The sequence below is a fragment of the Clinocottus analis genome, unplaced genomic scaffold, assembly GCF_023055335.1.
Source record: "Clinocottus analis isolate CAN_PGR_092001 unplaced genomic scaffold, fCliAna1.0.p SCAF_7, whole genome shotgun sequence".
In the NCBI taxonomy this organism is placed as follows: Eukaryota; Metazoa; Chordata; class Actinopteri; order Perciformes; family Cottidae; genus Clinocottus; species Clinocottus analis.
In genome coordinates this window covers 12617426-12739321 of record NW_027176229.1, presented here as the reverse complement: position 1 = coordinate 12739321, position 121896 = coordinate 12617426, and the positions used below count along the sequence as shown (strand labels likewise).

General features: G+C 40.4%; 8 protein-coding genes across 21 annotated transcripts; 2 read left to right on the top strand and 6 right to left on the bottom strand.

The window, feature by feature from the left end:
• Positions 1–367: 367 nt before the first annotated feature.
• bmp1a (bone morphogenetic protein 1a) lies at positions 368–29924 on the bottom strand. Of its 2 annotated transcripts, none has more exons than XM_068604525.1 (20): positions 29749–29924; positions 22170–22332; positions 19113–19222; positions 18593–18710; positions 16962–17140; positions 16401–16506; positions 10586–10710; positions 8729–8844; positions 8501–8603; positions 7912–8028; positions 7368–7513; positions 7060–7255; positions 6712–6837; positions 5468–5628; positions 5143–5323; positions 4911–5036; positions 4603–4730; positions 3910–4123; positions 3277–3527; positions 368–1886 (listed from the first exon to the last, which is right to left on the bottom strand). In XM_068604525.1, the coding sequence occupies exons 1-20, from the start codon at positions 29891–29893 to the stop codon at positions 1752–1754; spliced, it is 2946 nt and encodes a 981-aa protein (XP_068460626.1). In that variant the 5' UTR covers positions 29894–29924; the 3' UTR covers positions 368–1751. The 2 variants fall into 2 exon arrangements, with proteins under 2 accessions (XP_068460626.1, XP_068460625.1); XM_068604524.1 differs by having other exon boundaries at positions 19113–19238; positions 22219–22332.
• A 1755-nt stretch (positions 29925–31679) lies between these two features.
• kansl3 (KAT8 regulatory NSL complex subunit 3) lies at positions 31680–44016 on the bottom strand. Of its 7 annotated transcripts, none has more exons than XM_068604528.1 (22): positions 43812–44016; positions 42935–43210; positions 42652–42822; positions 42458–42548; positions 41723–41908; positions 41471–41599; positions 41238–41354; positions 41045–41143; positions 40704–40775; positions 40513–40587; positions 40236–40393; positions 40050–40113; positions 39737–39925; positions 38988–39072; positions 38320–38397; positions 37823–38002; positions 37300–37387; positions 36955–37082; positions 36490–36596; positions 34743–34941; positions 33627–33745; positions 31680–32895 (listed from the first exon to the last, which is right to left on the bottom strand). In XM_068604528.1, exons 2-22 carry the CDS (start codon positions 43144–43146, stop codon positions 32890–32892), a joined length of 2553 nt encoding a protein of 850 aa, XP_068460629.1. In that variant the 5' UTR covers positions 43147–43210; positions 43812–44016; the 3' UTR covers positions 31680–32889. The 7 variants fall into 7 exon arrangements, with proteins under 7 accessions (XP_068460629.1, XP_068460627.1, XP_068460628.1 ...); XM_068604526.1 differs by having other exon boundaries at positions 38988–39144; positions 43812–44015; XM_068604527.1 differs by having other exon boundaries at positions 33627–33742; positions 38988–39144; positions 43812–44015.
• Positions 44017–46268: 2252 nt separating this feature from the next.
• antxr1a (ANTXR cell adhesion molecule 1a) lies at positions 46269–63499 on the top strand. The gene is made up of 18 exons (XM_068604684.1): positions 46269–46447; positions 48991–49062; positions 49149–49220; positions 49610–49691; positions 49849–49882; positions 50987–51066; positions 51677–51745; positions 52178–52258; positions 53118–53178; positions 54055–54153; positions 56509–56578; positions 56694–56772; positions 57062–57157; positions 58377–58418; positions 59075–59170; positions 59455–59622; positions 60359–60439; positions 62519–63499. Exons 1-18 carry the CDS (start codon positions 46290–46292, stop codon positions 62924–62926), a joined length of 1848 nt encoding a protein of 615 aa, XP_068460785.1. The 5' UTR covers positions 46269–46289; the 3' UTR covers positions 62927–63499.
• Positions 63500–66145: 2646 nt separating this feature from the next.
• LOC137805034 (glutamine--fructose-6-phosphate aminotransferase [isomerizing] 1) lies at positions 66146–79791 on the bottom strand. Its single transcript, XM_068604683.1, has 19 exons — positions 79712–79791; positions 78474–78581; positions 77824–77931; positions 77597–77719; positions 77421–77479; positions 77200–77334; positions 77053–77114; positions 76890–76969; positions 76697–76805; positions 75787–75950; positions 74583–74678; positions 74167–74264; positions 73822–73942; positions 73331–73488; positions 71928–72042; positions 71387–71514; positions 70961–71128; positions 70376–70537; positions 66146–68166 (listed from the first exon to the last, which is right to left on the bottom strand). Exons 1-19 carry the CDS (start codon positions 79716–79718, stop codon positions 68122–68124), a joined length of 2046 nt encoding a protein of 681 aa, XP_068460784.1. The 5' UTR covers positions 79719–79791; the 3' UTR covers positions 66146–68121.
• An 814-nt stretch (positions 79792–80605) lies between these two features.
• On the bottom strand, positions 80606–84564 carry nfu1 (NFU1 iron-sulfur cluster scaffold homolog (S. cerevisiae)). Its single transcript, XM_068605210.1, has 8 exons — positions 84419–84564; positions 83218–83318; positions 82991–83126; positions 82139–82205; positions 81929–82046; positions 81769–81832; positions 81498–81672; positions 80606–80915 (listed from the first exon to the last, which is right to left on the bottom strand). The coding sequence occupies exons 1-8, from the start codon at positions 84475–84477 to the stop codon at positions 80877–80879; spliced, it is 759 nt and encodes a 252-aa protein (XP_068461311.1). The 5' UTR covers positions 84478–84564; the 3' UTR covers positions 80606–80876.
• Positions 84532–87100, top strand: cunh9orf78 (chromosome unknown C9orf78 homolog). The gene is made up of 9 exons (XM_068605209.1): positions 84532–84701; positions 84878–84937; positions 85020–85071; positions 85169–85239; positions 85371–85448; positions 85770–85967; positions 86088–86224; positions 86327–86431; positions 86613–87100. The coding sequence occupies exons 1-9, from the start codon at positions 84625–84627 to the stop codon at positions 86708–86710; spliced, it is 876 nt and encodes a 291-aa protein (XP_068461310.1). The 5' UTR covers positions 84532–84624; the 3' UTR covers positions 86711–87100.
• A 64-nt stretch (positions 87101–87164) lies between these two features.
• On the bottom strand, positions 87165–90423 carry med22 (mediator complex subunit 22). 2 transcript variants are annotated; one of them, XM_068605211.1, is made up of 5 exons: positions 90361–90423; positions 89991–90161; positions 89699–89779; positions 88864–89072; positions 87165–87772 (listed from the first exon to the last, which is right to left on the bottom strand). In XM_068605211.1, the coding sequence occupies exons 2-5, from the start codon at positions 90111–90113 to the stop codon at positions 87589–87591; spliced, it is 597 nt and encodes a 198-aa protein (XP_068461312.1). In that variant the 5' UTR covers positions 90114–90161; positions 90361–90423; the 3' UTR covers positions 87165–87588. The 2 variants fall into 2 exon arrangements, with proteins under 2 accessions (XP_068461312.1, XP_068461313.1); XM_068605212.1 differs by lacking the exon at positions 87165–87772 and having other exon boundaries at positions 87823–89072; positions 89991–90409.
• A 480-nt stretch (positions 90424–90903) lies between these two features.
• LOC137805000 (AP2-associated protein kinase 1-like) lies at positions 90904–112841 on the bottom strand. Of its 6 annotated transcripts, none has more exons than XM_068604594.1 (20): positions 112027–112841; positions 108548–108666; positions 107794–107902; positions 107160–107302; positions 106888–107009; positions 106723–106804; positions 106473–106605; positions 106227–106330; positions 105969–106048; positions 105720–105883; positions 104445–104614; positions 102576–102763; positions 102078–102271; positions 101897–101965; positions 101481–101570; positions 99603–99707; positions 99352–99444; positions 98506–98676; positions 98080–98169; positions 90904–93531 (listed from the first exon to the last, which is right to left on the bottom strand). In XM_068604594.1, exons 1-20 carry the CDS (start codon positions 112184–112186, stop codon positions 92666–92668), a joined length of 3252 nt encoding a protein of 1083 aa, XP_068460695.1. In that variant the 5' UTR covers positions 112187–112841; the 3' UTR covers positions 90904–92665. The 6 variants fall into 6 exon arrangements, with proteins under 6 accessions (XP_068460695.1, XP_068460697.1, XP_068460696.1 ...); XM_068604599.1 differs by lacking the exon at positions 90904–93531 and adding an exon at positions 94801–97528 and having other exon boundaries at positions 112027–112840; XM_068604596.1 differs by lacking the exon at positions 98080–98169.
• Between the last annotated feature and the right edge of the window lie 9055 nt (positions 112842–121896).

Genomic DNA, 121896 nt, shown 5'->3' with positions numbered 1-121896 from the left:
TTAAATAAAAACACATATTAGAATGGTAATGGAACAATAATAAGGGAGAGAAAAGATACATGTAGAAAACAAGCATTTAGCAAGGTAGAAAATAAAATGCTTTCCTTCTGTAGTCTCAAGTGACAAGCTCCATCTATAAATAGTAAATCGATGATGAGATAATTAGGGATATTTATATTTGGCTTTGCTTGGTGTCAGAAAAATATTTCAAAAACAGACCAATGTGCCATTTAAGTCCTCAGTTATACTCCTACTCACGCGTCCTGGATTGCACTCAACCAGCAACTCAGCGAGTGCGACTCAGGACACCGTTCAACTGAAACGGCACAGAACAGATTTACAGTTATCAGTAAATATTGTGCACACGGGTCAGGCTACTGGAATGTCGCATAACATTATTCTCATCGTGTTGCGTGAGAAATAAATGGAGAAAAGGAATGAGTGAGCAACATAGTATATTCAACATAGACCAACGGCTATACATAAGAAGGCAATTATAGGGCTAATTCCAACAGTACCATCCCCCCTTTACATTGTATGTGTAATAACTATTACAATAAATACCCAGGCTCATTTGGTTCTTGTGAACTACTTCATTGTACCAAGAAAAAGCATTTTCTTTGGACAGAAATTATTTTACATCAGAACTGTAAATCAACACTGAAACATAATTCATATCTTTATTACCCCTTGTTACAGGACACACACAATGTTCAAGTATGCCCAAGGAACTAAATGGAGCAATTAAAAAAACAATGAAGCATAAGAGAGATAAAATGCATTAAAAAATAAGTGAACTGGCATTGCATTTCACAAAAATTCATAAGCTCATGATTTTGGAACAATTCACTGTAAAGTGCTAACTGGTTTGAGCTGAGAAAAGCACATGTTCCCTTTGAAAGATCATACACATTACTTTATACATGGAGGTACAGTAATAGAAAGTCATCAGGCAAGCAATTACCAACCAGAAGACATGGACCACAATTAATTGATTAGTCCTTTAATAAGATAACTGCTTCCTTAATTTCCTTATTAATGGTAACAATGAGAATCTTGTCACTGGTTGCCAGGACAATGCAAATTACAAATGCTGGTGTTGTCACTGTACAGTTTTCCTTCTTTTTTTGTAATTACATGCAATTGACTGACATACATCATCAAAAATCTCAAGTCAAGTCCTTCTAATCCTTTTACAGATAGGAATCCTTGAACCAAAAGGATGAGTGTGAGGAGAGGAGAGCAAATATTGAGGAGTACAGGAGACCCTCCCATACTCCTGCTCTTCCTCTCCCCCCCTGGATGTGGTGGGCTGGCCAGACAAAAGCAGGGATCTGTCCAGCTGATGCCTGCCTTCCTACAGGTCCTGAGAATCCACTATTTTTTTTTTCTTTGTGCCTCTCATTGGGAGGCACGTTAAAAAAGAAGAAAACTAACAAAAAATATCTGGAGGGATCTGGGTCAATAAATGTACCCTACTGTCCGCCTAAGGTGGACGTTCATCCTCCCACCCCGATCCTAACCATAAAAAGGTAAAAACAAGGTGTGCTGCAGAATGGCTTTACTCCTCACAGTCTGTGGGGGGAGCTAGAGCCCCTAGAAGTTGAGGTGCGTTTGGTGGTCTTGCGGCTGTTCGGTCGTGTCTGAAGTATCTTGGTGGCCGAAGGTTTCCGAGCATCAGGCTGGCGCCTCCCCTGGGAGCCCCTCCGTTTGCCCCTTTGCCCTGCACGGCCCCTTCCGGCCCCCGCTGGTCACTTGCGTGAGTGAAGTGTGTCCTGGAACTTGGTGCTGGTGTAGCGGACGTGGAATCCTTTTTTGTTGATCGTATCGTCAGAGCGGAACTTGATCACAATGGAGTCACCGGCTGAGTAGATCTCCTCTGGAGGCTGTCAGGAGTAACAAAACAGATTAATTAGTGCTGTCGCTTTCCGGTTCTTTGACTGCACTTCCATTAAAAATAAAGACGTCTCGCATGCTCAAACAGAAGTCAAATCAGTGACTACGACGAATGGCTTCGGACTGCAGATGACTGCTACTTTTGGAACAGCCATGGATGTAAAGGTCCGGGTCAGGACTGGCCCTTTTTTTAATATTCATTCTGATTCAGTCTTTGGCTGTTATTGAACGGAGGATGAAAAATACTCTGATGATTAGTTCCAGGTGCACCGCTCCATCGAGCTCATTTCTTCCCTGAACAAAACCATACATGGCATAGCATTTCATATGTTTTTACTGTCTTGAGAACAAAGTCAGCCAAAAGATTTTCCATGTCCAATGTTATATTTTATGTGTGCTCAGAAAATATGCAGCCCTGACCTGGATGTTTGTCAAAATAACGGAATCACATGAATATTAATTGGGAACATCGGACTGGAAAATAAATAGTTGGTTGAGGTGCTCAGGCAGCAGAACTGTGGCTACGACAAAGACAACGCTGTAATGTCAGAGCAGGCAAAGCTTGTGCAACCAACTGTAAAACACCGGGCGGTTAATTAAAGCTGTCATTCATGACATGAATAATATATCTACAGAACCGCCTAAGTCTTAGTTTATTGCAAAAGAGATTTAAAACACAAAAAGAAAGTGGCCAACAAATGTAATTGTGCACGCGGATGTAAAAAAATGTAGTCTGCTGTTTAACTGAGAAAAGCCCTTGGGCTGAAAGTAAGCCCCCCCACCCTATAATGAGTTTTCACCCTACTTTAGACTGAATTGTGTCAGTTTATTTTGACCTGTTTTATAAAAAGGAAACTTGATTGAGGAGCCACTCCCCGGGGGTTCTGGGAGTGTTATGTCCCCTCCAGCAAATCATTCACAGGAACAGGCATGAGTAAAGGGCCAGAGCTTATTATGGAAGTGTGTAAATGAAATCAAGCTGTTCTCTGACCTGAGGAAATGTGTGTTTCTATTCCCTGCTGGCCTCATTGTTTCAGACTCAGGCTGCAGCCTCAGCATTAGCTGATTAATTCACTGTTACAACCCTATGTCTCTGAGACTCTGATAGGCTATCGGCACCCGAGCAGTGATGGCTTGTGTTGACCTACAGCCGCCTCCACACCAACAATCTCAAACCCAGAGGAACACAACAACTTTAACAAAGTGATTAAAGAATTTTTCAAACTGCTGGCAATGGTTATTTAACGACAACAACGCAAACTTCCAAAACGATTGTCTGAGTACTCCTGCTGTTATACTGTAAACCGGGAAAAAAAAAGTGCTGTGACAAACCAAGCAAAGACATTCACAAAGTCGTGGTTGTTAGGAAAATGCTCTCACCCCTGAGCCACAATAACGTCCCAGCCGTGGAGACTTGGTGTCGGCTCCATCGAAGAGCTCCATGTAGTCATAGCCACAGTCCGCCTCCTCCTCAATCTCAAAGGTCTGGAAGATGAGCTCCACTCCGTACCCTTTCTCCGCCGAGATCACCCACTGACAGTCAGAGGCTCCGGGGTAGTTATTGTCCCCGAACTGGGCGTGGGAGAACACATCCTTGGTTTTCACCTCAGCCTTTAGACGACCTCCACACTCTGTGACCAGAAAAATGTAGTTGAACATTTTGTAAGCAGAGGCCAACGTTGACAAGCTACAAGTTCAGCTGCTTGTACTAAAGTCTCTGTATCTGTATTACTGTTAAACCTCAAATAAGCCAAAGGATTCTTCAACACGCTCTGGAGTTAGATACAAATCATTATCATTCTCCGACTGGGTGGTGAATTGTTCCCAAAACTTCATTCTGTAAGCATTACATCCAAAAACCATTAAGATGCTTGATATGCGAGGATTGACATTAAACTAACCCATGTCCCAAAAACATGAAGTGAATTTACTGGAATCCTTCTCAGCCATTATTGTGTTTTTTCTCAAACAGAAAGGAAACTAAAGTACTGTTATAACAGCATATATTCTTACCTGCAGTATGGGAAGCCTCAAAGCCTTTCTTCTGCACAGAATTATCAGAGAAGAAGCGAATGAACAGCTTATTGGCACTAGAAGTGATAGGTGAGGGCTTCTTGGTGCCACAGAAGCGACCCAGAGTTGGAGCTTTCCCATCTCGACCGTCGTAAATCTCAATGTGGTCATAAGCACACTCCAGGTGGGCCTCCATGTCAAGCTCATTGAAGGCCTGCGACAAACAAGGTGATGAGTATGTTGAACGAATTAGAAATAAAAATTGATGCGATGAAACTAAGTATTATTAACAGTGATGAATGTTATTTTTTTGAGAACTTGTCAACACTGGAAACATTTTTATTCTCTCAGCACACAGGTAAGCTATAGTTTTATTGTAATTTAGAAACCGAGTTGTGCATGACATGCTTTGAAATCATAAATTTGTGACTGATTTTCTTACAGGAATTGAACAGCTAAAAATAATACAAATATAAAAATATAATCTTTTTGTCTGTAGATAAACATGCACAGGATGCAGAAGAGGAAGCCACACAACGTTGCTAGGAAATGGCAGAACAGTTTCTGACAGCAGCACAGTAAACACATGTCCTCTGTGGATTTAGCAATTCAATTACATAAAATAGCTACACACAAATAAAAACATGACTGACAAGTACAATTATACAGAGAGCTGGAGGAAGTCACACATACAATTTTGATGCGGTGGCCTGGAGTGGTGGTGAGTGCCCAGGTGCATGCCTTCTTGCTGGGGTATTTATCCGGCCAATTGGGGCTGGTGATGATACCGCTTACACTATTCACAGTGTGATCACAGCCAGCTGTAAAAAGACATCACTGAATCAACACAGACCTCTGTATCATTCTAAAATGCAAGAGTCTCAAACTGTGAGTAAGCAAGTGCCCATCGACTCTCACGCTTGCTATAATTGCAAAAAAAAGTCAGGAGTGACAATAAATGTGCAAGCAAATCAAAGCGACACAAGTTTGAGGTGACATACCTTCTTTACAGTCGTGTTTGTTGTCATGCAGCACAAAGCCGCTCCTGCACTGACAGCTGTAGCTCCCAAAAGTGTTGACACACTCATGTTGACAGCCACCGTTCTCCTTAGAGCACTCGTCTTTGTCTGGGGAAGCACAGGGGACACAACCTTGAAGACTGTTTCCTTTCGAGACTGACAGAAAGCAGTTCCAACCAACTGACTTAAAATACATCACTTTCAGTCGACTCACCTGAGAAGAATTGTGCTTTAAAGCCCTTTTTGGACACTGTGTTGTCCGATTTAAACTCAATGCGCATGTTGTTGTACTGGGAGGTAATCGCTTCTGGTTTCTCTGCCCCACAGAACTTCCCATGGAGCCTTGAATCTGCTGACAGCCCACTGCGCACCTCCACGTAGTCATACTTACAAACCTAAGCACAGAAAGAGAGCATGTGAACATTTTATTTGGTTTTAATTATGTAACACAAGGATGAGAGGAGGGCTTGTTGTAATGACGGAGAGAGAACATAGAACAAACCCACCCCGTGCCGATTCAAAATAACCCGAGTGCTCACGTCATTGCCCTCAGTCTCGAAGACGTCAAAGAGCAGAGTGATGCGGTACTGTGTGGGGGCAACCAGCTGCCAGATGCAGTTCTTGTTTGGGGGGTACTCTCTGGGCCAACCCGGGCTGGTGATTGACCCATTCAGCTTGGTGATGAAGCCTCCACATGCAGCTGGATAGAAAACATAACAATGGAAGAGACAAGGACAAACAAATGGTAAATAAAGTGTCACCAAATGTTATGCTGTAAATGTAGCGCTAAAATGAAAGTTGTCTGAAGTATCCTTTAAAACTTAATTACTGCCTGTCCTTCCCTTGAGGACTGAGGCAAGATTTGTTATAGTTACGCAATACACACATGTTACAACTGGTGTTGCTTCTCACCTGGCTTCTATTTTTAGCAAAACTTAATGTGCAGCGTTGATTCTTACCAACTGCAACAGATGTTATTTTGATACATGGATTTCTAAAGTTATTAGACGTGGACAGAGTGAAACATTGGAATACTAAAGGTTACAGTACTTTGCTGTTTTACCTACTGTACGAATGCAAGGCGCCAGTTTATTTTTTCTCTACAATTGAAGGCGGGTATCTTTAAAAAAAATACTACCTTCTTTGATATTTTAAGATTCAATGTTTGTACTTTCTTGACAGCATTCTCTTGTATAAGAGTGGATCTAAATGCAATGGTGGTGTGAGAAAGTTGCAAAGATGCAAATGCTTACTGTCTATCTGTTCGCGTGTCTCAGGAATTATTCATGTGAGAGCATCTATTATACTATGACTATTATATTTGTTGCAACTAGACAAATTATAATTGTTTTTATTAATAATGCATATGACAAACCCCTTTTCAACCTTCTTTTACAATAATATTTTTTCTTTTCTTGTTACTTCAATCGTATTAGCTTGGTTTCAAAAGAACTAAAAAAATGTACAACTCAATATCGAGGCATATGGCAAAGCTGTGGTTGACTTTCATGAGAGCAGAGACTAAGAGGTCAACAGCTTGTAGACTAGTAGTTATAGTAAGTCTTAAACAGCAACATATCATTTGAAATACAAATAATACTTGCATTGTTTGTACTTAAAATATTTAAAAAGGCAGTGCTCAGCCAGCACAAGCATCACTGTTGGCATATTTTCTGGCTTTTAGAAATTACTGTACTTGCATCCAGTGAGCTAACTGTGTAAAATGGTCTAACATGTAAATTACATGGTGAGTATGGCTGGGGACTTTTCTCCCTGTACTTACCCTCGCAGCTGCGCTTGTCAGCAGCCAGCTCATAGCCGGGGTCACAAGCACACTTGTAGCTGCCTAATGTGTTGACACAGCGTTGCTCACAGCGACCGTTGTCCGGCTTGGAGCACTCATCCATCTCTGAAAACACAAAGATACGTTAGGACCCTTTTTGCCGGCCCCCTGGCTCGGTGGCTTACTGGAAACACCCAAAAACTAAATCATAGCCAGACAAAGAGAGTTGTATAGAACCGGATGGTGAAAAAAAACATATCAGAAATAAACATATCCTGCTATAATGTTAAAACGATAACGACAGACTGGGATTGCTCTCTTAAGAATTGACAACCTGTAACCTCTCACCTTTGAAGAAGTTGGCAGCAAAGCCGGCCTTGTTGACCGAGCCATCTGAAACAAATTTCATCCACAGCTGGTTGGAGCTGGTTTTGATGTCATCTGGTTTGTCGTAGCCACAGAAGCGGCCCAGTAGGGGACTGTTTTCAGAGTTTCCATCACGGACCTCAAGGTAGTCATAGGCACAACTGTCATGTCTCTCAATCTGAGGAAGGTTAGAGGGTGTGAGGTTAGACATGAACAAAATCTCCAAAACATTAAAAACATTCCCCCAAAAGAACTTAAAAATAATAATTACAAAAGAACTGGCGTCTTACCTCAAAAGACTGGAAAGTAAGGCCAACGTGGTAGCCCTGTGCAACAGTGATCTTCCACACGCACACTTTGTTCGGCCTGTAGTCATCAGGGTAGTTGGGGGACTGGATCTGGCCGTTGTCTTTCTTCACCTCCCCACCACAGATGGCTGCATGTGACAAAACAAAAATATTTTAAAAAAAAATACTGCGCTCCCTCAATAGCAAGATCATCAGCACATGCCTCTAATAAAATTCTTTTTTAAAGCGCTCACTGCTGATTTACACAATGTGGATTAGCTGAAATGCCGCCACCACCAGCTCCCACACACACAAGCACAAATCATCCCTTTGCACGGTCTGGAAACAATGGAGCGGAGTGTGAAGGCCGGCCAAAATCTGATTAATGCAGCAAAAGTGCCTGACACATCAGCAGTAGTGGAGCCAGAAATGGTGGATATTACTGCTGCCTCTAGACACGTTGCTGGATCTGTGACTGGCCATGCGTTAAGTAAGCTGAGCGGCATGCTGGAATTGGGTGCAGCGAGGTCGAGGAATGGATGCTTACCCTCATAAACGGCGGAGAAACCTTTTCCCACCCAGTTACTGCTGCTGCGGAACTCAATCCACAGTCGACTGTCAGTGGAGATGATTGGCTCTGGCAGCTTATCGCCACAGAATCGACCTAAGTCACAGGTGAAGACACAAACACACATAAAGCCACAATTTGATCATCCAGGACACTTGCGATAGCTATAAAATTCTTCTACACAGAAGAAAAGATAAAAAATAGACAATAACTAAACAATTCTCTTTTTTTTGGATTTCACGTTTGATAAATTCATAAACTGTATGTCCCAGGTATGGCGGGCTGAAACTAATAGTCACTTTGTACCTTTTTTTTTTACTCTTTTACCTTACAATTTCTGTACATAATGTACATACTTTTATAAATTTGAACCTTATGTGAAACCTATGTTAAGTCTAACTACTGCAGTACTTTTTCTTTTATGATATCACACCGAATATCGTAGAATTTGGGACAACTGGTTGGACAATAAATATATTGGAGATGTCCCCATTTTGTGGTGAATAGCCATAGATTAATCAACAATGAAGTAAAGTTTTAGTTAGAGCATTCTCCCGTTAAAACTGACCTTTGAGAGGTGCCTTCCTCCAGTATCCATCTCGGATCTCCACATGGTCATACCAACACAAGTGGCTCCTGTACAGATCCATGGAGGTGAAGTTCAGAATGATCTTTAAAACCAAGAGTAAAGTTCAGGTAAATAGGATGTAAAAGAGACACCACATCTGTGTAAACAGTTAGTGAAAGCTGTTTTCAGGCATCTCAAAGTGGATCTGGTATTTTCATAACCTCATACCTTTTCCCCTGGCGTGACAGATATTCTCCAAATGCAGTGCATATAGGCCGAGTATCCGTTGGGGAAGCCAGGGGAGGAGAAGTTCCCGCTGCTGTCCTGCAGACTGTCCCCACATCCTGTTCACAAACACACACAGTCCAACACGTAAGGCCTGAGCCGTGAGCATGATGCACTGCCAGTTTGTCTTTGCCTGAAAACACCTAAGCCACTAATTCAAAGTATACACGCACATCAGCTCTGAAGTAAATCCCCTGAAAACTCGCCGCAGAGACAGATGCTGGATGCTGGAATTATAACACCAAATGTGAAATGAAGGGCAGCTCTTGTATGTTCAAAAGAGCACATCTGCTTGTAATATTCACCCACAACCCCACACCTCACCGCTTCCCTCCACCACCTACTCCAGATGATGATCACACAAAGGAATTGATAGTGTGAGACACTTTCTCTGAGCATCCTCTGAAAATAAACCTGCTTACTATAAATAACCAAGCCCTCTGGAGGGCGTGATGCATTATGTACGCCTTGCCAGTGAAAAACCACCCTTTATTTGACTGGCAAAAACTAAAATGTGCAAAATACCACCCAGCCCAATGGAACAAATGAGGGAGAGTCATGATGCCTAGTGGGGGAAATATGTTAATTAATATGGAAAGGAAATGATAGATTGTAGCTTTAGTTGTCAATCTTGAGAGATGTATGCATTCATTATTAGTCTTATCTTTACCTCTGGTTGGGTTTTGACAGAGTCAGGAAAACATAACCCCGACTGTTCACATTCATTGCATCCCTTGAGCTTTGTGTGTAAGCAATAAAACGAGAATCCCTGAGCTAGGAGTTGTGTGTAATAATGCTTGGCAGAGGTTTGCCAGTACTAAACCATTAACAAGCGCTCAGGCACACAATGGGAGATCCGTGGCTCTTTAAGGTTTTTTTTCCAAGAACATGTGGAGACTCACCACTTCACCCCCCACAATGTGCGTCACATCCACCAGTCATTTTTTTCCTCACAAGACAGAACTTGTCTTGAATGAAGAGACAGAATGCTTGCACAGACACATATGGTTGAAAACCACACTGGCAGGTCCAGTTCTGGAGACTATTGCTATGTTTATTCATTGATATTTAATGTGAGGCCTGACCTACAATTAACTGTCTGTCATTAAATCTATTCAGCAGAAGCCTGTCCTCAATGTACATCTGTTAATACTATAAATTCTGTGTATTTCAACAGCGTTGAATCCTCTCTGTCATCCCTGGAATGATTAACACAGTGAGTGGTTCAGAACAGGGTCAGGCTTATGTAACTCTCCTTAGTGTATAGCCTCACAGTTTACATGAAGTGAAGTGCTGTGATGTGCATACATGAGTGTTGTTCCCAACAATCTTTTAGTCATTTTCCTCTCGAGAACAGCTGTTCTTCTACATCTATCTGGGAAAGAGTGATGACAAACTTCCTGTCTCCGGATAGTGTTTACACTCATCCAGGCTTGGGAATCTCGGACGCTGTAGCCACTGAACCACACCACATCAATAGTAGATGCTTGGCTATTTCCACACAGTGTAAGCTGCATCTGGGGATGGCAAAAGAACTCTCTCTCTCTCTCTCTCTCTCTCTCTCTCTCTCTCTCTCTCTCTCTCTCTCTCTCTCTCTCTCTCTCTCTCTCTCTCTCTCTCTCTCTCTCTCTCTCTCTCTCTCTCTCTCTCTCTCTCTCTCTCTCTCTCTCTCTCTCTCTCTCTCTCTCTCTCTCTCTCTCTCTCTCTCTCTCTCTCTCTCTCTCTCTCTCTCTCTCTCTCTCTCTCAAAAAATAGACCGGAAAAACCCGTAGCAGACAGCATCTGTCATTTTGGTCTTACTGGAGCATTTGTAGAGTTTGCGTGCCTGTGTGATATCCCCTTTGCTCAGTCTGGTTCTCTGGCCAATGGGTGGTCGCACTCCATTCACATCGTAGCGTGGCAGGATGGTGTCCAGGAAGATGCCCCTATAATTCAGCAAGAGAGACTGATGTTAATGTTGCATAAAACCCAGCCGGCACGCACACAATCCTGGTGACTATTCTAACATGCATGCACACCACAAAACATGTGACTTACCATCAACAGGGCAACTCAATTAAAGTAAACATTATTATGAACGTTTTCTAAAGGATTTGGGCCGCCAGAGTTGGCTCAGCAGATTGTGGCTGTTTTACAGAGAAATATATATAATCAGACAGGGCAGACTAGAGGGGCATGGATAGCTCATTTTCCTATTCAAGCAGACATTCAAATCTGGTGACTCAGATCACCAATGAACATTTTCGACCATTGAATGTCTAAATACATTGAGCATTTTGAATGTAAAACCTGCATGTGCTTTAAAACGTAACATCATTAAGACCATACACACAACATCTTATCGGTGAATAAACAGAAGAAGAAACCAATCAGGAGGTGTTTCTTCCCTTTGAGGTCAGGGTTAAACAATCTGTTCTGAGGTTAAGGTTGAGATCATTTTTCATACACGTCTGCCCTATAGGGCCCAAACTCACAGCTTAACTGAACTGTGCAAACTCAATAGATTGCATCAGCAATGAAAGTAAGGATGTAGACAAACCAGAAAACGATCAGGTAAAGCATCTAAGTAACTGAAAAAAAAAAAAAGATTGCAGAACAGTAACTACAGAAAAACTAATTTCCCTTTGCTGTCTCACTTGACACTTTGCTAGTTTATCATCTCTATTTTTTTCAAAGTATTGGCGAGAAACGGCCTGGCTCCCTTGTCGTTTCCATGGTGACATGCCTATCAACGCCAGGCATGTGCAAACAGAGCAGCCTGAGCTAACAGTTTAGACTCTGTAAGCTTCTAGGAGCCCGTATGCTGGCTGTCGGTAAAAAACGCCACTCCAGCCGGTGTCAGAGCAGACAAAGGGTACACTGGCAGATCTCTATTTGAGTTGGCACTGCTCCATGCACCGGTCCTGAAATATATCTCTGGAGTTAAGGAGGGGGCAGACAGAGTTGTGGGTTGGGTAACACACCCCAGACAAAAAGCATGGGGATCAGCTCTGCTTGTCCCCTGGAGACCCAGCAAAACATCAAGACCAGCCATGAAATCTTCCGAACAACACACGCAGCAAAGGCCCTGGCTTCCCACGGTGATTTACTGTAAAACACCAGGCAAACACACTGGCTAATAATGGTGTGACAAAGAAAGACACTGGCACAGGTAAATCAGCCAATCACTGCTCAAGAAAAAGTGCTCGGAATGACTTGTGAAAAGCTAACAGGAGCCTTTTTGTTTGCTAATACAGCTCTGTGAAACATTCCCCAGCAGTGGCAGCCATTCCTCTCCCGTGTCGAAACAGTCTTATTGATCACGAATTTAGATAGCCACAGAGTAGGAGTTAAAACAGAACAGGAGGGATTACCCAACATAAATAAACTTTCGGAAAGGGCTGCCCCATTGTGCAACAAACTACAGTGCATACCACACATTTAGAGAATCAATAGGTTAAGTCCAAATCCTGACTTAAGAATGACTAACTGAAAAAAAAAACTAAATGAATATCCTGTTTTTTAAGTGTTGTTTAGACTGAAGTCCCAAGTCATCTCAAACTGTTCTCTATAAACACCTTTCCTTTTTTTCAGCTGCAGTAGACTTTGTTCAGGTCACAAAATGATCCTGTAAATCTGAAAGCTCACGAGAGAGAAATAGCTGTTGCTGGTATGAACAAAAGGGATTCATTTTGTGTTAATTCATGACTGTTCAATTTTCTGTTTTGCTGTTCAATTCTAAACACTAAACCTAACTAAATAAAATTCTGCAATAGACATACAATAGTTCAGCTCTGTGTGAAGTGCATTTTCAACCTACAGTTTGGACGCACTGGGCACGACAGGCATTTCTGTACATTAGCCGACACCCAGCCGCAGCCTCCGTTTTTAGACAAAGATTCCCTCTCTGCTTCCTAGAATCCGTTTGCCGCAAGAGCATGGCAGTTGACTTGGCGAGAGGCCCATACAAAAAGAGCAACACAGGCATGGTAGAAAGTATATAAATGTAGCTGACATAGAGGGCCAAATAAAAATAAAAGAGAGCTCACAGCTTGTTCTCATATCAGAGTAAGGCAATGATCAGAGTCTGGATTGCCTCATGTGTGTGCCCATATATCACATTACACCCACTCTGGCTCACTGAAGGCTGTCAAAACTACTTCTCGGTAGAACATTGCACAGTTGAAGTGACCTGCAGCTGTAAGAGGTTCCCACTGTGTTTATCTATGCGAGACAGGCAAGGGTCAAAATGCAGTGTTCATACACAAAACTAAAGTCATATCCTGTACATGTCAACATGGGGTAACCATAATATTTACATGACTAAAGTTCGGTTGTCAATGCTTGCGAAATAATCTAATGTGCATGGTTGTAAAAAAGCTCCTTTGCCGTGAGCATGGTGATGCTTTTGTAATGACAAAGATGACTCAGAAGCCTGGTCAACTTCTCCCTGGAGGAATTTATTGGTTTTGCAGTCACCCAGCTGGAACGAGACGTTTAAATACCGGCAGCCTAAGATGAGGAAGAGCCCAGACTGTCCAGTTTTTTGTCATAGGGCTTCTTCTAATAAGGTCTTTTCTCTGACGCCAAAACACCTGTGTGGGCTGAATGACAGCACAACATCTGGAAAAACTTCCTGTTGCGTTTAAAGGAATGAGGTCAGCTGGCGACAAAACTAAGTATTGAGTAAGGGTGACACATTTAGAGTTCTGCTTTTACAAACAGGATCTTCCAATGCAACATGCTTCCAGCATCCAACCAATTCAATACTATAATTGGTTTGATCTGGGTCTCCACAGTTTAGCCATTTGTGCCTATTTAAATGCCAACTGTCCAAAGTCTAAGATACACAATTTTAGAGTCATGTGAATTTATTTAATGAGCAAAGGGAGCGAGGCAAGATTCAAGCATGGGAAAAGGACAGCAATGCCCCACCAAATTATCCGCTTGCTTTTTAACAGCAAAGAAATGTTAAAGATTCATTAAAAAACACATCCAAAAACAATATGGATGTCAAAGTAACAGTCTTATCTGAATGTTTTTTTACTTTCAGTTTAATAAGTGCTCAATTATTATTACATTTTATAAACCCCCAGATCTTCCATTTACCTATGTTTTATTCTTATATACTTTGTTTCATCCATGGTTTACATTTTTGGTTATTCTGTAATCCGGCATAGTTTTTGTTTATGTTCATTCTAAATCATACAGCCAATTGGTATGGAGTGTATTAGTAGAGACGAAAAGGGAGTGAAGGAGTCAATACATTTACTTTCTATTAAAAAAGCTCTAATGATTCTTAAAAACAAGGAATAGGCATGGTTTTTCAAAAACTAAATGCACACAAGGCGCTTCTCCTTTACAATAATTAAGTACAAGTGTATAAATCGGGTCGGCAAACTCATTAAAAATATACAATAATTAAGTTATGAAGGAACATAGGCTATAGATTGTGCCACATACCATAAAAATATTTGTTTTTGGCCTAACACTTGGTAAACATTGATTGTGACAATTACATTTCTATTCCTTCATTCCTTACCACCATGCAGAGCCCATTTAAAACCTGCCTGTTCAGAACGGGCCCATGCTTCGCCGCTTATACAAACGACTTCACACAAAAAGGCCCCCAAGTTTATAGTTTTACTTGAGAAAATAAATCACTAAAACACCCAAAACCAACATACACACTAGAGAAAGTGAAGAAAGTAAAGCAAGACATCGCTGGACCCTAAATCATGAAAAAGAAAATGATGTTGTATTTTTAGCAATATAGTTATTTATCTATTATACCTTTACTGTTTTACTGTTGTTTCTCCTACTGATGTTTCTTGTCCACTTTGCTGCTGTAATCCTGCAAATTTCCCCACTGTGGGACTAACTAAGGAATATTTAATCTTATCTTAATGAACATAGCCAACGTCATTTCCAAACAGGCGTAGTTGCCACTTATTTTGACACAACTACCACTCGCGTTGACTCCAGTAAAGTAAGGAAGATTTTAGTTGTAGAGGGAACTCCAGTCAATGAGCTGCAGTCTGCCTTCTACAAACGACATGCTGGATTTGAGTGTGCAGAGCCCTAAACCCCAACCCTCTGCTGCACAGAGCGCTGTGGGCTTGTTTATTCAAATCGTCTTAATATTGAACATGAAATTGCACCATATTTGACAAAGCACTCCAATGGGTCCATAGCAATGCAGCCACGTGAAGTAGATCAGATGAGATCAAATGAGCGGTTGTCTAGATATGCAAAGGACACACAGACAGAACAACATAGATGCCTTGCACTATAGTTAGATGTGGGTTATTATTAGCAGTTTACTTAAATTGTGCTTGGAATGCAGCAACACCAATTAGTAGCAAGGCCTGCATTATAAAGAAAAAGTGTTATAAAAGTGCTACAAGGGCTTTCCAGCAAAAGCTACGAGTCCCTGCAGTAGCCCGGGGTGAACATCATGCTACTAATCACCAAAGCCTCTTCAAAGAGCCTTAAGGAGCATAATGAGGCGGTTCATGCCTGGAAAACACAACTTTTACAAGGAGCTTCACCTAGCCTTGGGAAGTAGCACATGGCATTTTTAGTAATGATGAAGCAGGGCTGCTGTTGCTGTGCTCGGCCCCAGAACTGATGCTGCTTTACTGGGGCTTCTGCTTCTGCAAAAGCAGCAGGAATCGAAGAGGAGTCCTAATTTGAACAGGCTGTGGGAAGGAGTTGGCACATCCCTCACAAACACTTTCACTATGACTACAAAGACTTGGCTTTCACTCTAAGATTTTTTTATTTATATTTGAATCATTTTGGGTTTTTCAGAGGCGTTGGATTTTAACAATTTAAAACACAGCTCAGACCTGCTACTGCTGCTGAAGCCACATTGACAGTGAAAAGATGCACAAACAGGTAAAAACTTACAACTCGGTAAAATGTGAAACCAACAAATCTGCTCTGGTGCCCCAAAGAAAAAAAGCTAAATGGAACCAGACACATCTGATTTCTTGCTACAACTTACTTCATACAAGTGGATTATTTTTTTCCATTACAGCGAAGGACAGTTTTCATCTTATCCAAATATTTCATAAATCACATTAGGGCTCCCCCAGTCTCCCTAAAGCCCCATGCAATGTGAGCATCAATTGTTGAACAAAAAAAGGTCTGCCAAAAGAAACATAAACGATAGTCCTTAGTTTAAAATACAAGCTTTTCTTTGGGACCTACTTTATAGATATACAAAATAAAGACCCACCTTCTCCCAAAAAAAAACAGTTTATATCTCTTTGTTCTTGAAATCAAACTGTTAGGAAACAATTCTGATCCAAGACAGACATTCAAAGAAATGAGAGCTTTTTAAAAAAGTTGATGTCCTCAGGCTACATGTTAGTCTTCTTGTGATTTATTATTGGGGAGAATTTAGTGTTTCATTCTTCTCTTTCAGAATCCTGCCACATTACTCAGCAGCAGCCCGTAGACACAGACCTGGTGCATTACAGATCTATATACTCATAAAACTCTCAGAGCAGAAATGGAAAATAAAGATAATGGGTTAAAAGGTTGCAGCGGAGTGGGAAACAGCTTGGCCTGACTCAATCTAAGACTAGTTTTCATGTCTGGGGCGTATCGAGTGGAACTTGGCTCCTACCTGGAGAATGTATTCCTGGCATAGTGCATGATACTGTCAAAGTCATAGACCTCTCCCAAAGAGTCCACCTCCCCTGGCTCCATCTTCAAAAAGTTATACTCTTGTCCTGTGAAAGGAAAAAGGGAAAAGCACAGTTGAAATATGAAGCAGAGTCATACTGTGCGACCTTATGTATGTATGTATGTCTGTCAAAGGTCAATACAGTTTTACTTTCTTAGACAAAATGAATTATATGATGGGGCTACAGATACGAGACATTAAGTTTTCATGCATTTTAGGAGGACACCTAATTCAACATTTTATGTTTTACAGGCAAAAGTTTGGCAGTAAAAAAGCTGGCCCAGATACTGACTGTCATGATCAGCTGTTTATATGCCGTTGACCAGTTCTATAAACACTTGAATGCTAAGGCTGAGCGTACACCCCACTGGCATTTTTTTCTGTTCTTATCATCCTAGCCCAGACTTTCTGTCTGTACAAATGTGTTACTTTTATTATTTTGACTCTTACTGCATCTATCCAACATTATTGCTGTGGGATGAATGAGACCTGGGCTCCTACCTGGTTGTATGTTGTCCCTAATAATGCTGACGTGTTCGTCTCGATCAGGCCGCGTGTGTTCGTGCCAGAATCCAATCACATGACCTAACTCGTGCACCACAATGCCAAACTTGTCACAGTTCTTCCCGATGGATATGGCCTGAGGGCCCCCTCCGCGGCGACCCACATAGGAGCAGCACCTGTGAATCAACCACACACGGACACAGACACACACAGACATAGTGTGTTAACAAAGCCTTGACTTTATATTTTTGGGGTGAGTAAATAAATAAATTGCTAACAAACAAATTGAAACCAAAGAAAAGGGACGTTTCCCTGGGGAGGAGAAGAAGGAATGTGTCACTGGCTCTGTAATGTTTACTAGCTCCTATATTTGTACATGCTCTGTACATATAACATAAAGCTGGTAATGAGAGCAATAACATGTAGCTTGTAATGAGAGCAACATTATCTCAACAACCTCTGGTCTGTTTTACAGGTGAGCTGTACGGGGTGACCCGTCATCCACACATACAGCAGTGACATTCATTCATCTGTCTGCCAATGCAACTGCTGACTGTGCCGGTGGAAGCTGGCTGGCTGCAGCGCTCCATCTCAGCGTGTCATGAAAGGTTCAGTGTGGGAGTTGGGAGGACGGGCACACACATCACGGCCCTGTGGGCCAGACAGCCGCTCTTTAATTACTGCGAGCCAGGCCAGGCTCTCCTGAGACACGCCTTGAACTTTGCACAGGACAGATGGGGTCCTGCTGAATATGCAGCAGAGTCAAGCTTTCCCACTGCTAACCGCTGCCGCCTGCGTGGATAATGTCATCCCTGTTTCTCCAGAGGCCAGTTACCAAGATAAAAATGGCGATCAACAGTTGGCTGGAAAAAACTCAGTTTTATGAGCCGCATCCGTTTTCTGTTAAGCGTTTTGAGTTGAATGACACATATCAGTGGGAGAGGTGCATTGGGTATGTTGGCATAATAGTTCCAGCTTGTGGTTTAAATCTGTGTGAGGTTAAAACATGAGAACTGGAAACATGTTAGGTTTGTGTATCCCCTGGGAACTTCTCAAATACATATCCTCTGCTATCACAACTCTGCTATCTTTTTCCTAAAAATCCTTTTTTCAAAAATAAAACGGTTGAACTGGTTTGTGTTCACAGCAGCTAGTGCTGAAATTTCAAAATATGTCATTGGTAAATTAAAGAGCCATGCACACCGAAACAGGTTGTCAATAGTCGCTTAGAACAGCACTTTCCTTGAGTGTCTGTTTAAGAAGGGATGCTAAGTGGAAACTGAGCTTAACTTTAGTGGTGTGTTATTAAGGAAGTCTCTCCCTTGGATGCCACTCTGTTCACCATGCTTGACACCAAGTGCTCAGTGACTGATGCAGAGTGATGATGAGGCACTGGAAACATTCCTGGCCACTGAATGGCTGTCTCTCTCAGAACTGGCATGGGGCTGAAATAACCACTCACACAGAGAGGGCAAATGGAGAGGATGAACAATGGTGAAAGGCTGCTGAGCAGGGAGCAAGCAGAGGTACTTAGGGGCTAAATAATTAGCTGCAGATAACAAAGGCTCAACAGAGGCTGACCATTGTTCAGTTCCTTCATGTGGGAGCTAAAAACCCCGCTGACTCACCCACACGGTCGGTAGGTGAAGACAATATAGCTTTCTTCCTGTGTCCTCTCAATAAAGGTCACACAGGTGTGCTTCTCCCAGTGCCGCATGGCTTGGCGGAATATTGCCCGCTGGCTGCCTGAAAAGGACGACAGCGACGGTGAGATCAGGGGAGCTGACGAAAACACACTCGCACACATTTTATAGAAAGGGGAGCTGAATAGAAACGGCAACAGCTGGAAACCGCTTCAAGACGTAGAGTTGACTCGAGAGCTACTGGAAATTAAGTCATGTGACATCATAATGCCAACTTATCACACTTTAAGTTATATTTCATAATCTTTCGGAATTTTGTATCCATCACGTAAACTTTGCATTACTTATTTTGCCTTTTGAACAATTGCCCTGACACGATGACACATTACATCAGTGCATGTGTTTATTTATTTATTCACATGCAGGGACTCTCAGTTCCAGATGACGCCTCAATACTTTTTTTTTCTTCTTTTTTTTTATGTACGTGAAAATTGCTATTACTTACCACTAAAGTTTCCACTGATGACATAGGGAATAACGCCTTCAGGCCAAACTCGTTCAGGTCTGGAGGTGGCAGCCCTTTTCCTGCGTAGTGAACTTTGCTGAGTTTGGCTGCTCTGGTTGGTTGAGCCTTAATATTTCAAATAAAAGACAATAAAAACACAAATTAAATTTCTATGTCTAAAAGAGCAAATATACTTTAGCATTGAATAGTTCCTCAGATGACAAATAGACTGTTTGCTAAAACTACAGTACACCGCTTCAAGGTTGAATGCCATTCAGAAATTAATTATTATTTATCATTTCTGAAATTACATTTACCCTCTTCAAGAGACGTTTGTTCAAATAGCATTGTCTTCCCATTTTGCACAAATGGATTTTCTTGAAGCTGAATTATTTCTTCTTTCAAATTAATTTCACTACTTCAATGTCACTCAAACGCACATAAATGCAGAGTAACCACGGAGACTAAGCTCCCACCTAAACCTGGTGATAATAATAAGAAACAGCCATATGTGAACCACATATAGCACAATCTGTACTTTACTGCTGCAGAACCGGCACAACCTATAATTAAGCAAATGTAACCGCTATTATCGGGTACAAAGCCATTCTACAGAAAATGTTTGAACACTAAAGGAAAAGAGTGCATTCAAATTAGAAAATAAACTAAAAGAAAAAGGTATATTTCTTTTGGTTTGTTTTCAATTGACTTAATGAGGCAGTTGTATGGGAAAATATCCAGTGGAATAGTTAACGTTAATTGGCATTATGTGTTTGGCATTGGGCCATGAGGAAAATAAGTAATCTAAAAAGACAAACATATCACAGATTGATGTGATCTCATTATTTGAATCAATGTCAAAAAAACATTTTTACATGAATTCAAGAACATTTAGGAATGATTGCATTACACTATGAAGTAAAGTGGTGCTTCTGAGTGTTATTTCTTGCCAGAACTTAAAAACAAAAAGAAAAGATGGTGAAATACAGACAGGGTTGTGTTTTGTGACAGCCAGGATTTAGTTTTTAAGGATTAAAAAAAAAAATGTTAAGAGAGAGACAATGTTGATGTGCTTATGTTGAGACACTGCTCCCTATTGTAGATTGATGCCTGTCCCTCACTCAGGCGTTAATAAATTATTAATTTAACCTTAATTAAAATAATTAATATATTGACCTCTGTACAATGAGGCATTTTATGTGATTGCAGCTGAAACAGTTATGTCTTGCACAACTCCCTCTGCGTCAATGGCATATAAGGGGAAAAGTCTGAAGAGGACAAACCTTCAGCAACACTTAACAGTATAAAGAACAAGTTTATTGTGAGACTTCATCTAGATAACCCTGACTAAGGCCACAGGGCAAAAGATTCGATCTTACAATAAATATGTTCTTCGTACAATAAGCATCAGTGTAGAAACAAAGGCAAGTACATGTACATCTGGTTCAAGTACATCCTGCCAGTGGACTGTTATTTCATAACAATACTTTAAGCCGTACAACTATGCGCCCTCATAAAGTAAATTTGATTAACACGCGAGCCACAGTTTGCACAGCTTTTTGTTAGAACAATGTGTTCTGTTGAATTTCAGTCTGCAAGAGTAAATTTTAGCAGCCTGCTGAGATCAATTAGCACGAACATTTGTGCATGTGTTGAGGAAAAGTCTGATAGCAGCCAAATGGGCTCGGTTAACTGATAAGAAAGAGCGGTGGGGAGACAAAACTTGAGGAAGATGTGTTAATTACAATAACATGATTAAATCTACCACCTTCATTTCTAGTTAAGCTGGGAGGACTTTAGGTCAAAGGTTTCATTGGTTGTTATTCTGATGATTGTATTTATGCTCTTTGATTATGCAGGTTAGACAACAGGGGCTGAAAAAGAGATACGACGACACCTGTAGAGAAGAAGAAGTCAAGCATGCAGTCGTTGGGTTCCGGTTTATGATAAATTCATTGTCTCGTGAGGTGAAGTGACAATTTAAATAATTGACACTGTATGGAAAAAAACTAAATAAAATAATGATTTGTCTTGTTTTCTGAAGTTCGTTTAATAAATCAACAATTTAAATTGTGTGCATACACTAACAATCAATCTTGAAGGAATGGGAGTAGAAGGTTAAAAACCTAATTTTACTTCAAACTTTTGAAGCGATTTGTAAAAAAAGAAAGAAAACTTGACTGCTCTTAAAGATACTTAAGTCGTTCATTCCTCATTACACAATGACTAAAATGTTCTACTCTTGGAGATATTATTGACCTATTGCCTTGACTACCAATTAGGACACATCTGTGTAAGGGGAAGGTAATCTGATATACACTAAAGTGACAAAATGTTTGTGCAGCCAGAGAATGGTAAGAAGAGTCCTATGCGACTGCACTGATAGTTTTATTAATTTTTAACACAAGAGCATCTGTTCCACTACACAACTGTTAGATGTGCAGTGACTAACCTGCTCAAGTGGACACATTGATGTTTAGAGACAAGTGTATACACGGTCTGTCTCTGTTGCAGTCCAAAGCCACGAGTCTCCAATTAACTCTTTGCCTCTAGGGTCATCACTTCGTCTATAAATCAATATTGCCCATTGGATATTTTGACAGCAGTTGAAATGTATTTTTAATCTGGCTAAATGTTTCCTTTCCTCAGCATGCTCATTAACTCTAGTGAAAAACAGCAAACTATCTCTATTCAAGCGCAAACAGCAACATGCACATACCTGTTGGTTCATGCTCACCTGTAGCTTATAGGATTGTGAAGCTTGTCGGTCCCTGCTGACTCACGACTGTTGCTTAAATACTGCTTTTTATTTAATGAGCAACATTTAAGCTGACAAAGTCTTTCAATTACTCCCAAACACGGTTATACAAGTAGAGCAATATGTAGTGAAAACAGGACAATTGCAGGCATGAACATTTAAAGACAACTCATGAAAAACACACTGCTATCTGACAGGTGCTACTGTGGACTCTGAAGTGAATCATGTTCATTTCAGGTGTTTTGTTGCAATTTTATTTGATTTAGAGTGCCATTCTAAAACACTTTAAACACTCTAACAAAGGGACTTTGCTATAATGTTTGAGTGAGTGTTTTTTGTCGCCGTTACCTGTGTTTGTATTATTGACAATCTGGACGGTCCTCTGTGCCAAGTTAATTATTCGGTCCACTTTGAACATTCGCATGTCCTCCTCGTCAAGAGCAATGTCTCCCAGAAAGGCAACTGAAACAGACAGAGATGGCACATGTCAGACAACTGCACAATGTGGAGCTGAAGTCTGAGCCTTCAAGTTGCCTCAAGCTTTTCCTGTTGCTCAGACAGAGTAGGCTGCATGGAGGCCCAGGCAAAGCACTCGTGGAAGGCCTAGAGCGAGTAACACAAACATAAAAACATAATTCCTTTCTCCTTGTCCCTAATCGGTTTAAACTTTCCTTGCAGTGAAATAGGCCGCCTTGTCCGGACTCCAAATTATAGGATAGAAATGTAAGCAGCACATGGCAGACGGCAATAAGGAGAGAGTATGAACTTGGAAAGCTGACCATTGATAGTATTAATTGAGCCAAGTGACATCCAGATAAAGCTGATTCTGATGTCACCAAAGACACAATTCACACTGTGTGCTTTAACGTCTGTGGATAGTTAATGAGAACTAGCAGATATGGTACAGTGAGACACTGACACTATCTTAATGGAGTAATATGGGGCACCTTGAACAAGTAATAGCTCTTTAATGAGGCCAAGTACAGAGAGAAAAAGCAAACAGTCCCACTTTATGAGGAATGTGCTTTCTGGGATTCCTACTAAATGCCCCATTTCTTTGGAGGAAAGATAGGAGCCCTCTTTACAGAGACAGGAGGATCACTTTTACAGGCTTTGAACACCAGCAGGCCTCTAGAATTTATGGCCTGGCTTGTATGCAGGAGTTTTGGTTGAGCGGGGGGGAGGGAGGGAATGGCATTGCCTCCCCCCCTCACCCCATGACCTCATTACCCCCCTCCACCCCCGAAAACTCCTGCAGAAGGGGAGTGAAGGGCAAAGGGGTGTCACTGTAATCCAAATCTGAACAGGAGATGACAACGACAGGGGGAGGGAAGGGAAGGGAAGGGAATGGAAGGGAAGAGAGGAAGAAGGCATATCCTCTTTGCCCTCACCGCAGCTCTGAATAGGGAGGGCAGATGTGGAGCAGAAAGAAAATGACAGGCCTCTGCATGTGTGTTTGGAGGTTAGTGCAGTGGAGGGGAGACCAACCCAGAGGGCCAAAAAGCTGGGAGAGCCACTGTGGGAATGATTAACAGCAGTTGTTTGTAAAAACTTGGAATCTTCAACGTGACCCCCTGGTAAAAGAAACCCTCGCTATTAAACTAAATTCATCATGTGTAGATCAACTTTTTATTATCTAGATTCAATGCAGCTTCTTCTTTCTTTTTCTTATAGAAGGCAACAAAAACATCTCCAGGAAAGATGTTGCATCTCTTGCACTGCTGCTGACAGAGGTATGAAACAAGAGAGAAAGGGATGAAAAGAAAAAAAACTTGGCTCGCGTCCCGTCCCTACTTACTAGTAGAGTATTATTGAAACAATGTGGCGCTGGCTTCGGTCAGTCTTCCACCCTTCAGGCTGTAGAGGATGCAGAGCAGAATAGCTAGGTTTGGGATTAGAGGCTAATGACAGCAATAAGAAAAGGTGCAGATCACAGCCGGCAAGACAGGGCACGTAGGTCTAAATTCCAGAGGTCAAAGGGATCCTCTAATTTGTGCTTGAAAGTCACTCACACCAAATCTCTCAGACATAAACACTACTCACAGTCAGCACTCACTGACACCTATTCCAAAAAACACCACTGATAGGAAGAAGCTACCAGATCAGAATCAGAAACGGCTTATTGCCAAGTACATTACAAGGAATTTGTCTTAATGATTGTTGTTCAACTATAATCATCAGTGCAATAGCAAAAGAGGTAATTCAAAAATAGAAAATATAAAATCAAACAAAGAGAGTATGTTATGACAAGTATGTTAGATGTTGCACAGTATAGGATGGATAGGCTGACTACAGATGGACATTTTGATCTTTTATCTTGACGTTTGTATTTGTGACTGAGCGCTGAAAACAACAAACCATATTTAATTTCAAGTTACTGTTGAATAAGCCCTTAGGCAGTGACAAAAAGTATCCAGAAATAATGCTATGAAACCCTTTTTTGACTGAGGAAAATTAAAAACAACCATTTGAGGTTGTTTCCTTTCACATACAGTGTCAACTGGCATCATATTAGCAGTGTTATATGCAAGCTGTGACCAAATAACTAGAAGCAGGCTTCCTCCCACCCCCATGAGGTTCACAGAGGGCTGCGCTCTCTGCCCAATCATCCACCTCCGTGCCGGAGACATGCCGGTTAATCCGCAGTGTCATTGTTCTCAGACAACAGTGGAGATTGAAGTGAGCAAATGCACGGCCCGGCGGCATTAGGACTCATTTCCCCCGGGCACAGCAGTCGTCCTGGAGACGCTGTTGCAGGTTTATGGAAAGACTCTCAGGGATTGTGAATTAATCCCCTTGTCTCCTGGCTTTAATTATCCACAGAGGCATGGTTTTAGGGAATCTTTTGTCACAACTCTAGGCTGGGATTGAGGACAGGCTATGGAGAAAGGTGATAAACTCATCTAGATACAGAGCATAGTAATGGTATGAGGTACACTCGGGTGGTGTACTGTAGATTAAAACCTACAGAATGTGGCAGATGGCAATGGATCACTGTGGAGTACAGTGCTGCATCTCTTTCCAAACATTATCCATTACCTAAATCACAACAGCTGCAGCTGTAAAACTAACATATATGCAGAATAGTTAGGTAATAGTTGTACATTTTTTTAGCTGCTGTTCTAGATTATGTGCTCCTTTTGGTCAGACAGTAAAGTAGGCATTTACAGTAAAATGCAAATATTGTGTATATTTCTCAAACTAAAGAGACTAAAGACAAAGGCCTTTGATAGAAATGTTAATTGAACATATTTGGAGTGTGATAAAGACCAAATCCATTGAATTTGTTTTGTTAATCTTTATCATCAAAATCCTTCTCAACTCAGACTGCCCCCCCCCCCCCCCGCCTCTCCTCCCGCCCCTCTCCCTTCCCATCCAGTCAGATTATACATAAAATCTCAATCAAATTAATCCCATTGATTCGTGTAATGCCCTCTCCTAGATTTCTGCGGTGTCGAATACTCCAGGACTATTCCCATAAATCTCATTCTGTGAACACCAGGCCACGACATCTGCCACTGAAACCTGCACAAACATCAATACTAAGCCGACACAGACACTAACTCCAGCCTATATTTAGAAGGCCAACTCGTTTTACTCCTTGCTGTGCTTATATAGATGTTTAGACAGTCTTCCCTGATACAAGACCCACTGATGAGGGATGAGAAAGCTCGGCCAATATGTAAGCCTGGAATGCATCACAATGCCCTGGCACCGCCTTTCACAGCCTGTGTTTGGTAACAAACGCTGCATTTGAATTCAAATAGAGGCCAATGGTGTAAGGCGATTCCCATCGGATGACAGTGAGTATCACTTTTCAGGTTTCAGTCTGTTTAGAGGAGAGATTGAGGCAAATGTCTCAAGCTACAGCCTGGGAGTAATTATTTTCCATTAAAAGTCTGAAGTTTCATCAAAGCCACAACTGAGATCAAGACCGAGTTGCTGGCACCACACTGCAGCTTCAATCTCATTGGCAAAATGAGAGTGGCTTCAGCTGCAAAGGGCACACAGCAAGATACTACCTCCCCTTTACATTTCACACTCCATCAAGCCCATTAGCAGATTGGATTCCCCAGAGCAACCAGCCACTGATTACTGATATACCCTACTGTCAATCGAACCCCCTCTAGTGACTCATCAGCTCGCCAGCTATTGGTCTTTTTTTAATGTCAAGGATGCACAGCATTTAAAGTCTGATGAATAATTCATCGCCACACTGCAGGGAATTTCACCTTAGACAAAAAAAAAAACTTTTGACCACCCAGACTTCATACTTCTGGTTTAGTCAGAACAAAAAAACTAACTGTGAATAATGGAGTGCCCGTTTACATGTTCATTATAGTAGGATAAATTGGCATCATTCAAGCCATTTAAATTAACTCTCCCTAGCATTTGCTGTTACTTAGGCTCTGGACCCAGACTTGGTATTAATGTAATGCAAGATTAGTTATTACTTAGCTCTGACGACAAACATATTGTTCCAATTAATGCATCGAGATTGTGCCAATAGATCGGCTGCCTAATCAGCTGAACCCTGCAGAGAGAAAAGTGGCAGGGGTCCTGTAATGTAAAAAAAACACCCAGTGTGAGCTTGTCTATGCAGTCTGCATTACATGATAAAAGAAAAGCATCTGCTTAAGTGTTGCTTAAAGGACCAATCATGAAGTTCGACAGACATGCAGCACGAACTCATTGCGAGAGCAGGTCTTAGGGAGGGTGTTGTTTAATGAGGGTCATTTGTTTTGAGCTGCTGCCATTTTCAGAGACTTTCATGAATAAAACCAAATTAAAAAAATTCTTTACGATTTTGTGAAAGGAGGAAATTCACCAAAAACAACCGACTGGTCTGGGTCATGTTGATGTTTTTTTTTTAGCAGAAGTTTTTTTTACATCATTCCATCATATCAAAATACATCATGCTCCACAAGCGTAGTCTTATGAATCCTTATATAGTAGTGATCAAAGAGGCGTTTACCTGAGAGACACATCAGTAAATAATAAACAGACTTATAGGTAAAAGCTCTGAAACATTATTATCAAAAAAAAAGCCAGTTGTCGTTTTTAAAATGGCAAAATCACATATCAAGTGGAGAGAGGAAAAACACAGGTCACCGTAACATAAACTAAATATTCAGAGGGAGAAAGCCCCCGAGCTTGTGAATGGCCTGCACTCAACTCACCTGAGCTGGCAGCATGCGGCTGTCCTGCTCTCGAGTCGTGCTTTCTCTTTGGCACGAGCTAAATGACCTACAGTCTGTGTTAAGTGGTTGAGTCAGTCACACAAGAGCGCTGGTACCCAGATAGACCAGGAAACCACCGGATAAGAAAGGACAAGAGAAGACGAGGGCGTTCAGGTTGCCCTCTCAGCAGCTGAGGATGCAGCAGCACATGTCTTCTAAACTTCACCATAGGACGGGACAGACACACAACGCAATCACAGGAGCCTTATAGATTAAGACGGTTGACTAATTGAATGCACATGTACACATCAAACCAGTCACTGTTTTCAGGGTTATCATTTCAGCAGAACAGACAATGAGCATGACTGCTTCTCATCTATTTTTCATTTTGAAAATGAGTGGCTCTAATCTCAGAGGCTTGTTAGAGTCTTAAATGACTTCCTGGGATGCTGCCAAGTTTGGAGTTCTGCAAACTAAGGAATTTTCCACTGGTTAACTTCCTAAATAGATGGTATTACTTCAGTGTTATTGCACTGCTCACTTCCATCAATGCACATTTCTATTAAGTCTGGTATAGTGGCGAGTTATTTAATCCTTTATAAATGTGAACATTTTTTAGGGATTATTTTAGCGTGGGTGAGGAGGAGTGGCACACACATGTTGTGACAAGAAATAAAGAATTTACTCAATGTATTTTATTTAATCTGGATGAAGAAATAAATGCAATGATATGGCCTCCACTTGGTAAATTATCCAACTGAACAACCATCACAAACTCACTGAGTGTTACAACAATGTGTCATATTATATGTCCTGACTGCATTCACTTTCAAGAGGACAACAGGAAAACTATTCTGTAAAAATCCTGACCTCCAAGAAGAGGATAGAGGACAAAAAGGAGAAATGCACTCCTCACAGAACATTGCTGCATTAGACATTGTAAGCGTTTTCCTGGGCGGAAGCAGCAACATGACATAAAAATGCTGACCCGGAGGCCGATCAAATGGACTCATTGCAGGGATGTGCTTGAAAAACAGGAAAAAAAGAGTTAATCAATAATCCAAGAATTGTGATCTACTCGTATTGAGTTGATGTGAGGTGAAAAATGTTGTCTCTGGCATCAACTGAGTGAGGAGTAGAAGAGAGAACTGCGACATCCTGGACATTGTGCTGTTTTGTAGCAAGGTAAAAGCAGGTGGGTGTTTGAAGAGCTGAAGACTTGTAGGGTTTAAAGACTGGGAGTTTGTACTCAAGAGCGTCACCAAACCACCCGTCTGCAGACGTATCCAGAGTGAACCATAAACAAAACTACACTCCATCCCAATGACTCTTAAAACTGGTTACTACTACTACAAATAATAATAACCTCCTCATAAAGAAGATGCAAATCAATCATGAAGTGGGAATGTCCCTGATGGGGCACAAACATAGATGAGCCAATCACTGGAACTCAAAACACAGCATCATTGACCCTCGGTTAATTTATCCTTCAGTCCAAAAGGAGTCATCCGAAAACCACGCCAATGTCCTTTTATCCAGATTAAAAAAAAACAATCTGGTATGACCACTTGAATGATTCAAATTAACCAGTAAAGCAAAAGGAAGCAGCATCTTCACTGACTTGAAGATGGGACAGGGTTCATCTGCAGCCTTTGTCATTTTTATGTAAAGCCACAAAACGCCTGAAGCACAATCCTCCACGCCACTTACTCTTCTCCTCAGGTGAAGGATGAGGAAAACAGATAGGTAGGTCACTGAGAGTTAGGGGTTTGAATTAACAATTGACAGACACATCAGAAATCGTCAATTGCCAAATCGGTAAGCACTTCTAGGACTTTAGAGGTCATTTTGAATGAAGCCAACTCTGTATTTGTAACCTGAATACTTTCACCAGATGGAAAACACAATCTGTTCAAACTCCCCCAAAGGGATTTGGCAAGACAGGGAGTTCACAACACACACACACACACACTTTTGTCAGAGAATTAAAAAAAAAAAAAAACTGCACAAAAGATGCAGACATATTTATACAATGAGCCATAAGACAGCAGACAACATAATTATGTGTGCATCATTTCGAAGCTCCACTGTACTCCTTTCTCTCCTCCACATTGTTTTTAGTGGTCGTGTGAACAGCCGCTGGAAGAAAAACACTGTTTGTACAGTGGCAAAAAACAAATAGAAATGGAGCAGAAGAAGTCTAAAAATCAAAGTGGTGAAATCCCTCGTTTGCTCAACAATCGAGCAGCTCACCGCCAGCAGGAGCGACATTATCACAGAAAAGAAACATTTCTAAAAGTGCATCCGCGTCAAACACCAGGCTGTAAACTTTTCAACAAGCAAGTAAACCAAAACTTTTCAAGCCTCGACAAATGTATTCAGACACTCATCATTTCTATTTTTCATTTTTTCAACCCGGGCCGCCGCTCTCCGAGCTGGGTTCTCCAGGGCGACTCAGCAGTGTGTGCTTCAAATGTTTAAAACTGCAGAAACTATGTCACTCAGGACAAAACAAATGCACACAATGTTCTCTCGAGCCTTTTAAAAACTACATCCACTACTGTCATCTCTCGGAAAGCGGGTTTCCAGCCTATCCCTGCAAGCTCCGCAAAACAGATTCGTGGCATGTTTCTACTTCCACATCAAAGGTGAATCACATCGTAGCTTCTACAAAAGAAAGGAGAGAAAAAAATCTCACCCGCTTTACAGGGATCCTTATAGTCGATCGGCTCTGATTGGGCACCGGACTCCACATAGTAGCCTGGATCAATCGCCTCCAAATCGATCGCCAATACCACGCCGAGACAGGAGAGAACACACAAACATCTCGCCGTGAGATCCATTATTGTGGTGGGGAGACGGCGAAAGGCGAGGGATAAAGGTGAAGGCAGGATAGGGGGGACAGAGGGAGAGAGAGAGAGAGAGCGACAGAAGAGTGAGTGAGTGAGAGAGAGTGTGAGAGAGAGAGAGAGAGAGAGAGAGAGAGAGAGAGAGAGAAAATGGGAGGTTTTTGGGGGAAACGAGATCCCTCCAGAGGGCGGGTTTTAGGTTTTTAATCCAGCCTCTCTCCGGTGTGTTCCTGGCTCTGGGGGCAGTGATTTCTCTCCTTCAGCCGGAGCTTCGGGCGAGTGCAGAGGACTGCCTGAGAAACTTTGATGACCTGGCAGCTCCACGGGGGAGGTGAAAATGCCCCATTACGCGGAGATGCCCCTGTGCGTTTGTATTGCTCCCCAGTCGATCCATCAGGGGTCTGTGAAGAGCATACGTGGGACGGGTGTCTATTATCTTTGTGAAGAAGGATTGTTGATGATATCTGCTGTCTCCACAATCGTGTTTATACTAACCTCAATTCAATATTGAATTGATCAAAGTAAAGATAGCATCATATTTTACTTCCTGGAGAGAGAAAGAGGGAACTTGATGGAACATTGCGTTCAATGTTGAATATCATATTGTCTATAAAAGTTCCAAAGAATCTATACTTACATGACACATTTGAAGATTTTAATTTTTTTAACGTTTATACAGTTTAATTAAAGTTGTGTGTACCTAAACTCCCTACTTCACTTTCTTTATTTTGAATTCAACACAAACGACGAGCGAACTTTACGCACACATGCGCACTCGACCTCAGCCACCCAGTCGCGCTGTCACACGCGCACACACGAACACAGACAATTAAACAGACTGAGCTTGACCTTTACAAGATAAGCTTTACTCGCATATATAAGCCTCCCCGAGCAAATTGAAGTCATGAGAGCGCCACCTGTTGGCGATTGATGGCACAATACACGTAGAGATTGTAAATCAAATGAAAATAAAAGTAACAAGACAGGTGTCATCATGTTAGTCTAAGTTTGGGAAATCCTTAGTTTTATTAAGGTATCAAGTAGAATTTAAAGACTTAAATCCTTGTGCATTACTTTGAATAAATCACGTATTTCCTACTGTTTTTCATTTTTCCAATATTCACGGTTTTTCTTTTGCACCTTTTATTCCTTCCATATCAACATATCTGTCTAAACAGATGCATGTGCACAGTATAAAGTACATAGACTATACTATAAGTAAAGGGACAGTTCTGCAAAAGGACAATCCTGTGTAACATTCTTCTCCGACTTGCAACAGGATATTACTGGCATCACTCAGTGTATTGTGTAATCTATTTAATACAAATACAACACTCCCTATGCTTCTTCTTTAGTCATCATACTACAGGCAATTTCTTCCCAATCATTTGTGAAGATTGCTTCACAAATACCGCATTTTCCAGTCTCACTGGATTTTGCAAACATCAAACTCATTCATATTGAAAATAACAGAACTGTGGTGGAGTCTGGATGAAGAGACCTCAGATGAATTGCTTGAATATCAACTGCTGCTGCTGCTGCTGATGACGATAATGATGGGTGGCTATATGCCAGCAGCGCTGTTGATCTCTGTCTGACTGGCATCAGTTATCTTGTCTCTGCCTATTACACACAAAGCCTGGCTTATATAAGAGGGAGGAGACACACTATTCTCTTTATCTTATCTGGCTGCTGCCTATGTGTGGAATTTAAGACAGGATGTCAGCTGAGATGAGAGGGCTGTATTTATGCTGTTGCTGTAAACACGTCTGTATAACTATCATGAGAGCATGCACCTTCATTACATTTTGATTAAGAGGAGTATCCGTTCACTGTATCGCAGTGTGCTCAAAACAAGTGTTGAACACATAGGACCAAATATTTAGATTCACGAACAGTTCGGCCTCTTCAGGGTTATCACTTTTTTTCCACTGTTGCTGTTTTAACCAAAATGTCCATATACATAGAAGTGTTGACACACTGCAGACGGGACATATTGCCTTATACAGTAGTTTACTGGAAACAAACGTAACACATACAGTTTATTGTAAATACCGATAGACATTCATGTAATGCAGCTTTTTGAGTGCACATCATTCAAAGTAAGCATTGCACAGATGCTCAGTCAACTCGAGGCCTTTTTAACAATTCTCCATAACCTCTGCAATCACATAATCATGCCCACTACAGACATTTAGTTAGCCTTGAAGTTTAGTTCTCACTCCAACATATTTCAGGTGTATGTACACAATAAAGTTCTTTGTCACAGAGAAAGAAAACCGCAACACAAAGACAATTGTGATGATGAAACACTGTAATGGTGTGAATATAATTACTAAGATAAATAATATGGGAGACACAGCTATTATTCTAATTTAGTTATATTCCCGAAATATCAGTTTGTGACAAAAATGCAACACACATAACTGACTTGCCTTGACAAATGATTAAAAAGATGCAAATCAAGTCATGACAAAAGGATTTAGACTAAATATACACTAAGAAAACCAATTGAAATTGTTGTTTTTAGTTATATAATTAACATACTAACTGTCCTTTTGTAGGCTGTGCAGCGTATCCTCACAGTCCAGGTAGGTCACAGTTTGTACTCATATAATACAAATAATTTCCTCTTTGTAGGATAACATGTGTGGATGTTTTTTCCCCTGCCGTCAGAATGTTAAAGGTGTAAGAAGAGAGCACAGATCTCATCATGAAGATCTCCACTGCAGTGTTGGTAAAGCGTTATCTATCTGTGCATAGCGGTTAAGCCAAGCAGTGGCTCAGCCATCGCTGACAGTGACAGCCGGGCCTTTCCCAACCATCTCCACTGGGGAGCTCTCTGGAGGATGTGATTCAGGTGTGCTGCATGTTGGTGGTGGCGTGTATGTCATTGCAGGGAGGGGGCAGTTTCATTAGCAGGCTGCGGATCCCAGAGACTTCTGGCACAGCATCAGCTGACATCAGGTGTCTCACCAAATGGACACGTCTCACTGCTGTAAAAGGGCAGAGTGGAATTAAGAAACTCAGACTCTAGAAAATATAATAGTTGTATTTCTTTGTCTACAACTGACTGGCAACTTTACTGTGCACACAGTATCTTCAGTGATGATGCAAATAATTTCAGAAGTGCAGCTCACTTTACATACACAGCCTCATATTGAGATGGATTAACATAATACTAAGCTGTCATTTTCACTCTGCAATTATGGAAGAGTTTTGTGAGTAGAAAGAAACACTTTTCTACAAAACTTGGCCTTTGAATGAAGTAAAAGCTGTATGTACTTCACTCTTCTAGGTAGCGTCATTTCAAATATTAACATTGCATCAGTGTTCCTTTAACGTAAAATCCTCTGAATGTGCATTAACTGAGTTTGTGTGCAACTTAAAACTAGCTACAAAATACCACAGTAAAATGGGTAACAGATTACTATTTAGTGCATATCTTTCATTTTTCACTACTTATCAGCACCAAAAGATAATAGAGGCTGACAAAATTATTTCATGGCATTGTGGTTGCCATGGCAGTTAAGAAATTCATAAGCTAGCCAAAAAGATAAATTGGGTTGTATGGACAACAACATGGGCAGTGTGAAAGCAACAACAAAAAAAGGCAGAACTGAATAAATGAACATGAGCTATTACTTTAGAAAGACTTGGTAATCAAATAAAGAGCTTTAAGTCAAACAAGGCTGTCGGGGGCCGTTAGGGCTCAAATGAGACGCACCTTGGGCTCAAGGTTATGAGCCATCGTCAAAAGCTCATCAGCTGGGCAGAGAGGTCCCACTCCACTCGACTGTGCTCCTCGCAGGGTCACCGTTATCGAAGTGGGGGCTTTCTGCCCTACTGACACACAAACACAACTGCTCAGCACTAACAACTACCAACGCTAAACCCCGAAATACACCAGGAGTGAAAATGGAGCGTTGACTTTGCCGGCAAAAGTTGTCAAACATGTTGTGATGAAAGTCACCAGAATCACCTTTTTGCTTTGTGGTCAGCAAACTTAAAACAATAGCAGGTTGTTGGACAATGAACACAATGAGAGGTAAAAAGGTAAAAACTATATTTGGGGAGATTTAGTTAAGCGAGAGCGGTGCAGTACAGTGAAGAACTGATTCACACTAAAAGAAAAAGACAAACAGAAGCAATGAAAACATGAGTTGGATTCCAGTCTTTATTGTAACAGGAAAACGCTTGGGTAAAGCTGTGTGCTCATGTTATTGCTTTTCACCACATCTCCGTAAAAGGTTAACATTCAAACATGTGGATGTTATAAGCATGTGATTTGATGGAAGGGTTTACAAAATGTTACGACATGAGGCAAACAAACATGAAGTGAGAAACAAAATCTGACTTACAAAGGCATCATTTCAAAGTTTGTCAACCATACTCGCACTGGTTTTAACTTAATTCACAATTATTCTGTATCAAATAGCTTCATACATTTATATTTATTTTACATTTGCATCCACTTCTAATTAAACATTATGTGTAATACATAAGCTGGGAGCTCAAACTTTAGACCCTACATTTTCCTTATGGCTCTTTCTGAACATGAACACAAAACATGGCGTACGGCACAGATCTGTCCTCCGAAGCTGTATATCTACCACACCTCACTCTGCACACATGATAACAGTCAGGTTCTTCCAGACCACCGACCCACACCCATACCCACACACACACACACACACACGTTGACAGAGCTGTCCTCTACGGTCGTCTACTGTGGCAATCCTCGCGGGCCTACAGACGTCCTGAACTAGTGTTTCCAAAACAAAGGATGAATGAACTATGGTCATTCAACGTGGCCGTCGCGTTTTGGCAGTTCGAGACATACCAGCGGTCTGATTGGTGATGTGCGCCAAGCCGGGCAAGCTGCTGGCAAGCTTGGCTAGCCCGCCATTAGTAAGCAACTGGTGGATGGCGGTGGTTTTAGCCACTCCTCCTGTGGTGACCACAGGCAACGCCCGTAGCAGAGTACTGCTGCTGGTACAGACGGCGCTCAGGACCTGACCCTGGGGCTTGCCACAGACCGCCTGATGATGGAGGAGAAGAAGACAAACAAATAGTTTAAGGTCTGGTCTTATCCAACAACGACTTCGGATAAATTTCGTCTTTTACCCCCATTAGTCAACTCTTGTGAGTCTGCACATGTTCCCGTTGTGTATAATTTACGTTCCACTGCCATTATATTAGGTACACTAAGATAAAACCAATCTGTTTTTCTTCCATTTAATTAACCGAAATTGATATAAGTGTAGAGGATAAAATATTTGAAATGTCATTCCCTCCCCTATGATAAATGAACTGTGATCAATCACATTTCTTTGGAAAGATTAGGTCAATTTTACTAGCCACACCAAGGCCTGATTACTGCCAAACCTTTTGAATCAAGAAATCATTTAAATATAAAAAAATAAAGTAGGCTAAAATATCTCAAAAAGCAACACATCAGGCAAAGATGAGACTTGGCATTATTGATGGAACCATGAATTCTTCTCTCTACCAGAAAATTGTGACCCTAAGCTCAAGCACACTTTTGTTATGCATCTCAACGATGATCCCAAACACACCAGCAAGTTCACCTATGACTGGTTTTGGAGAAGCTGTGGTCAAAGTCCGGACTTAAATTCGATCGAGATGCTGCAGCATGACCTTAAGATGTTTATGCTCAAACCATTCAATGTGGCTGAATTAAAACAATTCTGCAAAGAAGAACAAGCCAAGATTCTGCCACACTGACTCGTTGCCAGTTATTGCAAATGCTTGATTGCAATTGTTGCTGCCAAGGGTGGCCCAACCAGTTATTAGGTTTAGGGGGCAATTACCTTTTCACATAGAGCCAAGTAGGTTTGGATAGATTTTCCCCCTTAATTAAAATCATTAAAACAATGCATTTGGTATTCATTTGGGTTACCTTTGTTAAATATTAAAATGTGTTTGATCGGAAGACAAATATCCAAAAAGTATGAAACCAGGAAGGGGGAGCATGACAGGTGAATTAGAAATAGACAGGCTTTATCAATTTGGAAGGCCTCCTGCAGCAACTATGACTGATATTGAAGTTGGGAAGAATCACAAATGCTCTTTTTACCTTTTTAGATCCCATCGCCAGTCATATTATGCACTTGTTTTACAATATACTTAAAAAAAATGTTTACCTATATTTTAAGCCCAAATATTATTTTCTTCATGTAAAACACCATCATCAAAAGTCTTTATTTTTAAAACCTTTTGTAACGTACACAATTAAAATATATTGTTTTACTGTGAAATACTCACAGTACAGAAGCTAAAAACGCTCTAACATCTGTTTCACTGGGACTTTCACAGCTCTTGTACGATGTAAAGCCTCATGGGTCATTTGTTATTGGCAGGAGAAGAAAATCATTCCCGCCTAATGCCGCGACCGGTTTGGCTATGTTATCCATTACTGGAGTGAAAAAAAAACCTAAATTAAACAAAGTTGTGTAACTTGTTGTTTGGTTGTCAGTACAGTTTACATGAGTCCTTGCAACTGGACTTATTACAAGCTATACTTCCATTGTGGTCATTCAAACGTATACAATGTAACTGAGAGGTACCTGGGTGCTGCCTGTATTGGCTGATGTGGCCGGCACACTAGGAGCTTTGGTGATGATCTCCTGAAGACTGAAACTTAGGCCTTGTAGTAGACTGCTGGCGGAAGGCCCTACACACAAACAGAAAGACAATGAATCATGGAAGATGACATTTTATTGAAATATGAATAACTCCTAATGCTACTTCCACACAATTCCCTTGATGGCCACACACACACACACACACACACATGCACCAAGTCATGTCCAAAGGGTAAGGTTCAGGACAGCGATGGTGCAAGAGGTAATCAATGATGATGTTTGCTTAAATATGTTGTCCTCACACACTGTTCTCTTCCAGTGTTCAAAACTGCAATATCACTCTACAAAGTGGTTAGAACCGCACTGTGTGTTTAGATTACTGTGCTGAGATTAGCTGCACTGTTCAGAGTGCAAACAGGCGTGCAGGGCAGTACAGGACAGAGATACCTTGGGCAGTAGCCGGAGCTTGCGCCTGGACTGGTGTGGAGGACCCTGACACCATACAAGGCTGCACGCTGTTGAATGAGCTGGAGCCTGGGGACAGGGCACCAGATACCCCTGAGAGACTACCAGACCTGCAGTGACACACATAACCACCAATCTACTCAGGAGCTACCCCAGCAAGTAAAGATTGGCCATCACTCAGCTCTCAAACTATATCAATCATCAATCCCTCTGCACCAGACCAAACTTTTGACCCAAAGGGTGGGAGTGTGTGTTGTGGGTGTAGGCATGATAACGGGTTTAAGCACTCTATACTGAATGTGCCCGTACCAGGGCAAGCTAGCTTACCGCTGGCTGGTGAGAAGTCCAGTGAGCTCCTTGGCTCCAGCCACAGTCTGTCCCACTGTCACTCTTAAGGGCTTCCCAGAGACACCAACTGCATTGAAAAGGGATCACATCATGCTGGTCCGTTAGAGATACTTCAGAGGGCCGCTTTAAGAAAAGGCTGAAACAATTACCCAATACATCTAGCTTGTTGCGAATTACAAGTACTATACATTTTCAGGAATTAAATGTTTTTCAAAAGTTTACTTTACAAAAGTTTACTTAAGCATACCTTACTTCAAACAAAAACATTGTTCTCACTCCATCTCGCATTGAGCATGAAGGTGAGCTGCTAAAATCTTTCTCCAATCCTGTCTGTTGACAACTAATTTCATCAATCCACAAAACAAACAAAATCTGTTCACTCAGATCATACCGACGCTTTTCGATGTTTTCAATTTAAAGGAAACTGAGTAAGTCATGGATGGTTTATATCAAACTAATGATTCTAGAGTGCCATATGTAATATAAACACTAGGTTTTGTACCTTCGTGTGCAGCAGGGCTGATGGTTCCCCCTGCTGACTCGCTTTGGGAAACAATCGTGACCTTGATCTTGGCTCTCTTGGCGGCTTTGCTTGGCGTGGGACTAGGCGCCTGCCTCCTCCTGCCATGAGACCTCAGTTCATCTCTGTCCAGGCCCTCCATCTGGTCACTGGTCACTGGCACTGCACCACAAACACAAATATTGATCAGACTGCTAAAGGGACTTTAACCTGGGCTCTTTCACCCGTCGTTAACCCCACCATTATTATTACATCTTGCCTGTCTGTAATATAAACCTGCTTTGATTTTTTTTCCCCAGCAATATAAAATGTACTATTCTGAGTTGAAGAAATGTAAAAATTCAAAACATCACATTGAGTGTTTAGTGAGGAGAAAGTGTAATATTTCAGTGTGACATTCATATACTACTAGGGCAATGGATACCAGGAAAGGAGTGAAAAGAAAGTGGAAAGGGAGAGGAAAATGGATAGACACTTACCAAAAATACAAGGTGGGGTGCCAGGAGGAAGATTTTTCCTCACAAGCATGTTTTGTTTCATAAATGCAGCAAACTGAGCTGGAATGAAGGAAGGAAAAAAAGTCGGAAAAGAAAGATAAAAGGAAGAGAAGAGACAGCGGATGAGGAGAGTATTTCAGTCACTTTCTATCTTGCCCTATCAAATGTTGCAACTTGACAACCATAAAGGAGTTCTGTTGCTTTATTTTATCTTTGAGGGAAATGCAGGGTGAATTTGGACATGTAGTTTCTACATTCAACACAGGGTGGACAATTAGCATGATAGGGCATACAGGTAAGTGCCTGGTAATGAGAACGTGGTGTGTAGACACGAAGCAAACTGTTTTTGACCGTGGTCGTGTCATAGCCTAACTTATCGTAAATTGTGTTAAACTGTTACCAAGCATGTAAGATTGGATATTTGTTATTATAAGTCACTACACAATCCTTTAAGGTTTTTATTTGTAATAATTTTCACATCTCCCAAAGAGCCCCGTCCACTCTGCTCGCAGAGGCTGAGGTTGAAGTGAATGACTCATCATATCAAGTTCACAGAAACAGTGTTGGGATCAAGGATTGCTGTGCATGTGCATGTGAACATGACTGTGTGTTTTCAATGCACCCGAAATGTGTTGTGGTGGTGCACTAACCTTGGGCCTGTTTAGGAGTGAGTACTGAGCCAGAGCGTTGCATGTGTGTCTTGAGGAGCTGCGTGGCTGTGATCAGACTGGACTTCTGTGCTGGAGAGAGACCAGACGTCTTAGGTTTTGGACTTGAAGTGGGACTGCTACAGACACTAGACAGATCCTGAGGACACAGTGAAGCAGTGACCTGATGAGTCATGATTCAATAGTGTCAGTCATTGAACATCTTAAACTCTTGCTTATAATATTCATTACAAACTTAACCTCAATTAAAATGCAGCCAGCTCAAACAACATATGTATATTAGAGTTTCTCCCAAATCCAGTTTACAAAATGTTACATGCATCATTTTAAATGAAAAAAAAAGTACATATTCCTTAAATTCTGTGAAGAAAGTGAAATGTAACTACTCAGCACTTATCTGTAATTTTGTTCCACACAAAAAAATAATGTGAAAAGACATCACTTCCTTTAGATGAAGACCCAATGACTTTCTATCATTTTATATATTTATTTCATGACTCATCTAAAATAGTCACAATTTTGGGTGTACAAAGGAAACCAAGGAATAATTACATGTGATGACTGCTAGTCAATTATTATTCCATGAAGAAGTATAAATATTAACAATACTATATAAAGTATTCTTATAGTAAAACAATAATTGGATGCAGCTCTTGTGGTTCATATGAAAGCTAAAGTGACACTTCTAAACATTAGAAAAATGTTGATAATTGCAGCACCAGGTAACTGACCTCTGAACCTGAAGGTGAGATGGGAACTCTCAGTGCAGGCGAGGAAGGTCGTCCTCTTTCCATGTCAAAGGGAAGTTCCCGCCGAGGCCTTTTCTTCTTCTCCGTGTCCAGGTCCCTCATCTCTCCTGAGCCGTGGCTGTGGCTTTCTGCCCGTGTGAGGACTCCTGACAAGAAGTCAGCTATCTCATCCTGCCGATTAGCCATGAAAGAAAAGAAACCGTTTGTTATCAACATCATAGGCGATGTTTCGAGAGGATGAAAAACTCTCCAGACTAAGCATATAAATTGAAAATTTCCAGCTATAAAGACCAACCTGAACACAGCGGTCCACCATGGTCTGTGTTAATCCCTCTGATTTAATCTTTGCCGAATTGATTCTGTGGAGGAAGAACATTTTGTAATATTACCAATAATAAAATCCTTGTGCTCGGCTAGAACTAATATAATATATCCTCTTATTTTCTGATAGTTTAACCACCAGTCCAAGTTTGTGACTGACCTGAGGTTGTCGTCTGATCCTCCAACCACCACCAAGCTGTTATCTGCCCTCAGCTTCTCTCTGAATTCCTCCATGCCCTCTATGCTACATTGCAGGGCATTCTGACCTACCACAAACAACACAGGGGTCTTCATGTCCAGCAGGGGGTCATCTACATCCTGAAGACAAGTATGATATTAACAATGAGTACTAACATGGACTTGAAGCCAAAGGTCAGAGTTTCTTTGTAAAAACTAATGAATTAAAAAAAAAAGGAAGATACTGTCTACAGTCTTACCCCTCTTGGTCCATTGACTGTTAGCAGGGGGAAGCCGAGACACACTACAGCGGTCAGATACTCCATAAGAGATACCTGTAATAAATCAGGATATAATTTAAAAAATGATTTAAAAAATGATTTTTTTTTTTAGGGATTAAAATGACTTGGCTTCACATTGTATGAGAATGATACATTGTAAGAAGTCTTACGTGACAAGCGATGAGAGCACCAGCGTTCCAGCCAACCAGGATAATGGGTTTGTGAGGAAAGTGACTGTGAACCTGGTGGTTAAAAGTCGGGCATTACACAGGTGCAGACACATCCTCTACAAAAAAACAAACATAACATAATTTGTATTCTACATGGCGATGTTTTTTTCCTTCCCATTTTGCCAGTAAATATTACACAAACAATAATAACAGTACTGTGCAAGTGATAAGAAACCAGGCCATAGTGAGTATGCACATTAAAAACAAATCAACAGCACAAACATCACCATCACACTGCAACTATAGTCATACAAGTAGAACATAAAAACAGAACACCCTACCTCCATGACCTTCGCTCTGACGGTGCCCAACATGTGCTCCAAGCACTGTGTGATGCCAATATTGGCTCCGCTGTTCACGTGACTGTGCACTGGAATGACCTGATAGGGAAACAGCTATTATAGAAACTTTTCTGAGATTATTAAAACCCAAATTCTACATAATATATAGATTTAACTGAATGAGACTTAAGACCTTTCCCAAACAAGAGAGTTGCGACTGCCAGAATCTCATTCGCCTTGAAGTAGAGAGGGCAGGATTGGTTGGGCTTGATGGTGCAATTAGGATGAGTGGCGATCCAGGAAGTTTGCTCTGAAACATATATAAAAACAGACAGGGATTTAGTCTTTAATTGTTACAGATCACAAAGAACATATCACATCACTAACTGTTTAACATTGCTTTCCATTCAAATAGTTATGCATTACCGGTTTGTTTTGAGACAGGACTCCCACAGCCGGGTCCCAGGGCCGTTTCAATAGCAGTGACAGGGCCTCTGCACTTGGAGTGCCAGTCTTTGCTGTTGTCAGCAACATTCTGTCGATCAGTAACGGCAACTTCCAAGACACAAAGAAGAATAATAAGGAATCGAAAATCACAAATCTTGCAAATACGGGTGCAGACATCTGACAGTAACTATAGAGCAATTCTTACTCTACATCAAATTACACACATCACACCTTGCTTTTGAGAGTCTGCAGCACATCCAGGTAGGCAGCAAGCATAGCAAGACTTAAGGATTCAATCATGGTAGTGTGTAACCACTGCGTCAGTTTGGTATCCCAGTTCACACTTGCTAATGCATGTCGCACCTTCCTGGCACACTTGTCCACAGCTATTCTCCGCAAGATTGGCTCATTGGAAGCCTAAGAGAGATAAGATCACACAGGAGACCAACAAAAGCCATTTACAAATGGCTTTAGTCACATGCATCACTTCATCAAGTCAATTTACTTTGACTTTAAAAAGGTGAAACTCAAAATAACTTTGCTGGTTCTTTTTGATTATATAAGCTGGAGTTCATATGCAAGAAAAAACAGTAAAAAAAACTATCATGAACACATGTTTTTTTCATAATATTTCAAAAAGTATTATTGATCTATTCCCTTACTTGAAGGTTTGTTACAATAACAAACCCTGTCTGGACACTAACAGCACTAGCACTGGTTTGTATGTTTTCTCTCTCTAGAAAAAATATATGTTACCAAACAGTCATTGATGCACAGTATATTCTGTTTAACAGTGCCTTTGTTATCAAACAAGTGGGAAAGCAAACACACTGTTGCAAATATAACATTGCATGTACGCACAATAACTGTAGATTTTAGAGCTCAATAACTGTTTCAATCCAGTTATCACAAATGTTGCTGAAAAACTACAATTTAAAAGGTTTGGAGAAGATTTTCAGAACTTACATTTTCATTGGCCAGGCGGGCCAGTCTTTCAGCTTGTAGAGCTTTAAGGACTTTGTTGAACAGTTTGTTTTGGGCCACTGACCATCCAGTCCTGAAACCAAATAATGATGAAGTCAAAAACATGCACTGTAACTTATATACTTTCAACATTGTCTGGATAGTAGAGGATAAAAGAACTGGCTCCAGATGATTACTTGTTTACGTGTTCCTCCCAGTCATCGGGGGGTGGAGGGCTCTCAGCAACTGTGCGAGCAAACAGAACATGACGCTCACACTCCTTCATCACACTAAGAGCTTTCTGATTATCATAAAGAGGAGCCGGTGTCGGTTTTACGGTCTCCACGTCTAACACAGAATCCGAGTCTCTGCAAACAAAGAAAAGGTCAAGTTACTGCAAGGCAGAAAATAGCTAAGTGATCAAACTGAGGTACAATTAATTTTGAGATACAAATTATGGAAAGGAGTTTTTTAACTTACGACAAGGCTTCAGGTTGGCGACGAGGGGTAACAAATAGTGTCCTTGTGGGCCGGGCACTGCTGGCATCTGGGTGGGCATTCCATGGTTTGGCATAGCTGTGGTCCAGAAACACCAAATCCAACTCTCTTTCATGAGCTGACAGCTGAAAAAGCAAGGATGTGCCCATCTTTCGAGCTGATATCTGAAAGTCCTTATCCCCTCCACGATGCATCGTCTTCCTGGGCCCCAAAGGGCCCCGGGAAGAGCTTAACAACTTCAGATTGTTTCAGAACAAACTGGAAAAGAGGAGCCAACATTTATTATTTAGAAAAAGCTGAAAAAACAATTAATTGTACTGCTTTTCCACAAGGAATGTACGGAGCAGCAATAGCTAATTTGGCATAATCTACTTCTGAAGAGTTATGGGGCAACAATGTATAGATGATTTGTTATTATGTTGTTAAGTTACCTTTATTGCATTCATACATTTTGGTTGTGACATTAAACAAGACAATTAATAATGCCTTTGACTTTGGAAAAGCAATCTTCATGCATCCCTCATGAATAATTTACCGTTATAGACTAAACGACAGCTCGAGGAAATAACCATAAGATTAACTATCTTAAAAGACGAGAATGTGACGTTCCAACATGCACTGCTTTGTCCTCGGTGAGCGCCACCCATCACTGCAATAACAACCACATATTACATATACCGTTTCGGGTTGAAAATACCATCTAAACCCCTCCCGTGTTTAGTTAGTATAACTACAGCTTTACGTGGTGGTTGATCAAGATTCATCATAAAAGGGACTGACGACTATGGGCTGGCCTGGCACGCTAACGTTAGCACAGCAAGCTAAACGCTACCGTAATGGCGCTGTGTCTTCTGCTCACCTTCTCGCATTATTAGTCCATATTTGTCGAGATGGTTTAAATTCTTCCTTTGAGCTAAACAAAACCAAAAAATACGTATATATTTGCTTATTTTAGAGGTTATTGTAAACCCTAAATATTCAGTGCGCAAAAGCCTCACTTCCTTTTGTTGTGAGATTTGTTGCCATGTTGCGCTCCACAACCTCCATTTTCAGAGCTAAAACAAACGGGACCGTCATGGCCACATTTCAAGCAAACTGGCAACCCCGTTTGTGGCGCGTCAGTGACTGACGCAAAACGTGTACGGTCCGTGTACGTTTTGTTCGTTTGTTTTTCCGTTCATTCGAGAATACGGAAATACGGAAAAACGACCGGGTCCGTGTACATTTTCTACTTTCCTGAAGTAGTTAGTGATACTTGAGGTAGTTAGTTAACCACATAATAGCACTAATACCAACAGAAATAATTATATAATCCAAAGGCGGATACAATCGAATGATAATGACAATGAAAGCAGTATAATAACGATATTAATACCAATAGTAATGTCAAAATAAATAATCATAATTACTAATAATTGTTATACATGACGAGACTCCCAACTGGATTTGTATTTGTTTCAAATCTTAAAATGAACCTGAACTATTTAAAAAAGATACTTTTACATTTTATGTTGGTCCTTGTGCAAAGTATATTTACTTGGCCATCGTTCCTATTTTGATTTGTTGTTATGAACTGTAGTGACCTCTTTCAGTAAACAGCCGTTTTCCTCACCCCCTAATTTAATTCCAAAGGTCCCTGCAGACCCACTGTTTAAAAGACAGAGTCCCTCGCTAAAACTGCAGTTGTCTACATCTCAATCTCTTAACACAATTCAAGCAAGTTTGACTGTCAATATGGTGAGTTTAAAATGATTGAGGGGTGAAATTGCTTGTTGGTATAGCTAGTTTTGTGTTTGAAGGGATAAAGTAAATCATGGAGGTGAAGAGAGTTATTAAATGTGTGTTTTGCTCGTGAATAAGGTGTCTAAGAATTAGTTTGGGCTTATTTTATGCCATAGACCTCAAGTTATGTTTGTCAAAATGGCAACACTTTTCATAATGACCTCTAGATGAGATAACCTGAATTTCAGGTTTGAGGGCTTATTCCTGCACCACTCTACACATATCTGAATCAAATGTTAAAACTGTGATATTTGTTTGAATTTTTTCCATGAAGAAATATTTGGCTTTGGCTTTGCTGCTGTGCGCTCTGGCGTCGATGTCAAATGCTCAATGTTACCGTAAAATCTTGAAACAAGGTAAAAGAAAAGAAAACTCCCACATACAATATATTTGTGGTACATAAGTTTTGAAAGATATGTACCACTCTTTCTTTGCACCCAAAGGCATGACCCACTGTAAGGACGATGCAGATAGCACATGGCATTCAATGGGATCTTCTTGGAGAAACAGTATGTGTATGGACTGTACCTGTGAAGAGTGTTGCTCTGGGTGTGTACACAAATCACAACATTTAAGTTTCATAATTTGTAAAAAAAAAAAATCAAGACTTAGATATTCTAAAACTGTGTGTTTGGTGTGTATTTGCAGGTATTCAAGACCTACGCAATTCCCTGACGACTGTGTGGCAGTTTTAAACTTGGAGGCTTGTGCGTATGTAGTGCACAAGAAAAACAACCCGAACGTCCTATGTCCAATTTTTGGAGCGGTAGGGAAGTGATGGAGTCATCTGAAGTACGGCAAGATCCCCTCGCTGGCTTCTCACCAGGAAACTTGTTTTGTATGTTGAAATATCACACAGGATGTGTTTAGCTGCCTAAAAAAAAGGAAAATAAAATACCGCTACAAATACAATTTTAATTGAATAAATAAATGAATAAAACATTTCTTCTGTATTTCTTGTTGTATGAGAAAGAAAATAATTTCCAAAACAGAAAACACAAACCATTTTCAGGGGGCACTCCACTGATTTTTGAAAAGCACTTGTCCTGCCACTAGATGGCAGGACAAGCCAGCAGGTTTTGGTGTATCTTCTTCATCACTCTCTCTCTCTACACACACACACACACACACACACACACACACACACACACACACACACACACACACACACACACACACACACAGAGAGAGAGAGAGAGAGAGAGAGAGAGAGAGAGAGAGAGAGAGAGAGAGAGAGAGAGAGACTTTAAAATGCAAAGAGAGTTTTGCTGAGACTCTCAGAGGAAGACATACAGGGTCTTGTCAATAACAAAAAGCAGCGAGAGTTGGAGGTTGTAGCTCTTCTCATCTTTGTGTGTGACGTGTCGGAAACAGTGATGAGAGGGTCCCAACAACAGTGAGACCCACAACACTCATGCTTTCTCTCTCCCCTCCAATTCGACCTCTGAGCTACGCTGACTACTCTCTTGAGGATTCTTTTTTTTAATGGTAATCATGTGGAGGATTGAAATAAGAATCTGCTTGGAGGATTAACTTTGCAACTTTTCCTTGAATAATGCCTTTGTGCTGGAGCAGAAGCTCCTGGTTGCCAATGGTGTTTGGTGCTGCGCTGCTTGCTCTTACTGCTGCTAATACTGGACCAAAACAGGACAGGAGGCAGGCTGGATCGTCATCATGCTTTGGAGGCTTCGATCTCTATTTTGTTTTGGACAAGTGAGTTATCTGACACACCTAAGTCACTAAAAAGGGGATGCACTTGTTAACTTACTTGTTAACAGGAACATGGTTCCTGTTAACAAGTAAAAGCAATCCATGCTAAAGTATATGAGGAGCATTAGTTGATATAGTGATTTGAATAAGAACAATTTATTATGTTTAATTAAATGTTTATATATATATATATATATATATATATATATATATATATATATATATATATATATATATATATATATATATATATCCAAAGGCGATATATATATATATATATATATATATATATATATATATATATATATATATATATATATATATATATATATAGATTGGCCTCATAAAAACATTAAGTACATGTTTATTCTTTTATTTTTTTCCCTAATGCTTCTCCATCTGGTCTGCCAAAATGTTTGTATAATGTCATCGTTATTATTGTTACGCCCTCTACTGTCACACAGAAAAATGGATGGATTGATTGATAATGCATTGCTCTGAAAGGCCTCGATATAGTTTAGCTTGGTATGTCTATAGATGGAAAACCATAAGGGCAGTTTTTATCCATATTGGTTTGCCAGTAAGTGCATTGTTATATCTCCTAATCTTTTTGAAGTTCTAACATGTATATCAAGTAGGTTACGGGATGTTTGGCCTCCTTGCAAAGGTGATCTTGATTTAGAAATTAGTTTCCATGTTTATCTAACCTATTTTTGATGATCTCCGAGTTTCCTTTTACCCATACGTTCTAATTAGCTGATCAAAACTAGCACACTGATCATTTTGAAATGTCAGGCTCTCCATCTTTAGGAGAACAGGAACTACTGAGCAATCTCATCAATAAATGTTTTCAAAAGGGGTCAATGTTGTAAATAACCAGTGTTTTCCTGACTGGGACTCGATAACTTAATTTACATATGCACACAGCTCCACAAGCACTAACAGTCAATGTACCGTGTCCAGTTGCGTTTGGACTGTAACAGAGGGCTTTTGACCTTTGTGTTTTGCAAAGCTGTTTTCAAAGAGGAAAGAACATGTTAAGTGCAAAAGTGGGTAATTGTTAGCATGACCCATATTTTAACAACACAGACTTTTATCTCAACATTGCCGGGCATCAATTAACTGCATTAGCTTTTTTTGTCTTTTCTCTATTCAGGATCTTAGCTTTCTCCGCTACCTTTCAGCACCGATGCCTTTCACCTGCTCTTACTGTCCTCTTGCTATATCTGCCCCACTTCTCTCCTCTTCGCCTCTGCACTGCTCTTGATCCATTACATCCAGATGTTCCAATAGTCAGGCCTGTTGGCTGGGATGTTTGTGCAGGGACTTGTGTCATGGTAACAATGACGAAATAGATGTTTTGAGAAATGTTGCATGGGTGTGAGGTTATAATAACACAGTTTAAATGAAAGACAAAATGATAAGCATCAACACTGTTACATGAAAACTGTTTTTGTTTACACTGTATATTGACCTCTGCAGATAATTCAATTAGATGATACCAATACTGAGAAGCTTCTCTCCAACTCATTCGGTAATGTCTTTATCTTTCTTTCCCAACAGAGGACTTTATAGCTGTTGCTATACGATCCAATAAAAACATTGTCGAAAAATGAGAATAGCACATAGGGAAAAGTTCATTAGCAAATAGGAAAAAGAGTGCAAAAGGATTAGTGTCCACACCATCGTGGTTGTTATTACAGAGCTGGTTGCATGATGGCTTGATGACGGTACTTTCATCTGACTCCAATAAATCTGGTATAATTGCAGGCGCATTATAAAGATGTTAATAGTAATTTTAGGAACACGGCATCATTGCTACTCGTCAGAGTAAACCAGCTGTGTTGCCTAAGGCATTTAGTCATCCAGGCTATTTCTATTCTTCTTTTTGATTTAGATATCTATACTACAGATGGATTACCAAGCTACCGGGCACAGCCCCAGGGGCCCAAGGAGTCAGGGGTGATGACTGCGAAGAGATGCAAAATCACGACTTGGGAAACTAAACTACTACAAGAGACTCAAACCTTCAACATGGGGACACACAATAACTACAAAGAGAGACAAAACTACAACAAAAATACACTGATAACCACAAGGAGATACAAAATGACTACACTTCCATAAAGAGATGCAAACATGCTACAAAGAGGTGAAATGATCCTAATGAGACACAAAACATGATACACTGTCTACACAGAGATACCGTCTACATACACAGAGATACACAATGTCTACAAAGAGACCCAAATTGTCTGCAAAGAGACGCAAAACAATTATAAAGGGACACAGGAAATCTTCAGAGGGATGAATCCTTTTCGGTACTTTGTGACTCATTTAGTCTGGGAGTCTTGCTCATATGTGAGAGCCATGATACACTTTTAAATTAACTGTGCATCAGGGTCCATTGTCTCATAGCCCGTCCTTGGTCTCCAGTTCATTTGACATCACTCAAACATTAAACAGAGAAGAGGTCATGCAGCTTAAATGTCCAGCATTGGTTGAAAAAGACATTCTCACATACATTTTTGCTTTGATCTTCACAGATCGGGGAGTGTGCAAAATCACTGGACAGAAATCTACAACTTTGTTGAACATCTAGCTCATAAATTCATAAGGTAAAAAAAAATCTGAACTTTGTCAATTGCAGCAAAAACACAGAAATGATCACTGATTGAGCAGAGTATATTTTTCTTTCTTCAAGTCCACAGTTGCGGATGTCCTTCATCGTGTTTTCCTCTGAGGGAAGGATCCTAATGAGCCTGACAGAAGACAGGTGGGTGCGGATCCCCTTAAAACAGCTTTTAATTCTTTGGTTTTTCGACACATTGTTGGCAGTATATGTGTCTCATCTCCCTCCACAGCAGTGTCCCAAAATATTGTCATTGTTTCACAGCTTCCCTCTTATCTTATTTTATTCTTCACAGTGCTAATTTCCGGTCTATCTGCATGTCTATCTTGAGCCAATACAAATGAATACTGTTTCAATGCATTAATTGGTTTCACATTGCTGGTATTTTCTGGAAACGCTGGCCCGATGGAAACTATTATTCTGTTACTACGCATGGTTTTATTTAAAAGTATATGTACAGAAATAAATCTGCCAATAACTATATTAGATTATCAACAATGCTGATGTCCTCGTCTCCTGTTTTATCTGCTTAGGGAACATATTCGTAAAGGTCTTGAGGAGCTCTATAGGGTTCTTCCAGGGGGAGACACCTTCATGCATGAGGGCATCTTGAGGGTGAGAGGCCTCTAAATGTCTGATACCAAGCTGGTATCTGCTTTATCTCTGCTCTGGCTCCAAAAGAAACATCACACAGTTCAGAATGCTCTGTTGGTAAATCATGGAGTTTATATTGTTGCGTGCTACCAGATTTTAAACTACTTTTTTTTTACAGGCCAGTGAACAGATATACTATGGAAACACTGAAGGTGTGTATTACTTTTATTTAATAAGATGAGCTAAATTGTTTTAACCCTTGTATGGTGTTTGGCTCTGTGGGACCCATTTTAATTTTTCATCAAAACAAAAATAATATGATTCATTCATTTTTCAAACTCAGACTTATTGGGCTTGACTCATTTTCTGCGAAAAACAAATATCAGATAACATTTTCATCGACTGCACACCGTAACTCCCCCCTACACATTTATATTACATACAGCGTGTTCGGGTCCACTGGACCCGGGCTGATAAAAGTGTGGAAATTGTAGGGCCTGTGTACCTGAATTAAAGTAATAACCATATTTGCTGTTTATATTGCTTCTAATTGAGATGAAGAAGACATCTGTTAAGTATTTTAACATAAAATTGTTTGATTGTGTTGAATTAAAACCCCCAACACCTGCTGACCTGTTGAGTAACAAGGAATGAACACCATACAAGGGTTAAGTAACTAGGCCAGAACATTTAAATAGTTTGATACATAACTTAGGAATCAATTATCTATTTCAGTGGATATTTACTTTACTTTATACTTTATTTATTTATACTGAGTCAGCTGTTGACAACCAGCTGCATTCTGCTGCATTAAGTGAAACAAAAACAGATGGTGGGCTTACAAATTAATCAAACAACTTGCTCACAGCTCAAGGTTATTAAACTAACAAAAGGTTTTCATTTGAAAGTTTTACAAAAAAGGTCTAGATCCAGTGCATTAATTAACAGTTTAGATTTTCTTCTTCACTTGGAATTACTTTTGTAACAGAGTGAGTTCATTTCGCAATAAGAGCGATATAACTCATAACTGATTTGGATGCTATCAGAGAAGCGATTCGATTTTGGATTAATCTTAATATTGCTGCATGGTATATTTGTAATGGAGGATAAGATAATGTGAGCGTGAATGGTTGTCTGTCTATATGTCTGCCCTGTGATGAACTGGCGACTTGTCCAGGGTGAACCCTGCCTTCGCCCCTTGACAGCTGGGATCGGCTCGAGCGCCCCGCGACCCTAATGAGGATAATGGATGGATGGATGGATAAGATAAGGATGTTAAATTGCAAGAGGGGTGACCAAATTATTTCTGTCTGCAGGTTATCGCACAGCCAGTGTTATCATAGCTCTGACAGATGGAGAGCTGCATGAGGATCTTTTTTACTACGCTGAGAGAGAGGTGAGAGTGATAACAAGAATTGATGTGTGTCACACAAATTATAACCAGGTGAAACAGTGACTGAGCATGGAATGGATCAGATCCAACACTGACACCCTATACTTCACCACTTTGATGTCCCTACTTTAGTCTGTAAAAACGAGGTCAGATTATGTCTGTCAGATTTAATGATTTAGTTGCTCAGAATTCATATACTTCGGGTAAAGGTGCGTGAAGGCCGGAGCGTACAATCAGCTTTGAGTACCCTCAGACATGTTGACAACAAGGATGAGTGAGGTTTTTCCAGTCGCTGGAAATGTTCCAGTTGATGGTCGTGGGAGGTCTTACACTGTCGTTCTAAGTCAGCCCCAAAAGCCACAGGCATCAACAATTGTTAACTAAGAATGTGTCTTATTCTGTTCGGCATTCAGGCATCTGTGTGACATTTCTATTCTTATAAGGCGTTTAAATAATATTCACAGAGAACACGGTGTTGCTCAACTTCTAGTAAAATCTTGACAAACACAAGCCTTTTTTGACTTTGTTTTGGATGATGTTATGCAATGCAGAGGTATAATTAAACCAAGGTGCTTCTTCCTGTTGTTGCTGTGTATCTGTGCACACTTGACAGGCCAACCGCTCTCGGAGTCTGGGTGCCTCTGTTTACTGTGTGGGGGTCAAGGACTTCAACGAGACACAGGTTGTTGTTTTGTTTGTTTTAGTCCATATCTGTTTTTTTCTTGATGTCTTAGCTTCAGCGAGTAAAAAGCAAGAGTTTAAATCTGAAGCTTTATAAATCAAACTAGCAAATGAACCCTCAGGCTGTCAGCACTTCCCAGAGAACTACAGTAAATGTTTAGGAGTTCCAACAAGGATATGAGATGTACATCAAATTATCTACATATTTTGAATGAGTTACAGTGTCAGAGTCAAGAAGACTGTTTTTCCTCCATTATGTAGAGTGACACATATTAAATTTGTCTTTTAAAAAAGGAAATGAGGTAATATTGTTGATTGTGTTCACACGAGTTATTCATTTAATCAATTATGCTGTATATTTAACTTATTATATGTCTTGATCGACGAAGTGTGCAGTTGTCATTTTGATTATCATAACTTGTTTCCTCTCCAGCTGGCAAAGATAGCTGATAGTAAGGACCATGTATTCCCAGTAAATGATGGATTTGAGGCCTTGCAAGGGGTCATTGACTCGGTGAGTACTTTAGTTCGGCCCACACATTTGTTCTAACAACACTTGTATTGAATATTTATCATCATTAGTATCATTGAGGCCCAATAGACAGTTTAAAAGTCAAGTGCAAGGTCAAATGTTCTTCAAAATGTCTCCGTCCACTTCGTCTTTAATTTATTAACACGCTGCTCAAAGTGCAAACAGGAAACAAGACAAAAACAGATTTAAAGCAGGCTACATTTTTCCATCGATGGAGCCCTGCCAGGGACACTCTTCCATGAAGACACGCTGCGCTGTGACATGTCTGCTTTTGTTCATCATGATTATCATCTGGTCGAAAACGTGTGCTTTATCTCTTAAGACCCACCGCAATGGTGTTTACTTTTTGTATTTGCTAGCTCGAAACATTGAAAACCAGTGTGGTGTGTAGGGCTGTTGTCACTGGGATATGAGGTTTGTTTAGCAGAGTTAAAGGTCAGGAAACTGTCATCTGGAGCAGATTAACAACCAAGTCAAAGCGGTTGCTTCGCATTGATGTGAGCAGAGCAGTGGTTCAGGAATCAGTCTTCTTTGTCTCCAGGATTATAGTCGGTATATTCCTGGAAAGCAGCGAGTACAGATACATTTTACATGACACAAATGAGAGTAGATGGAAACGTCATGGCCAGAAACCATAGTGGCATAAACTTAATTAACAGGCACATAAAAGTCATTGCTGTGGCTGAGTTGAGAGTCCAAAAGAGATCGTTGGTGCGTTCAAAGGAGCAATATACAACATTCAGAGCATTGTTATGGCAGCAAAGAACTACTATACTTGAATGCTCCATTATCTGATATTTGCCGGCTGGCTGCTAAAAAGTGTTTCTCCTCATTTCCTCAGATCCTGAAGAAGTCCTGTATTGAGATCTTAGCGGCAGAGCCCTCTAGTATCTGTGCAGGAGGTAAGACAAGGAAGATACACTTCCTGTTCATCCTATGCCTCCTGTTGGATGAAATCAGACAGCAGCACATCATAGTTAACACACATTGGCACTAGAAGATAAAATTGAATGCCAACGCCATTCTTAGATAGAGAGCAGATGAAAAATCCAGGGCTGCATGGTTGTGCAGTAGCTAGCACTGTGACCACAGAGCGAGACGGACCCGTGTTGCACTCACGATCTTGGCTGGTCCTTCTGTGTAGAGTTTGCATGTTCTCTCCATGACAGTGTGGGTTCCCCTCAGATTCTCTGGCTTCCTCCCACAGTCCAAAGACATGCATATCAGGTTAATTGGAGGCTCTAAATTGCCTATAGGTGTGGAGGTGATTGTGAATATTTGTCTGTCTCTTTATGGGATTAACTGGCGACCTGTCCAGCGTGGACCGTGCCTTCGCCCAATGTCAGCTGGAATCGGCTCCAGCGCCCCGCAACCCTGAATAGGATAAGCAGTTTGAATGATGGAATGGAACATGCATACAACCATGTGTCAGCTCCAGTGTTTTAACAAAAGGAGACTGTTGAATGTTGAATGATGAACTCCGGCCAACAATGTTTGCACAACACTGCTTCTCAGTTCAGACAGCCAAGATGTGGGGTTTTATTTTCACTGAGAATTGGAGTGCAGTTCTTTTAAAAAGTTGAAATTGTGTCAGAAGACTTGATTGAAGGACAAATAGATCTATAGCCATTGAGCTAAGAGACACTGAAAGTGGGCAGCATTGATACCGAGTGTCTTTTGTTAATAATATAATAGTGTGCACATTCGTGGGAATTTAGTGCTGTAAATGTATCTTCAATACTTGGGGTGTCATTTGTGTTTCTCCTCTCCTCGCTCAGAGTCCTTCCAAGTGGTGGTGAGAGGAAATGGATTCCTCCACGCCCGCAACGTCGATAAGGTCCTGTGCAGCTTCCGCATCAACGATACCCTCACTAAGAGTAAGTGAAACTCTGCTGAACCATGTTTACTTAAAGCTGATCATTTACCATTAAAAACAGCTGGAATAAGCATGTGTTTGCAGGCAAATTGTGAAATGAATCTAAATTACACAACTCAAAATAAATCATACAGCTTGAATCCCCTGAGATCAAACAAATAGTCATGCTGCTATTTTTTTAATTGTTGCTATAAACCCAGTTGTACAGCTTGAGAAGAACAGAAACAAGAGATACAGGAGAACCACACATAAGATAGAAAGGGCAGAGTGGGGAAGGCCTGAAGGATACAACCACTTCCCCCAGGGTCATTTACTGGGGTTTACTGTAATAGTAGTTAAAACCACTTCCTATCAGGCATGCCACAGAAGCTGCAGAAGGTGTTCGTCTAACTGGAAAGCTAGTTATGGATATTATACTAGACAACATGTCTGACCCTTTTCGGCAGAAGTGGTGAATAGAATTATTCAACCTGATGGCATGTCAGTGCGTCTCAATGTCTTTATCAGTCAACTCGAGTTCATTGAGTTCATATACTCAGATCTTTTCTGCTTTCTCACATTGGCTATATAGAGACTATTTTCTCCACTTTAATAGTTATTAAAACCATCAACATTCAACACAGGCGCCTTGCACTTTAAATCACATTTTTTTGGGACAAAGTAAAGTTGTGTCATATTAATGAAACATCAACGATTCCTCAGAATCTCAATCATTTCTGCTCGATACAACATCCAACTTCCTTCAGACAAACAGCGGACATGGAAGCAATTTCAGTGAAATTACCTCCTTATGTTAATCCCATTGTGCTTGTGCAATCCTCCTCCAGATTCATTTACTTCTCAAGGTTGTTGACACAATCCTCTGGAACTTATTAACTTCACATCAGGGGTAAATGTAAATGCAAATAATTAGGTCTGGGTTAGCTCATCTGGAGGTAAATATGTGTCGTGTACTATAAGAAAACCCATTTCTTTTCTCTCTCTTACATCTTAACATGTCCCCACTGACTCCCCTACTCCTCCTCTTAGCATACTTCAAAAATATGGTGAAATGGTAAAAAAGAAAAGAAAAAAAAAGGAAAGCAGCATATGTGACTCCATGTGTTGAGCAGATGAATCCATGTTTAAGTAAGCTTGTGTCTCCAGGAAAAAGTAGAAGCAAATATATTCAGTCGGGGGAGAATTTGGCAGTTCCTGTCCTGAGCTGTCCATTGCTTTGGTGACAGATGTTTCCATGGACAATATTGAACTGTGTGCATGAGGGATGTCACAGTATCAGATGTTTCCTCCACAAATATACTCCAATAAATACTCCAATCAATTTCTTCAAAAACTCAAAGATCGTACGGTTTCCCCATAATCAACTGTAAATTGCCCTTTGTGAATAATCTCTGATAGATATTGTACATCTATCATCATCTTAAACAGTAATTCCTATCACCCTAATTGTTAAAGTTGATCCCTGGGTACTTGGCTTGTCTGCACCTCACAGTAAGATATGACCTCTCTCTTAACTTGGAGAGTAAACAGTCCAATAAAACATCAAGACATGGACTCTGAGATGTTCGCCAGCCTTTTTTTTTTTTTATCCTCGAGAGATTTATATGGTGGAAATCTGCAGAATCAGGCCCTGTCAGCTTTTTACTTGACTTTGTTGTAATTTGTTGTTTAAAAGGCTCTTAAGCCTTTTCGTCATAGTGTATGGCCAATCTGAGTGCAAGGTGGGTGCAGAGATGAACTCTGAGTGGGATCATATCTGGCGTAGTTTGTGAGCCATGTTTGGCAGTGGTGTTCGCCCCCACCCCTCCGTCCTGCATGATGTTTCTAAAGAAGAGCAGTCGCGCTCCATGCGGCTGCTTGTGTTGATTTTCTCAGTTCTGCGGTATGCTCGCCGCCTGCCAGGATAAACACACAGGCTCTGGTGATGATGTTTGTTGGAGCAGCTTTCCTAAAAGCCAGCTGGACAAGGAGAGGATCTAGATTTGCCTGAAAAACAAAAGCCGTTGTGATAATGGTGCTTCTGAGAGTCATGCAGATAGATGTCTTGAGACAGTAGACAACAAAGTCTTTGTCTTAAAAAAAAAAGTTACAGTGAGAGATGTGACATCATTCAACTTCTGTTAACATGAGCATACTCATTAAATTACAATGAAGTCGTGTAGCATTATCCAGTCAATAAACTAATAGTGTAAGCATGCTAAACAATTACATCATCTGAAAAAGGATTCAGGTCATTATTTACGGGTGAAAACGGTTCAGGATCGTTTATATGTGAATGAAAACTACTGACTGTTACAAAACTGGAATGTTTGGCTGATTCTTTATTTTCATGACCCCTTTCCATCTTCTTCTCTAGTGGTAAAGCCTTTGATTGTCGAAGATACATATCTTCTGTGCCCTGCACCAGTCCTTCAAGAGGAGGGGATGTAAGTCTCGTAATGTATTAAAATAAATGTGGGGTTTCATATGACACCATCTACTCTGTTTTTCTATGGCACCGCATAAATGACAGTCAAGATGTTTTTCTTTTTCTTTTTCCAGGGCAGCAAACCTTTATGTCAGTATGAATGAAGGTCTCAGTTTTATCTCCAGTTCAGTTACCATTTCCACTGTGGGCTGTGTAAGTACAATATAATGTACCAGCATTTGGCTTTGAAACCTAATTCATTTGGGTAGTAGTGCACTAGGACAGCTCAAGTCCACGACTGCTAACAGTAGACAACAAACTAGTAAACCTAATCCCAGCCCCTGTAAAACAAATTCAGGATGATTAAAGTATTTCAGCTTCATCAGATTACATTGAAGAGCATCTTTCCAAAGAAAACCAAAGGCCTCGAGAAGTGGTTTACATATCTTTAGTGCTCTACATGTTTAGAGAGTCTATGATGACATTACTGTCTCTGTCACAGTCTGATGGGACTATCCTGGCCATCGCTCTGCTCCTCTTGATGCTGTTCCTGGTATTGGCTCTCCTCTGGTGGTTTTGGCCTCTCTGCTGCACTGTGGTGAGTTTTCTTAAACATTAGTGCAATAATAACATGCACAAAGGCTGCTTTACAGATAGCTTCTGGTCTACTCTTCAAATGTTTTGATGGCTTCAAACACTTTGAGAATAAAGAGATATTGCTTGTGAAAAATATGATCGAGATAAATGTATTTCCCAGGTCTGTTTTGTCTGGCTCAGGTCCCTAAAGGCATCGTATTAACCTAAAAAACATTCCGGTGAGAAGGCTAGAGTCTATGAGTCAACAAGGGCGTATGTCATTTCAACTGCAGCTGAATTTAGGCAACAGCCAGAAAAGGTCAAGGTCACAGGGTGAACACATGTTTAAGTAATTATGCTGCTGTTTAGATAATTTGTGTTCCCACATTGTAGGGAAGAATATGGTGGTAGTAGTAGAAGCATAAAACAACCCCCTATGTCTACGACAATGTTAGGAAATATTTCCCCGGTAATAGAAGAAAGAGTCTGCCAGCATCTCAATATTTCAGCAAACTATGTTAACCAGCCACCTGCTTTCAAAATCCGTATTTCTCCTTTCAAATGAAGAGTGTATAGTGTCTCATCAGAATCCAGTCCAATGTTTCCACCGCTGGAAACAGGAAAGTTGAGGACTGCCAGAGAGAGATGTCAGCTTTTACAACATGGTTGTCCCTCCCTTTACTCTTGTTTTTTGTTCTTGTCCATTAAATTACAAATTCAAGTCTTTGCAGCAAGTCTGTTTCGGAAAGTAATGAGTGGTTACCATGGGAAATCATTTTGTCTTCCAGGATTCGAAGAAACTTTGAGGAAAATCCCAAATAAGAATCAGAACAGCTTAATTTGCAAAGTGCATTTAATGTATTAAGAACATTGCACCGATGCAAAAAACCCAGTTGGATCATATTGCGATGGGAAAAGACATGCGAGCAGGGGAGCGGATCGTCCAAGGCATAAATCTAAACAAAATGCATACAGGATTTATGAGAGCCTTTTACTACTTAGGACCAGATTTGTAGGTCAGTGCTTTGCACTTGATAAATAAGTAGTAAAGACTTGGATGCAAAAACTATTCTTTAGAAGTATGTTGTGTAAAGCATTCTGTTGCACACATAAGACATTGCAGTGATATACAGACGATATGAAAATCAATTTTGATACATTTGTGTGTGACATTCGTGGTCTTCCGATGGATAAAAAAACTTCCCCTCCTTCACCGCTCATGCAATTTCTTCTCTCCACAGATCATCCATGAACCACCATCACCAGCGCTGGAGGAGAGTTCGGTATGAGCTGCACCGTCTCCACTTAATCTGTTTCTTAAAACTCCAAATAAAATATATTATTTTCAGATTAAGACAGCCACCAATGTTAGGTTGTGTATCTAAAATCTCAATGACCATGCGGCGTCATTCACTTGCGTGAGTCTTGATATGAATCTCATTTAGAAATTTTTTCAATGTGAGTTAATGCCCTCTTCAAACAGTGAAATCCTGACTTTTACCATTTCGTTCCTCTTCTCTTTGCCAAATCCCTTTCCCTGGAGCTCTTTAGACCTTCATTGAACATTTTGTCAAATTAAACTGATGACAACTAACACCATTTCAAATGGATTTGATCCACGAATTAAGCCACAATGCGACTGTGGGACACGTCAGGCTGCATTAATTTGCACCAATTGAGCAGAAAATTAGGTTTAACGTGGTAAAGCTATTTCAAAAGCAGACTCCATGACGCCATTGCTTCACATACAACTTCCAGCGTTCATTATGGCTGTGGGCTTTGTAATTCCTGTTATCTGACAACTAGCAACAGAGGGGATAACATTTAAGGCTGGTTTCAGAGGGAATTGCACATTCTTGTAAAAACAGCAAACTATTAGCTTGTTAAATGATTTATTAATACATCACAATAAAACATACTTCCTGTCACTTTCCCATAGGATGATGAAGACTTTGACGGCCCTAAGAAGAAATGGCCGACTGTAGACGCCTCCTACTACGGAGGAAGAGGAGTTGGGGGGATCAAAAGGATGGAGGTTAGATCAAATAAACCATCTGTTGTGCTAAGGATAAGGACACTGGACTTAAAAGAAACCTGATAAGATATGTATTCATTGGGGTTGTTAAAAAGGAATTTTGATTGTTTTATTAAGACCACCACACTTTCAGAAAGTTCAAATAACACTTGCATTTTGAATCAAACTCACTTTATTTGCACATACACTGAAATCAAGCATCTCATCTCTGTGTCCTGACCGTCTTTAAACACAGTGTGTGCAACCGTCAAACATCTCTGACTCTCCATACGCTTTGTCATCAGGTCCGCTGGGGTGAGAGAGGCTCCACCGAAGAAGGAGCAAAGTTGGAAAAGGCCAAAAATGCCAAAGTGAAGATGCCTGAACAGGAGGAAGTGGAGGCCCCCACACGCATTCTCAACAACGGCATGCGCAAACCTTTGGGGCCACGCAAGTGGTACTCACCCATCAAGGTAAGGTACCAGCCAGAAGGAAACTGTCTGGGGAATGTGTTTGGTCTGGAGATGCTCTTTCAAGTCTCGCTGATGACAACAACTAAAACTGTCAAACATATTGGAATAATGAGTTTCAATATATTTGTTTCAAGTCTATGAATATAGCTGAACTGTTTTGCATGCATGTGTACTGCATGAAAGACATCATCTGTAAAAAATAACTCCATGTTCATTTGGCTGAGGATATGTAAGTAGAGGCATTATTAAAACGCCGTTGTGACAGTGAAAGTAGCATGAGATGCGTTGGGTAATAATGCTTGGGTGATTACTGGCACAGTCCCTTCCTCCAAGGCCAGCATGGGGTTAAAGGAGTCACTCCGAAGCATGCAGTCAGCGGGGGATTGCTAATAGAAACCAGACTTCTGTTGGACTGACCTCCAGGGAGTAGAGCTGCACAGTCAGCAGTTTTGTGAGGAAAAACAGCTGCAATTTCAGCCTTTATCCTCAAAGTAGTTGCTTTAGAAGCTATGAAGAGTCAGTTCACAATGACCTCAAACCATTTCAGTTTGTCACTAGGAGCAGGTTAATAATGGTAATTTCACTGCAGTTAAAGTTCGGCGCACAGTGTGGAAATGTGTTGTCGAGTGAGGAAAGACAAAAAGGTTGATAACAGAAACTTGATTTTAAGATTAAAAAGGTAATTTTGACATGAATGAAATGGTTTAAAAGTTTGATTTCCTTTCTGTTTCAATAGAGCAAACTGGATGCATTGTGGGTACTTTTAAGAAAAGGCTACGACCGTGTGTCTGTAATGAGACCTCATCCGCGTGACAAGGTAAGAATAACTCAACAGCTACACAGGCATGAAAGCAAAAATCAGCCTAAATCTTACCAAGTGATGGAAGGTTAACAGTGAGGTGACCTCTATACTGTTGGCAGCTGACATGTAAACTGTGGGATGTACAAGTGTTGGAAAAAACAGTCTGAGAGAAGTCTGTATTAAACTTTATTTGCAAGACTTTATGTCATGCTTAATTTTCAAAGAACTTCAGAGAGCCAGACTTGGGGGGCTGCACGGCATTGGAAAAACCTACATTGTGTTGTTTTCTTTATCTGCTCTATGGCATTATAAAAATACTGAAATATTCACACAGAATTTTGAAGGCTATATTTACAGGTTAAATGCAAGTTTGAGAGCAGAATTAAGAAGCTCGATAAACAATGTTGTGCTCTTACAATGTAAAAGGTCTTCAAAGTCGACGAACAGAAGAACATTTACTCAATTTAATTAGATTTTTGTAGGGAAGAGCATGGTGGTCATAGTAGAAGCATAAAACAATCCCCTACGACATTATTAGGAATTATTTTCTAGGTTGAAGAAGTTTTGCTTCATAAATTTTTCTGGTTTAGTCAGAGAGATTGAGAGAAAATTACACAAAGTTGAAGGTATTACAAAAACCTCAAAGACTTGAGGCTTTCGACAGGACTGGGACTCCAATAGCATCTCACACTGATAGTGCAGAATAGAATTCTGATTCTGAATAAAGTTATGCAATAAATGTGGTTAAATACTACCATCTCATATGTTTGTGGAGTTATTAAAATAGTAATTTTCACCTAATGCAAGCATCATACACCGACAGCATCCATCCTTTACCCCCCCCCCCTCCATCCCCTCCATCCCCCACACACACACCCCAAATACAGTAAGTACAGCTGACACGCCACCCTGTAATTAGAAGTGTATAAGTGAGTCCTCCACACTATAAAGTTTTTCATTAGTGCACTGGAAAAACAGCTCAGCTCTAGTTTCCTTAAATATTTGCAGTAAACAAGCTTGTTCTGGTAGCAATTAGGAGTCTCTTGTCAAAGCCTTGTTTTTATAACTTCCCCTAAATGAAAGCAGTCGTGGGATGAAGGAGGCCTGTTGATCCTACTGCCTGACAGAGAGAACGCCAAGGCAGGTTGTCGTAACGTGTAATTTATTTATGAGTCTCTAAAAACTGGGGCATTTTGGAATTAGTAAAGGAAATAAAACAGGGCACAAGACATCAGGCTAAAACCTCAATATCACTCTTTAAATGCTTTATCACATATTCTTCTCCTGACTGAATTGTAGGTTAGCTGGAACTATGATTCAGTGCAGGAATGCAAGAGACGTCACAAGAATAAGTCCCTGTTAAAATAACCATTTCTGTACTTGTAAATGTTCCTATTTAATACACTTGCAACTGTTTCATGGTATCGAGTACGATGCCAGGGGAAGCCAACCAATGAGTCCAACGTGTACGTTAAGATTTTGGCGAAAATGCATCTTTGGAAAATGCTAAACACAATCGGATACTTGGTTTATACTGCGGAAATTGAGAGAAAGTTTGTGAACCTATGTTTTGATATAGCTGTTTTTAAATCTGGCCTCCATTCACTTTGATTCAAGGATTTACTCTGTTTTCCCTGTTCATCGTCGACGCATGAAAACCATTTTCTGCAAGAATTCAAGGTCATTTTAAGTGCATTTAAGAGTATTCTTTTAAACTCCATAATATACACTGTCCTCCACCCACTATGGAATTCAACACGTGTGTTTTTGTCTCAGAGGTCACTTCGCCACGCTAGTGAATGAGAGCTGTCACCCTGATCAGTCCACTCCCTGACTCCCTGATCCCAGCTGCTCTCGGGGTGTAGCTTGTTTCTGAAATATGATAGTCGCTCATGCGTGACCTCACTTTGGTTTGGACAGGGTGGTGGCAGGTTATTTTGTCAGACTGTCAGTAGAGCATGCAAATAATTCCTTTGTGACAGAGAAATGGTTTGTTGATTTTAAAAGTCACATAGGTGTGTGTAGACAATAGGAATGGCAAGATTGTTTATTATCACTGTATGCTCTAAAATCAGGTCTCATTTTAAATTCCAGGGCAGATGCATGAACTTCACCCGCATAAAGTCTCCCTCTCCTCGTCACCCACACCATCACCCATCTCCCATCTACAACCCTCCCACTAGGACTCCACCTCCACTGCAGGGCACCCTCCCCCCGAGCCCCAGCAGCTCTCCATCATCTCCAACATTCTCCTTCTCCACCCTTCCACTACTGCCTCCGACACCTCCTTCCACCTCCACCACTCCCTCTCCTCCCCCTTACACACCCCCTCCCACCCGGGCTCTTCCTCCAACCACCATGAAGATACCTGATGCTCCGGCATTGCCCCCCACACCTCCACCCTCTGCCTCCCTGACTGGTTCCCTGCCTCGTCTTCCACAGGCACCGCCTCCGGGACGAGCCCCTCCACCTGCCCGTCCACCACCTCGTCCTGGCCTGTAGAGCCCCGGGAGCAGACGGGAGAGAGTTTAACAGACTATAAAAGGCAACTCAAGAGGCCCACCAACAGTCAGCGCATGACCATCCTTGATTGTACCTGCAAGGACCTGCAAGGACCTGCAAGTGCCTTGTGCCGTACTCAGTGGGCTTTGGCCTTTCTGTCGTGTGAAGTGGACCAGCGAGGACTTTTTTCAGCTTTTTGTCTACAGTGACTTTTGTAGACATTTAGCCCAACTGCACAATTGCTCAGATGCTTGAATTACACCAACATTCTTTACAAATGAAGTAATATAGACCGGCTCTAAATTATTTTCCTTCATGGTCCTCACAGCTGCTTCAGGCCCAGAGTCCCTTCCTCGTGTACATAGGATTAGGCAAATCCTGACCGGCTTGAACTAATGCCTTTTCTTGAGAAGCAAAGTCATGTTTAAAATGATCAAGACACTGAAATATGTGCCTGTGTTACATTAAGAAACATTGATAAGAAAGTCACAACTCATGCCGCAAATATTTTACATACAACAGATGTAGGATGCTTCAGAAGAATCTCAAAGTCACAGTTTTTGTATTCTTGAATGTTGGGCAATTGCATGCAAATATTTTAGTTGATATTTTTCTCACATTTCTACCTTGTTTTATACAAAATGAATGCATTTTTTGAATTTGTACTTTTGTTAAGAAAACCAGATTTTCCATTTTTGAGGTTAGAAAAACCATCATTGCTGATAAACCCACGTACAGTGCGCGTATTAAAACAACATCGCAATATATCCAAACTTATTCTTGCAACTTTTGACTTGCGTGCCATATTAAACGTCTTCATGGGAGTCACTAAAATCTCTGCATATGCAAAAAACATGTCAGTCAGGGAAAAGCTTTGCACATCATCTTGCTCGTCCACCTATGGCCTCTCGCAAAGGGTTTCATGTAAATAATAATTTTGATATAACCATGTGTGTTTAGATATCTGTGAATGTGTGTATGTGTCAAAAAGAATGAGACTATTTATGACAGCCTGTTTAATCAACTTAAACAAAGTGATCTTGCTTTTTTGCACAATATGCTTCCAGTTCCTCAAAGCATCAGACGTAATAGAAGCCTGCTGTTTCCATGGGTCATACAAAGTTTAGTAAATGGAATTGATGGTTAATATGAAGCTGTTCCTCGACGGTGATTAGAGGAGTCTCAGCAGAATGCAGTGCAGATTGCAAGCTCATATTTCACTCTAAGAGTCTTACATAAATGTTGTGGAAAAACGGAAAAGACCATGTGTAACTTTCCAACAATACAGTATAGTGTGTAGACACCTTTGTTGAATTATTTTAAAATGAAAGTCCATCCATCCATTTTCATCCGCTGAATGCGGGGTCAGGTCGCGGTGACGGCAGGACCAGCAGGCTGACCCAGGCTTCCCTCACCCACAACATTTAACATTTAGCAACTTATTCTGGGGGATCCTGAGGCAATATAAGAGTGGGTCTTCCCTGGGGTCTCCTACCAGTTGGACAACTGGTAATGAAATGAAAGTAAACAATCAAAATGTATTAAATAGGATTTTTTTAAATATTGGATTTTATGGATTGTTCTTTGAAATGCAATTACTAAGCAGTAAACCTGTCTGACTTACTTATTGACATTGCGATAACAGCCACTTTGCTCGGTTTCATCCAAGGCCTGTAAATATTTTAATGGGCTTACAGTGCTCCTGCTTCTCCAAAACTCTACAGAATGTCTCCCACGTTCCATTTATTCTTCAGTATGTAAAAGATACAATCATATTCTGTAACACTTATTGAACTTTTGATTTTATTTTTCTGTATTGCACAGTAAGTTAGAGAATTGAAATTACCACTGGGATCACCAGGTTCACACAATGGATATTGGTTATTTGCACAGAGCACCACTCACTTTGCTCTGTGATGGTAAAAAAAAGAGAAAAGAATATGCAGAGCATGGCTAACTAATCCCAGATGTTCCTGTGTTGCATTATGTCACATGCACGAATGAAGTGATCTGTCTTGGAAAGTATTAGACACCATTTGATCCTAAGGAAATAAGGACAGGCTGCAGGAAAGGTGTCCTAGTGCTAATCGTCTGGGTATAATTTGGGGACAGACAATTGATAGGACAGAGTGGCAAGGCACCGCCGCTTCTAATGTCTCAAAGAAAGTGACTTAACGCTTAAGGTTGTCAGCATGCAGGGACACTTTTTTCATCAGGTAGTGAATTTTTGTCTTGTTGCACAAACTCAATGCGAGATGTCATTGAGTCTATTGCCAGCTTTTGTTTGCCATTGAGAATTACAGCACAGCTGTCTAAAATATACTAACATTACATCAGAGATCATAACTATTGCAGAGACTTCACCCATATAATAAAAAAACAACAATGATTACTAGTGTTATGTTGGGCGCAGTCTTTTTTGTAGATAGATTATCAAAGATATGCTCATGTTTAGATAGTTAGTATTCAAACTAAAACAAGTACGTGGTTAAGATGCCCTTCTTTTAATCAGTGGATCTGTGGTTCAAGGCCTAGCTCCGCTGGTCCATGTTGCTGAGTCCTTTACCCCTAACTGCTCCCTGTTGCTGTGTCTATGGTGTATGTATCAAAACATGTATAAATATTCTGACCCACTATCCTCTGTGCATGGGCTATTTGAGCAAGAGGGTTAAAGTTCAAAGGTGCACTGGTTTGGCCAATTCATTTAATGAATGATGTTGCTTACCCGATTTTTGAATCCTGGGCTCTCATGTGGCATGCACGTGTATCGTTTATCTTTTTATTATTATTTGAGGGAGCCAGATGAAGAGCGTGGTGAGGCCGGGCAGAACACTCAAATAGAACGCGGATCATGTTTTTAATTTTGTTATATTATATTCTCAAATCAGGCATCTCAAGAGGGAGTCTTTTGTTGCTATAATAACCTATTTAAGGAAAACGAACATGAGACATATGTTTTGCCATTAACAATAAACTGACACCAAAACATGCAAGAATTTAGCTCATGCAATTTAGGTTATTCAGCAGAAAGACTCCAGAAACTGAAACGAAGGAGAGAGGCTGAGTAATGACAGGACTACAAAGGAATGTCGAGAACAGCCAATATCAGTTTACATCTGCCCTCTGCTGGAAAACAGAGAAATAGTCAGTGGACAAGACTAAAAACAAAAAAACTTCTCATTTTGCATTGTGTCCTTCAGCGAGAACAGTGTTGACGTTCATATTGAACAATGCAACGGATGTCCCTCTTTTTAATTAAAGTCCCCCAATTTAATGACATAGCAGCGGGCTAATACTGTTTTATATTTGGTCCCCTTTAGAGCTGCAAGAAATAAACATTTGCTGATTTCAGCTTCTAGAAAATTAGAATTTATGATTTTCATAGAATGTACATAAAACTAACCAGGAATTACACTTTTAATATTGTTCATATTTCTACTGTATTTTTTCTCTAATAAAATAAATGACAAGTGGCAAGTGACATTTGCTGACCAGTGGAATCAAGCACAATGTTTGTCAAATTGTCAATTTTTCAAGATGTGCATGCACACCCTGAACTGTATCCTTCTGATTAAATGAGGTTGGACAATTAAAAGGGAAGTTACGTGACACTTTATTGCACCACTCCAACAGTAACCTAACAGATTTTGCTAGGATTCATTGCAGGGTCCAGTTTATGTCCCCAGTCAAGAAATCTAAATCTGCTTCAAGCATGTATGCGTGAGTTACAAAACTACCTGAAACATTGTCCAGTTTTCAAACCCTTTCACTTAGGAGAAGCTCGGGGGCGTACCATGTGATGGACTTAAAAAAGTAAGAGAAGAAAACAAAGACATTTGGATCTCACTCACTCACTCACACTCTCACACACACACACTAATAATTGACATACTGCCATAAAACTGTGTATATTTCCCCCTTTAGACCTTTATACCACACAAGCTACCAGCATCAGTACATGTTTGGCTACAATATAGGATGAACATATAAAATATATGTTTTGGTTTACTGCCAAAGCCATTGCAGATATTTTTGGTTTGACAGTATATTTCCAATGACAGTAACATTCACATTTCAAATCAAAGAGTAACTTCAACATACCAAAAAAACATCACGAAAAGAAAGAAAAAAATAGCTACAAATGGTCCCAATATTGCAGTAGTCGTGCTGGCAAGGTGTGAGTTGGGAACTGGGTGCAACTTCTATTTCAGGTTAGTAACTTCATCTCACTTAAATTATTTCAGTTTATAATTTCAACTAGAGACCTGTAAATCAGCAATGAGGTCAGCATAAGCATCTTTAAATTGTGAACCAATACCTTTTAAGTACCAGTATAAAAGTACAGCGAATGGCCAAAGCAGAAACAGTGTACGGTAACAGAACAATCTTACACTCTAGTGTATGTGGCTTAGTAAACAAGGCCTATTCTGAATACAAAACACTATGTTTATAGAGAAGAACAAGCTTCTGTAACCTACCCAGTCACAATTTTACACAGCAGCATTTATTAACAAGCTTTTCGGTGAGGAAGATGTGTGTCCTCAGAAGAAGAGAGTCAACACGACCAAATTGCACTACAAATACAAAGAAGCGATGACCTGTGGCTTGGAATGATTTAAGACAGTCGCTTACTTCAATTGTGGAGTAAAGACACTTCTAATGATTAGCTGCCAAAGAAAAAAATATCCAAACTAAACTACAAATCATTGCACTAAAAGAAAAAAAAAGAGCCAGTGAGGTCTTCAAAACACAACTTCTGTCAGTTAACGGCTCAAACAGCAGTTCCAAGATGCTCCCAGTGAGACTAACCAGCACAAATAAACATGGAGGGCACAGAATAAACCAAACTGGTTGTCAGTTGTTAGCTTCACAAACCCAGATGATTATAATGATAGTGAAGATGTCAGTGCCAGCCCATACCTTGCCACCACAGACAGAACTGCTTCTCTAAAAATAATAACTGACAATGATGCCAAAAGGTTCATGGAAAATAGAAGTGAGATACACATAATATGCAACAGTGAGATACACAACTGTTGAGTAAAAGATGGCCTTAAAAAGACCCATGACACATAATACATAAACGGGACATTTTTTTTCCTCTTCGTTTCTGCATACAGATGCTCCCTATGCCATCTGTACATCTTGAATGTGCGTCCGCCAGGCTTTTGTTGTTTTGCGATGATTGAGGCGGTTCACTCTACGGTCACAGACTTGGCCAAGTTTCTTGGGCAGTCCACCTGTATTCAAACAGAGGGAAGTCAATTACTACATAACAAACAAACATATGAGTGCACAACAAGTAATAAGAGGTTTCTACCATTGACTAAATACTAAAGTCATGTACCATGTATGATTTAGGCAAATCTTAACAATCAGTGATATGATAGCTTGATGGACTGGGCACCCGCGTGCCCACACCATTTCCTCAGCCGCAGAGTGACAATATCACCAGGGTGCATTGTGACGCTCCGCCTGTGGGGAGACTCGACAACTCTGCCGTAAGGCATCCCGCTGGGGGCGGTGTCATCAAGGATACCTTTGACAACAGATGCGTCCCGATCAGGGTGCTTCAGCCTTACATAAACATTGTGGAGCTCTGGGCAATTTTTTTTTTTCACTATAGGATTTCCAAATATTTCTCCAAGGTTGTTATATCTCAGAGAAGACAACCAACCCTACTGTGGTAGCGTATATCCACTAAGGCGGCACTCACTCACTACAGTTGGACTCTGAAGATAATCATGTGCCGCGCTGCTTTACCCACAGCAAAGTCTACTTTAAGGTCATTCAAGGGGCCAATCCAGCTTTTGTACAAAAGGAAGTGGAGTCAGTGTACGGATGTCCCATACAGGCGCTTTCTGCTTTTCATGGTTTGCAGCCCACACAGAGTATAGAGGCTCATTCCACAAGAAGTATGGTTAGTTCATGAGCGCTGTTGAAGGTAGTTCCAGTACAGGATATTTGTTTTGCAGCAGGCTAAGCCCCACACTTTTGTAAGGTTTTACAGGCTGGCTGTCTCAGGGCCATCCTTGGCACAGGCTGTGCTGAAGACAAACACACTAGAGTCTTAGTGAAAATTGGTTCAACATTATTTGGCTTTGGGAAATTCATGCAATCTGGGATTGGTCTATTTCTCACATAGTGAAACGAACAAAATAACTTTGGATTACTTACAATCAAGCTTCTTTCATAACAGATTGAGGTGTTTTACCATCACATCACTCCTTGCATAAACACAGAAAGAAATTAGTCTAGAATGATTTTTGAGGGGGTCGGTAAAGAATAAGCAGAATAAGCTTGAAGATTGTGTATCGATATGTCATGGTTACAGACGCTTCAAGGCCTAGAGTCTGCCAAAATGATGGATTACGAGCTCACTTTATGAAGAAAAGTACAAAAAATAATTAGGATAAGAATATAAAAATGCTCTTATAGGATTAATATTATTGTGATTATTTTTCACAGTGACCAGTATATGTCAGTGGGGGGCTGTGAGTTATGTGACTACGCCTGCTGTGCTGTTTAATAGCTGATCGCAGCGCGGAGTTACAGTCAAATTATTTTTGCATCCTGTTTGCGTGTTACTTTCTGTCGCCGGCGACAGGCGCCGTACTAAAAGGGTTAAAGTCTATTATCTCTGACACACGGCACCACAAGGCGCATGAAGAGGGGCTAACAGTGAGCTAAGCAGATTTGCTTTCCAGTTTCCATCGCGCCTGTCTCACAAGCAGACTGAGATGCACCACCAGAGTCCACAGGGAATAGTTTCCTGCTACAATCTGTAGCTGTTAGCTCGCAAGCTTGCTGTTAGCTCACAAGCTAACAGCAAGTTATGCAGACCTGCTTTCCAGTTTCGATCATGCATGAGATGCGTTTGCCAGTAGGTCTAAGTGTTACACAGAGTCCACAGGGAATAGTCTCCCGCTATAGATTCTTCTCCTCTCCAAATTAAAGTGTTCTTTTTATATAAGTAAAGTAGCGCAACCAACTTGACAAGGTGCATACAGCGCCACCTAAAGTATGGGAATATGTGTGCACTGTGCCAGGAACACACAGCAGGGATTACACAGCGGCTGTCAATGTTTAGCCAGCAAAGAGAGAGAAGAGAGAGCAACATACAGAGAAACAGAGGTGAGATCTGATTGGATAAAGAGTGTAAAAGCAGCATTCTAACAGCCAGCGGAACAGACAGGAGCTGCTCAATGAGAAAAAAAGCTAATAGGGAAAAATAAATATAATATATGTAGTGTATTCGTGAAAAACAATTAGAAAATAGATCCAACTTTTAATTATTACAAAAATGAACCCACACACAAGATGTGAGAGTACAGAAAAGAATATTTTACATCATTTTTTTGTTTTAAGTGACAGGTGAGGCAATAAATCTCATCTGGTAAAACGATCATGATTATCAGTTACCACTGGGCCTGAAGGGAAAGCACTTACGTCGTAACCTCGGAGAACAGCCAGGTGGAAGGAAAGCAGCTGCAGTGGGATGACGCTCAGGACGCCCTGCAGGCAGTCCACACAGTGAGGAACTTTGATGGTGCGGCTGGAGTTCTTAGCGGTCTCGTAATCGTCTTTGTCACAGATAACGATTGGGCGACCCTGTAAAATCAAACAAAGCAAAACATTTGTCAATCTGGTCCCCAACCTAGATCTTTCTCAGTTGATTCTCACAACTCTTAAATCCACATCTGCCACATGTTATTAACAGCAATGATGTCACACTGGAAAGAGTCCTCCCCTGTATTTAATGAGGTGAAGGATCAGAGGTGTGGCACAGACAAAACTGTGAAAACCATTCAGTGTTCACAAAGTTTAAAATTGAAAGAATTCCAAAATTATTCAAATGTTCTGAATTACAATGATTTTACAAAAAAACAACCTGCTTGTAAAATCAGAGTTTAAAAGGAGACCGAGTTATAAATCGGCAGGGTCAATCACTTGGGGTTCACCACTGTAACAGGATATTTTATCCTTAATATCACAACATTCATATTTTTTCGGGAGGCCGTGTGTAGGTCTTACCTGACGGGCAACAATTTGCTGCAGGGCGTTCTGACATTTGACATAGGTGTGGTCTCTCATGATGATCATGATGACTGGCATGAGTTTGTCCACCAGGGCCAGTGGACCATGTTTCAGTTCTCCAGCCAAGATGCCTTCTGAATGCATGTATGTGATTTCCTTGATTTTCTACACATGATGAAAAACACCCATGAGATTAAAAAAAATAAATAAAAAAAAAATAGTCTTTTAAGACTTTTATTGAAGGCCATTATTCAATAAGGAGAACTGAGATATACACTACAGCCAGGGAAAATAAAAAAAGAAACAATTTTTACAATCTAGTATAACTGGTATAAAGCCCTCCAGAGACAGCTGCCATTATAAAGCAATTGAAAGAAGAAACAAATCAGTCAAAGCTGGTGGAGAATAAGGTTGAATGCTTACCAGTGCTCCTTCCAGGCAGGTAGCATAATGGTAGCCTCTGCCCATGATCAGGACACTCTTCTGTTGGTACAGCTCTGTTGCTAAATTCTGGATCTCATCATCCAAACCGAGGACCTCTTTAATTAGATCTAACAGACATAGCAGAAAAACAGATGGGATTAAATATTTTTGGAAAAGTGGCAAAGAAGAAGTACCATCGTGCAAAATCATGAATAAAATACTGTCATATGCAGGAATGTGGTCTTAGACTCGTAATGTTGAGGAGAGAGTGAGTGGCAGAGTGGCCAGACATTCTTCATTAGTTTACCATTAAGGACATTCCATCATACGATTTAGATCCAGAGAAGCACGCAAGAGCCTACAGCCTAAAGCGCTCTCTTCTTCTGAACCCACCCTCATCACTTAGCTTCCTTTTCCAAGAGGATTGTTTGAACAAACAACAAAAATAAAAAACAGGCTTTAACTATACTTGATCATTGCCCCGAGAGCTGGTTTCGCATCCCTTTACATTGTAAACCAAAATACTTGTCTCTTAATTTACCTGGAAGCACTCTCAGGCCCTGGATTATCTCTCGGCGTCTGGGCTGCATGGAAATCCTGTCATCGCACATCAAGAGTGCAAACATGATCAGGGCCACAAACTGGCTGGTGTAGGCCTGCAGAGCAAAGAAAAGTAGATTGCATGCATTAAAGTTAGCATTATCACAAGTCACATTTTTATACAACAACTGTCTGATGATCCATGCATGAACGTAGAATGGCCACAACTACCACTGGACATTGCTGGTTGTAACCACATTACTCAAGATACAGTATTTTTCCTGTTTTGCAGCTTTATTGGAAATAAATAGTAGCAACCAGATCCTGACTAAAGCCTCTCTTTCAGTGGATTTCTGGAAGTATGTGCTTCTCATCTCCCTATTAGGATAGTAAACTCTTTCTCCAGCTAATGATCTGCACCAGATGAGAAATGAAGAAGAGGTGGGTTTTAGTTCCTTGCCAAGCAACGCTAAAATGCATGCAGTGAAGCAAGAGCTGTTCATACAGGGGAACTTTGTGAAGACACAACATCACAATAGAGAGCAGAGCCTCTGATCATTCTGCAAATGTTACAGCTCACAACCTCAGCCTCCCTCTCCCTCTCTCCTTTTGACAGCATCAAAGTATTTTCTTTCATCGTATTACATGAGTCTTGAATATGATCATAGGAATTGAACTTTTTTTTAAAGTTTAAAAAAATGAATCTAATTAGCATTAAACAAAGAAAGTAGCTGCCAAATGGATTCATTTGAAATAACATAGCAATACAGGTTTTTTTTTTGGGTGTGGATCTTTTGCCCAGCAAGCCAAGTAAAAAATGATGGCATCTCTGAGGCGTGCCTTGGTACACAAGAATCCCTGGCCAAGAATTGGGCCAGAGAGGCTGCGACACGCTCTTTACTAGGTGGGGCTCCAGTAGTCTGAATCCTATCTGGCAAAATCTTTTGGTTTTGAGAAGGGGAGTAGGGTGGTAGAAAAACAAAAAAATCCTAGCTTTACATGAATTAAGATGAGAATATCAGGCTGTCAACTGCCAAAGGGTTCAGATTGGAGGAATATGTGAGCTTCCAGGAGGCAGGACCAGACTGACAATGGAGTTTTCCTCTTGGATTCATTTAGTGGACATTGAGTTCATTTATGAGATGATGCAACAAATTGGTCTACCAAGATCAAAAAGGCAAAAACTTTAAAACAATATTAAATGTCCGATCACAGAATATAAAGGAAACAAGCAAATTAACATTGAAGAAGCTAGAACCACTACATATTCTAAGTCTGGGAAAGAGGAAAACAAAAAGGTTATGCTTTCTTCAGATAAATGGTTAGGTCGCACACAATGCAATGTTTGTAGATAATGTAGACATTTCCCAGATATGGCAGCTTTACATAACAAAACAGGCTCACCTTGGTGCTGGCTACTCCAATCTCAGGCCCGGCATTGATGTGGACTCCGCAGTCGGTCTCCCTGGAGATGGAGCTTCCCACTGTGTTGGTGATGCCCACAGTCAGAGCTCCTCTCTCTTTACAGTAGCGCAGGGCCATGAGGCTGTCTGCAGTCTCCCCTGGATAATTGTTAGTAATAGAAAATTAGAGCGGTTCATGAAATATAACAGTTCTGACAATTCTAAAATATTGATGATTCATTATTCTTTTGCACCATAAAAAAGGACTGATTTGAAACAACTTCACAAAAGAAACCCTAAATATATCACAAAAAAACTCCACACATTTAGAAGACAACAGCAGAACAGATGCAGGAAACTCAAAAAAGGTACTGCACAATTTTGACTTTGCAAAGAACAGACTTAAGATGAACACAAAAAAAGAGAAAGATCAATGGGAACCAGATTGCCCCCCAGGGATGCAAAGTGGAAAAATGGCACCGGCCACCTTACCTGATTGGCTGATGAAGAAGCAGACGTCATCTCGGAAGACGGGCGTGTTCCTGTCCAGGAAGTCGCTGGCCAGCTCCACCATGACAGGCAGCTCAGTTAGCTCCTCCAGCACCTGGCGCGTCTGGGAAAGCAACAGAGCACTGCTCAGCATCATCCTGTTACAACAAGCCAGTGGAGCTCAGATCAAGGAGTGTGTTTGCATGCAAACCTCACACCTTTGTCCACAATACAGACATGATCTACTGTTCTGATGGATTCAATGTGGATAGCAAGACAGATGTGTGTCCATTATGTCCATTTCCATTAAAGAAAAAAAAAGCATTTTGAAAAAAGGTGGCTACTCACCGCTACCCCTGCATGATAGCTGGTTCCACATGCAATAAGGATAAGTCTCCGACACCTCTGGATCTCTTTGATGTGGTCCTTCAGTCCACCCAGTATCACTGAAAAGCAAAATAAACAGCTAACCCATCATTCTGCTTCATTATTTTCCACCGCATTCAAAAAGTGCCAAAAAGAGGACATGAGGGAATGTTTTAAGAAAATGATCATTGACAAGTTACTCTAGAAATTTAGCTGTTTTACATGTGTGTAGCTCAGTAAAATCCACTCAATCACAGTTAAACACTACTTCTTTTAAAAGTAGTGAAATGTAGTGATATGCAAAGAACCAAAATGATCAATATGTTTCTAAATGCATATATGAATATAGTATGTGTAGATGTATTGTTACATCAACGGCCAACTAAAAAAAAACTAACCTGTGTTGTTGTCGAAGTTCATTCTCCCCCTCATTGTATTGAACACAGACTCCGGCTGCTCAAAAATCTCCTTCTGCATGAAGGAGCTGAAGTTGCCTGTGGAGGGAGGATGTCAGGGGAATATTTCCAACAAGTAAATGTCTCTTGAGAACACAATGATGCATTTTTTATAAAGTGTGCCATCTGAGAAGGGTCTTGTTCACACATTAGGAGCATGACAACACAAACCGTAAACTCCTGGAGAAGCAAGAACATCTTTACAACATTTTATGAATAAATCAGGCTTCTCTGGAAGGAGTTACTGTCTTTTTGTTGCTATATTAATCTGACTCAAAGCCACAATGTAAGTAATTCCTTAAATGAAGGAAAACAAACATGAGACATCTGGGAGATAAGTGTTTTACCATTAATAAACTGACACTAAAACATGTGAGCATTTTTCAGCCTGCCGCTGACAGCAATGTAGCTCATGCGATTTAGGTTATTCAGCAGAAAGACTCCAGAAACTGAAGAGAGAGGCTGAGTTATGACAGGACTACAAAGGAATGTCGAGAGCAGCCAATATCAGTTTACATCTGCCCTCTGCTGGATGACAGAGAAAGAGTCAGCGGACAAGACTGAAATAAACTTTTTGACTTTTCATGGAGAAAATATTCAGAAGATGAATAACAAAAATAATGTTCCCCTTAAAATAATAATAGTTTGACAATGAAGAATATGCATGTACTTGCTTTCTATACTCAAGTTATGCGAGAGGATTGATACCTCTCTTATGTCTGTCGGGTAAATATGCCGCTACAGTTAACTCGGCAAAAAAGACACTGAAACTGATCCTCTGAGTAACAGAATCCACTTCCACAAACCTTTTAGTCCCTTTAAAGAAATAGTTCCATATGAGATTTAAAACCAATCAGTAAATTTTTCACTCTATGTGCGAGAGTACAAAGCAAAAACAACTACATAATGCACTATAAATCAACTCAGGCTCAGAGAGGGAAGGTGAGGGTGATAAACTCCTGCAACTCAGCGGTAATTTTAGTGGCAGTGGGATGAGACTGAACCAGAAGAGTTGTAAATAGCTGGATGATAACAAGGATGGCCTTAGGGCTGGATGTAAACAGCTCAGACAGTCTCCTATTAAGATTTACACAATAATGACAGGGTTCATGACACACATTAGATCAAAGACTGGCCTTCCACTCACCCTTCATGATTTGCTGTAGCTCCATCTGCAGGGTTTGGATGGCACGAGCCGGATAGTCTCCTGCTGTGCGCTTTATCCTGTGGATGGACAGCCGGCCTTCCACCACAGCAGCCACATCATCATCCTCCAGGAAGATCACCCGATTTGTATGCTCAATCACTGCACTGTAAAGACGAGAGAGACGGAACAAAAACACCATCAAACCTTTGGTTTATTAGGGCTGTACCCGAATTAGAATCAGATTTGGCTGATCATTACGAAGATCTGAATATTGGCTCCTTTTTTGTGGGATTCAACTCAGCGGATCAGGAAGGTTAGTTCAGAGTGGGAGGATCCACTCATGAGATCTCTTCCCAGCATGCTGGCATCTGCCAGGTGCATTTACCTCTGTGGCCCTGTACTTCGGCCGGCCCTAGATAGGCTTGGAAAGGCCCAGGGTGAAGGAGGCTCCCAGCTTTAGCCGTGAGCTTTAAAGCAATCTTGGCTTGGACCTTGTTGCTTCCCAAGAACTGTGGACTTAGCAACTGTCAACTGGGGTGGACTGTCCTCAGTGGGTGTGTGAGGTGATATCTGCAACCCACCAGACCCGTGTCTAAACACAGACCCAGTCATGTTAACCACGCTTTTGTGGGTGTGATTTTTCTTTCGAAGTCATCGCCCCTCATATCTATATAACAAATGTGTGTATGTTTAAATTTTTTTACAATATAATTTCTTCATAGATCCAGCCTCTAAAATAAGACGACCTGACAAGTCGACTGAGAGAGCACTAATGAATAATTTGATTAAACAAATTTCAGGCGGCAGCCTTTACCCTGCACAGATGAAGGTAAGACACATGCAATTGGGGAGGATGGAAAATCTTTGAATGCCAGAAAAAGTGGATGCAGAGATCCAGGAATCGGCTTACCTTGCATCAGAGGCAAAGTAATACTCTACAGATTTCTCATCCACGGGGAACAAGCAGGTGTCCTGGTCCACCCTGGGTATGGTACTGCAGCCCTTCTTCTCTTTCGCGCCTGAGAGAAAAAATGACTGTAGTCACACTTTTGGCAATCAAACATGGACAAAAATCAGACTAAAAACTGAAGTTTGAAACTTACAGGAGCGGTAGAGCACAGGAATATGATCCGTGGACAGCTTGTGATCACTCCTCACTCCCATCAGCAGAGGACTTCCCCTCCTGCACAGCACAATATTTATAAATCAACAATACTTTAATCTGTAATAACTAACAACAGTTTGACAACATCAGTAAGAGTGTACCTCGTGCCAACCGCCTCTCCAGGGTAGTGAACACTTTTGAAGACCAGAGCAAAAGCTCCCTCCTGGCAGTTAGAAGAACAAACTCAGACAGACTCTTTTATCTGTTAATCATTTCAGGAACAGGAGCATGCATGAGTAGGTCCTTACCAGCTGCTGAGTCACCCGTTCCACCAGCGTAGCAAAACTGATGTCATCATTCTCCCGGTTGTCAAACATGTACTTCACGAGCTTGGCAATGGTCTCTGTGTCAGTCTCTGACTCAAACTCATAGCCTTTGCTTTCCTGTGGAGATGGAAAGAGAGTTAGTCATGTCTTTTGGTAGAGTAATGAAAACGTGTTTAAAGTTTATGATAAATATATTTGCTCACCAAGAATTTCCTCAGGTCTTTGTAGTTGGTGATAATGCCATTGTGAATGACAATGAACTCTGCAGATCAGAAAGATTGTCAAAAAAAAAACTTTACGAAATAAGATACCTGCAACCAGGTCTAAAGGGGATTGAGCTGTTGGCTGTGTGTTGTAAGCATTTTAAAACAAAACTGACCATTAGTCTTGTCAGAGCGATGTGGATGGCTATTAACTGGACTTGGTACACCGTGGGTAGCCCACCGGGTGTGAGCAATGCCGAGATGAACATCAAACTCCACATCCAGGTCAATATCCTGCTCTGAAGGCCAACATATACAATATTCAGTATCCCATAGTATACAGAATGACAAATGGACAAGGCATCCTTTGTTAATGGTTGATTAATGGCACTAAGTGGCTTACTGTTTATCTCCTCATCAAGAGCCTTCACTTTTCCACGTTGCTTGATCAGTTGGATGGACTTCGCATTCGACTCCCAGTCCTTGCCATCGCCACCATCTATTCCCACACCTAACAAAATACAATAAAAAATATATAAATTGCATGTGACATACTGTATGTGTGTATGTGTACTGTATCTGTACTGTAACGTGCTATTACTTTACAAGTGATGTCGGTTTTTAGTGGTCAAATGTTAGAACTGAATTTCAAGATAACTACACTCCACTATCATATGGAAAACAACTTTAAGACATGCATAAAACGCAAATTAACTTCACATAATAAATTAGTTGCATTAGTGCTGCAGTAAGTCTTGCACAGCAACACGGTAATGGCTGTTCAACTATTCACAAAGAACATCGGTCTTTCTTTGTGTTCCTAAAACATTCTTAACAAAAATAAATAAACAACACATCAAGTGTGACTGATAAGACGATTCTAATACTGCATTAATTGTTGGATTATAATGGACACACTGTAAATGTCATCAACAAATTGGTGGCATTTTCGGAATAACTGTTCTGCAGACAGACAGTCAAAGAAATAGGCCTAATGATATTGTGTGTGTGTGTGTGTGTGTGTGTGTTAAAAGCCTTTTTCATCTCTCTCACCAGCTGAGTCGTAGCCTCTGTACTCCAGACGGTGCAGACCTTTGAGGAGGATCTCAAGGATCTCACGGCGACTCCTTGGCACTTGGTAGTTGAGATAGGCAAAGATTCCTGGGAAGAGGAAGGCACAACATTTCAAGATTCAGAATTGTGTTTGTTGATTATGAATATCTGCCCTGTTATATATATATATATATATATATATATATATATATATATATATATATATATATATATATATATATATATATATATATATTTGTTGTTAATTAGTCAAAGGGAAGCAAGAAATACAGCCTTGTTAAACAGCTAAGCACGAACAAATCAACAAATATAGAGCCAGAAGTCAGGTTGGTTCAATAGAGCATTCATTCAGAACAGCAGGTGTTGAGGGAATGCAGTGAGGAGGAAATTGGAAAGGAGAAGTGGAGTGGAGCATTTTTTTTGACCAATCGCTGCTTCTCTTTATATTAATAGAGACGCATTTGTTTGTGTATCCTAAGAATACCAACTAAAATTAGTCTGTATGTTTTGATAGGCGTAATCAGAGATTATAGTGACAGTGATGGGAGACAGAGACGCCTCAGTGAACAGATCATGAACAGGCCAGACAACGTGGCACAAAGACAGATACAAGCATGGCATCTCCACTACTAATCTTGGCAAAGGGAATATTGTCTTAGGTGCATTTAATACAAGTCCAACGTTAGTGCACGATTGTTATATCAATGCCTATATGGCCACTTCTTGTAACACTTTAAATTTTAAAATACAAACTGTATTAATGACTTCAATCAATGGAAATATTAACAAAACGCCAACACATTTACCGCTAAAGCTTAAAATCAGAGTGATAGAGGTTTAGTGGGACGTAAAAAGTTTCCCCATGGACGTCACAAGATGCGTGAGCAGGAAGCATCACTCTACCGTCACTCACAGAAATCGACTTGCGAACAGTGCTTAAACATTGTTAACTTCAAATATATATAAGGCGTGTCACGTTAACGTTACGGTACTGGAACAGCGGTTGCTGAATAATTGGCTCGCTGACAGCATCAGCAGCACCAGCTCACGGTGGCTAACTTAGGTTAGCCTCCCATAGCTAGTTTCAGCTGACTAACGTTAGCTCCTCTAACCTAACAACCAGAGCGGTATTCCAGACTGCTGCTCTGGTAAATATGGAATCAGGTACTGGTACTTCAAACTAAACGACATATATGTAAAATGTGTTCAGTACTCACCACACATGTCTACAGTTCGGCCGCCAGTTACAGCTGCTTGGTTAGCCTGTCATATATTGACCTCGCCTCCTCTGTTTTCATTGACGCAGAGCCAACCACCTTCTTTGATGGCGCATTCTGATTGGTCGAGTGGCCAGTCAGTCATGTTACACCAGTCTGTTGCGCATTGGCTTCACTCGGTCGAACCGGAGGTGGCCGCCTGCTCTCTACTCAGGCCCTCCTGACGTGGCATCAGGATGCAGATCCGTGGACTGGGCAACAAGCAAAACCTGCTTCTGCAAATCAGCCCACCTAAAGTCAACATTACTAAGCACAGGTTGGCCTGTTCCCCCTGTCAATTGCAAATCAATGTCGAATCTTGTAAAACAATGCAAGACTATTGCCCGCCGATTAGGTTATACAAATACTACTTTATCTCCTCCACACACCTTTTTGAATTTTTGGACAGGTCACCAAAATTCTTTTAATGTTTTCAAACCCTGAGGGTGCAAAATCGTAGTTACAGCCCTGTCAGTAATCTCTAAAATTACTTAACATATTACATATATTTGTAATGACTGCTCTTTGAGTTTGTCAAAGTATTTCTACATGGAAAATTACATAGATACATACATGTACAGTGTATATGTACAGTATATATATATATATATATATATATATATATATATATATATATATATATATATATATATACATACATACATACATACACACACACACACACACACAAACATACATAGATGAATGTATGTGTTGGTATATATGCCATTCAATAATGGCTAATACATATAGTGTAGTGTGATTATGATACATTACAAAGTTACGTTATGCCATATTGTGATAATGTCATTAGATTAAGAGGCAGGACTGTCCTAATATATTTCAACACTTTATTTATATACATACATTATATGTTTTGAATAGTGACTGATTCAAAAGGTGTAACAATGTGAAATAAATACAATTTATTGCAGCTCTATAGTCATCAGTTTGTATTTCTGAGCTCTTTAGTCCCCCTTTTGAAGATAATTGTCACCAAATCATAGATATCCTCTATATTAATGATGATGACAGCTATGCTATACACAAGCTAAATTCATTACAACTATGGCTTGCAGTAAAGAAGGTGGCCGAGGGAGGAATGCGTAAATGGTTTCAGTGCCGTTCAAACTTGAGCAGACTCCTCCTCGTCTTCGTCCTTCACCTGAGGAAAAAAAATAACAAGGTCTGTTAATACTTTAAAGTAGCACAAACATTTCCCATCACATAATGCTGATCTAAACTTCCAGAAGCACACATCTAATATTTCCAAGACTACCATTTATCATCTTAGAAATATATCTGAAGTTAGATGGTTCCTGTCACAGTAAGATTCGATAAAGCTGTTTAATGCATTATTTTCCAGGACACTATATTACTTTAATGCGGTTTCTTCGTTTAATAAACTCAGTGTGTATTAGTGATAACCAAAAGATATTTTAACTTCTCTTCACTGGCTCTCATTAAAATAAATAATAGATTTTAAAATACTTATATACCTAATTATAAGATTATGCTTCATTTATAAATGGTATAATTACTTCCTAAATTGTTGAAGACAGCTACAATTATGAGTAATGACAAGGCATGTCCCATAATAAACAGCTATTCAATCATAAAAAGGTAATACAAAATACAGTTCTTAAACAAGTGACAAAATTACAACATAAAACATGTTTTTAAAGTCTTGGCTGCTCTGAAATGTATCTAGCATGTTAAATACATATTATCTGGCAGAAAAACAAACCTGCTCCACTGATTCAACTTCAGGGACGTAAAACTGCAGCATGTTTTGGATTCCACTCTTCAAAGTAACCATGGAACTGGGACAACTGGTGCAAGAGCCCTGCAGCTTCAGTTTTACTATGCCGTCCTCAAACCCACGATACACAATATCACCTCCATCCTCCTGCACTGTTGGCCTGAGGAAAAAAAACATTGATAAGTGTAGAGAAAGTACAGAAAGCTGTGTTAACATGAAACCGATGCAGATATAATATTAGATTGCATCTCCACACCTTATTCGAGTATCCAGAAGTTCTTTTATCATAGCAACTACTTCATCGTCATCATCTGATGGTGCTGAAAAGACAAGTGAAATTGTCTTGGCATTCAGAAACAGTTTGCCAATTCTGTGTTTTTCAGTGTTTTTCCCGGACACGTGATATAAATCCTTACCTGTATCTGCACTAGGTGTGCTTTCCTCATTGACCACAGGAAGTCCAGAAGTGAAAAAGTCCATAATGGCAGCAAATACATCAGGCTTGATAACTTTCCATTCCATGTTTTCATCAGACTAAACAGAGACAGAAATGAAACATGATATTCTAAGCAATGACAATATATTGTGCTTCACTTTGAGGTTCATGTAAACTTGACCTGGTTTACCTTTGATATGGTGATAAAGTCGGGGCCCAGAAAGACACTCTTGACTCCCTCAATCCTAAATAGTTGTCTGAAGACAACACAGAACGTTACTGATTTCTTTTACATTTGGAATGAAATACAAGGTTATTCGACACTTAAAACGTTGAAAAGTATTAAAACATTAAAAAACAAGGCTATACGTCCCAAACCAATAGTTGACACACACACACACACACACACACACACACACACACACACACACACACACACACACACACACACACACACACACACACACACACATAGCTATTTACCTTTTATCAAAATCTAACATTTTATGCTCTCAATGTTGTGACAAATATTCCCCTGTGGTATTGAATATGAAAAAAAAATTCAAGTGTTAATACCTAAGTAACAATTTCAGTATCATGATAACATTACAATGGTACAAAAAAAAACCATCAACTTAACAGACGATTACAAAATGATTATATATAATAATAATAATAATAAATAAATTCAAACAGCAGAGTATATTCCACTTCTAATCTAATATTTTATTTATTACAGCACCATACGGTATGTCTGTGTAGAGCTCCTATTTCCTGTAAAGTCACAAAACGGCCGCAGCTTCTTCTTTTTTTCTGTCAGCGGACTATTTTAAAGGCTTTTTTTTTTTAAATGATATGAAATAACACAAGTATTAGAACTCAATTGGGGTTCATATGACCACTTAAACACAGGGAACAAGAGGTACGTGCCCATATATGGGTCCTTTGGTTTGTTTTTCCTGCTAATGTGTTTCAAAATGCCTGCTGTGAAATCAATGTATTACTCTCCATTCAGAAACCTGATATTTAGGAAGTTATATACCTGGCTAAGGGTGAGCAGTGAGCGTCCCGAGGGCCTGCAAAATTCATAGTCCCTGATTCAAGAACTGTGCGGCCAGGCAGAAACTTTAGGCTGTTTGGATTTGGTGTGTCCTGGGTCTGCACAAACATTGTCCTTCCTGGAAGGAGACAAAACATACAGACAATAATTAAGTCATATATAGTGTTTTTCAAGTTAGACAGCTATAAGGATGCTGCATACATACACACCAGGAACAACCCAATGGGGGTGTTGTGGCCATCTGTTTGGGACTGCTGTGTTGTGTGAAGGCCAGTGTAATCCAGCGCTCTGATAGCCACTGACTGCGAGACTGACACACCACAAAAGAGAGATTAAAAGTGTTACTACACCAAAAATTGCACTTTAGTAAAAAAATATATGCTGCTAAAGACTGCATAATAAGTGCTCATGCAGGCCTGTTTCCTCCCTACCAAGTGGAGCGCAGTTACAGATTTAAAGAGGAATCAGTTGTGGAAAAATATTTTACTCAAAGCCTTTTGTGAACATGCAATTCCTTTGTAGCGAGAGTAAGGGCATTATATAAACTAACACTGCAAGGATTCATGCAGTACATATGTTATTTAATTATGTATTTGTGTCCTTAAAAATAGGATACAACATACATGTCTGTGTTTGACTAAATCATATAAATAGGATTTTATTATAAAGCACCTTTAAATTAAGAATGTTATGAATACTGGCATCCAGATATGCACCATGGGATATAGATGCTTATATTTCTGTCGCCTCAAATTGCATGTGTCAAAATGGTGATCACTTCTGGAAGTTACTCAATTACCTTTTATTAAAACAATTACAAGAAAAACACAGCTTCACATCAGACACGGGACACTGTGCATACAACTGGCATAGTAAAGTAACTAGGAAAAACATCATTTGAAAGAATGTTTACATGCAATCACGTTTATTTTCTAACAAAACAACTCCAATTATGAAATCAAAGCTACACTGAAGAGTTCAGTAGGAGACAAGATCTCCATCCGCTCGAGTATTTGTGGCAGCTTGCTATTTCCTCACAGAGCCCATGAAACCAGACTGAATTTAAGCACTATAGTTTGACTTAAAGGGGGCGTGTTTAATTATATACGTAGCGTTCATGTTGTTGGACAGACTGACATGTTTATAGTACGGCATTAGTTGAAGAAACACACTTTGAGAACTGTCTGACTCATATTTTAGGAGTTAAAACAGTAAAAGTGCTGTTAAGATACATTACGCAGCTCTAATAAGTAATACTCCTTGTGCGTCACACTGCAACTTAGCTAGCTGTTAGCTAGCTGTTAATAATTAACATTTCTGCTACGTGAGAGGTAGATGCATTTGTGTAAGCATCAAACACATAAAATGAGAGGACACCGCACTTTCACCACAGAAGACAGTTAAACTTACGGACGTGAAATCCTTGTTGAAATACCCAACAACCTGCCGACCTGCCTGTAAGTCGCCATGTTTGTTTTGGTAACTTACAACCTGGAAGTAGTCTCTTTTGTCTGCAGAAGTGACGTATATTATTGTGCGTTTGCTGTAGTTCATCCCTATTACGTTCAACAATCTGCTACCGTTTAGCTCAGCTATAACCTTAAGCTGCATTAAATATGCCGTGTGGAAAAAATTTCAGGCGGAGAAGGGACTCGTCCGATGTCGAGGAGGATGAGACAACTAAAGAAGTCAGGTAAAATACTGAGATATTAGCGGACGTTGGATTAACATTATGCTAGCTAAATTAGCCAACAGCGGCGTCCCTTTTAAAACCAGTAACTTCATATGTATTAACGGACTTTATGTTTTATTGTTTTGTTTCATGCCATTTAATACGTGTATGTATACATGTATTTTTTGTTTTTTTAGATCAAAAGTGGAAGAGGCGAAAGAGCTACAGAGTTTGCGGAAACGACAGACCGGAGTCAGGTAACGTGAACGTTAACCTTGCAATGCTGCTTTCAATTGACTTATGAAACATGTGGTATATAAATCTTTCCTTTTTGTTTAGTGTGACCGCCCTGTTGGTTGGGGAGAAACTGCCGCCAGATGTAGAAATTGATGTGAGTGACCATTTTACAATATGTATGTATGGATTAACTCAAACATATGTGTTTATTTGTCTCGTTCATTGTTCTTAAAATTCAACACCTCTTATAGAATGACCCTTTCAAACTGAAGACTGGAGGAGTGGTCGACATGAAGAAAGCCAAAGATAGGAATAGGGACATGTAAGTTAATGAGATACTGTTTCAATCATTTTGTCTCGATGTGATCAACATATTGCATTTGCTCTAGTATGTTATTGCAAGTGTGTCATCACATCTAACACCGACTGATTTGACCTCTGTTTCACATGCAGGACAGAGGAGGAGACTGACTTAAATCTTGGAACTTCCTTTTCTGCTGAGACTAACAGAAGAGATGAAGATGCGGACATGTATATCTATTTTTTTTTCTTTTCTTCATTTGTGAGATACACACATGTACTCACTTTATTTTGCACTAAGTTAGCTGAAAGGTTCATCCCAATCACAACCTCAACCAGAGCACCTATTTCTTAATTTGGTTTTGATGGCAAGATCAACACCTGCTTTATGAAAGATTAAGGAATTTCCTGCAATTGTCTGTAATCTAAAATTACAAAATATACAAGATTGACATCCACAACATTTTGTACAGTTACGGATACTCAGTTATTTACAATGGGCTTCGTTAACATTTTTTAAAATCTTTTTCTTTCATAAATCTACCTTCACAGGATGAAATATATTGAGACAGAACTGAAAAAGAAAAAGGGGTTGGTGGAAGCAGAAGAACTGAAAGTTAAGGTGAAAAATGCAGAGGACCACCTGTATGAGCTTCCTGAGAGCATCAATGTCAATTCTGCCAAGAAGACAGAGGAGATGTTGTCCAATCAGATGCTGAGTGGGATCCCTGAAGTCGATCTCGGCATTGAGTACGTATAGAATATTCTCAAAATGATCCTTTGAGTCATTATTGGCCACATGGCAGTGACTAGGTAAGAGACAGGATACAACGGCTACTGACCGCCTGCTTCTGTGATTTTATTTTCCAGTGCAAAGATAAAGAACATTATCCAGACAGAAGATGCAAAAGCCAAGCTTCTAGCAGAACAAAGAAACAAGAAAAAAGACCAAGGCACATCATTTGTACCTACCAACATCGCTGTCAACTATGTCCAACACAACCGCTGTGAGTTCTGTCAATCTGTCAACATTGGGTTTTAAATAGTGAGAGCACTCCAGAAGGTAATAAGGTGAAATGTTGGTTAAATATATACATTTCTTTTATCAGTCTATCACGAGGATGTGAATGCACCACAGAGGCATCACAGACACCGAGAAGAACCCAAAGCAAGGCCGCTGCGTGTAGGAGACACTGAGAAACCGGGACCAGAGGGTAAGAGACTGTTCCTTCTTGTATACCAACTCAGTAACAATAGTCTGTGGAATTCTGCTATGATTGGTGTAAGCATACTTAAACAGCAGCCTTCAGGCCAATTGTTTATACAAATACTATAACATTTCCCCAGTGCTCTTCTAAAACATAACCTGATGTATACCTTCTTATGTGCCTCTAGTTTCAACACCAGCCAACTTCCGCAAACGTCCAAACAGCGAAAAGGCCACAGATGACTACCATTATGAGAAGTTTAAGAAGATGAATCGGCGATATTGAGGAGCTGGGTGTTGTGTTTTTCCCAAGAATAATTTACTCTTGAAACTTATCTTTATAAAGATTGAAGCCTCCCGACGAGCCATGGAGATAATTTGCAGACTGATTTTCTCAAACAACTGTTAAAAGGAGGACTCCCAAGCCTGTGTAGTGCGTTGTAAATAGTCTAAAGAACTTACCTAACAGTACTTATGCTTTTTGAGGTAATGCTTAAGGATATCGCCACATTGAGGAAATCACATGGCTTAAATGGCTCAGCATTGTCTAATAGGAAAAGCAAAATGTTAAATTGAGTGATTTTCCTGCTCTAAATTGCGAACAATTTGCTTTTTATTCTGTTAAATGTTTACTTTAAGTTGTATACTTGTTTTCATGGCTTTTTCAAAGGAATAAAAAAAAGAAGTAAAACTACATGTTTTTTTAAAAGGTCTTTTAATGTGACCAGTGCTTAAAAGTAAAAAAACATACATATACTCATTCAAAGTCAGACTTAAAAATATGAAACAAAATGTATACTGGTAATTAACTGCTGCAAAGGTACTTTAACAAAAGGTTATCTGCATGTTTTTCTGAACTTCAATATGCAGTTTATAAAATCAATGTATGCAGGTTCATAAATCAATTTGAAAGTCATTTAAAACGACGGGAATGTTACATCCAATATTACACAAGCCCTTATTCGGATTCTAAAGACTTTCCAGATTTTTGTTTAGTACAGTTTATTTCATTCTTTTGCTATTACTGCTTTTGCAAAATCGTTAATGCCAAAGTCTACTTTTTAGTCTGATATTACAGTGACCTAATCAAAAACTAATTCACAATGTGTAACAGAAACTAAATTGGCCAAACCACCGACGTACAAACTCAGAGTCCTCTTCATCTCACAGTTTCTCTATAGAGGATGTCCCGTGTCCATTGAGGTGGTTTGTCTCCTGAGAAGGAGGTCCCTCCACGTCCTCTCGGTCGCCCTGGGTAGAGCTGCAGCTGCTGCCTGGCGAGGCCCAACTGTCTCGTCTGTGGTAGGCCTCGTACAGTGGCAGATCGGTGCTGTCCCACTGACTGTAGCTTTGCAGAGCGGAAACCAGTAGGAGGCAAAGAATCAGCGCAGCACAGAAAGAGAGGAGCAGACAAGAGCGGCAGGTCAGAATAAGCACATTCATCCACAGAGAAGCATGTGAAAGGCACACATACAACAGAAGCATGGAAGTTATGCAGAAGCAATGGAAACTGGATGAAGCGGTATATTAATTGGATACTGTGGTCAGTGGTGCCACTTATCACCTGTTGATTATAAGTCCAGCAAAAAAATGTGATTAGTTGCTGATGGAGGAGAAAGCAGAGTGAGTGCAGTGAGGAAGGCAGGCCCACACCCAGCATGCTCCAAACAGGACTGAAAGACACTGAAGACTTTCTCACAGAAAACAAGACACACTACGACAGTGTTTGTCTACTTTATTTCTTAATCATTTGGGTTCTAATGGAACAGCTGGGACACACTGGTATACAAGTGCAACCACACGTGTGATCGATATCGGCTGCACAATTACAGCATGAGTCATTTATGGTCTTAAGGACGGAATCATTTAAACATGATTACCTAACTGCTTTTACCAACAAAAATATCTACTAGAGAAACTTTCAGATTTAAACTCAAATACATAACTGCAAGAGTTGTGTCTAATTTTACAGTTTAAACCAAGCATTCCTCAACAGTCATCCCTACAACCTACCTTTAATTTATTATTTGAATATTACATATAAATAATATTGAATAAAATGAATGATACATCTATTAAATATATACTAATATTCGGATAAAGCCTTCTGAGAATTCAATGCAGTTTACTAATGCAACTGTTTGAAAGCCAAAGGTACATGTTGAACTGGTTGTTCAAGAGCTGGATACATTTACAAAGTTGATATTCAGTTGAATTTCCCTTTAATGCAGAAATCCTTAACTTTGGCCAAATATGACAAATGTCAGAGAGCAGAAAACCTCAAGGCACTAATCAAAAATGTAACTTAGCAAGATGCTCTCCATCCCAATGACCCTTAGCAATGATCTGTGTTGATGAATGGTGAATGTGAGACAGTACATGGAGCGGGGCATGGGACAAGAGAGGGGCGGTGAGATGGGGCAATGAGCCTACTTGTACCTGGAGGAGTAATATTCTTCCTCTAGCTCATACAGGTCGATGGCGATCTCGTCACGAAGCGAGGTAAGTTTCTTGTCACACTCCTCCTGCAGCGAGCGGAGCTGCTGGTTTTGGAGGCTGATGGCGTCGTTTACTGAGGGAAAGTCGTTTAGGATCAGGAACTGCTTAAGATCGGACACCAGCTTCATCAGGGACTCGCCAGCTCGTACCTGATACAACAACACAGAAGTGGGAAAATTAATCATGCATTTCCTTTTATTTTTTTAAAAAGATTTCTTCAGTTAACAAAAAACCCTGCAGTCCTACCAGTTAGTCAGCAAGTGCAATTAATGCGGTGGAGCCATACTTTACTCAAACCATGTTTTAAAATCGTTGTATACATTCATTGAGAAACCAGCAAACCCCCAAAGAGATCCTTGTCTAATAGTGGCTGTGAGAGATCTTGTGTGCTTGCTTCTTAATGCATTTACTTTAGAAGGTAACAAAACAACAACTTCAGAGTAAGACTACAAGTAGAAGTGTTTTCATTCAGTTTTCACACAATACAATAAGCATACACAGTATATACAATATGAATGAAAGGTTTCAGGCAGAAGCACCGTGCTTATATAGGCCAAATGTACATTTGAATTGATACAATAATGATACAATTTAATGTGATGTATTGGAAGTTACATGATCATGTTACATTGAGTCTAAAGTTTTAACAGAAATAACTGACTTTTCCTTAACAGTCTCATCTTTCCTCTCCCTACAAAATAAAATACTAATAAGATACCTACAAAACACTGAGTACTTACATATTCTGCACAACTGTGCGTTGTACAATACTTACAATGTTGGCTGCTCTCACGTGCATCTCATAATGGTCCTGCTCTGCTTGGGTTGCTCTGGACACCTGCGTCTCATCCTCTATCTGGAGAGAGCAGACAGAGTATCACACATACTCGTGTGTTTGGAGGACGAAGGGGAACCACATTAAGAGAGGAAAGGACAAGGAGCGGGTGTGATGCTGCAGGGATATATGCGAGTCATATAGCTCTCAACCAGAAGTTAAACACATAAAACACGTGCAAATGAGCAGAGGAAGTAGCAACGTTAGCGAGAGAAACGATGCATTTAAGTACCTTTGCTGTTTTGATAATTTCAGTTAGGTTGTCCAGGATGGACCTGATGTCGTCTTTCAGCCTCTTGTTGTAGTTCTGCAGCAGAGACTCTTTGCTCTGAGGGAGCACCCTCTGAGTCGCCATCGGGCTCAGGAAAAGGGCGACACGGCGCAGGTTACCTGTCCACGTCACCTGTCCACGTCACGCACAGATCCGTTCAGTTCGTGAGATTTGTCATAGAAACGAGTGAGAAGCTAGCCGGCTAGCATGAAAAGGCGCGTGCTTTCATGACAGAAACGGATTAATGTGCAGCTGACGTAGTTTTTTATAGCGGCGCCGCTGCATAAATATCTATATTACACGCCCTGTAGTGGATATAGCTTATTCTTACCGCACTTTGAAACACAATGGAGTTACTGTGAAAATGAGACCCGCGTTCACTCTTCTTCTCAATATTTACTGACGCGACATCCGGTGAGTCTGTGCGTCAGCGCCCTCTAGTGGAACAATACTCTCGTCTTACTTTCCCTGCCCATTATGGAACAAATGGACACATATTTAAGATCTCCAGAGGATGGTAAATGGTCTAAAAAGTAGAGTGTGAAACACGAAAATGTAGTGGAATACAGGTATACATTAGACTCGAATAGTCTCAAGCACAGTACTAAATATATTATATATACATACTTTATTCATCCCCGAGTGGAAATGAGTTTGTCATAGCAGCAGCAGCTTAGATAAACATACAAAAATAACGGATGAAAGATGCTTAATATATACAGTAAATCTCAAAATGTTCAACAAAACAGCAGAGTGTATTATTTAAGAAATTACATTTAAACAATAGAGTGCAAAAAAGTATGTGTGGTGTATGTTTTTAGTTTGTCATACATACACATTTGTTTTAAGTATGATAAATAAGTCAACTCAAATATTTGATTTACATTCATTTAATAGTTTGTTTTTAATGACCTACAACAGTTTTTAAAGGCAGGTGCAGCATAACAAGTACTTTGAGTGCTTATTTTGTCCAACAGATCATCAGTTGTCGAATCGTCCAAAGATTTCCTACACAACACTGGTTGAAATACATTATACAGCCGTCGCAATCAAAACCCATTCTTAGGGAACCCCGACTCTGTGTCAGTGTGCAACCCTCATGTATACAAGTTGGGTGAGAAAAGTGAGCATTTATAGTAAAAAAAAGAAAAGGATTGTACATTTTGAAAAGAAAGAATAGGAAGAATACATGAATTAGACTTTGGGCAGAAACAGGTTGTATCCCCTTTCTTAAAAGTGCCATTGTGGGAACCAAAGCGTGTTCCATGATTTTGCAGCGCACAAAGACAATAAAACATTCCCAAATGGCGATGGAATGAAATTCAGGAGGAATGTCATCAGTCAGTCACCATTCAAGATCTCACGTACAAGATACTACTGTTACAATCCCTGACTGGAACTGCGATGCATAAGTGCTGTAGATATTTGTGCGACTGCAGGAAAGCATACGATTTAAGTTGCAAGTAAATGTTTTCACTTAAGTTGTTGATAAGTGAGAGTCACAGTTAGTACACACAGAGTTTACAGAGACCTACTATAGAGATGCACGAGAGTTGAATGAAAGTCTTAGTGCAGGAGCATACTGCAGACAGCAAAAATAAGTTGTACGCAATTGTACACAAGTATTTGGTACTGAATGTGTGTGCAATAAAATGCAGCAGTTTTAATTGGAGGGCACCAAAGGCAAAAGTGAATTATTGTGATGTGGTCTGAGGGACAAACTGTAAAAGTGTAAGGCTTCAGAGATATCCTCTTGTAAAGTAGGTAGAAACAAAGAAAAGGGGTGGATTTTGTATGCCAAACATTTAAACAGCTTGTATGTCACATGGAACAAACGCTGATATTATATTTCTGTCAGACAGGACGGTGACCACAAACACAATTCATGACAAAATGCAAACATTTTTGACTGAAAAAAAAGTTTCACGGCATATCAACAAATGTTATCCTTAGAAATGCCTATGCGTCAGGATTCAGCATCTGCCTCATAACAAACTGCCAAGCTTTAAGAGCAAGGGCCCAAAACTATACAGACTTTGAAGGGCATGATTGTAGGGTTGTTTGTAATTACATCAAGCCAGAAATTTGTTAAGATAAATTCCTCTCAAGCATCTTTAAATTACTGTCTTGCAAGCTTCTGCAACGTTATGATCTTGTGATTGATGCTAAATCACACATTTCTGCAAACTGAGGAGGAATGGGGCGTTGGATCAAAGTTTGACCGTAAAGCTCAAATATACAGGAAATCAAATAAACTCTCACTACGTGGTGTTTTACAGCGGACACAAAAAGTAACTGAGGTAGGCAATAAAACAATCAAATGCTTGACCACCATATTGTCTTTGTGTAGATGAACGTACCAAAAATATTAAGGACATTGTAAAAGGATGTGACAGGAAAAACAAAAAAAAGCAACTAGGAGTCAGGGAAAGATGTCAGTTGTTTTTTTGCTTGCCGCATTTTAGCATTCAAGTGTAAAGATGACCTTGGTATCACTAGTTGGAGCCTAAAATGAGATCCATGCGGGCCTGCAGTCCAGCTGCAGCGCTGGTGACAGCATGCAGTATGCCGGCTGTAGTTTGCATAATTCAGTGATCAGCGCCAATACCCACTGCCGCCGCCCTCGGAGTGTGCGTTCAGGGCTTTTCTTGTGGGGCCTTGAGGTGAAAGGGTGCAGAGACGAAGGGGTCTACAGCGCTTACTTCTGAGGTCCACGAGTGAAGCGGTCCTACAGGGACTGAGGCCACCGCTGCTTGCCTGCTCACGTTAGACATTACTCGATGAGCTGCTACGGGCTGCTGGGGCACAGGTCCCTCAAAGTGTCGGGAATATTTAGCCAGAGCTTGTGGGCGGAAAGGTTGTTGGGCAACTTCTCCCAACGCGCCTTGATCAGGGCTTACAGCATGGACTCCAGCGGCATGAGGATATGAGTGCTGAGCTCCTAGAGCCTCCTTTCTTTTTCCAAAGGGAGCCTGAGAGAAAACATCAAACTGTTGCGGCGCTGCAAGGGGGGCACGTGGAAACGGCGCGTTGGAGAACACATCGGCTGCTTCTTCTTGCACACCCCGAAAGGGAGCTTTTGAGAAAACATCTGCAGCAACATCCGCCCCTTTGACTGGCTCGTGTAGATGTTGGGAGTGATTCTGAGCAACGGCGCTTGGAGTAGGTTGGTGGAAGGTAGAAGATGGTTGTGTTGGTTCTGCGCTGGAGTGCGGTGATGAGTGAAGGGCTAAATCTGGCGCGTCTTCATCTTCAGAGTCCAGCAGCAGAGGTCTGGAGCCGCTGAAGTCATGTCCTGCTGCATGACTCTCAATGGCTCCCTCATCCTGCTGCACTTCTTTATGGGCTGCTGTTGCTTCTTCCTCTTCTTCTTCCTCCTCCTCCTCCTCATCTTCCTCGCTGGAGTGCACACATTCCTCATTTGCTTGAGAATCTCCCTCTCGAGGTTCAGTATCATGTCCCTCTCCAAGCACAGAGTAGCCATTACTCTGCCCTTGAACATCTGAATTAGAGAGCAGAGATAGAGAAAAAACATATCTGAGGTAAACACAAACTTTAGAAAGTATAAATATTGTCAGTAGCAAGACACTTCACCACCTGAGGTCGAGCTGCTCATTAATCTACCCCAATAACAAACCTCAATCACAAACAACATACTATACGACCGATAGATCACCTGTAACCGCTGAAGAATCAATAACGACCCAACAGTAAGAAACCAGCACAAGACTACAACAATACAGACACATTCTACTCTGAACAAGTCACATCCGACAGGCGAGACTGACCAGCTGTACCATTACAACATCAAATAACCTTGTTTCCACAAATTAGTTTCAGCACAGCTGCAGTAGCCTCAACCTTCAAAAACAGGGCCTCGTGTTAGGGGAAGCAGCGGTTAGGCTTTTAGTTAGAATTGATTGTGTTGAGGTAGAGGGAGCTCACAGGGAGTCAATAGGTCTGTGGAAACAAGGACAAAGAGCTTTCACAGCAACAGAAGAGGTAATTAAGGACAGACAGGTTTGCACAGATGAGCAGAGAGTCTTACCTCATCAGTGTCGACAGCAGCTGTTAACTGGCGGCTCTTGGGCAGATGTTAGTTGCAGCCATTAGCCATTGGGTAACTTCCTCCATCACTCGTCTGTTTTTTAAACTGTCTACAGCCCATTTCACACATTGTACACTTGTCTTCATGATTTGAACCAGAGTAAATCAAACTGAAGCATTATCGACAGATTACTGGTCAGAGCTGACGCCTGAAACAATAACAACGAACAGTGAGACTGAGAATGTAAGTGTGGAATAACAGCCATCAAATTCTCAAATACAGCTCAAAGGCCCTGCGGTCTATCTAAGAGGAACATGTACCAGGAACTCAAAGCTCTTCATCAAAGTTCTTGGCCTGGATTCACAAAAGCAGTGAATGGTGGTTGGGTTTTTAAATGTCTACCAAAACGAGGAGCCATAGAACTAAGATATGACGTGATTTCAGAGCAAAGCTGAAAAAAGACAATTGAGCAAATTGTCGGACAGACAAGTGTCATACTTCTACTGGAAGGTTCAAACAGCGGTTGAATCCTGAAATCTGAGCAGAGACGGCATTAGTAGGTACCATGAAGTCAGATTAGAGTATCTGCAATCTAATTTGGTTCGCAGAAGGAAAAATAATCTGTCTGCTAATTAAAACCATAAAAAGGGAAGAATCAATCTTCTGACCAGCCAGCGTGACACTATGCTATCCTGAGTAAAAATCCAATAATGTGACACTTAATTTACATTCACAATAATGTGTTTTATTCATCGTTTCTCATACTCAATCTTAATTCATAAAAATAGAAGTCCACACTCCACAATGGTCCTGTTTTGACATATGGACGCCCGCCAAATCATGTCAAACATTTTGATATAATCAAAGTAATTTCTATACCTGGCACCATATCCACCCAACTAGCACAACAAGTATATTGGTTTCACACAGCAACACAAGTCAAACTCTACGGCGAAGGCGAGAACTCTACAGGATACAGCACTGTGGTGTCTGATAAGAACATGAAGCGTTATTGTAGGATTGCATAGATCAGCCACAAAAATGCAAATTACTTAATTGAAAAACATTCGATGGAAAGAAGAAAAAAATCTTAGTTGTATTTACCCATGCCAATTCTAACAGTATTATTGATGTCAATGACTAACCTTTACACTATGTAATACTGGGGCAGGAGGAGGAAGAGAAAACTATTTACGACCCAAACCTCAAGCATATATACCAGCGATGGTATGTTGGGAGAAATGTTTTGTTTGTATGTACAAATGTGGATGTATGTACATATATGGTAATATTGGCCCTAAAAAAAGAGACTTATGCCTCTACAATGGACTTTGCTTGGCTAGAGAAAAGCCAAATTGAAAGATATTCCTTCCAAAGTCAGTTGTCGATCAGATCAAATGTGATCAGATGCAAAACAACCTGTACAGCTGTTTTTTCAAAGTCACACGCGCCAAATAATAGAGGTTATCAGACGCTACCCAGAGATATCAGGAAGTTAATTCCGTCATGAGCTCTGTTTAGCTGTCTGTTAGATAAAATCTCTCGCAGTAATGTACAGTAACTTACAAACGCCAGTATTATGCACAGAACTGCCGTGGAGAGATATAAAGATTACATGAGCACATTTGTATCGATGACTTCTAAAACAAAAGCACACGCTCAATGCTTGACATGAATAGAGAGTAAACACAGAAGGGGTTTGGACAGAGGAGACGGTTAACATCTTTGCACTCTTAAATACAGCTTCATACACAATATTGTTTTTATCTATATATCCTTGTAAATTGTACATATTTCATGATAGTACTCAGTTTAAACATTAATTTTAAAAGGTCCATAAATAATAGTAATGTTTACTTATATCATGATAGATGAAATGCCTTTTAATATTACACACTAAAAGAAAATCTACTTTTACTAGTGCTTACAAGAGCAAAACAATAACAATGAATTTATGTACATATAAAAGGATTTATTTTTTTAAATATCTCTTCTGGCTGAAATGAATGACACATTGGCCAAATTACCTCAACGTAAATGTGGGAGGAATAGATTGATAGACAAGATAGAGAGGCTGTTAATTGGAAAGGGAGATCTATATGAAGCTTATTTGATAGCACAGTACCTACACAAATAACTCAATGAAATCTGCATTGCATCTCCCCAACTATGCAGCTAAAATCTACGAATCCTCACTGACCCTGAGAGCAGACCTCACAACAGCATAACAATAAAACATGTTCTTCAGCTTTGGCATGGCTGCAGGTCAAATCATTTGATTCCCTTTTGTTTCTGTGTGCTTATATTCACAATGGGTCAGATATGCTGGCCAGTTCATGACCCTACTCATAAAAATATGTAATTATAAAATACCCACAAACTGGTTTTAAGAAGTGTTGCCCCAGAAAAAAAAGAAAAGCATCCTATGATGGCAATTGAGTCAAATTAATCAGCCATATTAACACTATTGACTATTTATAAGTGTAGTTTTAAGAGAAATGATACCCTGATTAACATCCAGAAAGAGATGGCAATATACAGGTATGATGAAGCTGCAATACATGTGAATACATGTAACTTAGATACGTAGTCGTTGATTGCTGATCTATATTGGAATTCCAGCACATAATTGCTAAGATGGTGCAGACAGTTTGAAAGAAGTCTCCATCAACAGTAAATCACAACAGAGAAATCTGTAAAGACGGCCCAAACCTGGTTTACAAACTGGTTCAATCAATGCAAACAGCTCTCACTAGTTCACTCTGGGTGCGTCTTTGGTCAATAATGTAGTTTAATGCATCACATTATCCTGGAGGTCTACAGCATGTATGACTCCTGACTCTTCAGTTAGACCCCTGACACAAAAGAGCATGCCTGTAGGTGGCTGGTTTAAATAAAGCGCCAACCCTGAACAAGTACACAAAGTGAACACAATCCGGCTGTGATCAAGCAGTTTAGCGTGTGCACATGATGAAAGTCGATCGCCAGGACAGAGTGCACTCAATGAGGGAAATGAATGCGAGTGAGGAAAGCATGAAGAAGACCATGGTCTTCTTCCATGGCATGAAGAAGACCATGGTGCAGAAGCAGTCGATATGCTCAGGCATAATGATAGATTTTTTTGTGTGGGGAATGTCAACGGCCAGCAGCAATATATAAAGCCAGCTTATCAGGCAACAAGAGATGGAGTTGAGGCCAAAGAGGCACATAACAAGAGAGGTTATACTAAACCAATCTATGCTGACTCCTCTGTTTTAATTCATAAGGTGCTACATTAAATGCCTCGGCTTCCCCAACTCTATCCCCCACCCTGTGTCCCTTTGTTGCACACTGCCCTTCGACCTCTCCCACCCCCTCTAGAGGTCGATGAGCTGATCCACCAGCAGAAGGGATCGGGCCAAGTTGGGGATGTTGGACTCTGAACTGCCACTGTTGCTGCGCGAGTGACCACCTGAAACGTGCCAGAAAGAGAGGGAGAGACAGAGATGGACATGGAAGGAGAGCCAAAGGAGATTGTGAAAAACAAGCAAAAGAATAAGTAATATTAACAGAGATTGTATGGAGAAATTAAGAGCAAGGAGTTGATGAAGGGAAAATTATGGCAGAGCAGAGAGATGCATGAACGGGGGGGCAGAAAGAGAAACAGGCAGAGAGTGAGCTGGGATAATCTTTATACAGCTGCATCATTACAGGGGGAGAGTCAGGGAAATGGGGAGGCTAACATGAGGAGGATGTCAAGATAAACTACAAAGAGCCAAACACCTGCAAGGCAGAGAATCACTGGCAGTATAACATAAAAAAAGAGAGAGGAAGACGACTAATGCGAGTGCTTGATGAGATTAACACACCTTAATGTGACAAGCACATCATACAAGACTTCACATCAGCAGTCACAGGAAGGAGCTATGGAACTGAATTAGGGGCTAAGGCATTCATCTTTTTGGCTAATAGCCTGGGCTTTTGCAGTTGGGAGTGCTCATCTCAGGATTCTGTTAACCTTACCTTGATTTGAGTTTTTGGAGATGAGCACAGGAATAGGGTCAAACTCGTCTTCATTGCCCTTCTCCCCACACATCATGAGGAAAGCAGAGTCTGCGGTGAAGGTAGAGGAAGTGAAGGAATGGTGGAGGGGGAAAATAAGTTAACTCAGCCAAAGGAAAGAGCAAAAAGAAAGTAGGATGCATGTAGATTAAAAAAAGATGGAGCCAGGGCAGTCACAGTATTTAAAAGCCGTGCATTTCAGGTGGCTTTTGGCTCTTCTACAATTGAGTCAAGGGTCTGTGAAGCTGTCGTTTAATGTGTCTAATTCAATTTCCATATCACATTTCAACAGGTCCTCCTGTTGTTGGAAGTGTCTGTGATGGTTTCATGGGCCACAGAGCTTAGCAGTGGTAAGTCTAGCTGAGGGGTGCTGCAAAGAGGTCTTACCAGAAGCTGTCTGACCAGGCAGCAGCTCCTCCAAACAGGATCCAGAACCAGAGCCAGGATGAGCAGAGGAGCAGGAGGAGGAAGGGAGAGCAGAAACAGACTGGTTTCCATGAGGACAAGTATGAGACAGAAGATTGCAACCCAGCAGAGAGTCTTCCCCACTGAGAGAGTCTGAGACAGGATGAAGCAAAGCCAAAAGAACAAAGGGTCACAGTAAAAATAAGATTGTTAGCTGAAGGTGCAGAGGAAATAGCATTTTGTTAGAAAGGCATGGTCTAGTCTCTGAAAGTATATAATCATAAAACAAAAGCCTGCGTGGAAAGCCCATAAAGAAATACACTGCAAAGTCTGAGGCAGGAGCAGCACTTTAACATGCACCCAAAACCTGCATGCACAAATAAAACCAATCATTGCAGAAGACTGTGAGTGGGTTTTAGGCAAAATTTGCATCGATACCAAAAAGCTTGGTGAAATGTTCTAGTTGAATAGATAACGCCTTCACACCTTAGAAAATGTCAGTGAAGCAACTGTTCCAGTCACTGAAGTGAGCTGCTATTTTAAAAGAGAAACATGCCAAACAGATTTGCTGATGCAGTGTTTTTTCCAGGACAGTGTGATCTGGCACGACTGTGCTTGTCGATGATAAATTACTTTCCGCTTTCTACGCCTAAAAATAAAAGGTGATTGTAGTTATAACAAAACCCCTCAGTGAAATAACTCTGGGGTTTAGATGATATTAACAAGTAACAAGGGGATTGTGACCATGACTGGAAACAATGAATAATTGTGGTAAATACTGCAAAGATTCATGTTAAGATTTGCTATTCTGTGGTCCAGGACGCTAACCTGGAGGGATGAGCTCTGGCTGGCCTGAGAGTCGTGGCGCTTGGGGGGCTTCCAAACCAGGAATCAGTGAATCCACACACATCTCTGCCTTCACTACACGGAGACAGCAAGTGGAAAAGACAGTAGTTTTATAGACACTGCTAGCAATGTAAAAGAAAATAAGATTGACTGTTGGGTCTTTCTGACTTCGTGGTCCTGCGAGTGAAAGAGGAGAAGGCAGGCAAGGAAGGGGACCAAAACGGAGCTAGTACCATTGGTGGAGCTCTGTGCAGCACCACTGAAGGGGTTGGCCAGGGTTAGGAGGTCGGGGAGCAGCAGAGAAGTTTCAGGGGACTTTAGTCCCTCAATCAGCTTCTCTGGAAGCAAGCGAGGGAAAAGATAAAGAGAGGTATTGGACAGGTGGCAAGAGAGAGAAAATGGCAATGAGGGAGGACTTTGTATACTAAAAAAAGGGCAAACAAGCATAAGAGATATGAACGTCTAACAATGTGAGAGGATATTGTATTGACATGCATCAAGGAATTAAAGTTTTTAATAATATTGTAGGCTTCATGGTGTACATTGTTAGAAACAAAATATGTTAAGGCAAGAAACATATAGTATATGGGATATGGATGATGCACGATGATGCTGAATGAAATGTAATGTAATGAAGACCATCATTTTAGGGTAATTTTACATTTACATGACTCAGGTTGCTTGCAAACCACAGACCAAGGAGCAAATTATGATTTTTAGTAGTATATTTAGTTGTGCCCACCACAGATATTAACTAAAACACCAGCAAGTTGAGTGAAATTCCATGCAAAAGAGAGAAATGTTTCCTTAACCAGTTAGAATTACGGTGCCAAAAAAAGCCGAAATGCACCGTCGCTGTTCACATGCCAACCCTCCCAACACATTTATTTACTTATGTGTATTTATATATATGCATTTATCTTAATAATACAAACAATTACTGACTCAATTAAGCTGATGTACAGTCCATGCATGAAATTACTGACTTTTCACTGCAGCACGTACTTACAGGAAACTGCTTATGGGGCAAAATGTGGCGGGGGTGGGGTTGGGGGGTCAAGGAATGTGTTGGCTCAGAAAATGGCACAGCAGATGTGACCTTTTGCCCCCTTCACTATTGAAAAAGAGGCCAACACTGAAGACAGATCCTAATATATTCCAGTAAAGTCAATAGAAAGCATATGTAATGTAAGAAATGCCTTACAATATCTTAAATGTGTTTAATTTAATTCCAAAGAGGACGTCTTTATTCTTGATGCTTCTCAGATACAACACGCTGTTCCATCAGCAAATGTCAGACTGTGTTTGCTTGTATGCTTCCAGTTTAGGCTTGTTAGAGAAGATTAACCACACCCCGATTATGTAATGGCCACAACATTTTTATCTGTGACTATGGCTGAGTGGTTTGCATGATAGTCTTTTAATCAGTGCTTCGCGCCCCGGCTTCGCTAGTCCATGTCGTTGCGTCCTTGAGCAGGACACTTAACCCCAAATTGCTCCCCGTTGCTGTGTGTACGGTGTATAGAGCAAAAATATAAGTCAGCTAAATAAAATGTAATGTGATCCTCTCAGTTCCGGCCTTAAACAGCAAATTCACGACGCATGTTGCACAGCTAAGACGTAGGCACCACTTCCAAAACGGTTAAAGGCTAAACTGAGGGAGAACATAACTGGCTGGGTCATCATTTTAACGAGACAGTAAGCTTAACTTTCTCTAGTTCTTAGTGGCAGTAGTAAGCGGGCTCCTTCAGCAGTAAGGCAATCCAATTAACAAAGGAGAATTTGTCCTTCGTGTTACCAGGCAACGTCGAAAGCACAGATCTACAAATGAGATGCGATCTCGCTGTAGCTTAGGTCTCTATTCACGACAGCTGACAATGAGCTACTGTGAGGCTGCCTGCTCGGTCAACATGATAGGGCAGTGCACAAAGGGAAACTACACAACTAGCACTATAAGCTAACCCCAGGGGAGAGTGAAATCCAGGAAACTACTTTGGTAAATAAAATGGTGACTCATAAACTCTTGAGAATATATTTGTTCAAGAGTCTCAAAGCCTGAAGGAATCAAAAGGCACGGCTCGTTCTGTGTCATGTTGTGACAAGAAAATTACCTGTGGTGTCAGAGAGGGAGAGGGTTTTAAGAGGGTCCGGGACAGTCAACAACGCTGAACCTGCACTGATGATGTCTGCAGATCTTTCAGCTTACATTATACAGTGAATAAAGATGGAGAAGAACAAATGAGGAAATTTAAGAGCATGTACAATAGAGAAGAGACGGGCGTGACTAGGGAATAGACCATACATAAGCTTAGGTTTATGACAACTCTAGACATTTGCCAAGACAGCAACACATAAAGAGGTGATAATCCAGCGAATTGGTTGAATTCCAATTTCACATTGTTGCATGAGGATATTGAGTGAAAGGTCCACTTGAAGCCTGATAAATGACTCAATGAAAAGCCTCTTGGGGGAAGAAGTATGCAAAGCCACGGGACAGCATAGTGAAAAGAATTAGGCAAAGACTTACCTGGAAAGGCAATGAGCCCTGGAATGAGATTTTCACTGGATCCCGTGACCTTCTCTCCTGGTGCAGCATCTGTGCACAATCAAACAGCAAAGTTGCAATTAATTTGACATCTAGCTTTTTTAGATTCAACTATATAGCAATGCTGCAGGTGTTACGTCTACAGCAATGAAAATGCACTTACTCTCAGCCAGTTTTGCAAAGTCTTTGTTAAGAAGCTCCTCTGCTGTTAGTTTGGAGAAATTATCATCCCCAAAGGGGTTCCAGCTTGGCTGAGCGTTGGGTGCAGCAAGAGCTGAAGGGGCGTCACTATCACCTGGATGATACACACTCTGATGGGACGAGCAGGGGGAGCCAGATGGAGTGGTGCTGGCTGATCTGCAGCGCAAAGAGGTATAAACATAAACACGGTTAAGAGTGCACAGTGAAATGTGATCGTATATATTAGGTATGTGGACACTGGCTTACTGATGTATGCAAATAAGGCCACGAGACTAGAGTTATTTAAAGACTGAATTGGGCAATTCTTCTTCAGCCGGATTCTCTGGGAAGTAAAAGGGTCGTTTATCCTCCTTCGAGGTTCTGCCATATGAATGGACTGTCTATTGCCTTTCTCAGCTCACTCAGTGCCATGAGAGGACAGTTCATCCACAGATCACTGAAGGGAGTTCATTCTGCTCACTTGGACTTGTTGAGACTAGCCTCAGCTGCGGCTGCCTGAAGAAGCTGGGTGGACTTGCTGACTGGGACCCCAAATACGGCACTGTGAGTGACATCGCTCAGTATGCGCCTGTGACCGCTTTTAGGGGCCATCTTTGGCGACGAGGGGGGTGTCAATGAGCCGACTCTGTGAATCACTCGGCCGGCCGTCTACGAGGAGAAGAAAAAGATACAGGGGGAGAAATATGAGATGAAAATGTACTTAATGCCAACAGAGAGAAATTCTGTTTAGTGCATGAAGAAAATAAGCAGAACAGATCCCCAATTATTACAATAAAATCAAGCAAGAAAGATCCACAGATATGAAAATCTGGAAACATATTGATTATAAAATCTTCGAAAACCAAAAAAGAGAAAATCTATATGGGAAAAAGGAAAGTATTTCAAGTGATTGTACAGAAACAGATGCACCTGATGAATAGAGTTTACAGTGGGAAATATAGTAGGGTCAATAACATGAAAGACGCAGTTCAGAAAGCAACACTAAATGATTTGGTTATCATGTGACTTATACTGCATTTAACTGCAGAAATGACATCCTACTAAGACGGCATTAGAGGGAGCATTTCTATTTACATGGCATTCACACAGTCACATTTCATATATTCTTTAAAGACCATTCTTGCCTTCCATCTGCCCAGGAGGAGGAAAAGTACAAATTTAGATTTGATTGGTTAGAAACAAGCTGGTAATCAACTCCCAAAGCCAAAAGAGCCAGCAGATGGAAGTAGGATGTTACCACAACCTCTTGGTCAGCTGCAGGGCTGACTGCAGACTCAGGAATGGACGTGAGATGAGAAGCTGCCGTTTCGTAGACAGGTGCTACATGCTGCTGGTGTTGCAGTTGTAGTGCAATAACTGGAGGAACAGGTTTATGTTTGGACTGCAGCATGGTACACGCCTGAGACGCTTTTTGTAGTTGATGCTGGTGCTGGAAGAGGCTCTGTACCAGTTGATGCTACATAGAAATACCACACAGCCAAGAAATGAGGAAGGCCCAATTTGTCATGAATTAGAGCAGCAGCCTTTTAAAACATACTTTTCAGGATTTGTTACCTATTTTTACACAATGAAGATTCAACATAAGACAGAGGTAGGGAGACTCACAAAACAAGATAGAAATGAAGAGAAGGTGAGAAGTGATTCATTTAAATTTCTAACTTTAGTTGATTTAATAATATTTGTATCTCTAAAAGCACAGATTTGTCTGCAAAATATACCAGGGATGAATAGCATTACATGCATGTACTGGTATTATTTTAACGATAGTGAAAAACTTGTAATAGTAGACATTACAAGTTGCAGGCCGGAAAGGTGGCACAGTTCACTTAGACCTACTTTAATGAAAAGATTAAAAATAAATTATAGCAGTGGAATTTTATAGTCTGAACCACAACATGGACAGAAACATGCAGGCCCTCGTCACTGTGTTTGTATGTTTAAGAGAATGGTCACAACTATTTAAAAACAGCAATTTGTGCCTGGTATTGCAATGTGTGTTATTGCATTGATAGTGATTTGAAGCAGGAGTAGGAGAACAAATTATTTTCCAAACTATGTCTCTGTTGTAGTCAATCACAGCAAAGCTGTTTGGCAAATGGTCACATAGACCTGTCAACATACAGGTCTTTTCGACTGGGTTAACTTGTTTAGGAACACGAAGGACCCATGTACTCTACCTGTAAATAATGTGCAAAAAATACATCTTAAAAACTTTTTGGGTTTGAAAATTAGAATATCTTTGTCATTGTCACACTTTTCCTCGGTGAAGTTCAAACACAATCAATGTGGTAAAGAAGTATTTCCATTCTTGTTCTGCCAGGATGCCTACCTGCTGGTTGCTTTGTGGGCTTAAGAAGGCCAAGGCTTGCTGCTGCTTTATGAGGAGCTGCTGATGCTGTGCTGTGGCTTGTGGCTGCATGTTGGCTGTCGTAGCTGATTGTGGTGCAGCAGGAGCCTGTTGAGCAGCAGCTGCAGCAGCTGGGACATTGATGCCAACACCTGGAAAGGAGAAACATAAGAAGAATGAGGTGAACGTGGACCTATCATTTATCACATCAGGAGTACCGTTTTAAAATGCACTCACATTTGTGGTGACCTGTGAAATCTGTGCCAATATTAATTGCAAAGATTACCATTTTAATCCAAATAAAGCCCTAGATGTGCTGGCCCCTCCTTTATCCCAGAGTTCCTTACCCGTTATTATTCCTTCAGGTCAGCTGGCATTTGACTCTTCCGAATGTGTCTGATTTTTTGTACTTATGCTTATGTCTATTTGTGCCTATGACCTGTGTGCATTGATGTCTGCGTTTCATCATCTTGTGATTTTAGCAACCTGCTTTGGTCTGAACAGCATTTTGGTCAACATAGGTGGTTTATAAATATGTTTTATAAATCAATTGAGTGATTAACTGATCAATTGCAAAAACCGTTGTAAGCATGAACGGATATTTAGATGTTTGTGAATCTGTGTGTAATTATTTTGTTTGTAGGCCTTTCTGAATGTGAAAAAGACCCTACAATTAGAAAAATTGAAGTCGTTTAATAGGATTTAATTATAATTAGTTAAGCTGATGATTTAGGCTTAACCTCCACTTATATCTTAAACAACAATGAGGAGTATTTTACTATAGGGTATCAAGTAATTTTATTTAGCATAAAGCATTTTGTATAGCTAAATAAAGAACAGAAATTAGTATTTTCTCTCTTCTCTTATTCTGTGCCCTCACCCTTGGAATACATAATATATTTGAAACCAGAAAACACAACCTCCTTTAGACCCATCCGGTGAGTGAGTTAGAACTGCATGTTAAAAACCATGACGTTGTGCCAGTGTAATTAATGTGACTCACTCCATCTATTCTGCGGGTGGGCCACAGATGCATCGCCTTGTCAACATGTGAATGTCAAAAGCCTCATAAAATGACAATTAAAGCCTTTCAATATGAGATACTTGAACCACTGGGAATACAAGCCTTGATAGGCATTAGAGTCAAATTCTTGAGCAGTTCATTACAAGTATAGGATAACCCTCCATACAGATATCGTCACCGAGACAGAACGGTCTTAACGCTGACACACAGAGGCAACACAGAGCTCCTCGTACCTATTGCCTGTGGTGCTCCAACAGCCACATTGGGTCTCTTGCGAGGAGTGAGAGCTGGCTGGATTGGAAGAATGCATGATATCGGCTGGGGCTGAGCCTGGCCAGCCTTGGGTCGTTGGCGAGGTGCAATTGAGGTCTCCATGGTAGGAACAGGGTCTGAGAGCCTGATGGAAGGAGAGAAGAAAATTGACTAGAAATGTCAGAGTTTTTGACATCAATGAAAGTTAAATTCTTTGCATTTTCACTCACCTGGCTTTGGTTTGACTCTTTTTGGCCACTGCTTCACTGGCTCTAATAGGTTCGGGAAGTTTTGCAGGAATAGGTGAATTCTACAACAGCAAGAGGATTTGCATTTTTGATTTGATCAAGGATAACCAAACCAAAGATCTTACTTTCCCATAATCGCAGCTACTCTAGTATCGATTTATAGCTTCCATGAATGCCCAATTAAAGAGAATGTGGTTGAATCAGAAGACCAATTGCTGAGCTATTGTGATGGTGACTTACATGCTCATTTGGGACTGGACACTCTCGTCGCGCCAGTTTAAAGGCAAAGTGGGATATTTGGTAGATGTCTGGTCTTTTATCTGGATCAGGTTCCAGCATGTACCCTGAGAAATCAACAAAAAAGAATGTTTATTTTTAGTCAAACATAAGAAAATACACTTTCAATCTCACAATAATTGCACATATATGTAAAGCGCACACTGTAAGTTGGACAGTGTGTATATTCTGAGGAACAATGTTACTCACTGATGAGACTGTGCATGTCCTGGGAGTAGCGGGAGTTGTCAGGAATAGTGAAACTTCCATCACAGATTGCCACTTGGCTCTCCCCAAAAGGAAGAGTGAAGTAGCACAGCTTATAGAGTAGACAACCCATGGCCTGATAAGACAAGAGAATCAACACATTTAATGGTAGCTCTTACTGTTGCAAGTCACAATCAGGGTGAATAATATGATCATAATGTGGCATAAAGATAGTGAACACTGTCCTTCTCACCCAAATGTCTGCCTTTGTTGTGATAATCATTCCACCGTAGAAGTTGACCATCTCTGGAGCGCGGTATGATAGAGTAGTGTACCTGGTTTTAAGAATACACCTAGATGAGGTCCTGAATTTTATTACGAGAAAGGATCGAAGGTGTAAAGGGCCCATAAAACTCACTTTTTGATTTCCTCTTCCACAACTGCAACCCCCTCTGTCTGAGGGTTTTGGAAGTGGTTTGTGGCACTCCCAAAGTCACAAAGCACATAGTGTCCCCGATCATGGAGAAGAATATTTTCCACCTACATGAGAAGATAAAATAAGACCTGTCAGAACTCATAGCATATGAGATAAACAACATGTCACAATAAATCACTTCTAAGTAATTAGAGTGTCAATCAATTAGCTAGCTTTATGCAGAGAGTAGTATATTGGTAAATAATTAGACTTGCCTTGAGATCTCGGTGGACAATTGGAGGCTTGCATTGGTGAAGACGAGCAACAGCCTCGCACGTGTCACAAAAGATTTGTAACACCTCGGCTTCAGTGAAGCCCGTCTGCAATCGCTGGTTCATGAGGTTAACCACCTGCCCACCTGCATAAAAGAAATAAATCAACTAAGACGCTATACATTTCAGCTGATTGTTCCAGGAAAACTGTGAAACAGCCAGGTGACAACATCGTACAACTGTAACATCTGCTTTGATTTCAACAGTGCAACAAACTTGCTAATTTAAAAACAAGAAAAAAAAACGTGTGCACACAGTGTGTGTGCATTATCACAGTACACTATCATTGGTGCTTGTATAAAATGTTGTATTTGAATCATATCCATTTTCTGCTTCAAGCATACTACAAGCATGAGCATAGATGGCTTCAACAACTACACAGTGATGTTAATATTTTAACTTTCTATAAATACCACTGCCAATCTGCTATGCATTGACTGAAACAGAAGTTCTATTGACAACGACAACTGTCAGTGGAATATTTGCCGTTACCCAGAACAAGATGCTGAAAAGCCTCGGGTAATGTAATAGAACTTTGAGTTCAACAACGACAGACATGGGAGGTGGGCCTATTTACCTCGACAGAAGTCCATTAAGATTAGGACTTCCCACACATCACCAGCTCCAACTGCAGTTATACTGGAGTCCAGGAAACCAACTATGTTTTTGTTGCCGACTAGATCCCTCTGTGTAAACAAACACAGAGAAAGCAACAATGATAAACAATGGAGATACATTTTTTCATAGATTTAACAACCCTAAAATATTTGGGTTATTAGTAAATTACAAAATACAGCCATAACTATTCAGGGTATTTGTAACAGTATAGAGATGTTGATTCTCTCCCAAAGGTCTGAATGTAATGATGATAACCATCCAGCAATAGCCATGTGACCCAGGGTGTGGCTGCAGGAACTAGTTAGTTTCACTTACAGTAAGGACTCCATTCAGGAAGTGGACATGCAAGGAAGCTTAGATTGCATTATTAAACATTCCAACACTCTGTGACTATCACTATTCTTGGGTTAAAGGGTTTTCAGATGCATTAAGTGTTTGTCCTTGAAGGGTATAGAACTTGAAGTATTCAGGATTACTCACATTCAGACCAAGAGGATCAGAAAATCAAAACAAGTATTTAAATGTCAACTCTGTATTTTGTTTTTGTATGCAACTACATTTCCGGATTCTGTTAATTCCACGGCCGCTTACTGGTAACAACCAATAACACAATCCGCTCTTACAGGACTATCTACAATAAGTGTTGAAAATAAAATGTAGTGTGTAATGTGTTAGGTAGAATCTGCAGTCAGTTACTGGACTGTTTAACTTACCATTATCTGTATCTCAAGTTGGCAGACTTGTAAATCATGTTCATCGTTGACATACATCCTTTTGAGTGCACAACGTACGCCTTGATGAGTCCGTACCAAAAAAACTATGGCAAAACCTCCTGCAAATTATTGGAGAGACAGGAAAGGAGAAATGGAATGAACACACACACAAACACATTCCATAAATACAATACCATCAAAATAAACAGTAATCTAAAATTAGTAAACGATATTTTGGTCTATTACTTTTTAGTGAGCAGCAATGCCTTACATGATTTTTTTTACATTAAAGTATAAATCAATTGAGTGATTCACAACAGTCACTGTCAGCTTTTCCACCAGTGTAAGAAATAGATACTTTTGACAGTGACTATGACAACAAGTATCTTTTTTGAGAATACAGGAAGTGAGAGAATGTGTCATCCCATCTTGCAGTGATACTAAAAAACCATGATAGATATATATATATATATATCTGTTGATGTTGAGATATATATATATATATATATATATATATATATATATATATATATATATATATATATATATATATATATATAGAGAGAGATATCTATCTATCTATCTATCCATCCATCCATCCATCCATCCATATATATATATATATATATATATATATATATATATATATATATATATATATATATATATATATATATATATATATATATATATATATATATATATATATATATATATATCAACATCAACAGATATGAATAAATATACCGGAGTCAAGTCAAAGTATGATAACAGTTACACATGAAGCTTGCATTTCATGTTTTTGTATAAATAGACCTGCACTGCACTGAACTAAACTGTGTGACTGTGGAGTAGAATAGTCTATTGTCTTCACTGACTTCTAGACAGTAGCATAGCTTGCATTTAGTCTCTCTCTTAATTCTGTGTCGACCGCATGTTTACAGCACCTCTTTTGATCACACAGCTTGTGATAATGCCATGCACTGGGCTGACTCCCCTACGTTGCGTCACTAAGCTAAGGGTAACTCTGTGTGACTCGTCTGGGCGACATTTGTGTGGGACTGGTTGAGACAACGTTAATGTACTAAGTACAAACAGTATAATAAACACAATAACCCTGCCTACTATGATATAATGTGTGTTTCAATGTTCCGGCCTGTAGAGGACGGAGCGGTGCTGGATCACAATGAATGATAATTATAACACATCAGACTTTTACTTATGTCCTCAGCTGTAAATTCAATTCTGGAAATTTCACAATGAAATGCAACACAGTGCTGCAGCACCAACATAAATTATAGTGTTAGCACACTAGGCTGAGAAATAAGTTATATTAGAACACAGAGTAGCAATGTGCTTAAGCAATATTATGGTGAGAACAATATCAAACTAATTAAGAACCTATCCTGATTCGTAATAAAGAGAAGGAAGCAGACTTCATGAGCACATGCTTTAACGCAGGCATAAAGTGTGTGTGCATATGTCAGAGTTCAGATAGTTGAACACCCGCTGTTTTGCGCAGTCTAATCTGAGATGATTGACTGTAAGAAATTAAAAGGATTAACGGCCTTCTTAAGCAACATGTTTAGCAGTGGTCTACAATCTAATTAGACAGTGTGAGCGAATAATTGTAAGTACAGCTACAAATAGGCTAGCCACTGTCTTTTGACGTAACTGACCGCCAGGATTATACCACTAGCTCGTGCATACAATCAAAAATACACCTTTAGGCACTGCAATGAAAAGGGAATTTTCCTCAGTTTGTAGAGGAATTTACATACCATCAAGACTTAAGACTAGTACACATGTCCTCACGACTTCTACAGTTTAGAAACATGCTTGCAAAAAAAACACATCTTGTTGATAGTAAAGACGGAAAGCTGTGTCTCTGAACATCCTCAGATGCTAGTTGAGAAAATATTAGACTTCTGTCCGATGCCCAAATGTCTCAAATACAAACTGCAATAATGCCATGATTCCAAACAGATCTTTTGGCCTGAAGCTACAATTGTCGTCTGACTGTTGTCTGCATGTAGAAAAATGTCTTTATTTCAGCAATAAGCAACAAAGTTCCACAATGACACCAAAGGGAGTAGATAGAGAAAAGACATTTCAAAATGAAGCAGCCATCTAATAGCCCAGACTACAACCAAAACCATCTGAATAAATAGGCCTAGTGACACTGGTAGGGAGAGGAGTCACATTGCAAGCAGTAGGTAGGTCCACTGCCAGAGCGAGACAAAATATAATCATGCAGTAAAACATTTCAACTAGCATTTTGTAAAAGAGCCATAATTCCGGGGAAATATTAACTTTCACGGACTATGCAATATACTGTTTATGAGTCCTAACAATTGCCAGTCTGAATGATGCCTCCCTCAAATGAATATCTGCAAAGATTTTTTACAGAACTCAGAAAACTAACTCACACTCAGAGAATAAATAAATTCCAAGGAAGGTTTCCACTAGCAGCTCAGTGCAGAGTAGCCTGTGTCTGTCTAACAACTACATAAAGCCACAGTGTGGCCAAACAGATGGGGCCAATCTATAGTAGTAATGAATTAATCAGACTTCTTTCATCTATTATTTAGTAGCAGGCACTAGTAGCTAACAGAGCATGGCTGCAGACTCTCATTGCAAAGACAAATGACCATGGGAAACCAGTTAGCCCCATCAAGAAGCCTGTTTAACTGTGTTCAGGTTAAGACCAGTTTCCAACAAACACGTCTCACCCTTTAACTCAATGATTTAGGTTCACCTACAGCTAAGCAACCTGCAAGATTGTGTTGATATAGATAAATGCAGGCCCAAGGGAAAACGTTATGAAAGTACCACCTTGTACAAAGTTATGTTGTATGTTGGCTGCACATCCTGATAACCTTTCCCTCCTTCTAAAACAACAATACCTTGTTCATTAAATCGTTTTAAATCTATCGCTCTGTAAATATCGAGGCAGATGACTCAGCATGGCATCATCGGTCCTTTACAACACAGTAGTAGAACATCCAGTTATGAAATGTTCCTCCCAGCCTCTAGGTAAAGAGTGAAGTCGAGCAAAGAGAAGACAACACACGCTCTTACACGTTTGAATGTGCTGCTTTTCCCCCACTCTCGTGGCTATTACACAGGGGAAAAAACAAGCTCAGACCACAGAAGTAAAGTGATTGGATCAAAGCTACCTGGCAAGTAAATGAACACCAACAGAGCTTAATCGGGTGGTGACAATAAATACAGTAACTGTGAAAGTCTTGTGGCATAAGCATGTCCGCTTGCAGTCCCCATGAGGGACATATTAATGAATAGGGGTAATACGTTGGCCCTTAAGCGAGGTCATAGCCCAAGAAAACCAGGGCCACTTATGTATTTAACTAGCTAATGACAACTGTCTGTCCACACAACAACGTGCAGGTCAGATGGCGGATCTTAAACGCATTTGTGTTACGTGTGTAATCCACACAACATAAAGCCACATAGTTCACCTTCGGCGACTATTTCCTCGACGGTCACTTGATATCGTCCAATGGTGAAGACCCGTCCGATGAAGCTGTCGCCGCCGCCGGAACCAGCGCCTCCTCCCCCGGCTCCGGGTCCGGGCCCAGAGCTCACCAACTCCCGACGAGAATCAAAGAATTTCTTCATTTCCCTTCCTTGGTGGTTATCCAAAGCACGGCCAAGTACAAAATGTAGACGTATCGTAACAATAATTGTGATGCGACCAGTCCCCGTCTGCTTGTCGAGGTGCTGGATTTAAGGCTTTAGCCGTTTTTAGTTAATTGAATGAATGCGGTCAGCTAGCGTCAAGCTAAAAGCTATAAGCCAACGAGCTGGTCCTTAAAATGCCACACAGTCCAATGCTGCTTGGCTAACTCATGGTGTGAACAGCAGGCAGAGTCAAATGTTGTTGAGACAAGAATAAGACGAAGTGGCCGTTGTCCCCGTTAAACCCGAGAGCAGCACGAACTGAGCAATGAGCCCGAAGAAACACTTGCTAGCTGTGAGCTCACCTAGCGAGCTAGCTCAGCAGCTAGGTGCAGTGACAGCTGTCAGGTGATAGGCTGGCAGCCAGGTAGGTCCTTAGTGTCCAATGCAACTTATTACACATCTCCGCCGATGTCATTCACCTGAAATGTTACTTTGTTCGCCTGCTGTTTTACTCGTTCATGTCGGAGTGAAAGTGACAGATCTCCACTGCTTTTGTTGCGTCCAGCAGGCTGGTCCTAATGACAGAGCTAACGGAGCTACAAACAGACGAGATGCTAATAGGGAGAGCAGTGTTGTCAACTCCACAGCAAGGAAAGTCGCTATTGGCTGTCGCTAGAAGTTGCTAAATTACGTCATTGCCTCGTTTGCAACTTGTAATGGAAGCTGTAGGAGACAGGAATATAATGATATAATAATGTTTTGACTCATTATTGACGGCTTGCATTGGGTGGAACTGTTATGAGGCTTTGCCTTTTGAGTATGTGTTTGAGTTGTCATGTGTTTTATTAAATCACAAAGTTTTACATGAGATATATGCCTTACAATACAGGCCGTATGGCCGTGTATCATCTCCACAAACGACTTCAGCCAGCCTTTAAATTCAGGGGCGAGAGACCGCCTCTCTCCTCCTGTAACATAAGCCAAAAGAGCGTAAAGTCTGTTCACTGAACAGACACACCACAGCGTGCCATGTTCACTGAACATACTTTACGCTCGTTTGGCTGTCTGACTACGTCAGCACGGGACTTTGTTGTTTCCTGTTTTTCCCTGGCTGTCAATACGTCCTGGTTTGAGAAAGAACTCTGCTGTCCTGTTGCTGCATTTGGGTCCGTTAACACACCACATCATACCACTTAAACTTGTACTAAAATACAGTACTGAAGTAAATGAGTTACATTCCACTGCTGGTGATCAAGTCAGTTGTGTAATACATTTTCGCCACGCCGGCTTTTTCCGTCTCATCTGAGTCAGAACGGCGGCTTGGTCACGTGACACAAGGACGACGCGTCTTGTCGTTCTGAGTTTTTACATCACTTTACAATTATCTTACAATTTCAGTTCTACACAGTTTGTCTTTTTTGTTTATTGTACTCAAGTACTCATAACATGGTGGTTGAAGCGATTAGCGCTAGCCTGTCACACCAAGGGCCAGGGTTTGATACCCACTCTGAGCTTGATCGCTCAAACCCAGATGGGTGCGGCCTCTCTGCTGTCACGGAGATACTTATTTGTCAACATTAATTACATTGCAGATTCAGATTATTTTTACAATTACACAATACTTGAATATTTGAAGTGGATAACAAACCACTTTCAAATACCTAAAAGTATGTCTGTGCTCTCTCACTATGATTTTTCAATTAAACATATATATATATATATATATATATATATATATATATATATATATATATATATATATATATATATATATATATTTATATATAGTGATATATATCCAATAAATAGACATAATTTCGACAATTTCTGAGTTGGTTTTACATGTTAAATGAGACGCCTTGGTCAGCTGCACCCATAAAGTATGACAGTGTGAGAACTTTTCCTGCAGGGGTCACTGTTTCATCACTAAATATTATGATTCAGACCCTGTTTTTTTTTTTTTACAATACAAAGCTTAATTCAACAATAATACTACCGTTATTCATTAAGTATCTTAATAGGTTTGTTTGTTTGTTGTTATGTCACATTTTGTTTGTTGTTAATTCATATTATGATGTGTACAAACTTCAACTAGGCTGTCCTTGTTCCTTTATGAATCTGTTTGTAAATTGCTGGGTAAAATTCCCCAGAAGCCACTTCCCCTATTCATTCCCAAATTCTTGATCAGTGTTACCTAAGTGTTTGCAGCTCAGATGATTAATGAAACATCACATACATGTGTTTTACAATTCTACTGTAAGTGGTTTAACAAACTTAATGTATCATGGAGCTGCTCATTGTTACGATCTCATTTGCCAATGCATTTTTGTTCCATTATTTGTTCACTGAGTACAGGACATTCAGCTAATGCCTTGGAGTCACTGTAGCTAAACAAAATGTGGTGGCCATTTCACTAAAACAAATTGAACCATTAAGCTATTTCAGCTGCAGAGTTAGTGCTCTAGTGATAAAAGCTTTGATGCATTCTTTGTTCTCATTTTGTGTGGTCCTCTAAGAACCAAAATATCATTAGAATTTGGTGTTTAGATTAAAAAGGCAGAGTAAAAATACCAGCAAGAACAGAGTCTAATGGTGCATCTGTGAACTGAGTTGAGCTGCAGTTAGATCATTAGAGCAGTTGGATCTGCCCTTTTTAAAGTGATATTCAAATATTTCTTTTGACTCTCTATATGCTTGAAAGGAGGTGGCACAAATCTCAGGAAAAGCTAGTGGACTGTGAGTTAAGATTGTCCTCTTTTGTCAAAGTTGTAAAGTGTTTGCAGTTACTCATCTATTGAGGCCAGTGGGCTGCTTGGATTGAAAATAACCAAAACACCCATACAAAGAGAAGGAAACCATCATGTCATGACGACTGGATTTTTATTCATTTATTTGTGGGTAGGACTGTTAAAATATCAAGAAAACTCAAAGGTATTCACTTTTAAAACAATTAAAATGCCTCTATTGTCATAGAAAAGTCCTGTCAGACCTAGAAACAAACGCCTTTTCTCTTTCTTCAAGTTTCTGAGTATGTTTTGCAGCTTTCATTTGTTCTTGCAAGAAATGATTCCGTGAAACGATTCAACAAAACAAAATTTCCGTCATTCCCGAGAGATCAAAAGGATATGAAAGCGGTATCAATGGTTTTGCTTCGCTGCCTCATGTTTCTCCTAAAGTAATCTTGCAAGATAGCTAGCTAATAGCTAGAATCAAAACAAGGATTCATTTCACGCTTCTACCTTAACTTTTCCACAATAGCTGACTGAAGATTGGTTCCCAATCCCCAACGATTAAACTCAAAACCAACAACAACTATTTTAAATGTAAATATATAGTGTAGTAATGCTTAGAGCAGAGAATGAGTTGCTCTCCCTCCCGACATCTAAAAGACACTTGCTCGACAGAAAAGTAGTATATGCACATATTGAGTGTTTTCACTGATCCGTTCTCCTCACAGGTATGTGGTGAATCGCAGCCACAGACAAAGCAGGAGCAGCTTTGGGTTTAGTCATCTGGCAGAAGTTGTGGTGACCAGGAGTTGGTGGCCACCAGTAACAAATAGACAACCTGACTGGAACAATCACACTATCTGATGGATTTTGTGGAAGAAAAAAAAAGTATAATGCAGTATAATTTAGTGTGTAGTCTAGATGGGCCAGATGGGCTAGTGACCTTTCTGTACTTTTAACCCAGTGTTTGCTGTCTTCACTGACTTTTGAATGTCAAAAAACTATCTATGTATAGTCTTAACACTGATACAAAATGCGTTTTTAGCATTTCTTTCATAACTTATCTGTGTTTAAACAAGTTTCACACGACTAAAGTATAAGGGGCTCCTCTTCTCATTAGCGTGTCTTATCAGCCCACCCAGTCATCAGTTATCAGGAAAGATCAGTCCAGGCAGGAAGAGTGAGGGATGAAGGAAAGAGGCCGCGAGTAAACTTCCTGTGGAATGTGCAACTTTTCTCCAGTAAAGGGTTACAGACAGAAGAGGGGAGCATCTGACCCTATTTTATTTTTTTAATCATTTGTGGTCACGGTGCACTAAACAAGAATACTTCCCTGTGTTAGTAAACAGAGACGGTTGTTTCGGGAGATAAGACTTTTGTTTTTGTTTTTCCAGAAATGAGGACATGAACGAGTGATGGAAAAGTCTTAAGTGAAGCAGAGTCCATTTAAATTGTTGTAAAAGAGTCCCTAATTGGCTGTAATGTCACCTGGATTTAGTTTCAATCAAAGGGAGGATTATCTTCTTCAATTGATCATAGCAAAATAGAATAACTATGATCATGATTTGATCTTAAGGTAATACACTTTAGATCAGCAGTATTTCTTCGATGCAACTCAAACCATAAATTAATTAAAAAGGTTTAACAGATAAAAAAAAAAAATCTATAAATAAAGAATCAGTGTACATCAGGGGTGCATCTGTGACTATTTTTTAACCATTTAAATACTTAAAATGTAATTTCATCACAGAAGTGATCCTGGAGTTGAATGGTCTAATTATGTCTGTGATCAGAAGGGATTACTGAGCAAACACAGCGAGAAATGGATTTTCGCCTCTGTGATAACAGATTCTCTCAGAGTTGATCGAGCTGACCCCGAGATCACTAACCTGATGAAGAAACTCTCAAAGCAAAAGCCATTTCAATCTCTACCAGATTTCTCATATATTAATACATGTATCAACGTCTGCACAAACAAAGAATTCAACACAACAATTCAACCGAATAAAACTTACTTAACAGATATATGCATGTGTGCTGTCATAGTTACAGTGTAACACATGACTGTCTGCACACATGCATATATCTGTAACTGCTACAGATATATGCATGTGCTGTTTGAATCTGGAGATTCAACCAACATTCTTTGATTTCAATATTCCTGATTGAATTTCCTTTCATTTATCAAACAATGATGTGGGTACTAACCACCATTTCACATTATCTCCAGCTATTCCTTACAGATGATGGCAAGCGCTGTAATTATTTTTAATACATTGACTACACACACAAACACACACACACACATACACACACACACACACACACACACAAACACACACATCAGCTGTGCTCATTCTAAAAAATTCTAAAAGCTCAGATGTGGTAAATCTCAAGTGAAAAGTTCATACTGTATTTAGACACCACCACTGAAAATAAATAAAGCAGCTGGTTTCCCACATTGACGGGAACAGATATCCTGACCCCTTTCATCCTACACCTCCTGGCTCAACAGACTGCATCCCCCTGGTGGGCTATGGTACCATGCTAATAAGTAGAGTCCTTAGGCCTGACTTCGAGCTCCCGGCTTTAAATGATCGTTTAGATGTCTATTATGTAGATCCTTTTGAGATATTTGTATGAAATAATTCCTACCATCATGAAAAAACCTACAACACATTATTCTGATGATTAGAAAATGTGCAAAACTATTCCGGTCTCAGGAATAGTGTATATATCTGACGCGTTTTCATTTTAGCCCTCCCAACAAAAGTTTTGATAATATTACGCATCGATATTTGCTCTCAGTAGTTATCTGCCGATTAATATGCTTTTTCTTGCTGCAAATTTATGTTATTATATCAACTTTAAAACTCAACTACTAGTCAAGCTCTGTCATAAGAGTATCATATAAAAATCGGATGCTGTCAAGCTAATCGAAATAATGCATGTACATTTCACCGACACCAGCAGGTGTCAAGAATAAAAAATTCTACGAGTTGTGAAGGTCATGCAAGTCCATAGCTGAACCCTCATTGCGTACGTGCAGAACGGACTTGCATCAAGAAGAGACTCAGTCAAAGCCTACTTCATGCTTGGCTGAGGGAAAAGGTGGACAAACATAAGACAAATGATCAGTCACTGTAAAATGAGATAGATGGTGTGAATTGAAGCGAGCATTAAGGGGGTTGTCATACGCATCAGCAATGTTTCCTGAGCATGACGTCTCATCTCTCGTCTTCTGGCAAGCAAAGCCCTCAAAAATGAAATTATCTGAGTGGCAGTAGGAGGATAATGCCTGCTTAAAGCCTATTTTCAGAAACCCTTTATATGCCACTGCAATTTTGCATTACTGTTATACCTAAAATGTAAACTTTTATTCACTCTATTGTGGACATCTGGTCATGCAATTTAATCATGGCACTGCTAGTTTAGCTGCTCGTCCTACGGGACTCCATTTCTCCCCACATATCAACAGTCAGTGACATTTGGAAGTAAAATGTTTTCATAACCCATAGGAATGATAATAACTACAAAAATAAGACATGCCACTGTTTTGTTTTTCGAAATAGGCTGCATTAAAATTGATTTGGAAATTAATAATGACCTGGAAAACATATTGACATAGCAGATACAAAACGATGTGTGCTTGTGGACACAATTGTGGACACAGAAAGAAGGTCCTGGGTGTTAATGTCAACCCTGTTCATTATATATGTTTTATTTTCTTTAAATTCAAATCTGAAGTATGCAAATAGGTGGTTTGCAGATGTTGCTATTGTTTTGCTAGAAACATTTGAAGAATATTTCTTTAATATGTCACTTCATGAAAGCAATTCTAAGAATAATTCTGGTTTCCATCATTCTTCCCAGTAATTAGTATAAAGGTGCAAAGGTTGCATTCTGAACTGACATTGTAATAGTCCCAACGATGAGAAAGAAACTACAGTAAGCACCAATTCACGAAGATGTCCTTTTAAACTGAGCTCGAGCTGGGTCATACTGTCGTTTTATCATACTCAAAATTAACTAATTGCTGATGCATTAATTTATGGAGTCACAGAAAGGTGATGGAAATCTGCACCACATAGAAGCAATTTAATTTCCCTTGTCTGTGGTTGGTTATAAATCATAAAACCAAATCGGTGGGTAAAGTGGTGACAATTTGAGGTAACCGCTCGTCCCATAGATCATTGATGCAAAATGTCCTGAGAAAACCAAGAAAACTTTCAGCCCTCAGTCGCCGACAGCATGAGGTACATGGTTAGTATTACTTTTCCCCAAAATAACAGCACCCAGAAACGGCAATTCAGTGCTGTCAGAACACCATCTCCCCATTCAATCATGATTATCTAATGTGCCCCATTATCATGCCAGTTATTATGAGGCAAGAAGCCGAGACTGAACTATACTGTGCTGGCAGTGTGCCAATATGTCACCAGCCATAACGGCACTGTGGTGAACTCACATCCTTCATTGTGATGTAATTACAAGGAGCTCTAAGCTTCTCTCGGGAGCTGTGGTCATACCTGAAAACCCCTGTATTATTACTGTGTCTTATACATCACAATAACATTTAATGCACACCTAAAATAGTTTTTTTTTCGGTATCAGAGGGAAGCATGCACCTTAGGTTGAGTCCTTAACACAAACACAGTCAGTGTAATGGTTTAATGGTCATAACTCATATTACGAAAACAAAGCAAAGTTCATGTGATCGCAAAGCTGTTTTCACAGCTACAGTTGAGCGAGGCTGTCATAATGTCTCATATTATGGCGCAGACTGAGCAAGCAGTGAAGTACACTTCTTTCTGTTTTGGTTTTGTGTATCATGGAGTAACAGCCTAAAAACGCAGTATACACTAAGGAAAAGTGTGTAATGTGGGAAGATCTTGATTCTGAGTCAAAAGAAAAGTGTCCAGAACACAGATTCTAAGATTGCAAATAATCATCATAAATTGGTTAATTATCTTTGTATCCAGCAGTCTGAGTAACAACATTATCGATTATGTGCTCCCTGATTCAGAGTTATTTAGGAAGCAGTTATTACCAAGAATTACCAATTAGTAGATAACATTATGTTGTCCCATATATGCTGCTGCACAAATAATAAACCAATTAGTCTGTTTAAATTAAAAATAAGTTTGACAAGATAATACTAACTCACTGTCCACTAAGCTTTTTTCCCCCTCAAGCGTCTGGATGGAGTGTGCTTAGTTATGATGAAGATGCACAAGTTGACATGCAACCTTATTAGTTATGATTTTATAGCACTTTTAGTGTACCTTTAAATTAAATCTTATTTAGCAAATTGAGCAAATTCCTGTGTTATCTCCTATGCATTCATGAGCACTACAAGAACAGTTTAAGCCTTTGGATTTATTCAGCAACTGTTTCTTAGTCCTCAGTGCTGATGTTGTAAGTCAGATGACTTCAACTGGATTTAACTGTGACTGCTTGGTGGCTGGGACTGACCTAGGGAATGGCCATGTGGAGCCCAGCATGAGGGCCTGAGAACAAGACTGGAATGTAGATTTACCAACTCACAAGCTCCAGTATTTAACTGCATTTCTGGGCCTAAAATAAACCATAGAGGCATTATAAATAAATATATAGATGTTGGATGCAACTATCTCTTGTTTTCCTATCGAGAACGTATACCTTCTGTCTCAAGGGAACAGCCTTTGAAGAATATAATTGTACTGGGATTCCCATTGGTCTAAGCAATGTTCCCACAAATTCCCATTGGCCATGGATCTAAGTTTGTGTGTGTGTGTGTGTGTGTGTGTGTGTGTGTGTGTGTGTGTGTGTGTGTGTGTGTGTGTGTGTGTGTGTGTGTGTGTGTTAGAGGTTAATCATGCTGGCGTAAAGAAAACCAGACATGTCCAAGTTAACAATAGTCTCATGTACCCTCACCCTTCACTCCCACCATCACCACCCAAAGTCCTCATTTCCCGTTGTGTCCTCCAGTAAAAACAGGCCAGTGTTATCTCCTCGATTGCTGATAATGCGAGCCTCACAAATGCAACACTGTTTGTTCAGCCATTATGGACTAAAGTTGCCAGAAAAACCTCTGTATTTTTCAGCCATTATCAGAGTGATGCGTATTACACAAGTCTAAAAACGGACCTGTTCCCCTAGAAGTCCATCTGGGCCAGTGGTGCCCAGGCTACTCCTTGCAGTGCTTATTGCCAAACATCAGAGTTTTATCATATTTATGAAGTTGCTCAACGTATGTACTGATAAGGATGAAGCATTCTGGTATGTCATGATCTTCAATCAGCTCACAGTTTCACTAGTGCTGACTAAATTTGTTCCTTCGAATCCGAAAACAAACCAGCTGCAGGTGGATAGGAGGTTAAGGTCAGAGGTAACAAGGTGGAATGCAGGTTAATCTGATCTGGAATGAAAGCCTAAAGAAATCTGATCATCTGATGAAATGTGTCTGGAATTACAAACGGCGCCTAGAATAGCATACCATCCCACAAACCCAGGTCACTCCCTAAAGCCCTGGAGATGATGCAGAGAGAGCAAACACAACACAATGCTCGGCGGGACAGAAAGGCTTGTAGTCAGAGCACTTACAACTACAGCTGTTTGTTTTTTAAAAATTTACAGCGCATGATTTGTCGCTTGATCAAAGACTTACTATTTCTGCTCACTCAGACATGGAGGATGGAACGTCACCTTTTACTGTAACTAAAGTTAACATTAATACGTTGCTCGATAAGCTGACATCATGTGAGAGATCTGCACAATGTATACAAGGCAGAGAGTCACATTTGTTAAATCAATCCTCATGAAGCGTTCAGAGTTGCCTGGAACTTGTACTCAGAGGCTGAGACCGATTGTCAGCCATCACTGTGAGCAACTGTGGCTCAGTGGTAAGCAAGGTCCTGCAATCAGAGCAAGACACTTAACCCAAATAGCTTCTGTGGCTGTGCCTACTGTGTATGAATGTGTATGAATGTTAGTTAC

What these genes read in the sequence shown, in the direction of transcription:
- bmp1a (XM_068604525.1), bottom strand. Translation starts at nt 29,893, where the DNA reads ATGGATCTCACGGCGAGATGTTTGTGTGTTCTCTCCTGTCTCGGCGTG. An exon ending in TGCTGCCAACTTCTTCAAAG is followed by an intron (nt 6,838 to 7,059) that starts GTGAGAGGTTAC and finishes TTGTGTTTTCAG; the next exon opens with AGATGGATGAGTGCTCCAAG. An exon ending in TAAAGCACAATTCTTCTCAG is followed by an intron (nt 5,037 to 5,142) that starts GTGAGTCGACTG and finishes GTGCTTCCCCAG; the next exon opens with ACAAAGACGAGTGCTCTAAG.
- kansl3 (XM_068604526.1), bottom strand. Translation starts at nt 43,146, where the DNA reads ATGCATCGTGGAGGGGATAAGGACTTTCAGATATCAGCTCGAAAGATG. An exon ending in AACTCTCTTGTTTGGGAAAG is followed by an intron (nt 41,144 to 41,237) that starts GTCTTAAGTCTC and finishes TTTCCCTATCAG; the next exon opens with GTCATTCCAGTGCACAGTCA. An exon ending in CATCACCAATCAGACCGCTG is followed by an intron (nt 33,746 to 34,742) that starts GTATGTCTCGAA and finishes TTTGTGTGTCAG; the next exon opens with TAGGGCAGAAAGCCCCCACT.
- antxr1a (XM_068604684.1), top strand. Translation starts at nt 46,290, where the DNA reads ATGCCTTTGTGCTGGAGCAGAAGCTCCTGGTTGCCAATGGTGTTTGGT. An exon ending in TTTACTACGCTGAGAGAGAG is followed by an intron (nt 51,067 to 51,676) that starts GTGAGAGTGATA and finishes CACACTTGACAG; the next exon opens with GCCAACCGCTCTCGGAGTCT. An exon ending in AGGACTTCAACGAGACACAG is followed by an intron (nt 51,746 to 52,177) that starts GTTGTTGTTTTG and finishes TTTCCTCTCCAG; the next exon opens with CTGGCAAAGATAGCTGATAG.
- LOC137805034 (XM_068604683.1), bottom strand. An exon ending in GGAGAGGCGGTTGGCACGAG is followed by an intron (nt 76,970 to 77,052) that starts GTACACTCTTAC and finishes TGTGCTGTGCAG; the next exon opens with GAGGGGAAGTCCTCTGCTGA. An exon ending in CTGTTCTCCGAGGTTACGAC is followed by an intron (nt 68,167 to 70,375) that starts GTAAGTGCTTTC and finishes GTTTGAATACAG; the next exon opens with GTGGACTGCCCAAGAAACTT.
- nfu1 (XM_068605210.1), bottom strand. Translation starts at nt 84,477, where the DNA reads ATGGCGACTTACAGGCAGGTCGGCAGGTTGTTGGGTATTTCAACAAGG. An exon ending in CACTGCTCACCCTTAGCCAG is followed by an intron (nt 82,206 to 82,990) that starts GTATATAACTTC and finishes TGTTGTCTTCAG; the next exon opens with ACAACTATTTAGGATTGAGG. An exon ending in CACACCTAGTGCAGATACAG is followed by an intron (nt 81,833 to 81,928) that starts GTAAGGATTTAT and finishes TTGTCTTTTCAG; the next exon opens with CACCATCAGATGATGACGAT.
- cunh9orf78 (XM_068605209.1), top strand. Translation starts at nt 84,625, where the DNA reads ATGCCGTGTGGAAAAAATTTCAGGCGGAGAAGGGACTCGTCCGATGTC. An exon ending in CTATGTCCAACACAACCGCT is followed by an intron (nt 86,225 to 86,326) that starts GTGAGTTCTGTC and finishes TTCTTTTATCAG; the next exon opens with TCTATCACGAGGATGTGAAT. An exon ending in TGAGAAACCGGGACCAGAGG is followed by an intron (nt 86,432 to 86,612) that starts GTAAGAGACTGT and finishes ATGTGCCTCTAG; the next exon opens with TTTCAACACCAGCCAACTTC.
- med22 (XM_068605211.1), bottom strand. Translation starts at nt 90,113, where the DNA reads ATGGCGACTCAGAGGGTGCTCCCTCAGAGCAAAGAGTCTCTGCTGCAG. An exon ending in AAATTATCAAAACAGCAAAG is followed by an intron (nt 89,780 to 89,990) that starts GTACTTAAATGC and finishes TGCTCTCTCCAG; the next exon opens with ATAGAGGATGAGACGCAGGT. An exon ending in ACGTGAGAGCAGCCAACATT is followed by an intron (nt 89,073 to 89,698) that starts GTAAGTATTGTA and finishes TTGTTGTATCAG; the next exon opens with GTACGAGCTGGCGAGTCCCT.
- LOC137805000 (XM_068604594.1), bottom strand. Translation starts at nt 112,186, where the DNA reads ATGAAGAAATTCTTTGATTCTCGTCGGGAGTTGGTGAGCTCTGGGCCC. An exon ending in CTCCCTCTCTGACACCACAG is followed by an intron (nt 99,708 to 101,480) that starts GTAATTTTCTTG and finishes GCTTGCTTCCAG; the next exon opens with AGAAGCTGATTGAGGGACTA. An exon ending in GCCAGAGCTCATCCCTCCAG is followed by an intron (nt 98,677 to 99,351) that starts GTTAGCGTCCTG and finishes ATCCTGTCTCAG; the next exon opens with ACTCTCTCAGTGGGGAAGAC.